The 116,722-nt window shown below is 46.1% G+C and overlaps 1 protein-coding gene across 1 annotated transcript; it reads left to right on the plus strand.

Moving 5' to 3' along the window:
- The first annotated feature begins 55,042 nt into the window (after positions 1-55,042).
- EFHD1 (EF-hand domain family member D1) lies at positions 55,043-103,563 on the plus strand. Its single transcript, XM_036766017.1, has 4 exons — positions 55,043-55,555; positions 81,518-81,665; positions 95,912-96,046; positions 100,711-103,563. The coding sequence occupies exons 1-4, from the start codon at positions 55,197-55,199 to the stop codon at positions 100,843-100,845; spliced, it is 777 nt and encodes a 258-aa protein (XP_036621912.1). The 5' UTR covers positions 55,043-55,196; the 3' UTR covers positions 100,846-103,563.
- The last annotated feature ends 13,159 nt before the right edge of the window (positions 103,564-116,722 follow it).

Genomic DNA, 116,722 nt, shown 5'->3' on the forward strand with positions numbered 1-116,722 from the left:
ACCATGTCCAATGCATAGTAAGTGCTTAATAAGTGATTGTGGATTGGCTGGCTTTGCCTTTCTTGGGTCTCAGTTTCCCCAACTGTAAAAATGAGGGAATTGAACTGAATCACTTCTGAGGTACCTTACAGCTACAAAACTATGATTGTAGTTGTGACCATTAAGGCTCCTTTCAGCTCTCAATCTATGCTTCTATGGAGATCTGGCCAATGCAGAAAACCCACCCACCCTTCTGTCTCGGCCCCCTAGTCCTCCAGGGGACCCCCCAACAGCTTCTTTCCTCCCCCTCAAAGGCCAAGGTTATCCCGACATTTTGTCCAGGCCAGTACCAGTGGACCACTCTCCTTTACCTTCAATAGAGCTTAAGGCTAAAATCCAGCTCACACAGACCAGCTCCAGGATGCTCCAGGGCCCTGTCATCTTAGACTCAGGGGATCAGGAGGGCCTCATGTCATCACCTCAGCAGCCTTTTCACTTTTGATGCCCAGGCCAACCAAATACCCAGGCACTGAAGACCAAACAGATCTGGATGCTTCCTCCCATGAAACATTTCTCTCCTCAAAGCTGACCTAGGCATGGAGAGAGAGCCCAAAGGAGTCAAAAGAGAAGGAAATTAATTCAGAAGGGGTAGAAAACTGATCCCACTGGAGAAAGGGAAGGATTGAGAACAGGAAATTAAAGCAAAAGTAAAACCAGGACAACTTTTCGGTTGGTCAAAGTCCATCCTGAAGCATATAAGTCATGCTTTATAGGCAGCCAGTCTTGAGTTTATCAGAAAAGGCCAAACCCACAGCCTGCTGGTGTGTCCTAGCACCCTGGAGGCCCCTAGGAGCTGGGAGGCCAGTGCTGCTCTGGCCCCTTGGCCAAGGGTCATTTTCGGGAGCTCCACCCGACACCAGGTAGCTCTCTAATGCAATGGACTTTATTGGATATGGGCTACACTCCTGCATTGTACAGGCACTGAGTTCTAGCCATTGTACTAATTAGCTGCCCTGGTTCTCCCTGGGCTCTCAAGGTCTGTTCCTCTCTGTATTTGTGTTTTTAAAGAGCGTGTGTCTATGTTTACTCCAAGGTGCCCCAAATTTTCTCAGACTTCTAGATTGGGTGTCACCTCCAGAGTGAGTACCTGCTAGACCCCATGGTCAACGGCCAAAGTGACAAGGGGTTAGGGTTGGAGCAGACAGGCTTAGGAGTCAGGCTCTTGTAGATGGCTCTGAGCTTGGACCAGGAAAACCCTCTGGGCCCCAGCAGCTTCGCTTTAGGGTGTGGCCAATTTCCAACATTCCCGTCTGATTGGATCAGAAAAACTTATTCATACTTTGGGTGTGTGATCCAGATTTTTACAATTAGTTTACCAATCATTAATGTATGGATACATCATTAACCTCTTTTACCTGCCATTTTTGGCTTTTTGGATTATATCAAATGAACCAAATTCTCCCCACCCCATACAGAAGCAAAGTCAATCCCAGCAGCAGCCACTCCCTCTATATTCCAGACCCATAGTTCCTACCTCTGGGTAGAAGAACAAACATAAGGCCCAGAGCCTCTGTGCCAGGTCCCCTCCTTCCCCTGGCCTCAAACCTTTTGCCTCATTTTCGTGTGCTGTCTTCCCACGTCAGGATGTAAGCTCCTCAAGAGCAGAAACTGTCTCATTTGTGTCCCCAGCCCTCAGCACAGTGCCTGTCACGTGCTTAATCAATGTTTATTGACAATAGACTGACCATTGGTAAATGGAGTCATTGGACTAGACTACCTTTAAGAACCTTCCAGCTCTAACTCTGGAATCCTATGACTCCAGAGGACAAGAGTGAACCTCCCTTTTCTTGGAAAGGAGGCAGGGGACCACAGGTGCAGAATGAGACATACATTGTCCCAAATAGCCAACATGCTTGTCTGCTTCAATATACTTTATTCCAAGGGAGATTTCTAGGAAGTAAAAAGAAAGAAGGAAGGCACCTAGCATGAGGAGTATACCTGGGTTCAAATCCTAAATCTGGCACTCACTGTGTGACCATGGAACATGGACCACTTAACCCTTCTGAGCTTCTGGAGACAAGACCAGTCAGTGAGTGGCACCAACATCACCAAATTCTTGTGAGGTTCATACAAAATGGTGCCTCTAATGCCCTTTGTAAACCTTGAAAGCTGATATTTCTTCATGCAGCATTTCCAAGGGTGGCATGGTTCATTGGATGGCGTGCCAGTCTCTCTAAGTCAGGAAGACCTGCCTCTGCCTTCCTCCCACCCCCAGGCAGCTCACTGAGACTCCAAGTTTGTAGAGGAGGCATTGATCTGCACTGGTGGAGGGAGTTTCCTTATTGGGATTTCCCCATCTTGATGGAATCACGGTTTGGTCCATAAAGACATGGATCAGATCCACTTTACCAAGAGAGAGCTAAATAAAAGCTGGGACTTGCAAGCCCTTTCAGGTCTCTGCAAAGTGGCGCTTTTTCCACTTGGTAAAACATTGACCACGTTGCAGTTGATTTTTCTGAAAGATAAGGAAATCGTGCTCATTGCTGCCTGAGAATACATATGTTAGGTGAGCCAGGGCACTGCTTCTCACTGCCCCAAGTCAGCTTTAGCAGTCTGGGTGGGGCTGTGCTGCAGAAGCCAAGCCCGAGCCAGATGGGCAAATCCTTGAGGTCAAAGGCTCCAGTGATAAAGACAAGCATCTGGCACAGAGCAGCGAAAAGTTGGCTGCAGACGTGCTGCCTCAGTTAGCCGTCTATGGCCCTCCTGGCTCCTGGCAGCTTTATCAGGACCATTGGGGCAATAACTAATAACAGCTGACATCGAGACAAAGAATTGAAGTTCAAAAAGCACATTCCCTCATTTGGATGATGAGACGTATTCTTTAGTGTCCTCTCTGTTGAGAGAATGATGTCGGTTTGTGATGCTGAGCGCTCCGAAGCTAATGCTGTCTATGTCGTTTCCTGCTGAGCCGTAACCAGGGTAGGACAGCTGGGGACTTGTCCTAACTTCTGAGGGCACTGCCAGGAAGCATATTAAAATGAGAAGCTGCCACTTCTTCCCTGCCCTGGTTACCTCCCAGGTGAGCACCTCCATGGCATCACTCCCCACCCTGAGTGCTCTGGAGAGGAAGGCAACTTGAGGCCTCATTTCAAGTCACTTATTCCAGACATGGTTTGTGCTCTAGTTTGGAAAATTCCTAGTTATGACTGTCATCCCACCCATTTTAATAAATAGATGTAGTGGCTCCCTATGGCTGCCAGGAGCAAATACAAATTCCTCCATTTAACTTTAAAGCTTTCCCAGTTTGGGGGCAGCCTAGTCGGACACCCCTCCCCCTCCTGCCCTCAGCAGTCCAGCCCCTCACACAGGACACTGCCCTGCCCTGACCCCCTTGCCTGGACTGCACTCTCCCCCACCTTGACCTCGTGAAAAGTTTCTTCCTTTTGGGGCAGCTAGGCAGGAGGACTGGAGTTCAAATCTCACCTCAGACACTTACTAGCTATGTGACCCTGGCTCAGTTACTTAACCCGATTTCCTCCCAAAAAGAAAGTCTCTTCCTTCAAGACATAATTCACCTATCACCTTCTCTCTGATGTTTTCTTCATCCTCCTTCTCTAACTGCCCTATACTTATCTGTAATTATTCTTTTCATATTTATTCTGCATATACTTATATACGTCCTTGTTGACTCCCCCTGAGAGAGGGCCTGTCTCCTTCTTTGTGTCTGAATCCCCAGCACCTAAGAGGGGGACAACCTTTGGGGAAAGTCTCAGCTGTAAGTCTGCTGGAAAGGCCCGATCCATGATCCTTAGGATGCAGCAGCAAAGTCAATGGGATGTCTTCTCTGATAAATACATCCATTTCTGATGTTGAACCAGTGCCAAGACTTTCTCTTCTGGGCTTTTTGTGGTCATCTTTTCTGAATATATGTGGCAGTCATTTCCGAGGATTGTGGCAGCTGAAGAAAGGAGGAGGAGTCAAGTTTAATGCCTGCAGAAGTAGTTAACCAGGTGACAAGCGCACCAGGGCTGATTCCCCAAATGTTGGCTGCAAGGACTGGGCTGGATGCAGGACCACAGCTCTGCGTATCACCAATATCCTGGGTTCTGGGCTCAGTGTCCTGGGCTGTCTCCATCTGATACTGAGCAGGAGCTGGTAGTTGAGATAGTATTGTGGTTTGTCTTAACTGGCACATGCCTCCTCTTGTCTCTGCTTCAGGGTGCTTTACTGCCTTAGCCAGCATGCCTAGTGGGTGGCAGTTGGCCAGCAGTTAGTGGTGTTGGCAGGCCCCATCTTCCTTGGGATTATTCCCTGGGATAATGGTTGTACAAGTTAGGCTGAGGCAACGATAGTGATCTAGGAGACAATGCAGCTCCTGAGGCTCTCGGGCTTAGCCCTCAGTGATGGAAAACACACTTTCTCCTTAGGCAGCTCAGTCCACTTTGGGACAGTTCTAAGTATTAGGAAATCTCCTTTCATTGAGTTAAAACCTCAACCGTGCAACTTCTACCTAATATACAAAGTCCACAATATAACGGTAATGCACAGCTAGGCAATGAGTGTGCCTATCCAAGCAGGACTTTATTTCCTAGGAAGCTGGAGCATAAACATAAGGAATGTCTTAAGTACAGGGAGATGTGGACACATCAGAGCACGTCAGTGTGGCCCAGCGTCCTCCAGGGCCTTGTAGACAGCCAGAGCTAGCTGTCGGGCAGGAATCTGTATGGTGGAGGGGGTTTAGGATGGGAGCAGAGGTGCAGGGGTGGGTGAGGGCTCCTCTCCAGGCCAGGATGGGGAAGCAGAGAATGGAAATGCACCCACTGGGCCAATGTTTCTAGGTTTTTTTAGAATTCTTGATTAAAAACAATTCTAGATATTTAGAATGAAACTTTGAGTGAATTTAGAATGTTCAGAACGTTTCTAATTTTTCTGCCTTTTCTGTTCCAGTTAAATGCTTTTGTGGTTTCTATGCTGTTTTTTGCCTAGGTGCCTATTAACAACCGTTGCACTGAATAGGATGCTGCAAAATAAAATCCTCAGATATAGAGGGTAATAAACAGAGCTGCAAGGAAACTCAGAGGCATCTACATAGACACACGAAATTGCTGTGGCACCGAGGTACAAGGTACTTGGACTTCAGGCCAATTGGCACTAACCCCTCACAGTAATGCCTAAGTAATAAGAACCAGATTTCCAGGGCTCCCCAGCATCGGGCTAGAGTGGGACTTGGGCTAATGGGGTAGTTTACTAGAAAAGCCCCCCCACAAACATGAAGCCAAGGCTCTGAACAGCTAAAACTACTGGCCTGTGAGTACCATTGTGCAGTGGAATGATGCTTGGCAAAGGGTCTCCAGGCACCAATGAGGGGAAGAGATTTTTGTAGGAATGGGAGCACCCCATTAGAGCTTTTGCCTCTTGTATTCCCAGTGCTTAGCACAGTGTCTGGCACACAGTAGGTACTTAATAAATGTTTATTGGTTGAGTAGGAAGAAGGCTCAGGAGCCCATTCAAATTCCAGAGCACATTTAGGGTGTGACCTGTTCCGTGGGCCAAAGTTTTCTCCTGTGGGAAATGAAGGGGTTGGTTTGCAGGTTCCCTCCCAGCTTGGTCCCAGAGAGCTCCTGCTCTCTTTAGGTACCATGATTCTTTTGCCTTTTGCTCTCTCTCTCTCTCTCTCTGTTTCTCTCTCTCTCTGTGTCTCTCTCTCTCTCTGTCTCTCTGTCTCTCTCTTTCTCTCTCTCTCTGCCTTTTACTAGAGAGAATGAGTAAACAAACTCCTGGTCTAGGCTTCCAGTACAGCAGCAAGGCCATTTACAGGAAAAGACTTCAGAGCAGGTGAAAGGCATTCCCACAGAGCTGGCCGGGAGCCAGATCTCCAACAACCAGAGCTGGGAAACGAAATGAAAGCCAGAGTCCAACTCAAGAGACTGACAGAAGCATAAATGAAGGCAGAGGCCAAGACAGCCAAAGATGGACTCCAGGAAATAGCAGGAGGTAAGTACAGAGCAGAAAAGAGACAGGGAAAGGGAGAGAAAGAGACACCAAAGATGAGACTCTTTGTCTCCATCTCCAGTCAGGGCTACTGATGTCTTCCCTCCCTCTCTCTTACCTCTCTCTACAGTCTGACTTCTGACCTCATCACTCCCCCCAAAGTCCTCCACGGTCTCTTAGCCACCAAAGCTAACGATCTTTTCTCAATCTTTATCATTTTTATTTCTCTGCATTCTTTGACACTGTTGATCACAACCTTTTATCCTTAGACACTCTCTTCTCTAGGCTTTCAGGACACGACTCTCTCCTGGATCTCCTCCTACCTGCCTGACCATTCCATCTTGGTCCTCTTGACTGGATCTTCATCCTGGCTGTGTCAGCTCACCTTGGGCATCCCCCAAGACCCTCTGCTCTTTTTCCTCCCCGCTATATCACTGGATGATCTCATCAACTCCCATGGTTTCATTATCATCTTAGCACAGATGACTCTCAGATCTACTTGTCCAGCCCTAATCTCCCTCAACCACCAGTCTCAAATCTCCACCTGCCCTTTAGACCTCTTGAGCCTGATGTCCTATGTAGCTGTCTCAAACTCAACATGTCCAGAAGAGAATTAGTTATCTTTCTCCCAAAGCCCTACCCTCTTCCCAATTTCCCTATAAACTGTCAAGGGCACCATCATCCTCCTAGTCCCCCAGACTCACAAACAGGGTGTCATTCTTGACTCCTCACCCTCTTTCACACCCCATGGCCAATCAGTGGTTAAGCTCCAACATTTTCACCTTTACAACATCTCCCACATACACCCCCTTCTCTCTGCTACCTTGTTCGAGCTGTCTTCACCTCCCATCTGGGCTAGATGTTGGTAGGTCTGCCTGCCCCAAGTCTATCCCTACTCCAGTGCATCCTTCATTCAACCACCAAGTGGTCTTTCTAAAGCATAAGTCTGATCACATCTCACACATGCACACACAAACACACACACCCCATTCAGTCAACTCCAGTGAGTCCCTACTACTTCTAGACTCAAATATAAAATCTCTTTGGCTTTCAAAGTCCTTTATGCACTGACCCCTTTCTCCCTTTCCAGATTCCTTATGCCTTGTACCCCTCCACAGTATTCTGTGATGCAATGACATTAGCCTTTGTTGTTCCTCCAACAAGATTTACCATCTCCAGACTCTGAGGGTTCTCAATGTCTATGGCCTGTGCCTGGAACATTCCCCCTCCTCATCTTGGCCTCCTGGCTTCCCTGGCATCAGCAAACATCCCACCTTCTGTAAGAGAACTTTCCCGGTCCTTCTCAATCTTAGCACCCTCTCTGTGTCCATCTTGTTCATACACAGTTGTTGGAGAGTTGTCCCATTAGACTGGGAGCTCCCTGAACGCAGGGACCATTTGTATCTGGCACTCATTGCTCTTGGAATATGTGTTCCTAGAGGCCCAGGACTGTTTTTGCCCTTGTTTGGACCCCCAACACACGGCGATGTGACTTGAACATGTGTTCAGTTGTTTTTCCGTCTTGTCTGACTCTTTGGGACTCCATTTGGGGTTTTCTTGGCAGGGAGACTGGAGTGGTTTGCCATTTCCTTCTCCAACTCATTTTACAGATGAGGAAACTGAGGCAAGCAGGGTGAAGTGACTTGCCCAGGGTCACACAGCTAGTAAGTGTCTGAGGCTGGATTTGAACTCAGGAAGATGAGTAGTCCTGACTCTAGTCCCAGCACTCTATCCACCTAGCTTCCCTCATGCTTAATAAATGCTTGTTGATTGATTAGGTCTTCCTTCTGGGTTCAAGCAGACTGAGTCTAACGCCTCTCCCACATGACCTGAGGACAAGTCTTCTTCAGGGTAAACACCTTCCTGACTGTTATTGCTGTTGTGTGTCCTTAGTTCTCGAAGAGGACCATGATACCACGGAGGTAATGCCACGACAGCTGTGACTGCCATGCATAATGGGGGACTGCCCAGTCTGGGAGCGCACACAAAGGACCCTCAGAGATGTTTGGGGAGCTTGTTTCTGGAAGGTGATGGAGATGAGAAAATCTTGACCCTCTGTTTCATGGCATGTGCAGATACAAGTTCCCAATGAATGTGAGTGAGCCCCATAAAATGGCTGCATGTATCTGAATTGACACTATTCAAAGTTATAATTATATAAAGAGTGGTCATTGGTTCCAGCCCAATGGAAATACGGAACACACAAATTCAAGTAATGTACCCTTTTCATGAGATTTGTTACTCACTCTGTAGCTAACTGGAGTCGGCTTACTTAGTGGTGAAGAAAAGCCTTTTAATTAGTTATTGAATGTACAAAACAAAGGCACTAACCAGCCACATTGCCTCCTCTTTCTCCTCTAGTTTGAGTGGAGAGGAAAAAGTGCTGCAAGTGTCCAGGTGGGAAGCCTTCTCCCCGCCCCCCCTCTGTGTGGCTTCCAAGCTACACCATGCCTCTGTTTCTTCCATCGCTGCTGGATCTATTCTTTCTTGCTAGAAGGTGAAGGAGCAGTAGAAACAATGACTTTATAAGCTTTGGGCATCGGAAGAGCCTCCAGAAGTCAAGTGCCCAGTGTCCATGGCAGAGACTCCTGTAGTAGCTGCCCCGGATGAGCTAGGTGAGGCAGCGGCACAACCCTGACCCTGAGGAGTGTACCTGTGGCAACCAGACAAGCAGTCAGTCAGTCTGGCAGCCCCTCAAGGTGCCACATCATGGAAGCAAGGGAGGAATGGCTGTCCATCAACAATGCCATATTTGGAAGTGAACTTGGTGGGGCAAACAAATGCTTTGTCACAGCAGATTTCAGGTCGAGCCCACTCTCCCCAGGGACCGAGGTGCCCTGGTTTGGAGAAATGTTTTTATACTTTGGTCCTTGCTATACCTTTTCTGTCCCTTTTTAAACGCTAACTGATGTTAGTTGGTTAGATGATATTACAATGTTAATCATTGGTGATTGATTGCTGAGAGAAATCACAGAAGCATCCTGGGGTTCAAGCTGATACCATTTGAAAGAAACCCTCCTCCCCTTCAGGAACACCCCTAGAGCTATGAGGCAGAGAAGTAGGCAGCCATGTTGGAGGGAAGAGTTGGGAGAGTGAACCCAGAGCCTGCCTACGTACGATGCGAACTCAAACAGCCCAGGACCAAGGCCGGATATCTGGGGCACTGAAGACTTGCTGCTAAGCTGGCCTCAAACCATTGCTGATTACTCTTGGAGTCCTGCTGTTTAAACAGGGCTGAATCTATTTATTGTATTAGTCAACAATTCTCCTTCTCTGCCACAATAATTGAAGGAGATACTTTTCCCAGTGTTATTCTAAAATCTTAACCATGCCATTCCTCTGATCTCCAATTAGAATAACTGGCAGAAAAAGAAAATGAGGTTAGTCTCCTATGACTCAGACAGCGTGGCCTAGCAGCTAGGACCCTGGCTCTGAACTCAGAAGACCTGGGTTCAAATTCTGGCACGCTAATACCTGTGTGCCTCGGTTTCCTCACTTGTAAACTATTAGATAGACTCCGAGGTCCCTTTCAACTCCAAATCTACACTATTAAAACCATAAGATCATGGCTTAATATGAAGCCATGTCAGGGTTTTGTGATCATCCCATTCCTTTTGAAGATGTGGTACCAGAGAATGTAGTTCATCTAGGACATGTTCAAACCCAGGTCTTCAGACTCTGCCTCCAGCTCTCCTGTAGTTTTACTTGACTGATTTCCCTAGGAGGATTTTCAGGCCATGTCCTTCAACAATGCCCAGGATGACGAAGATAATATTAACAGCAATTATAAGCACGCATATGGAGTTTAAGGTTTGCAAAGCATTAAAGTCTGTATGGTGTGCTGTCATTTACAGATGTAGAAAGTGAAGCTGGCTCAGTGATTGGACCAGGGGCTCACAAGTAAGAAATGGGGTTTGAATTCTGGTTTTCCTGCCATTTATTACAATACTATTCACTGCAGCAAACTCCCTTGCAAGCTTCTGCTTAACCTATGCTCCTCCTCCGATTATATAGACACCTCCTCTGTTGGCCAAGCTGTATTAAGCTGTAAGAGCCAGAGACGTGGGACGTTTCCCATCACACGATGCCAGACAAGAGATTTAGACTAGTTGGCAGCGCCATCTGGTGGCCCTATTACAAATTGCATGCCCCCTGCAGCGTATCACTGCCCCTCAGTGTCCTTTAGAGAATGGGTTCCTTGAGTTTAGAACTTAAATTAACCTCTTCAGCCCCTTGGTTTTACCAATGAGGAAACTGACTAAGGGAGGATAAGTCACTTGCCCAAGGTCACACAAATAGAAAGGGCAGGGACTCTGTCCTCTGCCTCCAGAGCCTGGGGTCAGTCCACGGAACCTCATCTGTAAAATGAGTTGGATTAGATGAACCAGGAGCTTCCTCCCACAGGTAGGTGGCCCTGTGGATAGAACTCTGGGGCTGGAGCCAAGAAGACCTGAGTTCAGATTCAGCCTTAGGCACTTGCTAGCTGTATGACCCTGAGCAAGTTACTGGACCTGTATCTGCTTGGGTTCCTATGGACAATAATAACACCTCCTCACAGGGTTGTTGTGAAAATGAAAGGAGATAATATCTGTAAAGTGCTTAGCACAGTGCCTGGCATGTAGTAGGTACTTAATAAATGCTTGTTCCCTTCCCCTGTCTCAGACTCCCCTAAGTAAATCCAGGTTCCCACTGCCATGTGCTTGTAGCCCCCGTTACTTCTGGGGAGAAAGGAAAATGAGAGAAATCCATACCCTCACGCTGCCCCCCAACCCAAGTCCAAGGAAGAGCCAGCAGAGGACCAAGTGGTGGGCTCAGAAGAGCTTCCTACAACCCTTACAGCCTACTGAGGGAAAGGTCTTCTGGCTCAAATTCCATTCCCCTTCAGTAGAACCAGGGAACCAAGCTCCAGGGCCCATCTCAACAGAAGGGGCCAGCAAGCGTGCCCGACCCAGAGGAGGAGCTTCAGCCCATCCCTGCTCAAGCAGCTGATTATCAACATATCATGGAAAAGTTCTCTACTGGACCGCCACTGGAGTTCTCTCTTTGTCCCTGTCTTAATCCATATCACCAGTGACCAGAGAGGATCGTTATTCATCCTTTATGTTTGAAGAGGACCAATGACATCACAATGTGATGGGTGATGTCTTGACTGGTTCATGAATTAGATTTAAATGAGGCAGAGTTGCACAAACTTATCAATCAGCCTCACTCTCTCCTCCCGAGTCATCGGAGTCTTGTGGCAGGAGAAAGTCACAGGCCAGGTATGCAGTGGATGACCTTCACATTCTCAGTGACTGACCAAGCTCTAGGTGCTCCGTAGAGGTGCTTCAGCCACCTCTATGGCCATTGGAACACATCTGCCCATTCCACCAGGGGAAGTCTTCACATGCTTGGAGTGGACATCCCCCTACTTCATTGGTGGATTTGAGGCCTGTTCTGCTGGTGGAAGTCTTTGCGTGCTATTTGAGGAAGAGTTGGAGCCTTCTGGAAGCCTCGAATAATGCCCTGTATTTCTTATTTAAAGTAGGTCTGGGAGGAGCAGTAAGGGATTGGGTCTGAAGTCAGAGAACCTAGGTTCAAATGCTAGTTCTGTTGGACAAGCCAGCTCCTCTCTTGTGGGTCTCACTTTTCATACCTATAAAATGAAGACCATGGATGAGAGCATCTCAAAGGTCCTTTCTAGCCTCTGATCAATGATCTGATATTCCCTGGTTCTTTTATATCAGATACTGTACAATGGAGAGAATACTGAGTTTGCTCTCACTAGACCTGGGTTCAAATCCTGCCTCTGACACTTACTTCCTGTGTGACCCTGAGCAATCAATGAACAAGGATTTATTAAGCACTCATTTGGAGCTAGGCCCTGGGGAGACAAGTTCAATGAGCAAAACCATCCCTATGGACCAGGATCTCAGAGAGCCCCTGAACCTTCCAAGGCTTCACTTTCCTCCTCTGTAAAAGGAGTCAGACTAGAAGACTTCAGAGGTTCCTTTCTATTCTGAATCTTGAATCCCCAATCCTATGACCCTGTCAGAAAAAAGGAAATTGAGCTGAAGAAGAACTCCAGGCAGGGGGTTATGTGGGATATAACATGGGAAGCTACCTCACAAGGCTTTTTATTCAGACAATGAGTAGATGCATTCTTGAGGTCTGATTGGCACCCATGGACTCCTCTGAACCCTTAAATTAAAGCTTTCTTGGCATTAATTATCTGCATACCCAGACCTCAGCAGCAGCCAGCAAACAGCAAACCACTTTCGGATAGAAAAACTCAGCCACCTGCCTCAAGGATGTCAGCCAGGATGGGGGATTTGTAGCAGGCAAGAGGAAAGGGGCCCCCAGAAGGCTTGGCATCACCCCCACCCTCCAGCAAAAAGAATAAATCTTGAAAATAGCTCCCAAGCCTAAGCAGGCAGCCTAGGAGCAGAGGTAGACAGGTGTTTCCACAATCCAGCTAGCAGCTTCTGTAGCGGTGTAAGATCCACCCACGGCCAGCACCCAGAAAGCTGCCAGCACACTGCAAAAGCACATGTTCTTTTGATCTGCTTAGCTAAGGAAAGCTACATTAAGGGGTTGACAAGCTTACTTTAATTCAGCGTACAAATATCATTCACTTAGTTCAGGGGAAAAAGGCAGCACCCTGAACTTCAGATCAAAATACAAATAAATCACAAACACCAACAGACAGGCCTTGCCTGGTTCAAATCCCAATACATAGTCACCAGAGTTCAACAAAGTCTCAGCATCCAGGTTACAAGCTGGAGGGCCCTTGGCTACAGCTGCCCGGAGTCTCCACCTCAGCACCACCACCAGTGAGAGCCCTGCGCAAATGGCTCTGTCCTCTCTTCTTATAGGACTTCAGATGTCATCAAATGTCACCTGAATGACCAGAACTTAGGCTGCTATGATTGGCTCTTGAGTCAGCCCCTCCCCTTAGGACCCTGGGAGGTTCATATCCACATGGGTTAGGTTAACACCTAATAGGGGTTAGAGCCTGGGGCTTAGCACTTAGTAAGACTCAAGATGGCATGGCTCTGGAGTTAGCACCTCCCCTTAGCCAGCCCCACCTTGGGCCCCACCCCAGTCACCAATCCACACCCACATAGGTTCCACACCTAATAGGGGTTTGGGCCTGGGGCTTAGCACCTAGTAAGGCTCAGTGAAATACACTGAATTACTCAAAGCAAACAAAAGCCAAACTCTTCAAGGGCACTTGTTGAACTAAGTGCTAAGAGCCCATTTTGATTACCTACACAACTGGTGGCTGGGGAGACGCCTCTGTGATCATTCCAGAAGGGCCCTCTTACTCCTAGACTTAGGTATGTGTCAGCAACTCCTACTTATCCATTAAGAATTGTGTTGGGTTTTTTTTAAAACTAGGAACTTTTGAATCCTGCCTTATTGAATAGAATCCTCACGAAAGAAATCAGAAATAACCTGGCAAATACCAAGCCAATGATCAGGCAATAGGACAGTGAAGCGAGTGTTGGATTTGGAGCCAGAAAACCTGGGTTTAAACCCCACCTCTGCCTATAACTTGTGGCATGACATTGGGCAAATCACCTCTGCTTCAGGGGTCTCAGTGCTCCCATCTGTCAGATAAGGGTTTGGACCAGAAGAGAGCAGAAGGAGGGCTGAACTTGGAGTCTGAGATCCTGGATCCCTTACTCATAGGGTCTTGGAGAAGCAATCTTCTCTTTGCGGGTTTCGGCTTCTTTGTCTGTCCAATGAGGAACAAGACTAGGGGAACTCTAAGGTTCCTTCTGGGTCTGCGATGCTCTTCTAGCCCCTGACTCTGGGGCTCTCTCCCAGCCCCTCCTCCCACCCATCAGCTGGGGCCCAAAGGTGACTACTTCTTGTCCCTTCATTAGGTTCCTAGGGCTTCCCAGGGGTGGGGGTGGTTTCTAAATATTATCAGTTCCTGAGTCCCCAACACTGTGCTTCCCCAATGATTATCAGCTGATATCAATTAGTCAGCCAGGCTCAATTTGTGAGAAGTGAGCATTTACTAGGGGGATACCAAACATGCCCCCAAGCCTGGGGTACGCTCCACTATAAGCATATACAGAATCCAGAGGAATGTGGGCTCGTGCTTGGAGATGACACATCCAAAGAGATAACTCACAAGTCCTTGAAGTGCTTTTCTCCCCTTCCTTGGGCTCTCCTGAAGCTCCCCTGGACCATGGCACAGCTTTCTACCAGGTTCCTCGTAAAGTCCTTCGGCTGTTTTTCCTCAGTCACATTTGTCCTTGGGTCCCAAAGCAGATACTTCAGCTAGTCACTGCTATTGTTTGTCCTTCATTCTTGAAGAGGACCGTGACATTGGGGAGATGCCATGACATGCAAGTGGATTGGATTTAAGGGGGGTGGGGTGCTGTGCAAAGTCACCGGCCTCACTTTCTCCTCCAGAGCCATCTGGATCTAGTGGCCAGATATAGATCAGGATTACTGGAGATGGTCCCCTGGAAGCTGCTAGGATGCTGCTGAGAAGTCCAAATCCTTTCACCCTCCAAAGTTTATAAGGCTGTCTTCCTGTCAAAAAGGAGGGAGGGACAGGGAAACACTTCCCCCTCCCCTCCAAAAAAATCCCCCCTCAGGGGCTTGGATGGAGCTGCCCTCTCCTGGGAGCTGTCAGACATTCAAATACTAGATTCCAACGTGACTTGTTATTTTCTTTAAAGCCAACAGAGCCTTTGATTGGTTGATCCAATAGAAATATTCTGACCTGATTAAGATGCTAGGCCTAGAGTATGTTGTTAGTTACTTTTGACCTTCACTCTTGAACCATGATCCCATGACCTTCAAGGCCCATTCCAGATGCATAGTCTGAGATAGGATCTCCAATCTGGACACAATTGTCACTATTCTGTACCAGGCAGTCTCTGACAAGCTCTCAGCATCTCTCCAAAGCTGATGTTTGAGGCAATTACCCATTAGATTCAAATGCTCAAGGTAGGTGCAACCAAAGCCAAATAAAGAAGCCAAACCTTCTTCCCCGTGTTCCTTCCTCCATCCAAGGCAAAGCTGAAAGGCAGGCATGACCATCAAGTTTGGGGTCAAGTGCAGTGGTTTGGTAGAGGAAAGACATTCAAAATATGTTCAAGGATCTCCTGTGAGGCTTCCGTATAAAATGTTCCAGTCTTGGTAATGAAAGGCCAAGGACTAAGGAAGCAATGAAGAGACTTCCTCCTGTCTAGAATCTCCATTTTCATCCCCTCCCAGCTTTAACTCATCCTCCCCGCACCCCCACCCCCAACAGCTGCCAAAATAACCTCCTTATGACATAGGTCTGGCCATGTCACTTCCCAGCTTCAAAATGTTCAGTGGCTCCTGAGAAAGGAATTTGTAATTTCCATATTAATCGATATGATACGTGTAATAAATATATTATTAATTTTGTTTCCTCAAGAGCTGCCTCTCTGGCTTGGGAGTCAGAGCTCACAATTCAGCTTGGACTGATTAATCAAAACTGACCAGGCTCACAATCATTGGACGTTAAGTGAAGTGAATCAAAGATCGTAGAACCCGTTCTGACCACAAAACTCTGGGTCCGCACTGGGGGGGAGACGGCCACAACCCCCAAAAACTTGACTCCAGAGTTGTTGTATTGTGGGATTTATGGGTTTCTGGTGACTTAAGTCCATAACCTGCGCTTTTACTTCAGCTAGGAGAACATTCCTCACCCTGAAAATGACTAATTAAATTACTTGATTATTGGCACTCCTGCTCTAGGCCTGCTTTGTGTGGCACTGAGCATTCTCAGGTTAGAGACTGGCTCAGTAAAAATCCTGCTAACACTCCCTATTATGTCTGGGGTAAAATACCAACTCTGTTGGCATCTCAGATCCTTCACAATGTGGTTTCAGTCTGCCTTTTCAGACTTTTCAAATTACTCCCACTTACACACTCTATGCTCTAACCCAACTTGGCCTATTGATGTTCAACAGACTCAGCATTCCATCTCTCACCTCCATGCATTTGCCCAGTCTAGTTCCCAGGACTGGCATGCCCACTACCTCACTTCTGTCTCTAAGGATCTCTGGCTTCCTTCAAGGCTGAGCTCGAGTGCCACATCCTACAGGAAGCCTCCTCAATCCTCTTCGTCATTGTTGTGCCTTCTCCCACATTTGTCCTGGTATGACTGATAGCAGCCTCGACAGGATTCTCTAACTCAGGGGATTCTGAATTCACTTTAGGTTAGTAATTTTCATGCTCTCCTGTAAATCAAGTTGGTTAATGAACACAATCCCCAAGAGACCAACAAGGTTTGAAATCTCCTGGGCAAGAAATCATGGCTTGACGATCTTATTGCATACCTCTCATCAGATCCTAGAGGTTTCTGCTGCTTTTCCCAGGCTGACTACTTTCCCCACCTTTATCTGCACCACATCAATTATATTCCCAGGGTTGGTGTAATTTATTTTAGAAAGAGGGAATAGTCGGTGCAATGGTAGGGTAGGAAGTGGGAGGGCAAGGTGGGGCAGTTGGCTGGATACATAACAGTGGCCAGCACCAGGAGCTTGTTTCAACAATCTGGCTAGCAGCTGTTTTGGGGGTGAAACACCAACACAAGCCCAACAACAAGCACGCTACCAGTATGCTTCAAATGCCCAGGTTTTTTGAACTGCTTTAGTAAGGAAAGCAACGTTAAGGGGTTTGACAAGCTTACTTTAATTCAGCATACAAATACCATTCACTTAGTTCAGGGGAAAAAACCAGAACCCTGAACTTTGGAGCAAATACAAACAAATTACAGACATCCACAGACGGACCAAATATAGATTCATAGTTACCAACATCTGGGTTCAACCCGGGAGCTCATAACAAGGGCCAGCCCAGAGTCATACACGCCACCACAACTGTGGGTAAGAGCTCCCAAAAAAGAGAAAGCCAACCCCTGGTTTTATATCTTTTTCAGGGTCAAGGGTGAGTCACACATGCAACTCACCCACATGACCTAGAATTGTCACAAAGAGGCAACTTGAACCCATGTGGTCTAAAAGCTTCTGATGTCCCAAACATGACACTCAAACTCATGTGTAAACTAGGCCCTCCCCTGAGGCAAGGAGGTCACCAAGGACACCCAAATCTAATCAAGGAAACAAAGGCCAAACTCTTCAAGGGCACTTGGTTGAACTGAGTGCTAAGAGCCCATTTTGTTTACCAACACAGCACTTCTAATCTAAAGAAAAGAAATCATTTTTCTGCTTAGATTCCTTCCCCTTTGTGGGAAAGATGGAGGGACCAAACTTGGAAGAGTTTGAGGGGAGGATCTTTCTCTGACTCAGAGAGGAAGGAGAAAGGCATCATCTCAGAAGGGCCCCCATCAGTGGAGCAAACTCCTTCACTGGCCATGGTGGCTGCAGTCCAGCACCTCATGATGATGTCTCCGAAGGCAAGAGGTGGGACTGTAAAAGGCCTGTGTGACTGCCATCTCCCTGCAGGGCACCCACCAACAAAGCCTGTAGCCAGCACTTAGATACTTTACCCAAATTATCCAGTCCCAAACTTCCTTTCCCTTACCCTTGGGACTTTATCTGCAGCCCAATGTTCCTCTGACCAGGATGCTGAGGTTTTCCATCCTAAGTGATTTTAGGGCCAGCTTAAAGGTTTTATTTTGTTATCCACCCGAGGGCAATTATCAGGTGAAAATGGTTATGAGTGACCAGCAGAACTGGCTGGAAAAGAGAGAGAAATCCTCTCCTTCAACTCCAGGATTTATGCCAGATGTGGACACTCAGGCTTCAGGCCTGGGAGATTTTGCCTGGCCTAGAGAACAGGGAACACAGAAAAGGGTTCAGTGGGGCCAGGGAGTGTGGGGAGGCAGTGAGAAGTACTTGCAACAAGGGGGTAATTTCAGGTCATTGGCATACAGGAGAGGGTAGCAGTAGGGGGGTCAGCCTGTGGTACCTTAGTCTGAGGCTCCATCCGCTTTCTTTTCTCCCTTTTCCTCCATCCTCTTCTCTTCTCCCTTCCCTCCCTCCATTTCCCCTCCTTCCTTATTTCCTTTCTCTTCTTTTCCTTCCTCTATTTCTTTCCTTTTCTTCATCTTGATCTTTGTGGAGATGAGCTCAACTGCAAACGGTTAGAGCTGAAACGAACATCCATAATCATATGGTCCAGGGGTGGGGAACCTGCAGCCTGAAGACCACATGTGCCAGTATGAATATGAGTTGAAGTGGCTTCAGTGACAATGCTTCCCTGGGCTCTCTCTGCTCTGTCCCTCAAGTCCAGGTGTTCCCAGCCTCCCCCAGCCCCGGGAGAAGGGCTGAATGGGAGGGTGGGTGTCATGAGCTCATCCCTCGATGATCTCACTTACTAGGGGTGGACAACCCAGCTGGACCCAACCCAAGCCCGAAGCTTCTTTGGCTTTCTCTGCCCCAAGGCTGGTGGCTGGATCTATGAATAGAGAAGGAATGATGCTCCTGCTCCAGGCCAGGAAACAAAATGGCCTGAACCTGTGGAAAAGTATCTGGGCCTGGCTCCACGCCTGCCCCAGAACAAAAAGCAGTCTGTGGCTTGAATCTCATGCTGCTGAACTCAAACCCCATGGGGTTAACGGTTCCAGGGATTTCCACGGCCCAGGAAGAATGTGTGAATGCCAGCTCTAACAATGCAGGGAAGCTGACACGTAGAAACACATTGGGGGCATTGTTGTCGCGGCTGCTTTTTCCTACCCAGTTTTCTTACCCCACAAACCTTTCCTGACATCGCCTCCTCCCTGAGGTTTGAGGTTATGAATTTACAGGCACCTCAGAAATCTAGCAACTGAGGCCCAAGGAGGCTAACGGGGCAGAGGTATTAAATGCCACAAATGGGATTTGAATTCAGATCCTCAAACTCCCAAATCAGTGCTGGAAGGGACCTTAGCCCAACCTCCTCATTTAATGAGTGACTCATAAGACTCAGAACCCTGAAGAGATGGCTGCAAGGCCAGGGTTCAGAGCCCAAGACCTCTGAGGCCAGCTTCCACTTTCACATTCTCTTGTGACCACACTCTGGCATCTGATACAGGCCTACAATGACTGCATATCCCAGATGTCCCATTAAATCTGCACATATTCTATTCATGTGCTTGCCACCTTCCCATTAGAATGTCTGCTCCCTTCATGCAAGGCAGAGATTGTTTAATTCTCTATCTTTGAATCCCTAGTACTTAGCAGAGTGCCTGGCACACAGGAGGTACTTAATAAATGCTTGTTGATTGAGTAATGGGTGACAGGTGGATTCAGGGGGGGTGCTAGTAAATGCTGGATAAGTAAGCTCTCCAGAATAAAATGTACAAAAACACACTTTTAGGTTTAATAATATTTATTTTTAATAATAATTTTTAGATTTAATTTTTATTTACATTTATATTATTTCCTTATATTGTGTTTAACATATAATTTATAATAATTTTTAAATAATAATTATTGACATTTTTCTTATCACTTTCTTAAGTCTAGACAATCAACACAACTATAAACCAAGCCCTGATTTGTAGTATTTGCCTATATCCAAGAAGTAAATGCTCACAATGAAAATTTAACAACTTGTTCTAGGAAGGTTAGAGCTGGCTCCAGCATGCCCAAAGCCTCCATGAGGCCTGGTGCTTGATAAATGCTCTTTAGTCAAAAGATGGAAACACAATGGACAATCCAGAAACATACTCAGGCTCTTGACCTCAGAGTCACACTTCACTCTTCCCCTCCCTCCCCCCCCACCCCCATCCAATCAGTCACTAAGATCTGTCGATTCCACCTCCATGTCTTTCCAATACCTTCTCTTCTCTCCACTCACCTGCTACTACAACAGCCTCCTCACTGGCCTCCCTGCCCCTAGTCTGACTCTCCAATTCATCTTCTACACAACTGCCACATTATTCTCCTTCTCAGGCAATGTTAGTCCTTCCTCCTGCGGCTAGGCCAAGATAAGAATTCAGATTTCTCTATTTGGAATTGAAAGCCCTTCACAATTTTTCTCCAGCCTTCCTCTTGAAGATGACAAACAAAACTGGCCTACCTGCTGCTCTCTGTACATGACATTCTACCTCCTCCCTCCATCCCCTTTGTAGGGGTAGCCCCCCCCCCCATCTTGACTTCTCCACCTCTGCCTCTTAGAGTATTCATTTTCCTTCACAGTTCAATTCAAATACCACCACCACCACCCCCTACAAGAAGTTTTTTTTTTCCTATCTTCCCCTCCCCCAGTTGTTAGTGCCCAGTTTGGTTGCTGAAGGGGTTTGGGGGAACAGCAAAAACATTTGTGCAAGGAAAACTGACAAAAATCCACTGGTGAAGAAACAGTCTCTCTAGTAAAATACTGAGGGGTCCAGATTGTTCCAAATAACAGATAGAGAGCAGCCCCTCAGATGAATGTATAAAGAGGGATTTTTCCGAAGTCAGAGCCATGACTGAGGCAGCGATGGCTGCAGGCTATTGTGGCCCATCAGTTTAGTTGCTTACAACCATTTGTTGAAGAGCTTTGAAGTTTATAACTGAGAAACTGTAAATCAAATAACTGCTCAAGGAATGTGGGGAAATTACATAAGGATTCTCAGGTTCACATCTGACAGAAAGATGTTCCCTTCAGGAACAATCCACATCACCTGAAAGCCACCTCTCTACTGGCTGATCCCTTTCCAATATTTACTACTTTCCTGCTGCACAAAACCATTCCTCTAACAACAACTGATGCTGCTGCTGCTGCTACCATTTGCATAGCACTTATTATGTACCAGGAATGTTGCTAAGTGCTTGACAATTATCGTTCTACCCTTGAGCCAAACAGTAATGAGCTCTTTTAACTCACAGTCACCCTTAACAGAGCGATGAGAAATGTTACACTCTTTTAGCAGAAACATATCAGCATTGCAATTGATCAGTTCAGGATCATTCTGAGCAATGCAGTCAAGCCCAGAAAGCTTTTTGTTCAATCAAGTTTTAGCAAAGCCGAGCCTCTTGTTCAATAAAGTCAGTTCAACGTCTCTTTTTGTGGTGGCATTTAGGGTTAGGGTTGGGGTTAGGGGAATGGCTGAACAAGTTGTGGTATATGAATGTAACGGAACTCTATTATTCCATAAAAAATGGTGAGCAGAGATACTTCAGAAAAACCTGGAAAGACTTACATGAACTGATGCTGAGGGAAGTGAGCAGAACCAGGAGAATGTTGTACACAGTAAGAGCAACATTTTGTGATGACCAACTTTGGTAGTCTTAGCTCTTCTCAGCAATACAAGGATCTAAGATAGTTCCAAGGGAGTCATGATGGAAAATGCCATCCACATCCGGAGAAGGAACTATGGAGTCTAGATACAGATTTAAGCATACTATTTTCTCTTTTTGTTTTTTTCTTTCTCGTGGTTTTTCTCTTTTATTCTGATTCTTCTTCCACAACATGACTAACAAAGAAATAAGTTTAATATGATCATACATGTAGAGCTTATATCAGATTGCATGCCATCTTGGGGAGGGGAAAGAGGAGGGAGGGAGAAAAAAATTGGAGACTCAAAAATCTTATAAAAAGAAAATGTTGGAAACTATCTTTGCTTGTAATTAAAAAAATAAAATAATATTAAGTGGGAGGAAATAAAGTCAGCCCAAAACAATACAGATGCAAAGCCTTCCCTGGCTCACAGCACAGAAAGTTGGTGAAGTTACCTTTAAAATCTTCCTTTCTCTCAGGATAAAGAAAGCACTAGGGAGCAATAATCTTAGCTTTTTACATGGCAGCGGGATTCATCTCTGCTCTAAAAAGTATAGCATCTGAAGAGCTCTCCCAGCTCCTTAGAAACCTGACCTTTCTCTGGCCAAACAGCAAAGCAATGATTCCCTTCCCAAAAACAGGCCCCCAGCAAAGTAGCTAAAGAGGCCAGTGTTTTAGCTGGAACAATTTCTCTCATAGACTTCTCTCCTATCTTCTGTCCCCAACTTCTTCCAGCTACTCCCGCTCCCTCTCCTACTTCTCCTTCTGTCCCCCTCTTCTTAGAGCTTCTCAGTGACTCGTTCCTTTATTTTCCAGTGTCTCCAGTTATAATCTCCTAGTGGTCAGTGCTTCATCTTTACTTCATGAGAGTGATGGGTAGAATTACTGTGTATGTGATCGTAATTTGTCATACACCCCATTGTAGACTGCTGCATTTATACGGTAGAATCCTGATAATATCCTTGATCATGTACAACGTTTGGTATCTGTGAGAAAAGAGGAATATTATGTATAAGATAAATGAATGGGAAAGGTTTGCAATAAATACCACTATTAGGTTTGTATCCTGAAGAGATGAAAAAGGGAGGGAGAGAGGGAGGAAGGGAACCTGTTTGTACACAAATATTTATAGCAGCTCTTTTTGTGGTGGCAAGAACGGGAAATCGAGGGGATGCTCTTCATTGGGGGATAACTGAACAAGCTGTGGTATATGAATGTAACAGAATGTTATTGTGCTGTAAGGAATGATGAACAGAATGCTCTCAGAAAAGCCCAGAAAGACCTACGTGAACTGATGCAAAGCAAACTGAGCAGAGACAGGAGAACACTACAGTGACAGTGCAACAACAGTAACTATGACTTAACTAGTCTCAGCAATACAATGATCCAAGACAATTCCATGGGGTTCATGATGAAAAATGATCTCCACCTCTGGAGAAAGAACTGACAGACTCCGAATGCAGATCGAAACACACTACTTTTCACTTTTTTGTGGTTTGTTTTGCAGTTTTTTTGGTCTGTGTTTTCTTTCACAATATGAGTAATATGGAAATATGTTTTGCATGGTTGCATGTTTATAACCTATGTCAGACTGTTTACCACCTCAGGAAAGAGAAAGGAAAGGAGGGAAAGAATTTGGAATTCAACATTTTTAAAAACAAATATTAAAAAATTGATTTTACCTGTAATTGGGTGAAAATAAAAAATTATTTTTTAAAAGTTTGCAATATACTCAACATTCATCCCCTACATTACATAGGTTATAGCTGTGCTTGTAGTATTAAAATAAACATCCTATGGGAACATCAATAAAACTAAGCTTTTAATTCAATTGACAAATGCTAGCAGCAAGGTAATGACTTCAGACGTCATCTAGTTCAACCCCCTCTCTTACAGATGTGGACACTAAGTCCCAGAGGATAAAAGGGACTTACTCATATTTACATAGATAATCAGGTGGCAAAAAGAATTAATCAACAAATTAACAAGAGTGAAAGGCATTTCGTAAACAGAAGGTGGTTGTGTTTTTATTTCAGGGCATTAATTTTGTTTCAAAATGGTGACCGATTGAGGGTGATTGATGAGTCATGCTCTACTTTCCATGACTGTGCTAACATGTTAGAAATAATCCACAAAATTAATTTTACTATTGACATTACTCCCAATTCAAGGTGGAAGTAATTACCATGGTAGTGCTGATTTGGAGTCAGGAGAGCTGGGTTTGAATACTAGATGAGCCACTTCTTAATTGTTTAAATTACTTTCCCTTCTGTGCCTCAAGAAAATAAAGAGTTTGGACCAGTGGCCTCTAAGGGTCCTTCCAGCTCTGGATCTCTGATCTCTAATAAAGAACAGCCAGCGTATGAATCTCATCTGGCCAGTCCCCAGGCTCTTGGTGATGAGATCCCATTGGAATGGTCGTGGATGATTAAGCAGCTGCTTACAGGGACCCACCCTCCACCCTGGCTTTGGGAACAAGTTACGGCCCACTGAAGTCATCGGGCCAGGGAGCTATCATGTCTCCAGGGATGCTTTCACTGAACATACTCAGCCCTTAGCTAAGAAATCTATAGACTTGGTCCAACTGGTTTGTGGTTGTTTTTATTTTGCTTTTAATTCCTCTAAAAAGAGATGGAGTGAGAGAATTACTAGACCTTGAAAGGTTCAAATCTTGTTTTCCTCATTTATCAGCAAGTTAATTGACCTTCAATGAGCCAATTAACTTCTCTAGGCCAGAGGTGTTTTATCTGCAAAATGAAGGGGTTGGGCTCCATAGCCTTCTAGCTCCAAATCTAGGATCCTATGACCTTTCTGAGCCTCAGCTTCCCTCTCTGTAAAATGATACTGTGATGCCCTCTGAAGTGGACCCCGGCCCCCAACTCTAAGACTTTAATCCTACGATCACACTCTACAAGCAGAGAAGATGGATCAAACTCCCAGATGGAACCAGCCAAGAAGATAGAACTCGGAACCAAACCAGCTTCACTTGGTTATTATAACCCACATAGGAAGTGCTTTGTGACACTTTAAAATGCCAGATGTCAGTTATTATTACTAAAAATAATTTTATCATAAACTTGATAACAAATAATTAAGGGAACAAATGAAATGAGAAATAAAATCAATGTAAAATCATAAACATAAAACATTTACATTTCAGAAAGTGGGGATGGAGTGGAGGAGCCTTATTTGGCCCCATGGTATCACTGGGATAGAGTCTTGGGGTCTGGGTTCAAATCCAAACTCAGCTAGGTACCTGGTGGTATGCAATAGACAGAAATATGGACCTGTAAGTTGCTGGTGTTGGTGTTGTTCAGTCATTTCAGTTGAGCTCAATTCTCCAGGACCCCATTTTGGGGTTTTCCTGGCAAATATACTAGAGTGGTTTGCCCTTTCCTTCTCCAGCTTATTTTACAGATGAGTAAACTGAGGCAAACAGGGTTAATGGCTTGCCCAGGGCCACACAGCTAGGAAGTGTCTGAGGCCAGATTTAAACTCAGGATGATGAGTCTTCCTGACTTCAGTCCTAACATTCTGTGCACTGTGCCACCTAGCTGCCCCTTACAGTAAGGAAGATCTGAGTTCAAATCCAGCCTCAGAAACTTAATGCTCTATTACCCTGGGCAAGTCCTTTCACCTCAGTTTCACAATCTGTAAAATGGGCATAAGAACAGCACCCACCTCCCAGGTGGTTGTGAGGGTCAAGCGAGTCGATATTTGTAAATCACCTTGTAAACCTTGAATTGCTACAGAAATGTCAGCTATTGTTAATGTGGATCATGAGCGCCTCAGTGCCCCACATCACCTTGTCTCTCTGCTCCTCCTCAAGGGGGGCTGAGCTAGATCGTCTCAAACCACAGGATTCCTCTGGCACTAAAGTCTTTGGGAGGGAAGCCAAGGGGGGAGGGGAAGAAGGGAGAGAAGACAAGAGCCAAGAAGGGAACAAGCAGAGGCCGGCATTGAGAGGGCAAGTGGGGGAGGGTTTCATGGAGAGATAAGAAAAGGATCCTGAATATGCTATGGGGATGGGGGGGGGGGGGTGAAAGACCCTCAGTCAGGAAACCACAGACCCGGCAAAGGAATCCTGGCCCTGTGCACCAGATCCAGTGACGACAAGTATGCTTTACAGGTGAAGAAACTGAACTTCTGTCTTTTATGCCCTTCTGCTGCTTACACAGCTCTGTCTGGACATTTCCATGTTTTGAGTACTTCCAAGGTGGTGTGTTCTGGTCACTGCCCTCTTGGTCTGCGCTCTGGTCCTTACCAAGAAAATACCCCTGATCCCTCTCAACTATACATCACTACTCCTTCTCTTCACCCTGAAATGATAACGCAGAACTGGGTAAAAGCTGCCAGGTGGCACCCGATCCTGCCCACTGCTGGTGCAGGGGTCCTCTTTCTGACTGTGTGTTCATTTCCCTTACCATAGCTCTGTGTTGGGCTGCTCCCCAAGCTGCTGCCTCTGTAGCCCAGAGCTCTTGCCACTCCTGTGTACCTCACTCCAGGTCAGCCATCAACAGTATCTTCAGACCTGTCTGTCTTCCTAAGCTGCCCTGAGCTGGAAAAATGATTCACTGTGACTTGTAACGGACTTTCCAGCCGAAAATTTGGTTTGACCCATTTAGGGGATTGTTTGAGGGGGAAGGACGGTGTTGGGAGAGCTGGAGAAGATACTGGGGAAAATCTTGATTCCACTCTGTATTCTCTTCACTCTGCATCAGTTCGTTCAAGTCTTCCTTTCATCTCTTCTTACATCTCAATACTATTCTATTATATTCATAGATCATAATTTGTTCAGCCATTCCCCCTTAGTTTGGGCATACTGTTAGTTTCCAGTTCTTTGACACCCCAAATAGAGCAGCTATAAATGTGGTTGTACCTATGGGTTTTTCCTTATTCCTTTGCCCTTTTGGGGGTACAAGCTTAGCAGGGGTATGGGTGAGTCAAAGGGTATGCACAGTTTAGTGACTTTTTTCCTGAAGTTCCAATGTACTTCCAAGAAATGTCACACTGATCAGGCAAAGGGTTTTTCAGACTTGAGAGGGCTCAGGATGGGGGAGATCTGGGCAGCAAGGCAGCAAGGAAGGAGCAAGTGGATTGGAAGAGATAGAAGAGGAGATTAGAAAGAGGGCTTGTACATTGTGTGTATTGAGGATCTAAAGTAAAGGGAAAAGTCATGAAAAAGATTCTCTCATGAGGGCTCATAGACCAGTGAATTTCACAGCACAACAATGTATTTGTGGGAGTTCCCAAATATCCTGGCAGGAGTTGGGGTGGAAGGGAAGGCCATGAGAGGCAGGAAATGAACCCCTAGAGAGACAAGAGGAGAATGACCTGGAGTCCTGTAAGATAAATGCCACCAAGATCCGAGTAGGGTCTTCCTGACTCCAACTCCCTGCTCTATCCACTACACCACGCCACCTCTCAGACCATTGTGCCCTTCCCAGGAGCCAGCATAGCCTTTTCCTAGGCTCCTGATAAGATGTCAAGTTCATTTTCAGCAAAGAATGAGGAGAGAGGAGTCCTATAGACTTGATACCCTAGACGTGTGCAGGTTCCAGCAGTCAGAAGGCCTGATGACTGCCAGAGGCTCTCCCTGGCTGTGGAGTAGGCCTCCCTGCCCCAAGCTCTAGCTCAGATCTTGATTGGATCCAAGGGATGAGTCTCTGAGTTTCTACTCCTGGGATGGTCAGAGAAACCAGATGCCCTGTTAATGAAAGGTAAATCTTAGGGGCTGAATGGTGGCTAGGACCTTCCTGATAAGAAGGCAACTGGCTAACTCACTTAGCAAGGAAGTGACTTGCCCGGAGTCACCCAACTAGTAAACATCAGAAGCAAGATTCAGACCCAGATCTTCCCATCCATGAGTCCAACAATCTCAGCTATGCCACCCTGACCCTCAAATATCAGGTGAGGATGCCCACGGTCAACAATAACTTTCTTAATATCTTTATACTCCTTATAATCTCCCCTTTCTCATGTCCAGTTTTGGTCATTGGAGTGGTGCAGAGGATAAAGCAAGGTACTTAGAGACAGAAAGATGTGGGTTTGAATCCCACCTCATCCATTTGGGGCAGCCGGGTGGTGGCACGGTGGATAGAGTGCTGGGCCTGAAGTCAGGAAGACTTGTCATCCTGAGTTCAAATCTGGCCTCAGACGCTTAGTAGCTGTGTGACCCTGAGTGAGTCACTTAACCCTGCTTGCCTCAGTTTCCTCATTTGTAAAATGAGCCGGAGAAAGAAACAGCAAACCACTCCAGTACCTTTGCCAACAAAACCCCAAATGGGGTCATGGAGAGTCAGACAAGACCAAACAAGAAGCATCCACTTACTAGCTGTGTGACCCAGGGCAAGTGGATCTCTCCGAGTACCAGCTTCTTCCTACATGGAACTCAGAGTTTGGCCTGAGACCCTTGAAGATCCCTGCAAGATCCATGAGCCTAGGGTCTTCTCTCTCCTCTTTTAAAAATTAAATTTGCCAATTGTTCATCAAAGTCATTGGACTTTTACAAAATAGCCCTTGGTTTTACTTCTCAGTTAATCGTTCCTTTAGAGATTTCTGCTCTGCTCTGGAGCCCTTCTCCTGCTTTCCTTTGGCCTGTTACTTTATTTCCTAATTTCTCTATAGATTCCCCTCACAGAGCTCCCTCTTTTTCTCTCTTGCATACGTAGGCCTTCAACTATAAATTTGGCCGTCTTGTTTACATTGTCATTATCTTTGGCACCATGTGGAAAGTCATTCCAAACCTTGGCCAGAGAGAGTCCTCGAGGATCATGTGGAGATGCCTAGCAGACAAACCAGATATGGGGAAATCTTAGACAGGATTGCCTACAGAGCTGGGTCAATTATCCACAAGCCGCAGAGATAACCCAGATTCCAGATCCATAAAACGAGGCCAGAAGTCAAGACACAGATGTTTGTCAGGGGCTCCAGGCCTGGAGTTTAGGGGGAAAGTGGGGATGGGATTCCAAAGGACCTGGTCACCTTTGCCCCAGTCTCACTCTGGTTTTGAACTACCCAGATTTCTGGGAAATCTTGGCTGTGGTTCCCAGGGGTGGAAAGTGGGAACCCTGAAAAATAGCCCCATATTGTTGCTTTTATTGGGAAAGAGTCAGGTTTGTTTCATTTGCATTTGAATCCCCAGCACCTATCGAAGTGACACACACAGCAGGCACCTAATAAATGAGTATCTACTGACTGATTCATTTCTCTTCTAACCACTTATTCAACAAACTGGTTTTGGATTTCCAAGAAAAGCTGTATCAGTTTATGGGAATCTTTGCAAGTTTCTTTGCATTCTTTGTATTCTCTGTAAAGATGGGTAAATCAATCAAGTCAATGGGCCCCTATTTAAAGTACAAATGATGTAAAGACACTCAGAGATTTTAGATTAAGTAAAAAGAAGTCCTTGATTACCTGGGGTAACAAAGTTCTTTGTATGTTGTCTCCCCCTTAGACTGTGAGCTCCTAGAGACCAGGAACTCTGGTTTTTTGCCCTTCTTACAGGGCTTAGCATAGTGCCTTGAATGTAGTCGATGCTTAATAAATGCTGGTTGACTGACTGACACAGCAAAGGATTGATTGAGAAAGTTTGGTCACATCCTAGGGGTTGTCTTAAAATATCAAGAGAAGGGAAGTATGAGCCAGGAAAGCATTTCAGAGGTAGGGAAGTGGGGAGGAGAAAGCCTAGCTTTCACCCCTGGCCTACGTCTCCTTCCCTGCCTGCCCCTTGGCCAGAGGAGGACTTTTTCAGGGTCTGTGAGACTTTGGACTTCCCCGATTCTCATCTTATTCCCCAGAACAAGCAGCAGCTCGCAGTGTGTCTGCTTCAGCTGAGAACAGTTTGGATGCCATGTGGGCAGGCAGATTCATGGCTCCACAAGATACCTGGCAAAGAAGCTGTCCCAGGCCTAACGGGGACTTCTTTAGTACCCCATAAAGGGGAGAAACTTCAAGCAACCCAGAGCTATGTTACCCTTTTGCTGTGCGCTCTTCTGTTCTCTGCATACACGGGTGGGAGAGAGGGTCACAGACCTGTGGGGAGATATTTTATACCATTCATCATTACAATACTACCTCTTTACTATTACTATCATACCTCTTTCTAAAAAATTTTCTGGCTGACTAACTGCTATCAACCAATACTCACAACTGGAAGCACACTGGTGGGGGCTTATCCACCCAAAGCCTCTTAGGGTTACCTCTAGAACCCTAAAGGGAAATAAAGCATATAGTAATATAGAGAGAATATATATGTAATATGTATATAGAAATATAGTATCCACATTCTGGGGACCCAACTCATTATTGTGAGAGTTGGTTTATTGTTGCACCAGAAGCGAGCGAGACACACCACAGAGTATAAGTTTTAAGTGGAGAATTTATTAGCCGGCGGCCATTGGGGTACGGCACCACAAATCAATGGCAATGTGTTGAAGCGAAAGGGTAGTTTATATAGAGAATTTACATGCCAAGTCACAGGGTGGTCTGGGGGTACAGGAACAAAGGTCCTGGCTGATCAAAAGATTCAGTCAGGTTATCTTACTAGTGGGATAATCTCATTTACATTCCTTGGTGGAGTCATGGAGCCCCAGGGATATCTGCTAGAAAGGGTCTGCCAGGTTATCCTTCAGTGGGATGGTCCTATCTATTGACATTCCTTGGTGGAGTCATGGAGTCCCAGGGGGTTTGCTAAATGCCAAAGATATCTGAATCCATTCTTTCTGGGGGTGCTTGTCAGTAGCTAGGGGTTTCTCGGGGGTTCCTAATTTTCCTTGTATTACATTCCTCACTTTCTTCCATGGGAATTTCAAATCCTTGAAAAAAAGGAACGACCTGATGGGGCATAGCAATAAAATTAGGAGGCCAACCAAAACGCTAAGCAGGGGTGACAGTAAAAAGGAATGCTAGGTTGTTGGCCCCAGGGGAAGGCCAGACCTAGTTGGAAGACTCAAGGAGAGTCCAAGGAGCCTCCCTGGGTACTGCACTCCAGAAATTTAAAAAAATGGTATAAAACATCCCACATTTCCCCCTTTTTTGGTCAAAGGCAAACTGAAAGTTTCGCCTAAAGACCAATTAAAGGTATGGAAAAAACTCTATTTTCCACAGGGTGAAGTTTTAAAATCCCTATCTTGGTGGAGTCAGGTTTTCCCTTTTCTGTATTTGGACATCCCCAGGGATGGGCAGAAATTGTAAACTAATTGTAAGTAAGCAGAGGGAACATAATAAAAATTCAGGAAAAACAGTCTTGGGAACACAAGGACGCAGAAGGGAAAAAAGCAGGTCTTTGCTCAGGTTCTGGTTCCGGATCCCGTGAGAAAGCCGTCCGCGTCCGGTGCTGTCCCTCTCAGGCTCTTGGAGCCGCAGGGCAAGGTCTCCTATAGGCCCAGATGTCCACTCCTCACACGGGGTTCCCAGAACACATGTAATTTGATGATTAAGAAAGAAACACAACATAGGTCCCAGCCACACAGGGCTAAGTTCTGCCTCTCTGGTTCTAGAAATTCTCAGACAATTTTAACTTACTATAACTTACAGATACTTTACAAAGGGGATATATTTTCACTTGTACCATTATCTTATACAATTTTCTTGTATTAGCATCCAAATTTAAGATCTTATTACCAAAACACACTTATCAGCTCGAATTTCCAGAATTAATAAATTTTTAGAGCCAATCATACACATCTGTACATAATTCTTAGGGGAATCAATCTGATCCTATTGCCTTTTTCAAAATTCACTATCCCTTCCTTTTATTAGACATTGGTCACATTACATCTTTGCCTTATTTGCTTTGCCTAATCATTTTCCCCTTTTGGAGGATGTTATCCCTATATTATTTCAATGTTTTATTTGGTCATGAACATAAGTTAAAATTGTAAGCTATTCATACCTGTATCCTATTACAATAACTCAGGGATATTTCAATATTCATCTATCTATTACCTAACAGATTTAGCATAGTGCTTACAAAACTTCTTGATAATTTAAATTTGCTATGAAAGAAACGAGGGACTATGTCATATATCTTAACAGAAGGAAAGAACTTCCTTAGCTCTATTTGATTCCAGGCATGAGTCATATCCGATAGCCAATCTTATAGTCACCAGGTGCTGAAAGCAGGACTTAGGTGTAACCAGGTGGGGACTTTCCTTTTCAGAAAGGAAATAGCAGAGTTGGGAAATAAAGTCAGGAAAATCCTACCTAGGCTGTGTCCAAGGTCATCTTCAAGACTTTTCCCAGGCACAGACCTTTCAAGTTCTCAGCTTGCAATGCCTGCCGTGCCATTACTGGCTTCATGTGACCTAGTCCTGTAATCAGAGCTTAAGACAATATTAAATTGTAGTCCCATAAAATCTTAAATAGCAAATAAATATCCTTCAGATAAGACTGCCCAAATTTTATTGAGCTAATAATTATCAAATCAAGCTACATAACTTTTCCATCTTCTAAATACTTCCTCACACTCATCTCCAACTTACTTTGACCATCTGAAACTATCATTCTCAGGACAGGAGAGGCTTAGCTAGCTCCCATTTGTCCCCAAACTTTCTTATCTGCCTTTCCTATTTTCCCTTAACTTTAATTTACCTTTCCAAATCTTTCAAACCTAGTACTCAGTCTTCCTTTACATTTCAACCATAAGACAAAACAATTCATAAGTTAGTACTTTCATTGTGTCATAACTGTGTATGCTGGAATCCCATTCCAGCTTCTTAAACACACAAAGACACAAAAAAGGGGATTTGTTTTTCATGATAACTCATTCTAAAAGAAAGGGAACACTTACTAAAAAGATCTGCCATCTCATCTCCCCCTGAGGGTGGGTTCTTCTCCATCAGATGGAAGACTTCACTAATTAAACTACCAGGCCAAATCCATCTCAAGTTTTAGTCTAATCTTATCAGTGTTTTTAAGAAGCCAGGTTGGAGGCTTCTTGGCCCCTACAGTCCTCTTATTGCTGCCCTTCCCCTTTCCTTCCCTTCTGACAGGTGGGCTAAGGTGAAATTCTTTTCTTCTTATCTAAACTAAGGTCAGGGAGGAGTAAGGAATTCAGACTGTCCTTTGGAACCTCCTTACTCAAAAAAAAAAAAAAACTTGAATAAGACATCAAATGGGCCTTCAACCTCCCTCTCAAGGCTTCTATAGATAAGCATTAATTCTAATAATTCTAATAAGTTTCTCACCCAGAAACTCCGAGAACTCACAATAGGTTTGAACTGCAACCAATTGGCTTACGGGTGGAAATTCAGCAGGCCTTCTAAAATGATACAAAAAGATTTTTACAGAACATTTTTCAAAAGTATTTTCCCTTCTTAAAGCAAAATACCCTTTAAACATTTGGATTCATTCACAAATTAGTCCATAAACCTCCAGATTAACATACATAAATACATCTTTAGATGATACAGGCTTGAAAATCATACCCCTATTTTTTCAAGGTATTATAGCAACTCAATTCTTTGTTATTACAGAAGTTCTAGAATTATTTCCCTTTCTTAAAAACAGTTTAAAATTTTTTATCCTGATGTTAAAAGGCATGCTCGCTAAACTTTCCTGAGGACAATTATTTAGAAGGTTTTAAAATGATAGACATCTCCTTCTTTTTCCTTAAAGCAAATTAACCCTTAAATGCTGGAATTCATTAACTAAGTTGGTGCCAAATGTCCTCACTCTCAAATATTGCACAGAATTCCTAGACATTACAAAGTTCCTTAATCAAAAAGTGTTATAATGGGAGGACACTTAATTTCTATAAATTACATACTCAATTAATTAGCCAGGACTTAAAAAAGCTTTTTTTCCATAAGAATTCCTCTACACAGAAAACCACACAAGATTGATAAGAATTCATGACTAGATGGTTTCAAAAGTTCTTGTTTCAGTTAATAACCTCAATTTCTTAATTAAGTACAATTCTTAATCTAACAACATCCAGATTATAAGAGAAATTATTCTCTAACACCACAGGTAATGCGATGTTAACCAATTTGTATATAATAACAAATTTAGAAATAAGTACACCACAAGCACTTATGTACTTAAAACTTGAAACAGATTCCAATTAATTACCAATCTAGTGATCATAACTGAGTTGGATAAGCAAATCAAATCTGATTCCTAACCACTAGTGGTAACATTTTAATTTCTAAGGCCCAATACTCTCTGCATTGAAAAAGAAAAGGTTACTGTTTATAAAACCACATTTTAACAAAATAGTTGATTTATAACAAGAACAATTTCAACTGAACTTCCAGACAAAACTTGGAGGTAATAAATTTTAGGTTACAGCAATTGTCCAACTCTAACAAAATATTTTTATATTATAGAAGTGTAACAATGCCCTAAACATTATTATGTATGTAAAATTTGAACCACTCATTTCAGGCTAGGTAGATACATTTCTAAACCAAATATGATAGTTTAAAATTACCAACTTTTCATCACATCCTTTAAAAGCATCCAATTCACATATATCAAACTCAAATTAAAATACAGTATAATTTTAGAAATACAGAAACAATAAATTTGAGATGACACCAATTGCATTTCCAGATACAATATAGGAATTGTTGGTCTTATTACTTCTGATATTATATATTAATGCATTAATGTATAAATACATGTATCACATATATTAATACATTAACATCCCAAATACACTTTATTTAGCTGTATATTCTTCAGCACCACTACCTCTGGCCCAGGTATAGGAACTTTTGCCTGGCCATGAATGAACTTATGAAAGAAAGAGAAACTTAATTTGCACCCACTTTTTCCAAGCTTCATCTTATACAAAAATGCCTAAAAGGATTTTTTTCAGACTCCCAAGGAAGATAAGAGCAGGAAAAAAATCCCTTTTAGTTTTCTAAACGCTCCTCCCTAGGTGGGGCCTGGCAGCCCCTTGAGGGCAAGGAACCTACCCTTCCAAGTGATGACGGTTTGGGGTGAGAGGTGCTCGACACCCCAAAGTACAGAAACACCGGGTCCTGCCGAAAGAATTCGACTCAAGCCTTCTCAGCCAAGGGAAAAGAAAGTTTATTAAGAGTTAGCCACATAGGCCTGCCCCCAGAGATCCCATCTCTTGCGACGCCTGTAAGGAAAGCGGGCCAGACCAATCTGAGCTAGATTGGATCTGACCATCTTCATGGAGGCAAGATGGAGATTATATACACAAAGGTTGTGGGAGGGATTGAGGGGTGGTCTGGGGTGGCCAGAGGAGGGGTCTAGGGAAGGACTTAAGGAGGAGTCTAAGGAGGAGCCTGAAAGGACTGGGATCAGGTCAGACTCCCGGGTGGGGGAAATAGCTGAAGGCTATATGGAAATGACAACCCATAAAGGGCTGGGGTAGCAGAGCTAGGGTATAGATATTTTGATCAGGTTTAAGGATGGGAAATAGGATTAAGGGCGGGAGGTCATTGGGAAGACAAGATTAAGGGTGGGAAACAGCTGGACAATAGAGGACTGGGCAAGGTAGGCATTTGGGCTTAATGGTTATAGCCTCAGGCCAAGGCCAGGTAGAGTGGGAAGATTCAAGGAGAGTTCAAGGGTTCAAGGGGTTCCCAGAGACTGTGCCCTCATCACAAGCACTAACTAACCAGCCCTATTTCTTACAAGTTTCCTTTAGCTTCAGCTCTGATAACCTTTCAATGTGGAAGGTGAGGGAAGGGTGAGGCCAGGAGCACATGGCAGCCAAGAGGAGCACATGGACTCCTGACTAGACAGGTAGTCTCAAGCTGCTATTCTACAACCCCCCTAAATTCCTTATACAGGTTTTCTATCTCTCTCTTTCACAAATTTACCTTTTAAACTTTACCACAAGGATGGGCTACAAAGGTACTTAGGGGCACAGGACTGACTGTCAGTCTGTGAATTTCTGTCCCTCTCCTCCTTCTGCCTGGTGGGGAGGGCAATTTAAGGTTTTTTTCCTACAGTTCTCCTGCATTCTCTTCTAATCTGATCTGGGAGGAGAGGAGTTTGATTTAAGTGCTCAAACTTTTACTGCAGCCCTAGTGAAAAGATCTCAATGATTGTAATTCAAATAAACTTCACTCCCTTGCTCACTCCCAAAAACCTCTTTTGTACTTGAATCTAAGGAATCAGGGACTAAGACAAATGCCACTGAAGACTTTAACAGAGGTTTTAGCCAGAAGGCATTCATTGGGAGGAGGTGTTTTTAGCAAGAGTGAGCTCCTGGAATGGATTTACAATTTCAGGAGTTCTTTCTTCCCAAATTCAACTAACCAATTTCCAAACTTTTTGACAATTTAAAACCCAGAATCTGCCAAATTTTAACCCATTCCCCGTAGTTCCACATTGGCCAAACGGGAGCCACAAGGAAGGGAGTCTGTTTCCCTAGTGGCAGCCTGATATCTCTAGCTGCCTATGTTTTAGATTTTTTTTTTTTTAAAAAACAACGTTTGACAATTTTGACATAGACACACGAACAGAGATGTGAGAAACGTGGTTTTGGCGATCACTGGACTTCCTAGGCAGGGCCAAAGTCCTGAAGAAGAACCCTGTAATAATCCCTAGGGAAGGCTGTACAGACCACAGGACCCCCAGAGGAAGACCAAGTGGTAGCCATCCCTTAATCTGTGGGGATCACAGGGCCTCCTAGGGGTCAGACCCTAAGGAAGACCCAAGTGATGGCCCCTTAGGATGGCAGTAAGATCACAAGGCTCCCGAGACAGGGCCGGAAGTCCCATGTGATGTCCCCTTAAGAAGGCCGTGCAGACCACAGGGTTCCCCAAGGGAATCCAGAGTGGTAGCCCTCTTAACACCGCAGCGGGGATCACAGGACACCCCAAGACAAGATCCAGGAGTAAGCCTGGCGAGCTTCCGCTGCCTGTTGCTTCCCTTCACTTGACCTTAGGAAAATCCATGTGATTTGCCCACTCACACCCAAAGAATTCAGGACCAGAGTGGGCAGAGGAAGGCATTTTATTACGCTCCCTGGGAGAGCGGGTGTAGTGCTCGCGGGAACACTCACACTGATACAGCTGCAGGAGCAGGGGTAACCATTCCCTCCACTCCTGCTAGAGTCATGGTTAGTTTACAATCTTTGTTTTTTACATCGTTTTCCTAGGTTATACAGTTTATATAAATAGGATAATAAGGATACAGAAGCAAAAGTGAAGTTAATTAGATTTTCCTTGTCTTAGTTTAGGATTAAACTATATTCTTTTACTTCCCCTACTTTCCCTCTTTAACATATGCAAATGATGCAAATCAGTAGGCCTGGATTCTTGACCAAGACCAGACCCTAGATAAGCTTGAACAGGTTCAAGTGGGTTTGGCCTCTCTAATTCCCCAGACTGCCTTCTCAAAAAGTATGCACATGCGTACAAGCCTCTGACCTCTCACCTGACGACCTTGAGGCCTGGTCTCTACTAAAGCTGGGATGGGGGAGGGCGGGGAAGCACACCTTTAGTTCTGTGGAAACAAAACTACTCCCATTTCTTACAAGAGACAAACTCAAAACGTAACAAAATTCACGGTGTGGATCGAATTGAAGGCTAAGCAGGTCCCCTCAGAGGAAAGATTTCTTCCTTAAAGATACGACCCCCAATCTCTCTCACACTCCAACGCAAAACAGAGACCAACAGCATGGGTTGACAGAAGGCTAAACAAATTCCCTCTGAGGAGAGATAACAACCTCCAATCTCCCCACACCCCAAAACACAAAACAGAAAACCAAATGGCATGAGCTGATTGAAGGCTAAACAAGTCCCCTCAGAGGAAAGATTTCCTCTTCAAAGATACGACCCCCAATCTTCCCACACCCCAATAGGGAGGGTGGCGTCCCAGCTCCCCTAGCTCTGTACCACAGCCTCAGGGTTTAGCATGATAACAGAGACCCAAATGGCTAGCCCCAAACCAGAAACCAAACCAGAAAAACCTTACCTCTAGAGGTCTGAAAACCAGAATTCTCCATAGGCCGAAAAGGGACAGGTCAGCAAAGAGCCCATTCTCCGAGACCATCACTCCACATCAGAGTCCTAGGAAAAGAAATCCCCAGGAGCTGGCCCTCTGAAGTGAGAGAAGGTGGATCGGGGCAGAGACTCCCTGTTGAGGTCCAGAATTCTGTGTGTGTCTCCAGGGCGGTAACACGAAATACTGCCTCATCTTGCTGGGGCCTCCAAAATGTTGTACCAGGAGTGAGCGAGACACACCACAGAGTATAAGTTTTAAGTGGAGAATTTATTAGCCGGCGGCCATTGGGGTATGGCACCACAAATCAATAGCAATGTGTTGAAGCGAAAGGGTAGTTTATATAGAGAATTTACATGCCAAGACACAGGGTGGTCTGGGGGTACAGGAACAAAGGTCCTGGCTGATCAAAAGATTCAGTCAGGTTATCTTACTAGTGGGATAATCTCATTTACATTCCTTGGTGGAGTCATGGAGCCCCAGGGATATCTGCTAGAAAGAGTCTGCCAGGTTATCCTTCAGTGGGATGGTCCTCTCTATTGACATTCCTTGGTGGAGTCATGGAGTCCCAGGGGGTTTGCTAAATGCCAAAGATATCTGAGTCCATTCTTTCTGGGGGTGCTTGTCAGTAGCTAGGGGTTTCTCGGGGGTTCCTAATTTTCCTTGTATTACATTATGAGTGTCAAATCATTGCTACATGCATCTCCATCAATTCTTGAAGCTTCATAATAACCTGTTTCATACCCTGCAACCCATGACTTCTGAGCAACATGATACATTTTAATGAATGTCCTACAGGTATTTGAAAACAATGCTTATTCTCTGATTCTTTTTTTCTTTTTCTACCAAGATCTCATAAATCCCAACAGTCTGATTAAGCCTGAAACTTTATTTATATTTGTGTTTCATCTTATCCTGCTATTATTAATTTTCTTCTTTCATGTAAGCCTGAGAGATTTTCTTTTATAAATGTAGTGTCAATATGTTCCCAGGTGATTGATGGCTTGAAACTAGACAGCGTAGAAAGCTCATCTGTCAGTATAAAGATTTTAGGCAGACACCACAAATGGACAATGAGTTTGGCCCACAATTAAACAGAAGGAAAAGAGTAGGTTGAAAGGACAGCCTTTGGGAAATGTAAAATTTCTCCTTCATGATGCCTGAAACAAAGATTCATCTTTTTTAAACTAATAGTCTACTGGTATTGTTGTTTAAAAATGAGGTCATAGATTTGGAGTTGGAAGGGACCTAGGAAGTCATTGAGTCCAGCCCCCTTATTTTAGAGACAAGGAAACTGATGCACAAAGAGGTAAACTGAGGCACACGGATACTGAGTATCTGAGATAAGATTTAAACTAAGGCATTCCTGACTCCAAGTCCAGACATAGCCTTAGGCACGGCTGCTGAGTCATAGAAATGACAGCTTCCAACAAATTAAAAATGAATGTCCTATAGAGGGCAATGGAGAGGTGAGCAGGAGGCATGATAAATGTGAAAGGTAGGTCATTCCTTTGCCCTCTTTTTTTTTTTAAATGAAATGAGTTTGTGTATTTAGGTCATAGTGATGAGGGCACAGTCTCTGGGAACCCCTTGAACTCTCCTTGAATCGTCCCACTTGATCTGGCCTTGGCCTGAGGCTATAACCATTAGGCCCAAATGCCTACCTTGATCCTCCCACTTGACCTGGCCTTGGCCTGAGGCTATAACCATTAAGCCCAAATGCCTACCTTGCCCAGTCCTCTATTGTCCAGCTGTTTCCCGCCCTTAATCCTGTTTCCCATCCTTAATCCTGATCAAAATATCTATACCCTAGCTCTGTTACCCTAGACCCCTCCTCTGGTCACCCCAGACCACCCCTCAATCCCTCCCACAACCTTTGTGTATATAATCTCCATCTTGCCTCCATGAAGGTGGTCAGATCCAATCCAGCTTAGATTGGTCTGGCCCGCTTTCCTTACAGGCGTCACAAGGGGTGGGATCTCTTGGGGCAGGCCTATTTGGCTAACTCTTAATAAACTTTATCTTTTCCCTTGGCTGAGAAAGCTTGAGTCGAATTCTTTCAGCAGGACCCGGTGTGTTGGTACTTTGGGGTGTTGAGCACCCCTCAACCCAAACCCTCTTCAATAGTTCCACGTAGAGTTTATTGTGGTTTATGGTATAAGATGTTGATTTAAACCTAATTTCTGTTGGACCGCTTTCCAGATTCCCAGTATTTTTTTGTCAAAAAGGGAACCCTCACCCAAGTGGTTGGTTTTCTTGAATTATTTTGAACATAATGCTACTATGTTCTCTCATTCCTTGGTTTTGCTTAGCTAATCTGTTCCATTGATCAATTTTTCTATTTCTTAACCAGTAAGAAGTAGGGTTTTTTTTAAATTTTTTTTTTTAATTTTGGAGGGGGAAAGACAGGGCAATTGGGGTTAAGTGACTTGCCCGAGGTCACACAGCTAGTAAGTATGTCAAGTGTCTGAGGTCAGATTTGAACTCAGATCCTCCTGACTCCAGGGCCTGTGCTCTACTCCCTGCACCAGCTAGCTGCCCCCAAGAAGTAGTTTTTGATGATTAATATTTTGTAGGACACTTTGAGATCTGGTACCACTGGTCCCCTTCATTTTTACTTTTTATCATTATCCTGAAGTCAGGAAGACTTCCTGGCCATTTACTCCTCCAGATGAATTTTATTGTTATCTTGTCTCATTTTTTAAGTAATTTTTAAATATTTTTATCATGGCATCAATTCTGTACATTAATATAGTTTATGTTGTCAATTATATTTTATTTGCATGAAGAATTAATATTTTTCCAATTATTTGTCTTTACTTCTGTAAAGAGCATTTTATAATTATAATTGTATAATCCCTATATGTAGTTTTTTCCTTAACCAAACTGTTCCACTCAGTAATAAACCACTTCAGGTATTTGATGATTATATTCACATAACAACTGGTTAATCACAGTTGAAAAGTATGTGTTTCTCTAAGTGTTCAACTCTTCAGGGTGTTTTTACAGATCCAAATACTTTTTCTTTTTTCTTTTCAAGCTTGTCCTTTCTCTAAGAGTCCCTTGGGATTTCTTCATTTCTCCTACTGTTTCTCTAAGTCCATTCCATAGACTCTTGTTGGTCTGTTTTCCTCCATAAGTTCTTTAACATTTCCTTGTTTTCAAAACATGTTTCTCATTTTCAGAAAAGAATATCTAAATATGCTGAGAAACCGATTCTAAGATCAAGGCTCATGCATTTTAATTGTGTAAATGGCATCTCCAGTCGTTTCCGTTGCTTCTGGTTTCTGGTTGCCCTTTTTCTTTTAGGTTTTATGAGAAACTGATTTTTATACAGTTCTCTCTCTGTTCATTTTGAGGGTTTAGAGGTTTTGGTTTCTCCTTTGTGTGGTCGCACTCCCGGAATTTGACAATGCTGTGACTAAGTGAGTTCCCTTTTGAATTTCTCCTCGTCAGGGTTCTGTGAATTGATGTTGTCAGCAATGTGTGTCTTGCTTTAGATACTTCTAGGAAGTTCTCTAACATCTTCTTGGAATCTGGGTTCTGATCCTTTTCTTGAGTGTTTTTGGGGACCGTCATCACTAACATAATAATTCACCGTGTGCTAGGCGCTGTGCTAAGAGTTTGACAAAATTATCACACTTTATCCTCACAACCACCCTGGGAGGTAGACGCCATTTTTATCCCCGTTATATTGATGAGGAAACAGAGACAAATAGAGGAAGAATGACTTGCCCAGGGTCACACAGCTAGGAAGTGTCTGATGCTGGATTTGAATCCACGTCTTTCTGATTCCATGCCCAGAGCCCTATCCACTGCACAGCCTCATTGTCCCCTAAAGCCAATAATACTGAGTTCTTTTCTTCACCTGTTCTCCAGACTTATTGTTTTTATTTGCATTACTTTAATTCAACAAATTTGTGTTATATGCCTATATTCCCAACACTGGTGATGTGAACACAAAGACAAAAATAGTCCCTGTCCTCACGAAGCTTCCGTTCTTCTGGGAAGAAACATAGAAATAAATATAACACATATGTAAAGTAAACACAAAGTAATTTGGGGGGTAGGGAGGCCCTAACTAGAGGCGGAGGGCATCAGGAAAGGCCTCCCATAAAAGGGAACACATGAACTGAGAGCCTGGGAGGAAGCTAGTCTTTCCCAGAGGAGGAGGAGAGATAATACATAGCCTATGGGAAGGCACAGTGAATGTCATGTTGTGACCAGCAAGTCTATAGGCTTGCCTGGAGCATGGAGTTTGTGAAGTGCAGTAATGGAAAGGAAGGACTTTAATTGTCCAATTGAGGAGTTGGAATTTTAATCTTAAAAATAATTTACTGTTGTTCAGTCATGTCTGATTCTCTGTGACCCTATTTGGGGTTTTCCTGGCAAAGATACTGGGGTAGTTTACCATTTCCTTCTCCAGGTCATCTTACAGATGAAGAAACTGAGGCCAACAGGGTAAAGTGACTTGCCCACGGTCACACAGCTAGGAAATGCCTGAGACCAGATTTGAACTCAGGAAGATGGGTCTTCCTGACTCCAGGCCCAGCGCTCTGTGCACTATGGCACCACCTAGCTGCCCTCTCAGAGATAATAGGGAGCCATTGGAGAGTCTCCAGCCAAGGAGTAAATATCAATTTAGCAGCTGCAGTGTGTAGGATCACAGATTGGCAGAATTTAGGAGCTGGGACTTCAGCTGCCATGTAGCCTAACTCATAAACAAAAGGGTGGAAATGGAAAAGAGAGAGACCCTTAGATGTCCAAGTCTGAGCACAAGCACAGTTAGATGTACCACCACTACAGAGATCAGTAGTGATCAGATTCTCTAGCCTTAAATGTGGCCAATAAGACATGGAAGAATTTTAAGATCAAGATTACATTTTCTGACCCCAAAGCAAATAGGTTTTTCTGAAACTGAAACTCCAAATGGTTAGATGACTTCTACCATCCCGCCAATTCTAAAATTCAATGAAAATTATACTTTAATCTTTGGCCAGGGGTGGGGGCTGTATTCTGGAGTCTCTTGATTTTTTGGTTTTTGGTTTTTAAATTTATGTGGGTCAGTTCCCCCCATAATATATTAACTTGGGTGACAGACCTGGTCAGACAGCATGGACTTAATCTTGTTAACACAAGATCATTAAGAGGACAGCAGAGGGCCCAGCTTCTCCATTGCCCTGGGGAATGTCTACTGCTGGTTTTGAGAGATTCATAAGCAAAGCAGATGCCTTTGGGAATTCCCACTCTGCCATCTTTCTTCCCAGAAGGGCTCTTGTCCAAATCGACAAAAAGACTTCTGACTGACCATTCTCTTTGCTAAGAAAATGGGAAAAAAAAAAAAAAAAGAAGAAGAAGCAAAAATCTCCATCATTTGGCACAACATTTGGCCAACATTTACCACCTACTCTCTCTGTCTCTGTCTGTCTCACACACACACACACACACACACACACACACACACACACACTGCCTCACTAGAGGAAAAATAGGCTTTTCCAGGCTTATTCCTAGAGAAAGTGTTTGCAGATGAGTCCCAGTCTTAGCCAGCCAACTTGTGGCCTAGAGCACAGAGCAGATCAAAGTTGTACTTGAGTGGGGAAAGGAAAGATTCCCCTCCCTCCCCAACCCCACCCCGCCCATTAAAGAAGAGTCTGGAATGGTGTGAGGAGAAATGGTCTGCACCTGGGGGAGTTACGCCCAAAGTTCTGTAAAAGTCCCTTGGGGCTCTAAATCCTTTGATCCGCAGAATCAATCAATTGTAAATAACAACCAGAATTTACTAAACACCTACTTAGAGCCGGGCCGCATTGTAAGTCCTGGGGGTACAAATATAGCAAATGCAGAAATAGCCCTTAGCCCAGGGAGAGGGCCAAGACAGAGAAGGCTTGCTTGCCTAGACCGCAGTTCAGGTCTTTTGGGGACTTTTAGTAAACCCAGAGCGCAATGGAAAGAAAGCAGCAAGATGATATAATCACCCCAAAAGTTCTCTGGCTTCATTAACAAAGATACAGACAAGGAGGTGAGAATATCACTCCCTTCTGCCCTGGCCAGACCACATCTGGAATATTGTGTCCAATCCCAGATAACTCCATTTGAGGAGAGATTTGACAAGTTCAGGGTGACCAGAACATGTAGGATGGTGCCAGGCCTCAGGTTCATGTCCCATGAGGATCTGTGGAAGGAACCAAGAGTGGTAACCCTGAAAAAGAGAAGACTCAGAGGAGGCACAATAGACTGATTAGAAGGGGAATAGGTGAGGGATTTGAACTGGAGTCTTCCTGACTCCAGGTCCAGTCCCGCTCCTTGCACTGCTAGCCATCCACCTCCATACCTTTTCTTCTCCATAACCAACTGCCAAATCTTGCTGTTTCGATGCTGCTGAAGGACTTAAGAAGAGCCCACTCTATAAATTTTGGCACCCTATGATAAAGCCCACAGTTATTTAGCCTAGTTGCGTCTTTGGTCACTTAAACCTCTGGACGAGCAACAAGAATTTACGAAGCATTTGCTCTTTTCCAGGCATTGATCTAGGCACTATGGATACAACTATGAAGTCCAGACCCTCGCCTCAAGGAGCTTACATTTTACTGATATACAACAGGGTCAAAGTTAAGTTCAAATAATAAATACATAGTGACTGGGAGTGGGGGGAATCAGGAAAGCCTTCTGGTAGGAGAAGAAACTTGAGCAAGCCAGGAATTCTGAGAGGTGGAGGTGAGGAAGGACATTGATCCAGGCAAAGGGGACAGCCCATGACTTTGCATGGAGTCCAAAGATGGAGCATCCATTTGTGGCAGTGGTGTCAAACTCAAACAGAAAGGATCCCTGCATTTCCCAATTACATTTTAATCTGGTTCTGGCACTCTAGAGTTTTGCAGGCATTTAGGGTTTGATACGTCTGTCACATGAAACAGTAAGAAAGCCAGTCTGATTGTAACTTCAAGTTTGTGAAGAGGAGTTGTGTGCATCAGGCTGGAAAGATAGGTTGGAGCCACAATGTAAAGGACTTGCTACACTGGGAGAGTCTGGCAGAGGTAAGAGGAAGCCACTGAGATCTTTGGAGAGGAGAGTTGCACAGTAAACGCCTTTAGAGCGGGAATGTTTGGGGTTTTTCTTGATACCCCCAGCACTCAGGATAGTGCTTGACACATATTTGGTGTTAAATGACTGTTTGCCGATTGAGTCATTGGTCAGCTTTGTGCTTTATAATCAGGAGGATGGATTAGAATGAGGAAGGACTGGAAGTAGGGAGACCCATTAGGACGTGATGGAATATTCTAGGCCAAGAGGGAATGGGAGCCTGAACCAGGGTGAGGGCTATGGAGGGGACAAGAAGGGGAGTGGGAGAGGTCCTGAAGGGGTAAGAGTTACCAGGACTCGGCACCTGATTGGATCCCCCTAAGGGTGACCAGGGAAGCTCTGAGAAGTAGTGAGTGGGAGAGAGAAGATGACAAGATCTGCTTGGGATTCGGAACTTTGAGATGTCTTCGGGCCATGCCCAACCATCTCCTGCTGGCATCCCATCAGGGAGCCCCGCCCTGCCCCACCCCACCCCCACCTGCCCCACCCCACCCTACCCCCACCTGCCCTCCCCACCCACCCCCGCCTCACCTCCCACCTGCCCTTCCCCCTTCCACACCCCCCCCCCCGCCCCCATCCTAATAGAGCCTCAATTTCCCAATCAGTCAGCATCTGCTTCTCCCTCTAATGAGGAAAACATCAAAGGCCCCAGCCAGAAACTGGCAGCGGTTAGACAATGCACAAAGCAAGGCCGGTGCTGGAAGCCTGCCTTCTTTCTCTCTCTCTCGAGTCCCTTTGTCATTAGTCATAGGACATTAGAGATGAAAGGGACCATGTGGGAATTCTCGTTCCTTTATAATCACGTCTCGCTGCTCCCAGGTCCTCGGCTTCACGGTTTCTACCTCGGGCCAACGAAGAAAGGAGTGCTGCAGAACAGAAGCTCCCGAAGGCATTTCGGTCTCCATACACCCAGGATATTTAGAGCACACTGGCAGAAATACTTGTTGGTCGAATTATGTCCCCTGACAGAATTTAAGTTCCTGGGGGTAGGGTCCAGTTCACTTTTGTCCATTTCCCCAGCTCCCTGTGAGCTCTGAGGGTTCCAGTACATGGTAGGAGTTTAATAAATGTTTGTTGATTCATTACATACATGTTGCTCACCCAACCACCCAACAGAATGAATGGTCGCCCCTCAACTGTATTTGTATTCCTGGCACCTAACACAGTGCTTGACATATTTGTTGTTTTTTCAGTCATTTTTCAGTCATGACCCCACTTGGGGTTTTCTTGGCAAAGATACTGCAGTGGTTTGCCATGTCCTTCTCCAGTTCATTTGACAGATGAGGAAACTGAGGCAAATAGGGTTAAGTGACTTACCCAGGAACATACAGCTAGTACGAGTCTGTGGCTGGATTTAAACTAAGGTCTTCTGGACTCCAGGCCCAGCACTCTATCCACTGCTCCACCTAGCTACCTGACTGGCATATAGTAAATACTTAAAATAAATGCTGGTAGAAATGAAATTAATTTTTCAATAATTCTCCTTTAGGATTATAGGATAGTCGATTTGGAGTTAGGAGGAACCTTAGAAGTCCGAGCTCTTATTTTACACGTGAGGGAACTGAGAGAGGAAAAGGGATTTGTCCAAGGTCCCCCAAAGACCAGGACCCAAAGCCCAGCTCTGTGCCTCCGGATGCAGTACCTCCCCTCCCCTTCTCCACACTGCCAGAGACAGGAGCTCTTCAGCCTTCAGTGGCAGGGATGCTAAGGTCCCAGCCTTCTTTCCTGGGCTAACTAACCTGCTCGGCCTGGACCACCCTTCCTCTGGCAAGAGCCATAGAGACCTGTCTGATATGAAAAGCTCCTCTTCTCTGAGGTCTTTGCTTGGCCATCCTCTCTCTCTTCGCTTCACTCTGTGTGGATCAGAATGCCCAAAAGAAGGCATCTGTGATAGTGGAAGGAGTGGACACCATGATCTACAAAGAGTGGTTGGAGGAAATGGGAGTGTCCAAGCCTGGAGAAGATAAATCCTGACCTTGGGTTTCCCAAAACCAAGGCACAAGTACAAGATGGGGGAGGTATGGCCAGACAGCACTTTATCTGAAAAATATCCAGAGGTTCTAGTGGCCCACAAGCTCAGTATGAGCCAGTGGGGTTTGTGGAATGGCACTAGAGAAAGTTAATTTGATCTAGGTCTCTAATAAGGAAGACACAGCTTCCAGGAATAAGAAGGCATCCGTGTCATGTGCTCTGCCCCATCACACCATACCTAGAGTACTGGGTTCAGTTCTGGGAACCATGATTGAGGAGAGAAAACAACAAGCTGGACAGAACCAACAGAAGGGAGTTAGAACGTCCAGAGCCCCCAAGTCCATGCCATACAAAGATCAGCCGAAGGAACTGGACATGTTTAGCCTGGAGAAGAGAGGAATTGAGTGGACAGGAGTGCTATCTACATGTACTTTGGGGGGCTGTCTCTTGGAAGGGTGCTAAGATGAGTTCTGCTTGGGCCCAAAGGGCAGAACTACAGTGGGAACAATGGGTAGATGCTAGCAAGAGGCTAGCATCAAAAGTCATTCCCCGTTAGTGTGGCCCAAAAGTAGATGGGCAGTTACTGTGGCGCGTGAGGGAGCCTGTCCTCAAAGATCATCTCCAAGCAAAACCACCCCAATAATCTATGCAGCCTGTGGTCTTTGCCTCCTGCAAACTTTCCAAACTGACCATACAGATTCCTTGAAGTATGCGTTAGACCAAAGGACACCAAGAATGTCTCCAAGTCAACCAACCAATCCATCAACATCCATTTTGCCAAGATAAAAGAAGTCCTACTCATTGGTTTAATGGGCTAATACAATATTAGAGAATCAGCTGAGAGAAAGAGACAGTAGTTAAGCTCTGAAGGACAGACAAGGACCAGAGCTGAGAGGAAGCAATAACAGAAAGCAGTGAAGCAGTCCCAGATTCAGCTTCCTAGAGAGTACATGGTCCCAGAGCAATAGGAGCAGAAAGGAACCAAACCATGACGTGCAGGGGCAGACTTCACCCTGCCCTGAAGTATTACTGTGATTCCTGCGGACTATGCAGGTCCATTTGGAAGGCGGAGGACTTTAGCAAACTCATTGTAGGAAACCTCAACCACAGGACGGCACTATAGGTGCAAAGGACTCCACAAGCTCCTAGGGAGGGGAGAATCACCAGACAGGGAAGGAGACTTGACTGTTTATGGATCCCCCAAACAAAATTAATTCTTCCTTATGTTCCAAATATATTGTTTGTCTGGGTGCTTACGTGAACGCTGAAGGCTGCCGCTCTTTTCTGCAGAGATCTGGATATGATCTCAAAGAGTCTGACATACTGAAAGGAAAGCCTTGAGTAGGACGATAAATCTGGGAGTGATTTGTGGCCAGTCTCCCCAAGATGGAACCTAGTCAATGTAAATTCAAACCTAGGGTCCATGGGTTATACTTGCTTCAATGTTTTTTCAAGATTCAACTCGAGGACCACATCCTCTGGGAAGCCTTCCCTGATCAAGAACCACCCCCCTTGCCAGTGTGCTCCCCTCCTCCTCAGATTACCTTAAATCTTATACTTATCTCTGTCCATGCTATATCTCCCCAAGAAAATGTGGAACCCCCAGACAGCAATTACTGCATCCCTAGCCCTTAGCCCAGTGCCCTGCACATAGTAGGTGTTTGATAAATGCTGAATTAAATCAAAGCAGTCTGATTTCATCCACTGGCATGTATATATAACAGGATGCAAAACAATTGGATAAAGAAAAGGGAAGGTTTTGTTTTCATTCCATTTACTTCAACAAACCAAATGTATGCAAAGAACTGCGTTTCTGCCCTATCAAAAACATATTTTCGAAAGAGTTCAGGAAAATCAGTCATTTTTTCCAAATAACAAAATGGTTTGGATTGTTCGAATCCCTGATTAAAATAATCATCAGAAATGCAGCTCAGTTTACTAGCAGGAAAATATGAAGAAATCAATTATACAGAAACTCATGACTCCCCCTCCCCACTCCCACTGCTCTTCCCCAATGGAGCTTCCAACTCTTGATGGAAGAGGCCAAAGGTTGGGGGGGATATGAGATGGATGAAGGTGAATTACTATAAGGCTTAGGTATTAAAGGTAAAGGAAATCAGACCCATGGTTGTCCGTCAGAATGGGCAGGGATTGTTTTAATTCTGTCTTTGTATCTCCCTTAGTTTGTCCTCAGCAGGTGTTTAAATGGATTGCAAGTTAGAGATACTACTCTTAGGCCTATACCCAAAGAGATCAAAAAAAAGGAAAAGGTCCTATACATAAATATGTGTGCGTACACACACGCATGTGTGTATATACATATATATATATAACTACGTATACATTTTATTTTTATAGAGGTTCTTTTTGTGGTAACAGAGACCTCGACACTAAGGGGGTGTCCACCAATTGGGGATTGGATGAACAATATACGAGTGTAATGAAATGCCATTGTGCCATCCAGAAATCACGAAAGGGATGATTCAGAGACAAGTCGAAATGAAGTGAGCGCTTGATACAATAACACCCTAAAAACAAGACTTAACAACTCCAATGTCGTGATCAGCTGTGGTTGGTCAGAAAGAGAGAGGGAACGAGCATTTATTAACCACCTTCCACATGCCAGGCGCTGCGCCCTAGCCCTGACCCTAAATGCGCCCTTGTTTACAGCGACCTTATTTTTACATTATCTCCTGTAATATTTTTATCTCCCTTGAGCCTTACAACAATCCTGGGAGGTAGGCGCTATTATTGTCCCCATGTTACAGTTGAGGAAACTAAGGCAGACGCAGGTGAAGTGACTTGCCCAGGGTCACACAACTGGGAAGCGTCTGGGGCTGGATTTGAACTCGTGACTCCATAGCCTTCACTCCCATAGACTCATGAAGAAAAATGCTGCCCACCTCATAACCCAGAGGTGACGATGAGAGAAGGGGGGGGCGGGGTGTTTTGTTTGGCTTTCCATAAGTGTTATGAGAGTTTTGCTTTTCTTTTCTTTTCCATTGGAGGGGGATAAGGTACCAGAGATGCCACCCCTGGCAGCTGTAGCTACTAAAGGACATTGTTCCCCCCTAAGTCCTTGGCAGGGTCAAGCGGCTCAACATCAAACACTGACCGTCATTTTATCAGTGGAAAAGACATAAAAGAAGGAACGTTAATATCCGATTTGCTACTACACCCCAAGGACTATGGGACCTTTACATCTGCCAGCAGCCAAAACCATCTATGTGTTGTCTCTTCTCCTTGACGGGGCGGGGGGGGGGGGGCCCAGGGTACTGTAGAGCTTTGGGCCTGGAGTCAGGAAGACCTGAGTTCAAATTCAGTTTCGGATACTTACTAGACATTTAACACTGTTGGCCTCAGTTTCCTCCCCTGTAAAATGAGGAAAATAATAGTACCTACCTCCTAGGGTTGTTGTGAGGATCAACTGAGATATTTGTTAAGTGCTTAGCCCAGTTCCTGGCACATCATATATGTGATATATAAAAACTTGTTCCCTTCACCTACTTTGCGCATTTCTATATCCAGTGCTTCGCACAAAGTAAGTTCTTTTAGAGGAAATGTTTTTATTTTACTTTTTTCTCAGTTACATATAAAAACCGTTTTTAACATTCTTTCTTTTAATCGTTTTTTGAGTTTCAAACACCCTCCCACCTTGAGAAGGCAAGCCCTTTGATACAGATTATAGTGAGCGCTCAAAAAATGCTATTTCACCCTTTCATTTATCTTCACTGCACCTCTGCCAGCCACTTATCTCATCAGTTGCTACTTTGGCCAATTCCCCATTGGCCATGTCCCTTACAGCCACCTCTTCTCTCTGTACTGTCCCCAGGTAAGTTCAGATCATAGGAACAGAGCTAGAAGAGACTGCAGAGATCACCTAGTCCAACGATCTCATTTTACAAAGGAGAAACCGAGGCCCAGCAGGAAAAAGTGAGTGTCCAAGGTCCTCTCCCCTCCCCAAGGGAATGCAAGCTCCTTGTGGGCAGGAACTGATTCACTTTTGTCTTCGTTTTCCCAAACATCTAGCACAGAGCTCGAACAGTTGTTCTTCTTCAGTCGTTCGTGACCCCATTTGGGGTTTTCTTGGCAAAGACACTGGAGGGGTTTGCCATTTCCTTCTCCAGTTCATTTTACAGATGAGGAAACTGAGGCAGACAGGGTAAAGTGATTTGCCCAGGGTCACATAACTAGTGTCTGAGGCCGTACAGCTACTAAAATGATAGTCTTAGACCCAGGTTTGACCCCATCATTCCCCTGCTCAAGAACCTTCCGTGATTCCCTATCTCCTCCAGGATCAAATGCAGACTCCTCTGCCTGACATTTAAAGCCTTCCACAATCTAGCTCCAGCTCATCTGTCCAGGCTGGTTTCACATTACTTGTCAGCACGTTCGATATGTTTCAGCCAAGTGGCCTATTTACCGCTCCTTCTCCTCCTTGGCTTCCAAGCTGTCCCTTGTATCCAGAAATGCTCTCCCTCCCTACCCACCACCTCTTGGGTTCCCCAACTCCCTTCAGAACTTTGCCCAAGTGCCACCTCCTACAGGAACATTGGTGTCTCCCCTCTTCTTTCTCTAAGTGATTTTCTGTGCGATATACATACATATATATAGATATAGATATGTAGATATAGTATTTATTTATCTGTTTACATGTTGTTTCCTCTCAGTGGACCATAAGCTCCTGGAGGGCAGGAGTGGATTTGGTTTTGTCTTTGTATCCCCAGTGCCTGTCACAGAGTAGATCTTAATGCTTGTTAAAGTGACTTGCATTCTCCCCATATTCGAGGCAAGCTATATTTGGACTCATAATTCCTAAAACATGCTTTGATCCCAACCCAAGACTAAAGGGAGTCAAGGGAGGCAGTTGCCTATATAACCCTCTAATAATAAGCACCCTATATAGACACTGACTCTGATTCAACATGGAGGGAGGTGCAAGCAGCAACACCTTTCAATAAATCCACATATTTTAAACGTCAGAAAAATGACAATTCCCATGGTGCATAGCTTGTAAATTTAACCGAAAGTCACTTCACTTTGGGCCGCTAGGTGGCGCCATAGTGCACAGAGCACTGGGCTTGGAATCCAGAAGACTCATCCTAATGAGTTCAAATGTGACCCCAGCTTCGTGACTCTGGGCAGGTCACTTAACCCGTGTGCCTCAGTTTCCTCAACTGTAAAATGAGGGGTTTGGACTCGGTGGTCTCTTCTACCTCGAAACCGGTGCTCTTTTTCTAACTCCTAAAGAGGTCTCTGTTCAGACAACTCTCACTGCACTGACCACAACTTTTTACATTCACTTGAGCTACTGCCTTATTTTCTTCCCAAATGCTGAGCTTCCTGGGGCAGAGGCCTTGTCTTACACGTTGAATATGCTTCCCGGTGCTTAGCATAGAATCACAACCAACATTTATACTGCCCTTTAAGGCTTGCACAATGCCTGGCACACAGTAGGCACTTAAATGTTTACTGAATTGGATTACATCCACTCAAAACAACCCTGGAAAGTTAGGTTGCTGCCATCCTTATCACCATTCTACAGATGAGCAAAACAAGGTTCTGAGAGGTGAACACGATTGGCCCAGAGTCAAGCAACTAGTAAGTAACTGAGGTGGGAATCAAACCCAGGTCTCCCTGGCTCCCAGTCCAGCACGACAGCCCCTATACTGCATTGCCTCAAGCAAGATACTCAGCAGGTATTGCTTCAGTGGAAACCACATCTTCAAGATCCTTGGGTCCTGTGCTCCTTCAGCCTGGGGTTGATAGGAGAGAACCTTGTTCTGCTGCTGCTCAGCTTTGTGATCTGCAGCTGAGACACTTAGCTTCCTTTTTCCCCAGAGTAGGAGATGGTGAGAAAAACCTGTCTCCCTTAGTCTGCAAGGAATGTTGTTGGAATAAATGATATCATAGCATAGTGGCATGGAAAATACTTTCAACTCTTGAAGAGATTTAAAAAACACCTCTATTGTACAGTGTAACTATCATGGTGAGATTCCATTTATGACCAGCAGCTTACACTCCTAATTGTTAATTTAACTGATGGCTTCATCTTCTTTAATAAAGGGCTGTTCTAATCCAGAGAATGTGCAGCTTCATCAATGTTAGCATTCCCTCCAGTTTGCAGATAGCGCCCCATTCCTGCTTGCCCATCCTCTACTAGACTGGTCCAGGCTTTCCCATCAGTCCCCAGTGGGGAATCGGCTCAAGGTCCCGGACTAATTCATTTGGTCCCAGCAATTAGCACAGTGCCTGGCACACAGTACGTGCTTAATTTATTGGATGGGATTGGATTTGGTTTGGACTATCAACTTCATCAGTGTGAGGAGTCCCAGGTGAGGAAACTAGCAGGAGACAAGATAGTCTAAGAGAGTTCCCTGGTGATGCTGAGATGTCCCAACCAATGTCAGAAAAGAGACTTGAACCTGGGTTTTCCTGATTCCAAATCCAGCCCTGTATCACTAGGACTATTAGTATATAAAAACTCACTGCTGATTTGGAGGTGGGGGGGATGCTGAATTGTAACTGTGTTTATCTTCAAGACGTCAAAGTTAATCTCTTTATAAATATGTTGATGTGTTCTGGGCAGCAGCCACCTGCCAAACACAAACTATTAAAATGTCAAATGTCAGCATTGGCGAAACCTACTAACTTGTACCTCTCTAGTATATTCATTACATTGCATTCATTAGCCCATAACATTTCTATTTAGAATATGTAGCCTTAATAGATTACTGTGCTGTAAAAAGGGGATCATTTGTACGTAAATTTATGCAGAGTGAAGTATTACCAGGAAAACAGCCAAGACAATAACTGCAACCTAAATGGAAGAAAGGACCATAAAAAAGAAAAAGAATGTGAAGTTACAAGCTTGCCCCCAAAGAAGAGAAATGAGAAGACCCCTCCCCTTCTTCCCATCCTTTGGAGAGATGGGGTTCCACTGACCTGGAACACTGCAGATTGCAGCAGATTTTTTCTATGTCTTAATCCAGTTAGCTGATTTTTCTTCCTTTAAAAAGTTATTTGTTATAACGCATGGCTTGCGGAAGCAGGAGGAGACATAGAGGGAAAATTAGGTGATATAAAAAATAAAATATCAATGACTAAAAAAACTAAGACAGGATAATCCTAAGCCAAAAAAAAAAAAACCAACAAAATGACAAAACAAAAAAATGAATACAGAGCTTTCCTCTGCCTAAAAAGCAAAACAAATAAAACAAAGAAAAACATAACCAGCCCTGCCCACCCTACCCAGCCTTCAGGAAGCCAGGCTACTTACACAGCAGCCTCTCTGGGGGAAGGAGGCAGGCATTATAAAATAAGAAAAAGAAGAAGAAATAAATAATCAGGGATAGTGACTTGTTCCAGGATCATTTTTATCTAAACCCCATGAGGAAAGATGAGAATGAGATGGAAAGAATAACAAAGGTAACATTTACTTAGCATTTCTAAGGATGGCGAAGTACTTTACATATATTATCTCCTTTGACCCTCACAAGAGGGCTTACTTGCTAGCCCCATTTTACTGAGGTTCGGAGATATGGAACTGACTTGCCCAGAGTCACCTAGATGGTAAGTATCTGGTCTTTGTACTCTTCAGTCTGACTCTCCCTCCAGGCCTTCACAATGTCGTTTTCCAATTCTACTGGCGTCTTTGAAAGGAAACCAGAGTGACTTGCAATTCGATTCCAGAACCATCTAAGTGCCAATCATATGCCAGGCACTGTGCCCTTCCATGGAGTCAGGAAGAGAATCAAAACCATCCCTCGTCCTCTGGGAGGCAACATTTTACTTGGGGAGTAAGGGGAGACACTCTCTCACACAAGTGCTAACTAATCAATTAATCAACAATCGCCTCTTCATAGCCTACTATGTGCTGGGGATCTAAAGAAAGGCGAAAACAAGATTCCAGCCCTCCAGGAGCGCCCAGGCCAACGGGGGAGACAACCGGAAAGAACCACGTGCAGCAAGATCGACACAGGATCAAGGGAAGATAAGGTCCGAGGGAAGGCGCGATCTTTACGGGCTGGGGGAGGAAGGGACGAGAATCGCTTCTGGCAGAAACTGGGACTTCAGCCGAGACTCGGAGGAAACCGGCCGGCCTGGAGACAGAATGTCTTAGAGAGTAGCAAGAACGTCTGTTTGACTGGAATGCAGAATGTGAGGGGGAGTCATGTGAAGCCACTCGAGAAAGAGGTCCCCCGGGCCCGTGGCGAAAGGCTGCGGATGCTCTTAGGCTGCGGCTCAAGATCTTCGCACGCGCAAGAAGGAAGAGGATCCCCGAGACTGCCCTTGGCACATCAGTGAACCTCTCTGGGCCTCTGTTTCCTCGTCTGTGAAAGGAGGATTGGCCTCGATGGGCTGCCTCGAAGGCCCTTAGAGCTCTAGGCTATTGCAAGGGAATCCCCACTGGACTGTCTCGGCATCCTGGGAGAGGGAGGAGGGATGGATGGCACCACCCGCTTTCCTCTCTGCGAGCTTTGGCCTTGCGGCCTGGGAGGGAGGAGGAGGCTGAGAACTTTGCCGTTGAGTCGTTTCTGTAGTGTTCCACTCGCCGTGACCCCATTTGGGGTTTTCTTGGCGAGATACTGGAGTGGTTTGCCATTTCCTTCTCCAGCTCATTTTACAGATGAGGAACTGAGGCAAACGGGGTTAGGACTTAAGATGTCACTTAATCCAAACCCCTCGATTTACCGAGAAGGCCCTAAAGAGGCCCAGAAAAAGAAGGGGCTCGTGCATGGGCGCACAGGTAGCCAGGTAGCCGAAGTGGGATTCGAACTTACAGTCTGTGATATCTACTGGGGGCAACTTCCCAGATTCTATCAGACCTCGCTTTGGGACCACGGGGCTCCGCCCCCCCGCCCCGCCCCCACCCGCTCTCTCTCCCTTTTAGCCTGGCTGGGTAGACCGGGATCTGAGAACAGTTCGGAGCCGAGGTCGGGAAGAGAGTTAGGGAGTGAGTGAGCAAGTGAGCTAGGGATCTGTCTGTGAGTCCGTCGGGGCGGCTGCACGCGCGCTTCTCCGAGCCCGGCCTGCGACGCTACAAGGTCATGGCCACCCAGGAGCTTGCCCTGAAGCTGCAGCGGCGGCTGAGGCTGGAGCAGGAGTCCGAGGTAGGCCAGCGGCCGCAACAGAACGGCCTCGACGGGGAGGACCGCGGGCTGCGGTCGGAGCCCGCGCGGGGCCGGAGCCGAAGCCGGAGCCGGGGCCCCCCGACCTCCGGGGAGGAGCCGCCGGCTAAGGAACTCACGGCCAATGCCGACTCGGAGCTGAAGGCTCAGCTGAGCCGGCGCCAAAGCATCCACGAGGGCACGGCGCGGCCCCGGCCCACCAAGGTCTTCAAACCGTACACTGAGTTCCCGGAGTTCAGCCGCCGGCAGATCAAGGACATGGAGAGCCTCTTCCGACGGTAGGTGCCCTCCCCGTGGTCCCCACGCCGACATCCCCTGCGACCGTAAGCCGTAGACCTGTAGCATTCCCTCTCCAATCCACTGCGCCCGAGACACGCAGCCCTCCTCGTCCCCGCCCCAAACTCCGTAGGGCTGGACTGCAGCTCTATCCACCGGCTCCGAGCCCCTGCGCGACCCCTGGGGCCTCTGCCCCTCCTGCCCCCTTCCCCACCCCCACCACTGGCATGGGAAGCCGCCCCGATTCCTTCCCGCGCTGTAACCTTAGGGACATTGTCCGGGTGCCCCCCCTCCCCCCAGCTTTAGGCGTGGGCCGCTCTCTCCTGGCCTGCTGCTCCTCCGCTCGTCCTCCCGCCTTCCCATCCCGCTGTCTGGCTGTCCCCTTGAATCCAGCCTCCTGGCCAGTCATCGCTAATTCCCCCAGTACCACCTGCCATCCTCTCGGCTCTTTCCCCTTATCTCTCCCCAATCCCCCGACCCTGACCTTCTCCTCTTGGCTGTCCGCCTTCTGCCGTGGGATATGGGAGGGCAGCCTTCCTACTCCGCTCCAGGGGATGGGAGGAGAGGAGAGCAGGGGAGTGTTCCAGACTGAGCGGCCTCTGTGTGTGTCCCAGTGGGGCCTTTCCCTTGCGCCAGGGAGGGAAGGGTATCTGGAGTGGAGATGGGAGTGATAGCTGTGGGGTGGAGGGGCGGAAGCTATTTGGATTCCTGAGCCCGGCACTGCCCTTGGCTTAACCAGCCGCGTAGCCTTGGCGGCGCAGGAGCCAGTGTAAGTGTGAAGGTCTCTGCTGGGCTCCCTGGCCCTGGCCCCAGATGTGCGATAGCCTTGGCTACTATCGCTGGGTTTACAGGGAGCCGGAAGCACAAGATTCTCTGCTGGAAACAAGTGGATTGGCACTTGCCATCCATCAGCCAACCTTTGGGCTGAGCTCGGAAGGGGCTTTCTGGATTTTCTCCTAACTAGCTGAGAATAACTTTCCCAGGTCTCCTCCTCTCCCTCCCCTCTTTGTCTTCTTGCTTCCACCTGGAGAGGGGACGGAAGAAAGCAGCTCCTCCCCCGCTAGAGCTAGTCCTTATTTGCAAGGGGAAAGCTGGCTGTTGGTCAATCCGAGGGGCCAAAGGTAGTTAGGGAATGGATGGAAAGCTAGGTGTGTGGGAAAGCCTTCCAGAGACACAGATGCTGGATGCCAGACATTCCTGGAAACTCCTGCCTTGTTCTCCATGGGTCATTTTGTATGTTTATGTTTGTGTGTCTTGGGCAAGGGCTCCCAGGCCTTTCCTCTCTGGGCTGCTGTCATTTCTCTCTGGCTCATTTAACCCAGCCCAGCACTGCCTTACAGTGGGGGAGGTGCTGATGAAATGCGAGACTGAAGAATGCTGAGTCCAATACCTCGGTAGTGGCCGGTCCTTCTTCAGTCCATTACCAGGCTTCTGCACTTTGGATTGCGTTCTCTTTTTGGCTTTGTATAACTCGTGCCTGGTACACAGTAGGCACTTAATCTCTCTGGGCCTTGGTTTCCTCATCTGTAGAGTGAAGGAGAGCAGTATGGACTAGATAACCTCTAATCTCGTAGATTTCTAGCCCGAAGGCCCTCAGAGGTCTCGAAGTGTGCAGACTCCTCCTTTTACCTAGGAGGAAATTGAAGGCTGTGACTCGCCCAAGGTCCACACTCCCACTTTCCACCTTCGGTAAGAAGCCCTTCCGGTACTCCTTATTTTAGCGCCTTCCTTCTGAAACCACTCCCTGTCCATTCCATCTCTGTCTTGTTTGTACTTAGGTGTTGTCTGCCCCATCAGACTGGGAGCTCCCTGAGGGCAGGGGCTGGTTTGGCCATTCTTTGTATTCCCAGCATTTAGCACAATGCCTGGCATAGGGTAGGTGGTTAATAAATGCCTGTTGACTTGTGGACTTTCAAGCTCTAATTGATTATCTGTGATTTCATCTCGGTGGGTGTCAAGACTCAGTCAATTAAAGCATCAGTACATGTGTGCTGTTCCGCAGAAACAAACCCCTCCCCCCAAAAAAACAAACAAAAAAACCAACACCCCCCAAATGAGCCCAAAGTGAAGAGAGAATACATTCCAGGTGTGGGAAACGGCCTGAACAGATGCACAAGATTGGAGGTGAAATGTCTTTGCACAAGGAATCAGCCAGTTTGGCTAGAACAGAGTGCATGTAAAGGGCAGCAGGTAATGGGTGCTAAACCTGGAAAGTTAATGGATTGTGACCCCCAGTACTCATCTGGTGGCCAGGCTTTTGTCAGTGAGCCTCTCCCACCTTAGCTAGGCTGGTGGGCCCAGAGCCTGTTAGGCTCATTATATCCAGTTTGGGTTTCATTGGTGCTGCCCTGGAGACCCTAGGACCCTCAGTGCCTGACTCTGAGGCATTTAGGGAGGATTGTAGCTGCATCAGACTCAGGCCTTTAATCAGACGGCTTGGCTGGCTCATGCCTGGGACAGGCATATTTGTCAAAGTTTGAGAAATGTTTGTCCTCCAAACTTGTAAAGAAACTCTGAGCTTTGCATGAGCCCCACTCAGTTTCCTGGATCAGTGATGTAGTCTCTTGGGCATTTTTGGGTGACTGGCAGGCAGGCCCAGGAGCAGGGCAGTGGGCTTTCTGGGAAGGGAAAAGAGTGAGCACTGAGTTGGCTTCTGTCCTCAAGCCCGCCCACCCACCCCCCACTAATGAAGATTAATGAAGCCCCCCAGATCAGTTTTATCCCTTTAGCTCCCGCCTGGAATCTTTTGGCCAATTACACTAATTCCCCAGGATGAAACTGATTAGGCAACAAGTGCAGGTGGAAGATGATGGGCAGCTGGTGCCCTTTAACAGGTGAGGCAGAAGACGAGAAAAGAGCTTTGTAAACCATAAAGCACAGCATCACTTCTATTACAAACCTGACCATGTCAGTCCCCTGCTCAGTAAATTCCAGTGACTCCCTGTTACCTCCAAGATCAAAGGTAAACTGTTTGCCTTTTAAAGCTTTTTTATAACCTGACTCCAGTTTTATTACATATCATCTTCAGTGCAGCCAAACTGAACTGCTTGATCATCTCCATCTCCCACCTCCAGGCTTTTGCATTGGCTGTCCCTCATGCCTAGAATGCCTTCAATACTCACCTCTGCCTTTTAAAATGCCTAGTTTCCTTCAAACACCCCTCTTTCAGGAAGACTTTCCTGGTTTTTCCCCCACCTGCTAAGACTCTCTTCCACAAAACTAACTTGTACTTGTGTGTAGTTTGTTTCCTCTTGATAAAAGACTGGTAGGTTCTTGAGGCCTGGGCTGTTTCATTGATGTTTTTGGATTCCCAATTACCTAGTAAAGAGCTTGGCATGCAGTAGGCACTTAATAAATGGCTACTGGTTGATTCACTCAATGAACATTTCTAAGAACAGATTCTGGGGAAGAAACAAAGTTTAGATATGATCTAGCCCATCTCTCCCTTCATGGAGCTTACAGTCTAAAGCTCACACCCTGACAGGCATCATATAAAATGTGTGTGATGTATACATTAAAGAGTTAACTGGAGAAGGTACTTTGTGAGATCTAGAAGGGAAGGAGAAGGAGGAGGAGAGGAATGGGGGCCAGGGAAGGTTCCCTGTAGTGGCTGACATTTGACTTGGACTTTAAAGATGGGTAGAAATGAAAACAAAGCCAGGGCATTCCAGGTCTAGGGACAACTGAAGCCAAGGTCAAGTGTGAGGAGTTTATAGGAGAAGGGAAAGATGAGCCTAGGAAGGCAAAGTGGAGACATTGTGTAGAGCCTCGAATGCCAGGCCTAGGGGTTTGAATTTTACTCAGGAGGCCATAAGCAGCCATAGCAGATTTTTGAACAGTGAATCCATACGTAAGGATGGTGAGTCTGGTCACAGTGTGAAGGTTGGATGAGAAGGGGCAATGGAGAGGTGGACAAGATCGTTTAGGAGGATACGGCAGGTGGCAGTCTTAGAAACAAAGAGGGGAGGGTGCCTGAAATAAGAAGGTGAAGCTGACAGGTCTGGATAGCTGATTATGTGTGAGAGAAGGAAGAAGCAGCCACTGTGACAAGCCCACAAAGGATGTGTGAGTCTGGCCAAATGGTGCTGCCTTGAACAGAAACATTTGAGGGAGAGGGAGAGGTTCTAAACTCAGTTTGGATGTGTGGACTTTGAGGTGGCAGTGGTCAGCTAGGTGGGAATGCATGTCATACAAACTGTTGGAGGTGGATCCTGGATCCAAGGTCCAGAGCTGCAAGGGACCTACAAAACCGTTGAGTCCGATAGTTTTGTTTTACAAATGGAGAAACTGAGGCCCATGGAGGTTAGGTGTCTTTGAACACTTCTATCCAATGATTTTCCTACTGCAATGCTCAAACTCAGAAAAGAGGTCAAGGCTAGCCATGGAGATCTGGGAGGCATCTGAACAGTATCTGGCTTCCTCAGTACTTGAAGGCCAAGCAGTGGGTGGAGGTTGCTGAGGAAGAAGAGGACCCTTTGGGACCTCCCACAGGAAGGGCATGGGTGAAGGACCCTAGGGAACCCCAACATGATTTGAGGCCGATGGGAAGGGACTATTGTGGAGGGGCATGGTCGCTGCTGTTGGTCCTTCCTTCTTGAAGAGGACCATGACATCAGGAAGCTGATGCCATGAATTGCAAGTGAATTGAATTTAAGTGAAGCAGGGCTGTGCAAAGTCACCAGCCTCACTTTCTCCTCCAGAGCCATCTGGGTCCATGGCCAGATACAGATCAGGACAACTGGAAATGGGCCCTGGAGGGGGGTGGAGGAGGCATATGAGAGATGGGTGACAGCTGGGTCTGCCTTGGAGAAGGGAGGAGGAAATAGAATTCACAAACAAACAAGCTTTCACCTGGCAAGCAGTACAGCCTAATGCAAAGAGAATGAGCTTTGGAGGCAGAGGACTGGGTTCTAATCCTACCTGTAACGGTTACTACTGCTGGGACCCTGGGCAAGTCATTTACCTCCTAGGTCCTAAACTTTCTCATCTGTAAATTGGACGGTGTTGGGACGGCCTCTGAGGTTCTTCTAACTTGAGATCTATAATCTGGTAAATTAGTCTTTGCCCTTGGGGAGCTCACAATCTAATTAGAGAGGGGCAGTGACAGAGGTCACACAGCTAGTCAGTAGGAGACTAACTAGTCTTTCTAGACCATTTCATCAATGGAATTAGAGTCTGTGACCTTGAAAAGGTCCCTTTGAGCTTCAGAATTTGGTGGTTTATCTAGAGATTAAATAATGGTTTGTCTAAGAGATCTTGGTCAATGTGGGTGGCAAAGCATTTCCCAAGGGGAAGGTTACGGGTCTGCAGTTCTCACAGAGCCCCCAATGAAGACTGCCCAGGCTATTGTCCTGCCAATCCATTCGACTGGGTTGCACAAGTGAATCGGGGATGGTCTGCCCCACTGGGTCTCCATGGACACCTGTTGTTTTAGCTTTAACACAGTGTTAAGAGAATTAAGCTGTGAGTCTACTGAGTCTCTGCCAAGGCTCCAATAACCCTCTCTGCCCAGAGCCAGTCTCTTTTAGCAGATGAGGAGACAAGAAGCATCTACTGTGTCCAACATCAGACTGAGCTAAAAGGGCAGGAGGCTGGCACATTGTCCCAAGGAGCTAGCTTCCATCTAGGACCCCAGTCCCTTGGCTAGTGGGACCCAACAAACCTTTCTTCAGCCGGGTTGGTAACATGGCTCCACAATTAACTCCTGAAAGAATGCTGGATCTGGGATCAGAGCATCTGGGTTCAGATCCCAGCTCTGCTCTTCCTACCTGTGTGACCTTGGGCCAGTCTCTTCCTCTCTCTGGGTCTCAATTTCCTCATCTGTCAAATGAAGGGTCATGCTAAGTGGCTTCTGAGGTTCCTCCCAGGCTTCTATGATGCTGGAGAGCGAGGAAGGTAGAAACAGAACTATGAGGCTTCACGGTTGGATTCCACCCAGTTAAGCCCAAGTTCTAGAACATAATAGGAATTTAGAAATATGTGTTTGATAGACTTTGCTATGAAGTATAGTAGAAAGAGCACTGGAAACAGAGATCTGGTTATGGCCGACAAACTGGAAGGTCTCCAGATGATGACGATGGTGAAGATACTAGAGACCAAACCCACTGAGGATCACTTGAAGGAAGCCATTCCACCTGGAGAAAAGAAGGCTCAAGTATATGAGATCTGGCATCAAGTAGTGAAGGACTCTTGGGTAGGAGAGGAGCTGGACGGGCTCTGCTTGACCCCGGAGGCCAGAACCGGCACCGGGAGTGGAAGCTGCCAAGAGGGCGTAATTGGGAACCTCTTCGTAAGAACTGCAGCCATACATATATCAGTGCAATGGGCTGTCCCAGAAGGAGTCAGCTTCCCATCACTAAGAGCCTTCAAGCAGAATGTGGACAATCACTTACTGGGGATGTTGTTGAGGGGGAACTATTGGTTAGAGAGATGGGTTGGACCAAATGGTGTCTTCCTTTCTGTGCCGCAGTTTTCTGGTCTGTAAAACTAAAGAGTTAGCCTAACTTTTTGTTGCTATGAGCCTTGAAGGATGCTAGGGAACTTCAGCTGTTACGTAATAAGTGAGTGACAGGGGCAAATTATTAAAATAATCTATTGTAAATATCAGAGCTGGCATCTGAACCCATGTTCTTTGACTCCAAATCCAGCATTTTTTCCCCATGTCCAAGCCAGGGATGATGGGCAGGATCACTTTTCTTCTCTACTCCCTGGCCTCCGACCAGGGCCTCCCCATGGCAGGAGAGTGTTCTTTTGCTGCCTGATTTCCCTGTGCCTTTAGCTGGAGAACTGGGTTGGCACAGAAGCAGACATCTCATTTTACAGATGAGAGAACTGAACCCTAGAGGTGTTAAGTGACTAACCTAGGGTCCTGCAGGTAGTAAGTAGCAGAGCTGGGATTTGAACCCAGACCATAACACCAGACCTTTCATTTACCAGATTAGCAAAGTCAGGTCTGGAGCTTAAGGGCTTTGATTTATTTAAGGTCTTACCAGTAAGAAGGGGCTAATCCATGCCTCAAACCCAGGTCCTCCAGGGTACTCTTTGCTCTGTTTTTTGCTGTTTCTTAGGCATCTTGGGGACTGTTCTGGAGAAGTCTCCAGTCCCCAAGTTAATGAAAGAAAAAGCTAGTTCCCATCATGAGGATGCCAGTGTCTATAGACGTCTATGGATGACAACATGCCCTTCCACTGCCCTAGTTTGGCTTCTGGCTCATGCCTGCTCAGATTTCTTTTCCTCCCTACTTGGATCTTCATCTCCACTCTAAGTAAATCTTTGGTCCTCGCAAAGATTCGTCCCCATTACCATCATGCGTGAGCTCAGCTCGCCAGATATTCAATGTTGATGTACAATTTCCAACGAAGCTCAAGGGACAAGTGTCCTGAGAAGAGTCACATCCCCCCGGCATGACCTTTTGGGCAGCCTTTGTCTAGGTTCAGGCACATTTACTTCATTCAATAAAGGCCCATTGAGGGCCAGGACTGGACTAGGTCCCACCTACGATAAAGGCTGGGCAGGGGAGAAGAGCTAATTCTCCAACCACAACAGTGAGGCCTGAGTGAGTGAGTGCCTGACTCAGGTCAGTTCAGGCAAGACCTGAATTTGAATCTTGCCTAAAACATCCACCAGCCCCATAACCCTAGGCAAATTGGCCAACCACCCTCAGTTCCCTCATCTGTATGTCCATCTTGAGCTGGACCCAGTGACCTCTAAGGTCCTTCTAATGCTAAATATTCCACCCATGTGATGTGGGGTAAAACTCTTAGCTTCTCTGTATCTGTTTCCTCATCTGTAAAGGAGGGTGCTGTATTAGGTGACCCATAAGGGGTAGCCATTGGACATGGATCAACCCAAGGCTATGAGAATTTTGGAGGAGAAAGCAATGGAAAGGTGTGAAATGAAACTGAGGCAGATCAGGGGGTCTTAGCTCAGGGTCCCTGGAGAGATTTCAAGGGGCCTGTGAATGGGAAAAAATTACTTATTTTCACCAATTCCTCAATTATGACTTTAAAAAAAAAAGCATTCTGAGAAGGGCTCCCTCCCTATACAGGCTTCACCACCCTGCCAGGGGCAGGGGCTGTGACACAAGGTTAGCACCCCCCACCCCCCAACTAGATGCTGCTATCGAGAACTTAAAGAGGAGAAAATTGGATGAATGCAGAGTGTATGTAGCTGCTTTTTTAATTTAGGGCCTTAGACAGTGGTCTGGGGCACTGAGAATAGGAATGAATCAGGCAGGGCTTCTCGGCTCTGAGTCAGACAGGATCTGAACCCAGGGCTTCTGGGCTCTGAGGATTGCCTCTTCTGGGTCACTAACAGCTCTGGACACATTTATATAGCCTACTGACAATAGCCAATATTTACACAGAATTTTAAGGTTTGTAAAGAGCTTCTAAACATTAACTCACTTTATCCCCACAACCCCAGGAGGTCGATGTTATCATTGTCCCCATTACAGATGAGCCTGAGGCAGTCAGAGCAAGGAAGAGTCTGAGCTGGATTTGCATGCAGGCCTTCCTGATTGGGTCATGCCACATACATGTGTACACATGTATACAGTACTTTCACATACGTGTGCATAGGGATGTGTTTAGACTTTGCATGCATGTATAGGGTGTGTGAGCACATGCACACACCTGGGCTGTGTTTAAGCTTTAAATACTCTTGGGGCACTGTGTCTAATCGAAGGCTGCAGAACATGTTTCACACGTGATCTCGTTGGATCCTCACAACCACCCTGGGAGCCAGGGACTAGTTTTGACTTCATCTTAAGGATGGGGACAGTGAGGCAGGCAGAGGTTCAGTGACTTGGTCATGATCCTATAGCAAGGAGAAAGTGTCAGAGGCAGAATTTGAACCCAGGGCAGCATTCTCTATCTGCTAGGCCATGTTGGCTTTCTTAGACCTGAGTCCATCCCTCCCTCCTTCCTCCAGTCTGTTTTTATCATGACAGTGATGGGCAGAACAAGCACCAGGCTTCTCACTTGGCTTCACTGCAGCCACTGGTCCCCATCCATAACTTAGCACCTTCTGAAAGGCTCAGGATTCCTTGGAAGAGAAGATGAGCTGGTCCTATGGAAAGAGGGGAGGGGAGGGCAGTCTGGGCACTAAAGTGGTGCCAGGATGGTGCTGAGACAAAGTGAGGAGGGCCTCGGGCATTGTGGGTGAGCCTGGTAGCAAGCTCCTGGGGAGGACGAGGATGAGTCACCCAGGATGGTCAGCAGGCAAGGAGAGGTTGTGATCTGTGTTGTGGGAGGGCACTTCCTTACTGAGGAGGTCAGAGCTCCACTGGGGTATCTGACGGTGAAAGGTTGGTTTGTGAGCCTTTTGGAGAAGAAATCTAGAACAGATCAAGAATAGTCCATAACGACAAACTCTCCTTCTACAGATTTTCAAGGCTGTTGAATGGGGTGGGGGTAGGGAGAGCCAAAGAGGTTGTGGTAGGGTCTGTGGCCAAACCTTTGGCGGCATCCTGGTGGACAGCAGGAGGAGATGGAGATTGATCATTGACAGGTAGGGTCAGCTGGTTGAATGGACAGAAGCATGGTGGCAGATGAACTCCCCTGCAGCCAGGGTGGGGTCTCCAGGGAGGTGGGGTCCTGTGCCCATCAACCCTTTTAATGCTATTTTGGAGGAAGATCCAGGAAAGGTTCTTGGGATCCAAGGGGCCTCCAGGCCAGAAAGAAGGCAGAGGATCATGGTGAGGGGCTGGAGCCGGGTTGGACTACAAAGGCCCTGAAAAGGCCCCGGGGGCTCTAGGGGAAGGATGAGTCAGTATAGGGATGGAGGAGCCGCCAAAAAACAAAAGTCTTGATACAATCTTAGGCCAGCGCCCAGGAAGGAGGAGCTAGTCCCAGGCTGGGCTCTGGGCCAGCCACATCTGGGCTGTTGTGCTCCCTTCTCTGGAGGAATTTAAAGAGCTCTTGGGCATCAAAGAGGGCTGGGAGGAGACTTGAAAGTGTGTCATAGAGAGGGGAGAATCACTGGACCATAAATTACAAACTTTGAGGACCTTGCAGCCAACCCCATTGTTTTACAGATGAGGGAACAAAGAAAGGCCCAGAGAGGTGGAGGCTGCCCTATGAAACAATTCAGTCTGGAGCAGGGAAGTCTCAGGGGAAGGACAGGAGAAGGACAGGGAAGGGAGGGGAAGGACAGGACTACTCAGGCTCCTCCAGTATGCTAAGCACTGAGCGTACAAATAGGAACAGAGATGGTCAGTGGAGCCAGAAGCCATGATTGATGGAGAAAGGGCTGGGGCAAGGTGGGGTTCATACTGTTAGAGGCCAGAAAATGAAGAGGAAGAGGAGTGGAATGTTGGAGTAGATAAGAATCTTGGGCTTCACAAAGTTGTTCGGTCCTATCCGACTCTCTGTGGTTCCATTTGCGGTTTTCTGGGCAAAGACACTGGAAGGGTTTGCCATTTCCTTATCCAGCTCATTTTACAGATAAGGAAACTGAGGTTAAGTGACTTGTCCAGGGTCATGTAGCTAGTGTCTGAAGTCAGATTTGAACTCAGGTCTTCCTGACTCCAACCTGGAACTCTATCCACTGCACCACTTAGCTGCCCTTAGGCTTCACAAAGACCTGAGTTCAAATCCTGCCCAAGCCTTACTTGTTTCTTTGGTGACCCTGGGCCATTAACCTCTTGTGTCAAATGAGTGGGTTGGACCCAATGGCCTCCAATGTCTCTTCTAATGGCCCTTCCAGCTCCCCATCTGTGATCCTCTGGGGCACGGTGCAGGCATGGTGTGGGTGTGGGGCGGGAGGGAGGGGGGCCGTGGAGTGGCACGGCACTAGTTGGGACTATGGAGCCATGGTAGGGAGGTGTTCAGGTGCTCTCTGGTCACCAAGGTGGTGGCTTGCCCAAGGTCACTCAGGAAGTGTCAGGTGGCATTTGAATTCAGGTCATCTGCCTCCAAAGTCAGTGATGAGGAGAAGCAATGGAACCAGTTCGGCTCAAATCTAGAATTCCGGAAGGGGAATGACTAGTTACAAGCCTGGTAAGGCCAGTTGGAGTCAGGCTGGGATGAGTTTTAAGAGCCAAGTAGAGAACTGATCTTTGATCAGAGGCCCTCGTCCCCCTGGCTGGTCCAATCCACTACAGGGCGGATTCCGGCACAACAAGACCACACGGCTTTGGGGGTCCCTTCCGACTCTGATGTTCAGTCAGGAGCCACTGCAGTTTATTGAGTGGGGGAGCGATCAGGTCAGGCCTTGACTGCCATGAGGAGGCTGAATTGGCCTGGGGAGAGATTAAAAGTGGGGAGGCCATTGGTGAGGGGGACCTGAATTTGAGGGGTGACTGTGATAGTGTTGAGGTTTGGGGTGCTGAGACCTTGAAATAACAATACGCAGGTTCTGCCCGAATGAATTCAACCCAAGCCTTCTTTCAGCCAAAAACAAGGTTTATTAAAACACCTATAGAGGGTGGGCATGATTCTAAAAATCTGCCATATTGGCCAGACTCTTAAGGAGTCTAAGCACATTAATGGAGGCAAGATGGATCTTATAAACCGAAAAGACTGGGAAGGATCTCGAAGTAGCCAGCACCACGGGGCCAAGGGAGAATGTGGTCTCGATAAGATTAAGGGTGGGAAGTAAGGAAGGGGCTATCCAGAGGGTAACAGACCAGGAAGGGCTGAGAATTGGGAGACTGGGCACAGGCCACGATGAAAGGCCAGTCGAGAGGATGACTGGGATGGGTACAGGCCTCAGGTGAATGCCAGACTGTGAAAATTTAAGGAGAGTTCTGGGGAAAGTTCGGGGGGAGTGGGGGGAGAAGGGTTTCCAGGGTTTCCTGGTCAATAGGAGGGGAGTAGTAGCTAGAGTTCAAATCCCGTGTGACCTGGGGCAAATCATCTCCCTCTGTCTGCCTTGTTTTTGTCATCTGTAAAGTGGTAATAACCATAGCATCTGCCTCTCAGGGTTGTGAGGCTCAAACGAGGGAACATTTGTGATGTACTTTGCAGAACTTGCCAACGTTAGCTGTTATTTTTATTGAGGTAAAATCCATCGGGCTTGGAGTCTGAAGGTGGGGGGAAGGGGAAGCCTCAGTGGTCGCTGCTGGGATGAGCCGCCTGCGGGACAAATTCGACTTCAAAGGACCTCTCCACCCCCACCCCCACCCCACCCCTCTTCCTGGCCAGAGCCAGGACAAAACCCCCAACCTCCAGGGATGGCTTCCACCTCCCGCCTTTGCCCCTCTGTAAAATGAGGCTGGTAACCCTTGAACCCCTGGGTGGTTGTGAGACAGGCCCAGGGACCCCGAACTGGGAGCAGCCCAGAAGGGAAATTGGAGCACTTTCTATTTTAAGGCCCGCTCGGTAAGATTCACTCCTGAAGGAGCAGGTCTGGCCTTTGTTGTATCAAGATTTGACCTTTAGGGAGGACAATGGGGTATTATGCCTGGATCCCACCTAGAAAAACTGCTTTTGAATGAAATGACTTTTCACACCCTGAGTTTAGTGGATTGAGCTCTAGGCTTAGGAGTCCAAAGGAAGACCAGGGTTCTAATCCTGCCTCTGGCACTTAGGACCTGGGATGGTCCCTAGGCCCTTAGCCAGCCAGTCTGCCCCTTCCACTCTGCCCATCCCTCCCAGGGTATTCTCTGCCAAGAGACCACAGTGGATGGTGGACTTTTAGGGGTCAAGAAGACTTGAGTTCAAATCTTGCTTCAGACATTTACTAATTGTGCCACCGTGGGCAAGTCACCTTACCTCTCCCAGCCTCAGTTTCTTCATCTGTAAAATGGAGATAAGAATTGCATCTGCTTTCCAGGGTAATAATTTTAAAGTACTTCACAGTCTTAGAAGCCATATATAAATGTTATATATCCTATGTGTATAAATGTTATTCTATTGGGGAAGCACTAAGTTCACAGGTCCGTATTGATGTGTGCCAGGCACATTTCCTGGCCTCCGGGAGCTTCCATGCTGGACTCGGCCCTTACTGAACATAAGAGAATTCACACTGGACAGGAGCCTTGGGAATGCACAGACCAGGGGAAACCTCCCTCCTGCCCTCCCTCATGCTGTGCCCCTTAGTCTGGGTCATGTTTCTCAGTATCTTTCTCCTTCCCTCCTAAGGAGAAGACTGTGTGGCCTTCAAATTAGAAACCCCTCCCCTGGCACAGACTGGCTGTGGGACTCCACGCTGGCCCCTCGCTTCATCTTCCCATCACTGAGGAGCCTCCTCAAGATCTATGGACCTTTTACAGGAGCAGGCTGAAGGGATGCAGTTCAGTTACACTGTCTCTGCTTTCCCAGCTCCTCTAGCCAAGGGCCAAGCTTTGTGCTGTTCACCCCTCTGATTCTGTCTCCGAGGTAACCGGCCTCCCAAATACCTCCTCAGTATGGCTGTGATCTAGCATAAAAGGGTCCTGGCACCAAGCTGAAAGGGGTCTGGGTGAGACCATAGCCTCACTTTTTCATTTTACAGGTGGGTTCATCATAGTTGAGAAGGACATTAGGTTAGATCATCTGGTCCAACCCCTTCAGTTTATAGAAATATTCATCAGAAAGTTGAGGTCCAGGGAAGTTTCAGGATTTGTCCATGTTCCCATAGATAGGAAGTCACAGAAATGAGATTTGAATCCAGGTCCACTGACCCCACCGTACCAGTTTTCCCGCTTCAGTGACAGAACCCCAGAATTAGAACTCACCACTCCACTCCAAATTCTTTGCTTCCTCCACACCTTTCAGGCATCCCAGCATGTCCTCAGGATGATGGGGACCACAAAAGAACAGTCCCTGAATTTAAAATGAGAATCTAAAGGCTCTGGAACACTGCCTCCCAGTTCCAGGCCTGGAGAGTGGGAAGTGGGGGGGGGGGGTGTGGCGCAGGGAATCAGGGTAGGTTGGCTAGCTGCTCACCACTCAAGTAGAGGAGGGTGGAGGAGACAGTCACCCCAGACCCTGGAACCTAGTGAGTCTTGAACTCCAAGAGAGTTCAAGACATTGAAAGCTGGCTTCTGAATTCCCCAGAGAGAGGGTGGGAGGAAGTAGCAGCCTCATGCTCTGCAGTAGTGTCTTTTTATTAAGAGTCTGGAACGATGAGGTCATGGACATGTTGCCAATTCGGGAGTCTTCTGCCAGAATGACAGAACTCTAACCCAAAGAAACGCATGTTTCGTGACCTCCTTCCCTTCCCCTCTCCAGTCCAAACGCAGCTTCCTTCCTATTTAGCCTCTAGGGAGAGGCCATCGCAAAGGTTCTGTTTAAAACACCTACTGTGTGCTGGGCACGCATAGGGGTGATTTGAGGGGATCTCCGATCTCATCGATGCGCCCATTCCCTCCATGTCTGCCTGGCTTGTCCATGTTCTCCCCAAAGTTTGATAAGAATTCCTCATTGTCTCCCCATCACAATGCGTGCTCTTTAAGAGAAGGGATGCCTAGAACACGATGTCTGGTAAATATTTCTCACTGGTTTTTCTTGATTCCTCTTTGGTACAAAAGCAGTCCCTGCTTTCAAAGAATGTTTATTCCACTTTGGGGGAATTCAGCCCAAACAGAAGTAAATAGAGGGTAATGGGCAGGTGAGTTAATATCTGGGGGGTGGGAGGAGCAGGAAAGGCTTCCCAGAGGAGGTAACATTTGAACTGAGCCCCAGAGGAAGAGGGAAGAACCCAAGAGGCAGAAATGAGGAAGGGAGTGGGTTCCTAGCATGGGGCAGAGCTTGACTGAGCAGATGGATGGAGCTAGGAGATGGAAGATCCAATTAAAGGAAGGATGGTGGACACACTCCAGTCCATTTCAGTGCTCTGGTTATCAGTCTCCCTTAGGAGAAGAGGCAGCTGAAAATAATTTGAGTTAGACAGAATTAACCCCAAGTCTGGTGCTACCTTTGTGATTGGGTTTCCATATCAAGCAGTAGGCTAGGGATTCAAGCAATCAACCAGCATTTATTAAGCACCAGCTATATGCCTGCCAGGTACTCTGCTACATCACAAAATTATAAGGGTCCTCCCCCTTAAGGAGCTTGTAAGAGGGAGATAGGAGGTCCAGCTGGGAGAAAAGCTAGTGAGCACAGAGTGCATGGCAGAGGGTGATGTGCACCGAGCTAGAGTCCAAGGATGGCAAAACTGGCATATTCCTCCTGGTATCCAGTAAGTGCCAATAATCATGGAGGAAGGATTCCAGCAGGTTGGGAGGCTTCTCTGCAGGGTCGTTGAAGAAGGAATGGCTAGGTTACAAGTAGTCTACACTGTCTGAAAGTTAGCCACAGTTCTTACCAGCTACAAGGCATCACATCTCCCACCTCCATGACTTTGCACAGCTTGGCATTCACCTCCAACCCTTGGCGCCACTCATTTCCTTCAGGGCTCAGCTCAAATGCTCCCTCCCTCCGGAAGCCTGTTCCTGATTGCCCCAGTTGCAAAGGCATTGGCCCTCTCCAGTCATTTTATATCCACTTGTTGTATTCATAACCAGGCAATGGTCCTTGAGACCAAGCTCTGTTTCCAGTGACTTTTGCATTCAAAATGCTCTGCTCTGGCATGTGCTAAGTGCTTGGTGGGGGATTCTGGCCGTATCCTGTATTAACTTACTGGGAGCCTGCTCCTTGGGGGCGGGGACTGCCTAGCCCCCACCCCCAGCCCCCTCATTCTGACATTTCTTCCTCCAGTGATCATAATAATAACTAGCACAGGTGAGCTCTTTTCATTCTCCAGACGACCTTGTGGGGCAGGTGGTGCCCTATTCCCATTTTAAAGATAAGGAGGCTGATCCTAGTCCAGGGCTCTGTCTGCGGCAGATTTGAACTCAGGTGTTCCTTATTCCCGAGAATCGTTTTCACCCCCCTGCCTACTACGATCGGCCTCACCAGGCCCTTTTGATCAGAATCCTCAAAAAAAAAAAAAGGCCACAGTAGATGTGGGCAGACCCAGAAAGCCCAATTTTAAGCCTTTGGGTTTGTGGTTTGTAGACTGGAGCAGATGCTGCCTGCACCTTTCTGGTATCTGGAAGGGGGAGAATGAAGCTTTAGAGCTGGCAGGGACCTGAGAAGTCTCCTAGGGCAACTCCCTTATTTTGTAGGGAAGGAAACAGAACCCAAAGAGTTGGACCCTTCTTTGCCCAAGGTCACGCAAGCAGTGAAGGGTTACTGACCCAGAATCCTACACCCCAGTGGGTCACACTGTCCCAAAGCTCTTTCTGTCTCCTATTATGCAAAAATTAACTTAATTTTCTGACTTCATTTGGACAAGAGAGAGTTGGGGAGGGGGAGGCTTGCTGCTCATCTTCCATTTCCCTCTATCCCCTTGCCTCTAAGGTTCCAGAATTCTAGAGGGAAGCTTCCTAAATGAACGTGGTTCAGATACGTTGACAGAACCCATAAAGTCTAGCCTGGTGGATTTAGACTTTGTCCCAGATTAGGTGACCCATAGTGACCACGTGACTTTGGGCCCCCATGATTTAGTGCCCAAAGGCCACTTTCCAAGTTGCAGAGCAGGTGCTGACATGCTTTGGTAGAGGGAGTTTCTTTGCTGGGAGTTCCCTGAATGTCTGAAATCCAGGTCTGGACCAAAAAAGTAGAGAAAAGGATATGAGTATCGATAAAACATTTTCAAAAGAATTTTCACCTCCCCAACATAGAGTGTAGACCAAACTCAGGGGGCAGCACCCCGAAAGAGGCAGTGGTGGAGTTGTTGCTGGTAGAGATGGTTTAAATCACATATATGAACTCACAGGTCAACACTTTTATTCAGAGGGAGTGAGTCTGGAGACCTGGGGCCCATTCTGCCCTTGAATTTTACCAGCTCAGCTGAGTGACTATAGGCGGGTCCCTTGGCTTGTGATCTCTCTGCCTAGGTGGCAGGCAGCCCCCTAGCCCAGAAGCCCAGATTCTGAAGCCTCTCATCCTGGGGCCACATGTGCCTAGGCTCCTTTCAGGGGTCCTGGTATAAAGGCAAAGTCAAGGTCAGCCCTGCCCTCCTGGGGAGTAGGCAGGAAGGACTTGTGTTCTGCTGGAGGGTCATTATATACCTTCTGCATAAAATAAGTCCTCATTTGAGAACTGGTTGTCTCTTATTAATCAGAGAGCCAATAAGCTAAGTTCTCTGGTTTCTTTACTTCTGGCAGATTCAAAGCACCAGACAGGCAGGCCCTTCAGTTGAGCAGAGCAAAATGATGGCATATGACAATGGAGAGGATAGGGAAAGCATGAAAAACAAACGGAAGACCTACTGGGTTGGAGTTGCAATCTGGAGTTCAAATCCTGCCACTGATGCTTGAACAAATCTTTTCAATCAGTCACTTATCTAGTCAAAGGTGGGGAACTCGTGGCCTTCTCAGTTGTAAAGTTTGGGTTCAATCAAAAGGCCGCACTTGAGGACCTAGAGGGGTAGCCTCAAAGCTAAAGTTTCCCTACCGCAGTTCTAGGCCTACTATGTGTCAGGTCCTATGCTGAGCACCGGGGATACAAATACTGAAAGGGAAAAAAGAGTCCTCCGCCGTCTAGGAGCTTACAATCTAACGGGGGAAATCTATATATCAAAGGAATTCGAAGAGGGAGGGGGCAGGTGGTTCTCAACTCTGGGCCTGGTACAGAAGTAGAGAGGTGAGATTTCCAAGCTGAGCTCCCCCCACTTAAATGGAGCTTTGGAACTCATAGCTCTGCCCACCGGTTAGAGCGCAGGGTAGTGATGAGGTGGAGTCGCAACGCCGATGGGATGCCGCCCACTCAGTTTCCCTGGGCCCTGGTTTCTTTCTTTATGAAATGAGGGAGCTGGATGAGCCTGGCCTCTGACCCTTGCCTGTCGTATGATCCTGGGGCTTCAGTAGGCCCTGAGGGCATCCCTGTGCTGGCACAGTAGCAATCCTTGGTGTGCACAACACTGACACCGAGGTATCTGATGACGGGACCCTCTTCAGTTCTCCACTTTGCCACTTACCACCCGTGTGACGCTGGGCCAATCTCGGTCCTGAGCCTCATGAGGGGGAGGGTTGAGCTAGGCTGGCCCCTAAGGTCCGCTCCAGCTCCTGATCTGTGATCCTGAAGAAGTGAGTTCATGTTTGGCAGGACCTCTTCGGCTCATCCGAGACACTTAGGAAATGTTGTTAATTATTTATCATGACCCAGAGGACTGGGACAGTCTGTTTAGATCTAGGTCTCCAGTTGCCAGAAGTGGGTAAACTTAGACTGCTGTTTGGGACTGGGAGGAGGGGAAGCAGACCCCAGGGTGGGGCCTGGGGCTTTCTCTTCAACAATATTCTACATTCTGCCCCCAGGACACTTTGGCATCCTTCTGGAGGGGTGGGGTGTGGGAGAGTTAAAAGAAGATAGATTCCTAAAAATGTCTCAGAAAGATAGAAGGAGGAGAGAGACCCTTGGGAAGGAGAGCTTGGAGCAGGAGTGACCCCGGGACATGATAAACCTACAAATATTTGAGAGATATAAACAGCAAGAGAAGAAGGGAGGCTTTGGCTGGCCTGGAGCTGTGGGGGGCAGAGGGTGTCAGGTGTGAGTGATAGGCCCTCCAGGAAGCTGGGGGTGCTTGCAAGGATCCCCACCCCCTCCATGGAGGATGGCTTGGGTTGGGACCTGCTTGCCCACTCCATGCCCAGGCTTCCGTTTTCATTCCTTCTCTGCCCTGGCCCATCCTTTGTTTCCATCTCAGTCCCCTCCTCCATTTTCCATTTCCTTTCCTGGCTGCCCCCAGTTTGGCGTGGCCTTGGTCCTACGGGATGCTTAGGGGTGCTACTGTTCCTGAGCTCTGCCCTACTGTCAGTTTTCTAGGGAGAGGCAGAGGCTTGGGGAAGGGGAAGTGGGTCCCACCCTGTGACTCCCCCTGGTGCCTCTATGGGGCCCCCTCCTCAAATGACAAAGGCAAGATTTGAACTCGCTCCAGATCCAGCACTGAACCACACTGACCTTGGGCAAGGTGCTTCCCCCCTCCAGGCCTTAGTTTCTCCTTCTGTAATATTAGGGCCATCTTTCTGGTCTGTGCAGCTGCTGAATTCTTGGGGTTCCAGATCACTTCCCCCAGTGGGCAGGAGCAGCTGCCACACTCATGATTTATTCCCAATTAGCCCACCTGGGAACTGACTATCCTGTCAAACCTGCCCTTTGAGCCAGATTCATTCTTTTAATATTGTAATTGTTTTGGGGGGGTTGGGGTTTGGGGGTTTTTTTGTTTTTTGCTTTCTCTCTGTCCAGTTAGCTGATAACAGGCCCCTTCTCTTCTCTGCTTCTCCCCAAGAGGTGTGGAGTGGTCCAGCTTCTCCAGGGCCAAACCCTGGCCTTGCTGTCCAAGGGCAACACCACTTGGGCTCTCTTGTTTTGAAGATCTGAAGAGCCCCAGGTAGTTGGGGGAGGACAGAAAACCAAGGTGTATAGGAAAACCTCGGGGCACAGATGCCGAACATTCCTGGAAACCATTGCCTGGTTCCCTGTGTTTGTGTTTGTCTGTGTTGTGAGCAAAGACTTCCAGGCTCAAACCTGCTCTTTCATCTCTGGGCCTGGGTCACAACTACCCTGTTGCTCTCAGCCAACCTGGGACTGCCCGACATGGGGGCCAAGTGGGGCGGCTTCAGAAGGTGGAACCTAATGGCTCAACTGGGACTGGCCCTCCCACACATCCACTACCAGGCTTTCCCACCATGCATCATCCTTTTTTTGTCTCTGTAGCCTCGATGCTTGCCCTACTGTGTCTGGGCCTCAGTTTCCTCATCTGTAGAGCAAGGGTGGAGAGTAGACCCCAGCTGAAGGGGACCTTGGAGGTCATCCAGTCCAGTCTTAACAAGGACGGGCTGTGACCTGCCCAAGGTCACACAGCCAGAAGTAGCAAGGCTGAGCTTGACTGGGCAGCCGCTTCTTCTCATTCAGAAGACTTTTGTTCATCCTTTGTTTTCCCAGACTCCAGCACAGAGTTGGCCCTTCCTGTGTGTTCTCTTTCTGGGCTTTAGTTTCCTCACCTGTGGAGTGAGGGGGCTGGACCCAATGTCTCCTAAGGCCCCTTGCAGCCATAAATCTACAACCCTCCGGCCTTCTCTTCTAAGGTGATCACAGTCCATGACATCCTACCATCCTTTGTTCAGCTGTGCTCCCACAGGTGCCCACATACCTTCCAATTCTTCCCCACTACAGAGATGGGATAGGCTCCCCCAGCTAGGCAGCAGTGGAGGAAGTGGGCGGTCCTGGGTTCAAGCCTCAACTTCCTCATCTGTAAACTGGAGGTAATGTCAAAGGTAAGGTACCCGCTTCCCAGGGTTGTTGTGAGGCTTCCATGAGATAATGTTCATAAGTGCTATCAAAACATCCAGTAATGTTATTCACCAGAAGGGAGGAAAACCCAGGGGTGGGTGAATATCACGACTCTAAGGTGGGATGGCTTATATGATTAAGAAAGAGATAAACCCTTGGCTTCTAACAGTTATTTCTCTTCCCTTCCTGGACCAGAATTGGGTTGGCCAAGGAGGGACAAACCAGAGTTTGAAAAAAGAAGGCTCTGAGCCTTGCTTCCCTGAGACAGGACTGAGACAAAGGTACCCTGTAAGCAGCCAAACTGAAATTTGGGTTAGAAATCTGTTCTATTTTCATCTATGCTTGTTTGTTATTTTTGCTTTCTTGTTCTTGGTTCCTTAGTTTGGAAAAGAATTTCAGGCTGGCTATTTCTCAGCTATATAACCATGAGTCATTTGCACTCAGGACCTCAGTTTCCTTGGTAAAAAGGGGATAATAATAGTGCCTGTCTGCCAATGTGATTGTGAGGATCCAATGAGATAATATTTGTAAAATGCTTAGCGTAGTGCCTGGCACATAGTAGGCACTATATAAAGGCTAGCCATAATAAACTTTCTGTAAACTAAATTTCCTTTTTCTTTTTGTTTTCTTTTTCTTTTTCTTTTTTTTTTTGCAGGGGGGAAGGCAGGGCAGTTGGGGTTAAGTGACTTGCCCGAGGTCACACAGCCAGTAAGTGTGTCAAGTGTCTGAAGCCGGATTTGAACTCAGGTCCTCCTGTCTCCAGGGCCGGTGCTCTTCTTTTTGTTTTAAAAGAGAATACTACTCATAGATGATCTTCTGCTGTCCTTTAGAAGTTGCACAAATAAGTCTCTGTTCTAAATTAGCATTACTCCTGGACACCGTGTCTCTCCCCTTGGCAAGACAGTCCAGTATTTGCCCACAAGTTGGTTTCTAGGGTCTTTTAGTCTCCTTATTTTGGCAATGTGTTTACACTGGTCAGACTTCCTTAGGAAATGGTTTTGGTCTACATCTGTTCTTTTATCCATTTTCCATTTTGGAGGAAATGACCAACCCAAGGCTCTTCATTTACTAGGCCATGCTTTTTATCATCCAAAATTAAAACAAAAGAATCAGATTGGAGGGGGAAACCTTTGAAATAAATATAATCTCATAGATAAGTATCAGGAAATTTCCTGAGGGAGATGGAATTATTCGATTAGGGTCACACAACTAGAGGTGGAATTGGGAGGATCTGAATCAAGGTCTTCCCAACTCCAAGCCCCCAACACTTTTTCTACAACAGATCTACAGAGATGGCTGACACAAATCCTTTTCCCCAAATCTGTAAGGAGCTTGCAGGAATTGATAAGACTAAAGTCTGTTTCCCAGAGGCAAGAAGGTCAAAGCATTTAAAAGACACTGGAAGAAACACACATTGTCAATAGCCACCAAAACACTCTAATAATCAGAAAAATGTAAATTAAAACAGTCCCAAAGTTCTACCTTACAGGTTGTTGTGTTTGTCCTTCATTCTCCAAGAGCACTGTGACAACCATCAAAATAATCAAATTTAATTCACTGGTGATAGGACTGTGGGCACAAGGCATGTCATCCTCCCACTGGCCCTGTGATTTGGTACAATCTTCCTAAGTAAGGAATATGGCATTACACACAATGGGTTATCAAGCTGCTTGCACCCTTTGACCCTGGGATACTGTTACAAAATCTCTGAATCTATTCATAGCTTTTTTATCTGGAGGAGCTTAAAAAATTGGAGACTGACCATATTTCCAATGAACATAGTGGAATGTCATTGTGCTGGGAGAGATAAGAAATACAAAGAAGGCAAAGAAACATGGGAAAGCTTGGCAGAATAGATGTGCAGAATAGCCCTGGATGTGGAATTCTAATCTCCACCCCAGGCTTGCTGCTAATCCCCCAACCACTCAGACTCAATTTCATCATCTGTAAAAGTGATTGGGATGGGACTAGAGAAAAAATCTCTTCCAACTCTAAATCCTAATTCTAGTTAATGAAGAGCATGAAGAATTAATTGAGAGCAACAATTTGATTTGGTCAAATTCCCACCGACCACAAGGTTCCGAGCTGGCACGGGTAACCAACAAATAAACAGCCCTGTCCTCAAGATTGCTTACCAGATGAATATTGGACATACATTTATGCATAAATTTATACCTAGGTACAGTGGCCTGGAGTCAGGAAGTCCAGATCCAACCTCAGATGCTTCCTGGCTGTGTGATCCTGGCGAGTCACTTTTAACTCTGTTTGCCTCAGTTTCCTCATCTGTAAAATGAACTGGAGAAGGAAATAGCAAACCACACTAGTATCTTTGCCAAGAAAATCCCAAATGGGGTCATGGAGAGTCAGGCTGAAAAAAAAAAAAGATAACCCACAGAAGCATAACTGCTTATCACCTTCCCTTCCCCCATAGAATCATAGACTTAAGCTGGAAGATACCTCAGGCCATCTGTTCCACCCCCTAAGCCTTTGACTTGGGTGGGAAAGAGTGGTGTGGTCTCAGCCCTCAGTACCATTTCTATTCTGGTTTGGGTTCCCTCCCATTCACCCTGGTTTTTTTTTTTTTTTCCCACCTCTCCTTTCCCTCAGGCATCAAGTTCCCTTTCTATTTCCATTCCAACTTTTTTTTGGAGAAGTGGAGGTGGAAGCTTCTTGATGTGGGGACTGTTTGCTTTCTGTGTTTGTCTATCCCTGAACAAAACAAAGGGTTTTGTAAATTCTAAGAACTGTCTCTTGACTGAGGCCATGGCAGGATTAGGAGGCTTTTGAGTTGGTCTTTTGAAGAATGGGTAGAAAGTTCATAGGGGGAGACATCCCTCTGCAATTCCTAGGATCATTCAGTTAGAGCTGGAAGGACCCTGGAAGGATGGGGAGGCCTACTCTAACCCAAACCTAAATACCCAGAAAATGAAGCTTCTGGTCACGGTGGCACTAGACAGTCTTTAAATTCTAACTCAGAGTTCTGTAATTCTTTGTCCTTAATGTTTTTACAGAACCACAGGATAGCCAAGTCAGAAGGGCTCTCAGATATCCCCTAATCCAACCCCCTCATTTTACACATGGGACTTGTTCAAGGTCACACAGATAATAAATAGAGGCACCAGGATTTGAACTCAGGTCCTTAGTTGTAGACATGTTGAGTTTGAGGTGCTAGTGGGGCATTCAGTTACTGATGATCAGGGCTGTGGGTCTGGTGCTTTGAGAGAGAGTGAGCTCAGGGCTGGAAATAAAAGTCCAGAGGCAGATGGGAAGTGAATGTAGTTCAGTGGAAGGAACAATGGACTTGGAGGCCGAGGAGCTGGGTTCCAGCCATGCCCCTGATGCTTACAATATGGCCGACCTGGGCTTTGGTGACCTTATGATCTTTCTGGCCCCAGTTTCCTCATCTGTAAAATAAGGCGGTTGGACCAGTTGGTCTCAGACATCTTAGCTTTAGAGAGATGATCCCTCTGTGCAGAGGAGACAGTTGAGACCCTGGAGAGGGACCCCAACTTTACAGACTGGAACAGAAACTGAGGCAGAGAGGTAGCAGGAAAACCTTAGGAGATGAGCTGAAGGAAGAACTCCAGAGGCCCCTTTGCCCATAGCCCCTGGAGGCTAACCCTGTTCCCTTTGACCTCTAGAAGTCTGGTCTTTTCCATGTGGTTACCCAAGAGGCAGGGGTGACCTGGCATCCAAACCTCTCTGGGATCCTCTTTGGGAACTGTCTGGAGCCTGAAGCACATTCTCTTAAATGCCTCTGAAGGTGGCAAGTCTTTGACCTTTGAGGTTGGATCTGCTGCTGGGCAGAGAGTGAGGCAGCATCTGGCACTGACAGAGGACCAGGGGCTGCTGGCAAAAAGAAAGTGGCATCAGTTTTCTTTCCTGATTCTATTCCCTCCCACCTGTCTCTGCTACATAGTCTGTGTGACTTTGGCCAAGTCACCTAACCCCTGAAGGCTCTAGGTGACCTCCAGGACCTCCCTGAGAATTCTGTATGCCAAAGGCCAGACTGTTATTGATAAGAAAACTACCCCTTAACATTATCTATGTTCTACTGTATTTTCATTTATTTTGTTAAATATTTCCCAGTTACATTTTGATCTGGTTCTGGCCCCGGCAGAGCTTTGAGACTTGATACCTCTGGCCTCCAAGATGAAGTTCCAGGCCCTATTCCCCTTAGATTGTGAGAACTTTGATGGCAGCCATTGTCTTTTGCCTATTTTTGTATCCTCAAAAGGAGGATTGGACAGTTTTACTTCTAAGTTTCCAAAAATGCTTTAAATACTTGTCTCCACTGCTTGTATTCTGCGATGGAAGCAGCAGCTCTTGGCTCCCATGTTCTGAATGCTTTGAGATCCCTTGAATAGATCGGGGTAAAGATGGAAGCATCATGTACTGGACTGAGGGCTGAGTTCAAATTCCATCTCAGACACTAACTAGCTGTGTGATGTTGGGCAAGTAGCTTAACCCTCTAGGCCTTACTATAAAATGGAGATCATGATCATGGGTGTGTGTGAAGACCCAGTGAGAATGTCAATACCAATGTGTGTAAAGCATTTTGCAAACCCCAAAGTGCTGGAAAACTACCCACTATTTTGTTTAGTGACTCAGTGGAAAGTGGGCTGGACCTGGAGTCAGTGCTGGGTTCCAATCTCGCAGCTGATTCTGACCACCTGGGTTCCCTCTGTTTCCTCGTTTCTGAAATGGGGATGGGAGGCTTGGAGTAGATGATCTCTGTGGCCCTTCTGCCCCTCAGTCTCAGAGACCGAGCCATATTTTAGGTGTCTATGTTTTTTATTAGGTAGCACTTAACTCTTATAGATTAGTCTTGTCTCCCCCAAGTCAGTCAAGAAACAGTTCATAAGGATCCCCTTTGTGCAGGGCACAGACCTGGAACTGCTGGGACCTCAGACAGTTTAGCCCAATCGCCTTGTGGGAGAGATGAGGAGCCTGGGATTAGTAAGTGTGCTGACCATCCTCTGACCATAAGGTCATAGTCATAGATCTGGGACTCAGAGGTCATCAGAAAAGCCTTCCTGGCTTAGCCCAGGGGCCCCTTCCTCCAGGCAGCCTTCCCCCTCATTATGCAGGTAAGGAAACTGAGTACAAGAGCAATTAATCTTGTCCAAGTATGAACAAGTCATAAGTGTCTGAGGTAGGATTTGAACTCAAGTCCTCTGACTCCAAAGCCAATGAGCTTTTTCTACTGAAACAATTAAATTGGAGAAAGTCTGTACAAGCTCTTCCCTTCCCTGCCCCCTCTCCTTTCCCCTCCCATTTTCCCTCTCCTTACCACTCCCTCCCCGCAACCTTAAAGCTGAAGTCACAGTGTCATTTTTACAGATGAGAAAACTGAGGCCCAGAATCACACAGGAGGTCAGCGTTAAAGGCAGGCATTGATCCCAAAATTCTCCCCACATTTCTGCCTACATATGGCTCAGCCTCAGTAGCTATGTATGTCTTCTCCCTCTACATTCCATGAGAGCAGCAACATTTTAAACATGACCTTCCCACTTCCACCCCTCCATGATGAATACCTGATCGGACTTTGGGGGAAGGTGTGTATGAGCTCTTCCAAGTCAGTGAGTGAAGGCCATCTGTGTCAGTGGTCCTGATGCCCAGGGACAAGAGAAACAGGGCACCTGTAATGTGGAGGAAATGCCCCCGGGGCATGTGCCAATGCCCGAGGCTCAATGAATGTTTGTGGAATGGACTTGGCCTTCCCCTCCCTCTAACTCCAGCCCCTTCCTTGGAACCCTGCAGGTATGATTCTGGTAAGGATGGCTACATCGACCTGATGGAACTGAAGCTGATGATGGAGAAGCTGGGAGCCCCCCAGACCCACCTGGGGCTTAAGAACATGATCAAGGAGGTGGATGAGGACCTAGACAGCAAGCTGAGCTTTCGAGAGGTATTTGTTCACCCCAGCCCTACCCCAGCCTCCCACGGTAAAGCAAAGTGAAGTGACAGTCAATCAGTCCACATCTAGTAAGTGCCTGCTATGGGTCAGACAAAACAGGCAGGGACAGTCCTTAGGAGTAAGGGAGGATGGAGAAAAAGATTTCAGCTGAGGTGGAGTGGAGGAGGTGGCCCCCAAGCTGAGCCAGGAAGCTTCTCAAAGGTAGAGGTCTAAGTGCATGTCAGACATGGAGGATGGCCTGTGGACATACACAGAGGTAGGAAGTGGGTGGCATGGTGAGCTCAGGCAGAAAGCTAGTGAGCCAGGTTGGCTGGAGCCTGGCTGAAAGGGAGCAGTTTGGCTGGGAAGGGAGATTGGAGCCTGACCCAGCCTTTCTGGGTGATGAGATCTTTCCTGTGTTTGGGAGTCTGATAGGCTTTGTGCTTTCTCATGTTAATAAGTGGCCTCCCTTGAGATAGGAGGTCTCTAAGAGGCTTTTCTTTTCCCCTGAAAACTGCTGCTGTTGAATTAGCCCCACCTGCCTCATTGGGCCCCAGCTCCCAGATTCCTCCCAGGACCTCCCCTTCCCCAACCCTGTCCCTGTTCTGCTCCGCTTGTTCGATTTAGGGGGTGGGGAGCAGGACGGTGTTCTTTTACTCTGGAAGCGTTTGCCCAAAGACCTCAAACTCTCACTCCCAGAACTCGGAGGGACCACATCCTTCCTCCCCTCCCAAGATTCCTCGCTTATTGTGAGCTCTTACTGTGTTCTTTGTGATGTGTCCACGATGCCTCCCTGGGTTACAGAAACTAGAAATGTCAGAACTTCTCAGGTGACCTTGGGCAAGTCACTTCCCTGAGAGCCTTAGTTTCCTTCTCTTTAAAAATGAATGGGTTGGACTAGCCATCCATGGCAGTATCTAGGTCTATGATCCTGTGACCTTTCCAGGTCACAGGACCTGTGTTCAAATATTGATTGGCTCTACTACTTTTACTCCCTGTATCACACTTAACCTCTTGAGTTAGGAATATATAAAGAGGCAGCCTAGGTTTCTTCCTTTATAATATAAAGGAGTTGGATTAATCTGGATCTAGGTTCCAAGGATCTGGGTTCCAGTCCCACCTCTGACACTGAGTACCTGTGTGTCCTGGAACAAGCCACATACATTTTCTAGGTTTTACTTTTGTCTTTGGTAAAGTGAGGGGGCCTCTGAGGTCCCTTGTAGCCCCAAGTCTTTGACCTTGTGAATCTGATCAAACTGAGAAGGGAGAGTTGTCAAAGGAGCCTTTGTAGGAATGGAGAAGGTGGAGCTGTGACTTCAGAGAGCTGAAATAGAGAGGGTGGGGTGTGAGCAAGCTTGCCTCTGCCTAGTGCTGGCCAGTGACCCCAGGCCAGCCTTCTCCCACCACCTGCCCAGAATTCCCTCAGTCTTACTCAGTTGCTATATTCAGGCACCGAGGGTGGGAGGGTGAATGGGCTTCTCTCCTTCCTGAGTCCATGCTCTGTTGATGGTGGGATGCCCAGTTTAGAGCCTTTTCAGTAAACATCAGAGAAGTACAAATCTTGGGGTAGGTGGTGGAGCAAGAAAAATGAGAAAAACACGGGGAGAGGTGGACATTTAAGTATCACCACACACCTTTCTCATGAGAGCTCAGATCAGTTGTAGTGTTAGCGTTATCTCCATTTTTCGGATTGGAAAACTGAGGTTCTAAGAGGGAAGGTGACTTGTCCAGGGTCATAAAGGACCTTAGAGGTGTCCCAGGCTGATCTGCTCATTTTACAGGTGAGGAAACTGCAGAGGTTATGTGATTTGCCCAGGGGTCACACAGCTTATAAGTGGCGAGGTGGGATTTTCTTCCTTCCTCTATCTCTTTTTTCTTTCTTTCTTGTTTTCAACATTCCCTTTTATAAGATTTTGAGTCCCAAATTTTCCCCCTCCCTCCCCTCACCAAGATGGCATGCAATCTGATATAGGCTACACATGTACAATCATATTAAACACATTTCCACATTAGTTATATTGTAAAAGAAGAATCAGAACAAAAGGGAAAAACCACAAGAAAGAAAAAAACCCAAAAGAGAAAATAGTTTGCCTCACTCTGTGTTCAGACTCCATAGCTCTTTCTCTGGCTGTGGACAGCATTTTCCATCATGAGTCTTTTGGAGTTGTCTTAGATCCTTGCATAGCTGAGAACGGCTAAATCAATCAAAGTTGGTCATTGCACAGTGTTGCTGTTGCTGTATACAATGTTCTTCTGGTTCTGCTCACTTCACTTAGCATCAGTTGATGTTAATCTTTCCAGGTTTTTCTAAAATCCATCTACATTCATATACCACAACTTGTTCAGCCATTCCCCAATTGGTGGGCATTCCCTTAATTTCCAATTCTTTGCCACCACAAAAAGCTACTATAAATATTTTTGTAAATGTAGGTCCTTTTCCCTTTTTTACGAAGTCTTTGGGATACAGACCTAGAGTGTTATTGATGGATTAAAGAGTATGCAGTTTTATAACCCTTTGGGCATCATTCCAAATTGTTCTCCAGAATGATTGGATCAGTTCACAACTCCATCAACAATGCATTAGTGTCCCAGTTTTCCCCACATCTTCTCCAACATTTATCATTTCCTTTTTTTGTCATATTAGCCAATCTGAGAGGTGTGAGATGGTACCTCAGAGTTGTTCTAATTTGCATTTCTCTAATTAATAGTAATTTAGAGCATTTTTTCATATGACTATAGATAGCTTTAATTTCTTCATTTGAAAATTGGCTGTTCACATCCTTTGACCATTTATCAATTGGAGAATCACTTGTATTCCTATAAGTTTGATTCAGTTCTCTACATATTTTAGAAATGAGGCCTTTATCAGAGACACTGTTTGTAAAAAATTGTTTCCCAGCTTTCTGCTTCCCTTCTAATCTTGGTTGCATTGGCTTCGGTTGTGCAAAAACTTTTTAATTTAATGTAATCAAAATTATCCACTTTGCATTTCATAATGTTCTCTGTCTCTGGTTTGGTCACAAATTCTTCCCTTCTCCATAGATCTGATAGGTAAACTATTCCTTGCTCTCCTAATTTGCTTGAGGTATCACCCTTTGTGTCTAAATCACCCATTGTGACCTTATCTTGGTCTACAGTACCAGGTGGGACTTGAACCCAGGTCTTCCAACTCTAAATCTAGTGCTCTATTCACTACACTCTTTGCTGTCTCTAAGGGTATCCAAGCTGGAGAACTCTCTGAAAATGAGTACTCATTAGCATCACAGATGGCTTAATAAAAGGCTTCCTAATGACTATGACTTTCCCTTTGCCTCTTTATAGCCCCAGACACAGTTCTTCTCCTTATCTGACTTCCAATCCCTCTCTCCCAGGAGATTCTTTCTGCACCACCCCTGCCCTGGCTGTACTCTCCTCCCTTCCCCTACCTTGACTCTTTACTTCAACTCTTAACTCTACCACACCCACAAACTGTGGGTATCCTCCAGGGCTCTGTCCTGAGCCTTTCTTTCCTCCGTCTGTATTGTCTCACTTGGTGAAACTTATTGGTTTCCATGGGTTCAGTTATCATCAATATGCAACTGATTTCCAAATCAGTCCTAATCTCTACCTAATGGTACCTAGCTATAGTACCATTTCACCAACTGCTCATTGGACTTCTTTCTCCAGGTGGATGCCTCATGGAATTCTCAAGTTCAACGTGTGCAAAGCTGACCTTATCTTATCCCTACCCCTACCTAGACCATCCCACCCCTCCCCCAATATGAACTTTCTGATTATCATCTAGGGCACCACCAGGTCAGTCACTTAGGCCTCCAACATCAGGATTGGTGGGGGGGGGGGGGGAGATTTGAGGCAGGCTATTGCAACAGTCCAGGCGTGAGGGACTGAGAAGCCTGTTCTAGGGTGGTGGCAATGTCGAAGGAGAGAAGAGGGTTTATTTGACAGACGTTGGCAGAGGTGAAATAGTCTGGAGTTGGGAAAGAGGTGAAATTGACCAGAGATGTTGCAGAAGTGAGCAGGGATGTTGGCAGAGTTGAAATCAATAGGTCTTGGCAAGATACCTCCTCCTCACCTCCACTTTTCACCTACTCTGAATTTGTTCTCAGTTTTTAGCTCAGTGCCTGGCTCTGAAATGCTCATAGTAAACATTTAATAAACATTTTTTGACTGACTGAACTTTCAAATTAAGCTCTATTTTAAACCTTCTCCAAAATGGTGAGGATCGCTTCAGGTTCAGAAGCCTTGAATCCCAGCCTCCTCGTTCATTCACAGCTCCCTGCCAGATATGAGACTCTGAGTAGGTCACTTTGGCCTCAGTTTCCTCATCTGGCAAATGAAAGGCTTTAACATTATGGTGCTGTGTCTTCATACTACTATTTCTATGTCTGTGTCTACTTACTGCTTATTTCTTAGAGTTAAATTTGTGAATTTGTAAATATATCAATATGTGGAAGAGGGTTTCCTCATTGGAATCAATCTTATTAAGCACTTTCTATGTGCCAGGCACTGCACTAAGCACTGGGGATGTAAAAAGAAGCAAAGGATAGTCCCTCCCCTCAAAGAACTTATAATCTAATTGGGGGGGGGGAGACAACATGCAAACAAATTTGCAAAGTAATCTGTATACATTAATGTATATGAAAATCTCCCCCTTCCCCACCCCAGTAGATTTTGGGGTATAAGATTATATGTCAGATTTAGAGTTTAGAAGTCATCTAGAATAACTCCCCTACCCCCAACTATTGCACAGATGAGAAAACCAAAGACCAAAGAGGAGGAGGATATGGTTACAGGAGGGATTCAGACCAAAGTTTCATAGTACAAATCTCATGCTCTTCACTGTAGCTCAGTGCTGGATTATTGCAGTCTATTTCTGGTACTTAAATGGACTTTGCAAAAGAATTAGATGAGCAGAAAGCAATTCTGCTGTCTGTCCTTCATTTGGTCCATTTTACCCCACACAGGCAGAGTGGTGCCATTAATAGCTAGGGAGCTGGAAGTTTCCAGGCAGAGAAGATATCATATTGTAGCGGACAGAGCAGTCCATAAAATCCTGAAGTGCAGGAGAGAGGGCTATACTGGGCACAAGGAGGGGGTCTGGCTAGGGCAGAGACAGCCTGTCCTAAAAAAACTACTTTTCCCTTCTTTCAAAATCTGTTTTTTCAAAACTACAAAACAAATTCAATATACTTGCCACATAGTCAGCACTTAAATGCTTATTGAATAGATCCAGAGAATGGAAGCTTCTGGGAGTCAAAAGGCTATTTCTCTTCTGTCTCAGTAATCCTGAAGCCTATCACAATGCCAGGCACAGCGTAAGTACCAGGCACTGTGCTGATGACTGGAGTAAATGTTTTCCCATTCTGTGGTCAGTGGGCACATCCCCAGCTGTGCCTGGCCATCTTTCACTGAGCATTCCTGGATTTCAGCACCTGATTTGTGTTTGGATTCTTAAGAACCTTAGCCTCCTTCACACAGAGGAGAGACTTGTTACTTTGGGGGTGAGCACTGAGAAATGTGAGTCCCAAACCCACAGGAGACAGCTGCTGAAGTGAGAGCAGGTGCCTTCTGGTGGGCATGGCCTCAGAGGAGCAACTGAGTGCCCAGCTGGTATCTGGTGCCAACTGAAATGAGCAGCAGTTGTTGAGACGACTCAACTTCTTCTGGGGCAAGCCTGTACTCCTCACCAGCATCCCAGTAGTCTGGAGGCTGTGGCCTGATTGGTTTGAGATTTGTTTTGAAGCTGGCATTTGGTTCATTGTGTAACTGAATCCTATTGGATTGAACCCACTGGACATTCAAGCTAGATGAGTCCATACATTGTCAGAGCTTTGGGATCCTAGAGCCAGTCAGCCAGTGAACACTTTAAGCCCTCAGCAATGGGGCCTGACATGTGTTCTAAGGATGGAAAGGCAGAAAGAATCCCTGTGCTCAGGGAGCTCTGTTCCAACATGTCCATGTAGATATCATGCATGCAGTCGGCATGAACAGAATTTGTGCAGAGCAGATCGAGAGGCTCTGAAACAGAAAGGCATTATGGGGCGAGAGGAAATTGCCTCTCTGCAGAAAGTGGGGTCTGAGCATTCTTAAAGGAAGTCAGGGAAATGGACATGGAGGGGAGGAGGGAGAGCATTCCGGACATAGAAGAGAGCCAGTGCAAAGACATGGTGGTGGAAAGAGAACACTGACTGGCATGTAAGCCAATGGAGCTGGATGATAGAGTTCATGATGGGGCATGAAGCATAAAGATTTGGAAAGGTGTGGAAAGGCTTTAAATGTCCATCAAAGAACCTGATATTTGATCCTGGAGGTAATAAGAATATCATATTACATGGTGAGATTTGGCCTTTAGGAAAATCACATTGGTAGCTGAGGTTGGATTGGATTAGAGACGCTGAGGCTGGGAAGCCAGTTAGATGGGGGGGGGGGCCAACAACTGATGAGATCCATGCGAGTCAGGGGAAAGGGATGTATAGGCTAGAAGGGATAAAGGGAGAGAGGATAGAATTTGTCACCAGATTGGCAAACATGACTGACTGGGAGGATGGTCGTACCCTCAGCCAAAACAATTCAGAAGAAGGCTGGGTTTTAGAGGAACGATAATGAGTTTAGCCTTGGACATTCTGAGTCTGAGATGCCTGCGGGACATTAGGTTTGAGTTGTCCAACGGGAAGGAAAGGTGATTCAGGACCAAAGCTCAGAGGAGAGACTAGGGCTCTGTACAAATACGTATGGATCAAGGACATCAGCCCAAAGGTGACTAACTGAACCTGTGGGAGCCAATGAGATCCCAAGGAAGAGAGAAGAGAATGTGGCCCAGGACAGACCCTTGGGGACCACACAAAGTTAGCGGGTGTGATATGAACAAAGATCCAGCAAAGGAGCAGTCAGGTAAGAAGAAACCAGGAGAGAGCTGTGTCACAAAAGCCTAGAGAGGAGAGAGGATCCAGGAGCAAATGAGGGTGATCAGTGATGTCCGAGGCTACAGAGAGGGCAAGAAGGATGAGTGCTGAGAACAAGCTCTTCGATTTGGCAGCAGAGAGGCTACTGGTAACTTTGGAGAGGGCAGTTCCTCCAGAATGGTGAGATTAGAAAAGCCACAGTTTGGAAGAAACTGAGGGGCACTAAGTGCGGATTAGCCCAAGAAAGGAGGGAGCAATAGAGAGCTTTGGGGCCTGGTCTCATCAAGGTCAATTTATTGGGGTTTCGCTTTTAGGATGGGAAGACTTGGGCATTTGTATAGAGGGTTTCAAAAAGATTGCAAGGAGAGGATGTGGAGGCCCTGGCCCCTGACAGCTTTTTAAAGAGTAGAGCTCTCAGCTAAAGTGTAGAGAGATGCAGGGCAATAACTAGATGACGTGGCAGGGAAGGGAGAGACTTCAGAACAGCAAATAAATATCCGTGCTGCATGGGACCTTAGAACAGAGAATGACAGAGCTGGGAAGAATCTCAGAACACAGAAAAAGAAGCCCATTCTCATAAGATCATAGATGTAGACCTGGCATGCCATCCATCTGGTGCCACCTGCTCATTTTACAGATGAGGAAACTGAGGCCCAGTGAATTGCCCAAGGCCATTCCCAGGCAGCATGTGTCAGATGGCATTTGAGCCCAAAGTACTCTGACTCCATAACCAGGACTCTTTTTTTTAAACTTCCACTTCATTTTTTTTTACAAGTATTTATTTTCTCTTCCTTCCCCTCCTCCTCCACTTAAATATATTTTTAGATATATAAATAAAACCTTCATAACAAATATGAAGGGTCAAACTAAACAAGTTCCCACATGGCCCTATCCAAAATGTGTGTCTCATTTTGCTTCCCAAGGCCACCACCTCTCTGGCAGGAATTTGTCTTACATCTTCTGGAATCAAGGTTCTATCATGACTTTGATCAGGGTTTCAAAGCTGTCCTCCTGGCTCTTCTCCCTTCACTCATTGTAGAAGTCTTCCTCTGAAACTCTCTGTCCCATCTCTTAGGGCACAATAGCGTCCATTATGGTCACATACCATAATTTACTCAGCCTTTCCCCAATTGTTGGGCACCCCCTTTGTTTCTAGTTCTTTGTTACTACAAAAAGAGCTGTCATAAATATTTTTGTCCCTGTGGGTCCTTTTTCTCTGTCTTTAGTCTCTTGGGGTAGAGGGGGCTGCAGTGGAATAGGCCTAGGATGGGGGTCTGTGGGTCAGAGAGGATACACAGTTTCATGACTTTCTGGGCGTAGTTCCAGATTGCTTTGGCATGTGGCTGGACCAACTCACAGCCCCACCAGCCCTGAATCAATGAGCCTATTTTCCCTAAGCCCCTCCCACATTTGTCATTTTCCTCTTTTGTAATCTTGGTCAGGCAGTTGGGTGTGAGGGGAAATCTCATGGTGGGCTGGCTTTCCTTTCTTGAATTATAAGGAATTTGGAGCATTTTTCACCTGGCTCTTGAGAACTTGGAGGTCTTCCTCTCCATGACACCAGGATACCTCCTGACTTGGTCCTGGTCAAGACTAGAATAACAGTGTTTTCGTTTTGGTTTTGTTTCTGGTACCAGAAAAGTATTTAAAAAGAAACAACCAGCTTGTCACTTTTGCCAGGTTTCTCTCCTGTCTCCTGGATGCAGAGAGTCCTATCCTACTCCCCAGTTGGATGGGAAGAGGTGTGGGGGCTGGGATATGGGTGACCCGCCAGGCCCATACAATGATGGTTTTGTCCTATTATTCACGAGGCTGACTTAATGAGGAAAAGGGAGGGGGCAGGGAGGAGGGTCAGGGAGCATTTCCATTAAAGGAGTTCACAAAAACATTTTACAGCTTGTTTAAAGAAACTTGGGAAGCTTTGCTGTCCTCTCCCCAGCTTCTGTCCCCTTTTCCTCCCTCCACCTCTTGACAGTCCTAGCTGGGACCTTGGCCAATTCTTCCCCCTGCATACCAGACTTTGAGGGCTATAAATAGGAAGACAAATGAGGAGAGAAGGTTGGCAAGCCTGGAAATGGGTGTTCTGATGAATATTTAAAAGAGAGGACCCTCCCCTCCCCCCAAACACACAGACATATACTCACCCCCACACATATTAAACAGCAGCTTTGAAGAGGTTTTATGGAAACACAAAGATCTTTAAACTGAGCCTGTGGCTTCAATTGGCCTGGAGGGTGGGGCAGTGTTGTGCCTGGTCCCATAGATGGCCAAGACTCATCATAGCCATCCAAACACTGGGCTGGACAGCGCTAAAGAGCCAGGTGCCTTCAGACCTGCTCTTCGAGAGACTCGGGAAGCTGATTTTATAAGAAGAAAAGAGCTGTTGGGCAACTTCAGCCCAGGAGATCAGTGGGGCCAAGGGAGTGGGGGAGGGGTGGATTGGAGTGGGGGGGGGCCTCCTTTGGGTTGACTTTAATTGGCTTTAGTTACCCAAAAAAGAAGACTGGCTTTCCTTCCAAAAGCCTAAATTAGGAATTCCTTCTCCTTGTGTTTCTAATTTAAACTTTGAAGAATGGGTGGGAATCTTTCTTAAAGTCTTGTCATTCCCCATGATAGGAGAAAATGTGAGTAATTTAGGATCATTCTCCTCTCTTCCATGAGGGAAGAAACCTTAAATTTGTGCTGGTTCTTCACACTTTTCATTTCTCTTCTACCTCCTTCTTTAAGTTCGCCTTGGGTTTACTCTGTCCACATCTTAAGTTGCCCAGGTGACAGCTTGGACAGAGCTTTGGACTTAAAGTCAGGAAGACCACCTGTGAAATGGGGACAACAGCACCTGCCTCACAGAGTTGTGAAATAACGGGCCGAATGTTTTTCAAACATTCAGATGCCATAGAAACACTTGTTAGCCTCATCGTCATCACTGTACTTCATACTTGTGTCTATAGGGTCACAGGTGGAGAGCAGGAAAAGGAGCCTCAGCGTTCATTCACCAAGTCCAAACCTTTTTCCAGATGAGGAAACTGAGACAAGAGAAATTAAGTGCCGTGGCCAGGATCACAAAGCTAACAAGTGTCTGGGTTCATGTTGGAACTGGGTCTTCTTGATTCCAGGTCTAACACTCCTAGAGGTCAGAGGTCATTCTTGCTTTGATTTTTGTATCTCCAGCCCTTAGCACAGTGCCTGACCCATAATGAGGGCTTCATCAATGTTTGTTGATTGATTAGTTCTCAAGCTCTAGATTATCTTCTGTAAAGGGGAGAGTTGGGCAAAATTCAGAGACTTAATTTCTAGCCTCTTGAAATGAATTTTTAAATATACATGTATATGTGTGTATTTGCGTGCATCTGTGTATGTACATCCACACACATACCCAGTGGCTCCCTGTTGCCTCTAAGAGCAAATACAGGCTCCTCTTGATTATTTAGAACCTTTCACAATCCAGTCCCAACCTACCCTTCCCACCCCATTACATGTTATTCCCACTCTCTTACTCTGTTGTCCAGTCAAGCAGGCCTTTAAAGTGGAATGAGCCCTAACTGCTTAGGCAGTAGGGCAGAGTGGATGGATCAATGGGCCTGGATACAGGAAGACCTGAGTTCAAATCCTGCCTGAAACACGTAGCTGTGGGTCCCCAGGCCAGTCACTTTACCCTTCTTGGCCCCATTCCTGGTAGCTGAAGCATCATCTTCATGGCTTGTGCTTTTCTCTGGGGACTTCAAACTCTGCCCTAAGCACTTGCCAGAAGCTCAGGCTTATAAACCACTTCTTAATCTCAGTTTTAGACAAATAGTGGGGGAGGGACAGGAGCAACCCAGTTGTAGGAACTGGGCCTCCTTGTTAGGAAGAATGTGGACACCTTGGAATATGTCCAAAAGAGGGGGAGACCAGGTGGGTTAGGGACCTGGAACCAGGGCTGGCTAAGGATCTCTGGGAAAAGCTGAGTGAGGTGCTTAGTCCAAAGAGAAGAAGACTCAGAAGACCCAATGGATGTATTTGTGTCTGGTTTTTTTAAATAATTTCTCAACCCCCAGGTGAAGAAGTCTGCTCTAGAACCAGAACTAGAACTTCTCTAGGGCAGAAGCTGCATTGAGCCAGGCTTCATCTTGGGTTTTTTGTACTTATTTTTGTTACTGTCCAGATTCATGACTTCATGAGCGTAGGGAAATTCTGGTTTGGAAATTCCCTCCCCCAAGGCAGAGCAGCCATCCCTCATAATTTTTAGTCTTAGGACCTGGGAGGTGAACTGATTTGTCTAGAGTCACACAGCCTTTTACTAGGGCTGGACAGGAACCCAGGACTTTCTGATGCCATGAGAAAAATGTCTTGGCCACTATTACAGTTGTCTCAAAGTGGACTGGGCCACCTCAGTAGGGAGTGCATTCCCAGTTGCTGAAGGAGGTTTCTGTTGTAGGTTCAGCTTTAACACCCAGCATCAGTAGTTGAGATTTGATGATGGGATGAAATGAGGTCTGAGTGAGGTGCTGAACAAAGGAAGTTGGCTTTGCTCAAACCCAGCAAGGATCCAAAGCCAAAATACAGTGACACTTTACTTCTCTGGATGGGGTCCCCCTCATGTCCACGGAAATGAGTCTGCTCAGGGTATCATAGGTGACCACTAAGTAGGAGAGGCACTGACTGCATTTGCTGGGACCTTTCGTGGCCCCACACCAGGAAGCTTTCATGGAAGGAGGAAGTGCAGGCAATGCTGGTCCTACCATCACCACCAAAAAGAGGCGAAACAGTCACTCGTGGAATAGTGTCAGGAGGGTTCCTACTTAGCCACAAGTTGGGCTAGGGGCTGTCTTTGTTCCCTCCCAGCTCTCAAAATGAGTGATTAGGGGGCTAGCAGGGACCCTCATTACTCCGTACCTGAATTCTCTTTCGCTTTTTGTCATCAGGAAATTTTGTTAAGACTCTGGGACACTCCCCTAGAGACCTCCTTCTAAGGATAAGATCTGAAGACTGATTATACTTTAAGGCTGGCCATTCAGTCAGTTCCACAGCCACCTGATTGCATGATCATGTGACATACCTCACCAGCTTATCCTCAAGAAGAACACTCAGTTCTGCTTACTGCATTTATTAAGCACCTACTATATGCAAGGCTCTGTGAGCTAGGCTCTGGGCATATACAAAGACAAGATTGAATTGTCTCTGCCCTCAAGGAGCAAGAGGAGTATGACATGCTCTAAGTAAGCAAATATAACTTATAGAGTAATAATGCAGAGTGATTTCAATAAGGAGAGAGTGCTAATGACTGGGAAACTGAGGAAAGGTCTCAGAAGGTGGAAAGTAGGGTCAACCCTGTGCACAAAAGTAGAAAATGGAATCTTGTTTACCAGGCACATCTGCCAGGCCAGGATAACTAGAAGGCAGGTACATAGGAGGGAAGTACATGAGAAGGTAGAGGCTTGTCAGATCTCAAAAGAGGAAGTGAGAGTTGTTGGACATGTTAACGACAAAGCCATGCTGACTCTTGTCGCCACTGCTTTCTAGACAGAGGTATAGAAGCTATGGAAGGAGGACACCCCAAGCCCATTTTGGCCAGAACAGAGACTGTATTAGGGAATAATGTGCTAGAGGTCTGAAAAACGTAGAGAAATGTCAAGTACTTTGCCAACATCTTTGCAAATTGTATCTAGAAAAATATCTATTATGTCTAGTAAATTGTATCTATTCCTTGATCCCTTGTCATCAATGACTGCTTCCTTCCCTTAAAGGATACATTCTAGAACTTGGCCAAGAATCAAAGTCAAGCTCATTGGTCTGTAGGTCACTGACTTTTCTTCTTTTGGGGGAAAATCGGGACATCACTTGGCCTTCTCTAGACTGCGGATAATTCTCCTTTTCTCCATGATCTTTTAATGATCATGGACTGGAGCACTTAATGTTGATTAATTGATTATCCACAGGAGGGTGATGGATACATGTTAGATGGGAATTGGTTGAAAGAACTGGGGGGTGTTTAATTTGGAGAAGAAAGAATTAGACAACTGAACTAGGAGCAGTGGGTGGAGGTTGCCCAGAGTTAGATAAAGGCTTGGTGTCAGGAAACAATTCCTGACCATTGGAAAAGTGAACCAAAGAGGAAGGGACTTGGGCTGCTGTGACAGGGCAGGGCAGGGCAGGGTAAGTCTTCAATGAGGGATGGATAATCTCAAGTCTAGCACACTGGGGTCCAGGGATTCTTGCAGCCCACCATTGCTCCTTATTGTGCCCTCTGGGGCCAAGCAGCATAGAGCTAGATCTGGCACATCTTTGAAGCCCGCTCCCGTGGCCCTTCTCTAGGCCAAACATCCCCAGGTCCTTTGACCTACGCTCATATGATGTGGGCTCTTCACCCTCCCAGTCATCCTCCTTTGTCCTGACTAGCCATCTGACTGTTGCACTGAGTGTGACTTAGCTTTTTATTTATTGAGAAGCTGCCTCAGGATTTTGGATTGCCTCAGGAGTCATCATTTATGTGATTGGATTTAGGTTAGATGGGGCCTTTAAGAACATCTAGTCTGGCTCTCATTTTACAGTTGTAACAACAATGTTGCTAGCAGCTGATGTGGGGCAAAAGACCGATGACAGCTGCACGCAGGAGGGCTGCTAGCACAGGTCCTTTGATCTGCTTTTCTAAGGAAAGTAACTTTAAGGGGTTAACAATCTTTCTTTAATCAAACATACATATATCATTCACTTAGTTCAGGGGGAAAAGCCAGCACCCTGGACTTCAGAGACTGTACAAACAGAAATTATAAGCATACATTATATAAACAGCAAATAACACAAACCAATGTATCCATAGCAATATATACAGTTACCAGAGAGAGAAGCAACAACATCTGAATTTTTCAAAGGGGGTGGGGCATGGCTCCAATGGCTACCCAGAGTCTCATCTGGCCAAATCACCAACAATCTTCCAATGAATGTGCCCACAAAACAAAACACCAACCTCAGATCTTATATACCCTCAGGGCCCTGGGGCACTTGATTACCTCAGTGCTGAGAAGCACTCAAACAAAAAAAAAACAGCAAAAAGTCCCATTTTACTTGCCATTATATTTGAAAGGCTAGACTCATGGGTACTTGATTACTTTAGCATTCCAAAAGAGAAAACAGTAAAAAAAAAAAAAAGAGTCCCACCCTAATTACCATAACAACAGATGAAAATGAGGACCAGAGAAGGGAACTGACTGCAAGGAATGAAACAAGAACAAGCACTGAGAATACAAATGAAAGCCAAAGAAAGACAACCTCTGCCCTCAAAGAGCTTACAATCTAAAGGGAGAACCACAAGTATCTAAAAGGGAGCTGCTGGGATGGAAACAAAGATTTTTCAGGCCTGTTTCCTTGTTGTCCTGGCAGTTTCTGCTGATTTTCCGAAAGGCGGCTGCGGGGGAACTGGAGGAGGACAGCGGCTTGATGTCTCTAGCAAAGCTCTCGGAGATCAACGTGGCCATGGAAGGAGTGAAAGGGGCCAAGAACTTCTTCGAAGCCAAGGTAAGAGGGTACCCATTGTTGACCTTCCCTCTCAGTCCTCCCCCAAAGGGACTTCCGAAACTGTCACTAAACCCTTTTGCCAGTCCAGTAAAAAAGAAACCAGCTGCTCTTGAACTTGTGTCTTACAGTAACCAGGTGTGTTGGTAAGCAAAGTGGGCTCTTAGCGCTCAGTTCAACCAAGTGCCCTTGAAGAGTTTGGTTTTTGTTTCCTTTGATTAATTCAGTGTATTTCATTGAGTCTTACTAGGTGCTAAGCCCCAGGCCCAAAGCCCTATTAGGTGCTTAAACCTATGTGGGTGTGAAGCTCCCAGGGTATTAAGGGGAGGTGCTAACTCAAGAGCCAATCATTGGAGCCTAAGTTCTGGTCATTCAGATGACGTTTGATGACATCTGAAACAGTATAAGAAGAGAAGACAGAGCTATTTTCTGAGGGGCTCTCACTCTTGGTGGCTTGTGACAGACACTCCGAGCAGCTGTAGCTAAGGGCCCTCCAGCTCTTAAATCCAGATGTTGGGACTTTGTTAAACCCTGGTAACTATGTATTGGGATTTGAATCAGACAAGGTCTGTCTGTCGATGTTTGTACTTTGTTTGTATTTTGCTCTGAAGTTCAGGGTGCTGGCTTTTTCCCCTGAGCTAAGTGAGTGATATTTGTATGCTGGATTAAAATAAGCTTGTTAACCCCTTAACTTAGCTTTCCTTAGTAAAGCAGATCAAAAGAACCTGGGCTTTTGCAGCGTCTTTCACCCCCACAACAGCTGCTAGCTGGATTGTTGAAACACCAGGAAATGGGAGCAGTCCAGCTATGGACTTGTAATGGACTTGTAATCCATTCCTTAATCTTATTTTTATTGGTATTTTTTATTTGTTCATCACCTTCATTTCCAAAAATATCCCTCAATCCTTCCCTACCCAGAGAGCTATCTGTTATGGGATTAAAAGATAAAGAGGGGGAAAAGTAGTCCCTCAAAACTGACCAACACATCAAACTTGTCTGATAAGGTTCCACACCCCTGCTCTTCCACCTCTGGAAAGAGGGATGGAAAGAGGTGTTTTCATGATCCTATCTGGGGCTAATCAGTCAAAAGCATTTATTAACTTCCAAGCTCTGCAGGAAGCACCAGAGAGCCAAAAAGGAGGGAGTTCCTGTCCTCAGGTGGCTGACCTTCTATTGATAGATAATATCACATTCTAGAGTTATCATCTAAAGGTTTGTCAACAGCTAGAAAAGGAAGCAGTCATCACAAGAGATTAAGGAATAGATACAATTTACTAAATGAAACAGATATTTTCTAAATAAGATACTATAGATGTAATTTGTAAAGATGTTGGCAAAGCACCAGACGACATTTCTTCTCTACCTTTTCAGACTTCTAGCACATTATTGTTCCCCATATGTAGTCTCTGTTTTGGCCAAAATGGGCTGGGGATGTCTTTCTTCCATAAGATTCCATCTCCCACTTCCACACCTTTGCCCAGGAAACAGTGATAACAAGAGTCAACATGACTTTGTCAGTAACATGTTTAGTTACTCTCATTCCTTTTTTTGACAGGGTTACTGGACTGAGAGGGATAATAATGGTACCTGTCCTTCAGGGTTGTCATGAGTCTCAAATGAGGTCATATTTGTAAAAGCACTTAGCAGAGTGCCTAGCACACAGTAGGTACTATATAAATGCTTAGTCCTTTCCCCCTTCTGGGCCTTGCTCATCTCATCTTGAAAATAAAAGGGTCAGATCAGATGGCCTCTAAGTGCCCTTCTTCTTAAATGCTGGGGTCAAGGTTCATGGCACATTCAGTGATAAGTTGTGGGCTGGCTCCCAGATGTATAGATACTATGATCCAAGATGAGCCTCTGTTGTGACATATTCCTTAAGAGAAAGAGGAGGCTTCTGTGAGTGAGTCCCTTTCATGGGGAAGATGAGAGAGCCTGACTGCCTGAGAGGCCTCCCTGCTCAGCTGGGTTTTCTCCCTTTCCTAGGCAGGTGGATGGTGCAGTGGTTGGATCACTGGACTTGGAGTTAGGACTTGAATTCGAATTTTGCCTCAGATAGGTATCTGCTGTGTGATCTTGGGCAAGTCTCAACCTCTCTCAGCCTCATTTCTTCACCTGCAAAATGAGATGAGGTTGGACTCCATGTCCCCTAAGGTTCCTTGCTCCCAGGCCCCTAAATCATCTGAGATGTGGTCCCCAGAGCTCGAGAACTCCCAGGGCCAAGAGCCCAACAAGGGGAGAGCTTTGTCAGTCCAAAGCACCAGCCCTTCAGCTCTGGGGCACATGGCGCCAGAAGTGGCCAGGGGAGCTCAGCTCAGCTCCAGATGTGCTCCAATCCAGCTGCTGCTACTTGGGAAATGATGGGATTGGCTGAGAGTCCTAGACTCTCCTTCCCTGAGGTCATTTCCTGCTGGGTGTGGCTCGACTCTATACCTTCCAGTAAGCAACCTTTCTGAAACCTCAGTTTCCTGATTTGTAAAATGTGGTTAATCGTAGTCCTCCCTCCCACCTGGCCTGGTAAATCCTGGTAAAGGCTGAGGAAAGCCTTTGGCAAATCCTAAATCAGGCTCTGTTCGCATTTTAATCCTTTGAAGGCCAAAGCCTACAGGGAAGGCAGAAGCCTGCTGCTCTGCTCTCCTCATTCCCTCCTGAGGAGGTAGTTGTTTCTGGGGATTTGCCCACGAAGGCCAATAAAGAAAGCAGCAGCCCTCAGGTCAATTCCCAGCCCTGTCTGACTTTGGGCAAACCTCCTCCCCCTCTGAGCCTCAATTTCTTCATCTCTAAAAGTTGTTCATTTATTCAACAAACACTTGTGATGCCTACTGTATGCAGCACACTGTGCTAGATACATGTGGAGGTAACAAGTTAGAAAGGGCCATGCCTGAGTAGAGTCCAAGAGAAGGGTACAATACATACACACTGAATGATATCAAATATTGCATGATTTGGGTATTCGAAGGCCTGAACTAGGAATTCTGGGATCTGAAGCTAAATCCGTTGTGGGGGATGGAGAGACAGGAGGCCAGTCCACTCAGAAGCTTCCCAGTCAGGACAACCCCCTCTCCTCCAACTCCCAGAATTAGGGACAGAAGCAGGGTTAAGACTGATCCGTTCTCACTCCCAGCAGGAAGACGTGGGTGCTGAGGAAGGCCTGCCCCTGGACTTCTTATCCTAGTCCTGGGGGTGAGGGTGGCAAAGGAGATAAGGGCACCGATTCAAAAGTTGGCCCAAGTCAACTGGTCCAGTCCAGCCCTCTCTAAACACCTTCAACAAGTGGTCATCCAAGCTGCAAGACCGCCAGGGAGGGGCTGCCCACTTCCTCCCAATGAAGCCCTCCCCGCTTCAGGACAGCTAAGTATTAGGAAAAACTTTCCTGGCATCCAGGCCCAATCTGCCTTTTTGCAACACCTCTAGGCCACTAGGTGGCGCAATAGATAGAATGTTAGATTTGGAGTCTTAGTGATCCGAGTTCAAATGTTACCTCAGATAATAGGTTTGTGATCCTGGACAAGTCGCTTAAACTCTCTTAGCCTCATTTTCCTCCTCTGTAATATGAAGATAAGAGCACCTGCCTCCCAGGGTTGTTGTGAGGACAAAATGAGGTAATATTAGTAAAGTGCGCGCTTTGAAAACCTTAAAAGTGCCATCTACATGCTAAATATTATTCATAGAATTACAGGGCTAGGGCTGGGAGAGGAGGGCTCTTTCTGCCTTTTGAGCAGTCCCCTCACTTCCAGGCAGCAAACGACAGGAATATAGCAAAAGCATGAAGGGAGGACCCTCCTGGTACCCATGGGTGCAGGTTCTACCGAGAATGCTGAGGTGCTGGGCCAGCAGCTTTGCCCTCTGGATATTGATGCCCAAGCCCCAGCCTACTTACCCTAGTTCCAGCTCTGTGTATTATTCTAAAATAGACTGCTAGGGGTGAGGGGAAGCTTTGGAAGCAGGTGGCATTTGGGCAGATGAGATGAGAAAGGCATCCCAAGCAGGGAGAATTTCAGGAGGGAGATCGCCCAAAATCTTGGCAAAAGCATGAGCCAAGGCACTGGGACCTCCAGAAGGTGGAGTTAGGCCTGGCCATCAAGGATCAGCCTACCTAGCTAGTAGAAGCTGGGGTGCAGAATGAGTCAGAGGTCCTAGATTTGAGTTCTGGCTCTGACTTAACTACCATTGTGACCTTGGACAAGTCACTTGGAGTCAGGAAGATTTTGGCTCATATCCTGCCTCCCACCCTACCTATATGACCCTGCCTGTTCCTCAGTTTCTTCATATGTGAAATGGGGGGGATGTATTTGATGGCCTCTAAGATCTGCTCCAGCTTTAAATGTGATCCCATGATTCTGTGAACCAGTTCTGCTCACAGTTTCCCCAATGAATGGCAGGGCCTGTTTCATTTTGAATCCCCAGGGCTATGATCCCATGAGTCAAATTGGGCCTCCTAATGACTTGATGGGGCTGAACCATGTTTCTTTAATCATCCCTGTCTTCTCTGTCTCCTGTGGGCCCAGATAGCAAAGTACTAGTTATAGAGCATTCCAGGCAGGCAGGTCCCTTGCCTGCCCCGGTAGGGATCCTCAATGGTGGTAGTAGGTAGGTGGGGCATGCTGAGCTACATTGAGGGGCTGCTCCTTCCTGCCTTCTCACTGGCTCTGTTGATCTTGTCTTTTTAGGTCCATGCCTTGTCTGTGACCAGCAGATTTGAAGCTGAGATCAAAGCAGAGCAGATGGCCCGAAAACAGGAAGAGGAGGAGAGGAAACACCGGAGGGCTCTTTTCAGAGAGCGCCAAGCAGCCTTCTCCCAGTAACCCCTGCCAGGCCGACTGTGCCTGAGTGTGGTCAGAGACTTGCCTTGATGTCCACCGGCTGTGCCTTACAAGTTGGCCTTGGAGGAATGCCCAGCACCTTGTCCCCCAAGGAGGACCCATCTCTTTGAATATCCAGCATCCTTGTCATCCCCAGCTACGATGACCTTTCTTCTTGAGTTTCCTATGCTTCGTGCCCCCGGGATAACTGGTCCCCGTAAGACCCTGGGAGACAGAGTAAGGAAGGTCAAAGTTGGGGATGGGAGGAGCTGAGTTTTGCAAAAAGAGGGAAAATAGTTCCTTTCTTACCTAACCCCTTTTCCTCCACCCTTCAAAAGCTTCCAGGACTTTGCCATTTTCGTGGTGGCTTTTACTTTCCCTCTGTCCCCTTCCTTTTAGCCAAGCCTTTCAAGGAGGAAATAATGTGCGGTCATTTGGCCAAAGAAAGGTACAACTCTTCCATTCTCCTGTGTTCTGTTCCCATGTTCAGACTGATTGCCTTCTCAGAGTGCCCTCACCAGAGGTATACACTGTTGGCTTTGTTGTAGATTCTTCCCTCCTTCCATCAACTCCCAAAGGCAAGGCTGTTCAACCATCCTTCCCCCTCACCCAGTGTTCGAGGTGGGGGAGGACTCCAAGAGCCCTCCAAAAACCCACGGTGTTGGAGGGAGGCAGTTCTAAAAGCCCCTCTTATATTCTGCCACTCCAGTCCCACAGGCTGTTATTTAAATGGATGGAAAGAAGCTGCATGCCCTGGGACCCTTTTCCCAACACCCTTTACCTCCACATAGTAATATTTTGTCAGATTGCCGATTTGGATTAGAGGCTTCATGCAGCACACCTGAACCTAACCAGAACGCCTGCTCATGGTTCTGGAACGTTTAATGTACAGACAGGTGGGTCTGGGACCATATTCCATGGCAGGCGGCCATTCCAAGACCTCTGTGCCCCAAACCTTTGGGGAGTACGTGAGACTCCATGATTGTGTCTTCTTGTCTTCTTTCTATCATCCATGGTGGGGCAACCCTTCTTCGCCCTCAAGAGTTTTCCCCTTTTGACCTTTTTATTGAAAAAAATCATCATGCTGTCAAAATTGGGCGTTTCAAAGAAAGGAATTTTAATGGATTTCAGAATGACAAGTAGTTGGAGTTCTTTTTATTGATAAAAATAGGATGTTTGTAAGGTCACTCTTACCAGCTCGATATCTATTAAGATCCGAGGCTGTCCTTTGGCCAAGAAATCAGTGTTTTTAAGCCTTCTTGGTTTTCCTTGCCAAATGAAGTATGCAAATAAAATATATTCTCTCACTGGCTGGCTTTTCTGCTTGTTGAATGGCTGGGAGAGAGGAGGATCACAGGAATGAATGGGTTAGAGGGTGGGTTGGGTTTAGTCCCTTTGTTACCTACTGTAAAGTGCCCTGATGGCACCACTAGTTCCCTGACGTGCAGGAGCTAGGGTTAGGCCAATAGAGTTAGAGCCAGAAGGGCCAACTCCCCAACAGAGGCCTTCAGAGGGGAAGGGACTTGTCCAATGCCATGCAGACAGTAAGTGGCAGAGCTGGGAAGGTCACAATAGTTAACAGTAATAACAGCTAGCATTCACATAGCACTTTAAGGTTTGCAAGGTGTTTTACCAATACTATCTCATTTATCCTCACAACAACCATGGGAAGTAGGAGTAGTTATGCCCAGTTTACAGTTGATGAAACTGAGGCAGACAGAGGTTAAGTGACTTATTAGTATCTGAGGCTGGATTTGAGCTCGCATCTTCCTGACTCCAAGACCAGTCTTTTATCCATTTGTACCCCCAACATTAGTGTGGGGAACTCACAATGCTGGTCCCAAATTCATCCATTAAGCATTCATCAAGCACCTACTTTAGCCAGGTCTTAGGAATTCAAAGATAAAAAGAAAATTGCTGCTTCCCTCAAGGAGTTTGCATTTGATTGAGGGGAATCTGCTTGTACGCAGATTTGACCCCAGGTCTTCCTGAGTCCAGGCCCAGCACTTTCTGCTAGTGCTGGGGGGCCATTAGTAACCATCTGGTCAAATCATTTTATAACTGAGAAAACAGAGGCTCAAGGAATGATTAAATGTCTTGCCCGCAGTCACCCAGGTGGTATGTCCAAGTGGGATTTGAACCCAGAGCCAGTGTTCTCGATCTCGTCTGATCTGAGGTCATTCAGAGGCTTCCCATTGCTGAGCAGGGCAGTCCTGGCTGGGTGAACACTGGGCTTAGGAAGGACCCACCCAGAATAGCCAAAGCTCTTCTACAATCTACAGTACTGGGAGCAGGGTTTCTGTTCTTCTGAATACAAGACAAAGTGCGCAATTTCAGTCTCCAGAGAAGAAATGGGAAAGTTGCCCAACCTCTGTTCCTAGCTTCTACATCCCTCTCACTTCTAACATATATGCCTTATTTGTGCGCAGCTCTTGGCATGCTGCCTCCCCAGTTAGACTGTAAGCTCTTTGAGAGCAGAGCCAGTGTTTTTGTAACCCAGGCTCTTAGCGCTGTGCCTGGTACATAAGTGTTTAGTAAATGCTTGTTTCTTGACTTGTAGAGGTGGGAGCCTATGTGTGCAGAATATTATATACGCTATCAAAGGTGCTTACTGTGTCAGTTGGGAAAGACTCACTGAATGAAGAGTTGGAAGTGTATTTGGAAAAGTCTGATGTAAAAAATACAAGGCATCAATAAAACAATGTTCCAAATAAAAATGTATCAGAAGGCCTGTTCATGTTCTTCTCTGGGGTGTGGGTCTGGTTACTTCTCTTCTGTAGAATGACGTTAGACTGGCAGCTCTAAAATCCCTGAAAGGTGCAAAGGGGAAGCTTCCCTTGCAGACCCACATTTGGCTGGGTGTGCACTGAGCAGGAGCTGAAGAGTCACCAGGGAGGAGCCTCTTCCACTTGTCAGGAAACCCACCAGGGACTCAGGGAAAAACTTGCTGCCTCTAGGATCTGAAATTTTGTTATTGGCATTCAAAGCCCTTCCGGGTCTGGCTCTAGTCTTCTGTCCAGCATTTTCACATTTTGCTGCCCTTCACATGCTCTAACCAAACCGGTCTATTGTTCCAAGTGCACAGAATTCCATGGCCCAGGCCGGAGCTGCTCCTTGCTCATGGAATCCCTGGCTTCCTGCGAGCAGGGCTTGGCACCTATTTCTACTTATTTGAATACATGCATTGTCTATCCTGAAAATAGCACAATCTCCCAAATTTTAGCCCTTGTATTGCCAGGGCCTGACCAGTAGGGGGCACCACAGTGCACAGTGCTGGGCCTGGAGTCAGGAAGACCTGAGTTCAAAGTCTGATATCTGGCACTTAACTAGCTGCGTGACCCTGGACAAGTCACTTAACTCCTGTCTTCCTCATTCTCTAAATTTTTTTCAAAAATAATAATAGTTATCTCAGGGTTCTTGTGAAAATCAAATGAGATAACATTTGTGCAGCACTTAGCAGACTGCCTGGTACATAATAGGTGCTAAAGAAATGCTTGTTTCCTTCCTTCCTTCCTTCCTTCCTTCCTTCCTTCATTCCTTCCTTCCTTCCTTCCTTCCTTCTCCCCTCCCTCCCTTCCTTCCTCCCTCCCTTCCTTCCTTCCTCCCTGTCTTCCTTCCTACCTCCCTCCTTCCTACCTCCCTCTCTTCCTACCTCCCTCTCTTCCTTCCTTCCTTCCTCCCTCCCTGCCTTCCTTCCTACCTCCCTTCCTTCCTACCTCCCTCTCTTCCTTCCTCCTTCCTTCCTTCTTACCTCCCTCCCTTCCTTCCTCCCTTCCTTCCTCCTTCCTTCCTACCTCCCTCTCTCCCTTCCTCCCTCCCTTCCTGTCTCCCTCCTTCCTCCCTTCCACCCTTCTTTCCTCTCTCCCTTCCTTCCTCCCTCTCTTCTTTCCTTCCTCCCTTTCTCCTTGAGAGTACAGACTGTTTCAGGCATTCCTATTTCCAGTGTATTCTAAGGACACCAGGATTGGCATATAGTAAGTGCTCTTTTAATCTAGTACAGGGGGAAAAGCACTGGCTTTGAAGTCAGAGAGCCTGAGTTCAAATTCTGACCTTGGGCACCTCTCTGAGCCTCAGTTTCCTCTGTAGGATGAAGGGGATTGAACTCCGTAGCCCCTGGGATCCCTTCCAGCACTAGAGCTATAACCCAAAGATGGGCGAGACCTTAAAGATAGGCTCAGAAGTGCCAGATCACAGTCAGCTCCAGTGGAAAATGGCTCACTTTAAAGGGTACACCTGCAGGTGAGCGGAACGAATGGGTGGGAGGAACATTCCTGGGGGAGGTGAGGTCAGAGGAATGACCCAAGATAAGGTCATTAACTTAGTCAAGTGTCGAGTAGGGAAGGAGGAGGCAGAGGGGACCCAGGGACCCGTCCCCCAGCACTTTGTTCATTGCCCCTCTCTCCCCTCCCCCACCCACACTACTTGATACATGGTCTATTTTGGCATTTTAAATCATGTGTTAAAAATATGCCTTTACTGTTTTTATACAGCCAAGGCTTCTCTGTGCAGCAGACTGCTTTTTTTTTCCAAAATTTTGAAAGGCTATAGTCGGCTACTTTACTTTGCAAATTGTTATGAAATCCCATGCCAAGAAGGTAATCTCCATGTTTCCAAACTCCCAGTTTTGAGTTATTGGCCGCAAGTAGCTTTTGGACTTCTCAGCATCCCTTCCCATCCTGGATTCTAGAAGACAAAAATAGGACTTTTAACTGATAAAAATAACCCCCTATTTTTAGCTTGGAAAGCACTGGAACTCCTCCGAACCATCTTTTTTGTTTAAAGATGGCTCATATTTTGTTAATGTCTTTGGAAATCTCAGATGGGACAAGGATAAAGAAAGTTATTTTATATTCATTGATTAGGAGGGTGGGTGGCCCAGTGGGGGGAACCCTGCACTTGGAGTGAGAAGATCTCTATGGTTTTGTATCCCAGCCCTGCTCTCTCCTCCTTGTGTGACCTTGGGCCAATCCCACAGTCTCTCCAGGCCTCTTTTCTCATCTCGAAAATGAGGGATGGAGGCTAGCGGGCCTTGGAGGCTGATTCCAGCTTGAAATCTCTAACCCTGCAGACTTAGAGATCCATGAGATCTGAAGCCATTAGCTCTCGGGTGGGTCTCAGTTACAGGTTGTTGGTTTATAGGAGGAGTTTGTAAACAGCAAGCATTTCTACAGAGTTTTAAGGTTGACAAAGCACTTTTCAAATATTAGCCCATTTGATCCTCGAAACCCTGGAGCGTAGACACTATCATTATCCTCCTTTCACAGACGAGGAAACTAAAGCAGACAGAGGGTAAGTGACTTGGTCACACAACCCTCAGGTAAGGTCACGTTTGAACTCAAGTCCTCTTGCCCTCCAGGTTTGGTGCTCTGTGCACTGTAGCGCCACCTAGTGGTCTCCCAAGGTTCTTCACCTTTTTCGTGTCATGGACTTTTTAGGAGTCTGTCTGATGAAGCCACCGGTGTGGACTCCTTAGATTATTCTGATTACTCTGTTTTTAAACGCATAAAACAAAATACAGAGGACTGCAAAGGAATTTTTACCGAATTATACTGTTTTATATTTATGCTCAATTATACAATTATATGCAGTTACCAAAATGTTAAAAAATCAAGTACATGGACCCTGGGTGTAAAGTGTCCACTATTTCCGCACGTTCCTACTTGAGACTTTCTCCACAGAGGAGAAAATCACACAGATGCCAAGATTTATGGTTGGGAGGGGTCTTAAAAGTCATCTTGTCCAACTCAACCAATGAGTGAATCCTCCACATGCACAATATTTCAAACAAATGACCCTCCGGTGTCTATTCGAATACTCCCAGTGACCAGGAACTCACCATCTAACAAAATGGCCTGTTCCAATTTTGGACAATACTAACCATCAAAAACCTCTTCTTTTTAAGCGATGAAATCTTCCCCCCGAGATGCATGAAGCAAGTTGAATTCTTCCTCCATGCATTGAGGCCTTCAGAATCATGGATGTTGGGGCAGTCAGGTGGCATAGAAGACAGAGCAATGGACTGTGGAGTCAGGAGAACCTGAGTTCAAATCCAGTCTCAGATATTTACCAGCTTTGTGACCCTAGGCAAGTCACTTAACCCCAACAGCCTTCAAAAAAGAAACATAGATATTGACCTGGAAGGGACATTTGAGGGAGACTTGTAGAACCTACAAATGCAGTAAGGAAGGACCAAAGAGGAAGAGAGATTTACCCAATTACATAATAGCCATGAAGGTTAGGGGATGTTTCATTTTTGTCTTTATTTAGTTTTGTCCAACTCCTGACAATGCCTGGCACATGAGAAGCACTGAATAGATGTTTTTTAAGAGATTGGTTTTTTGGCTAATGCCCCACAGGTGGCCTGAATTCTCCAACTCCAATTCTCTGACTCTGACTAGCCCTTTCCACTTTAGCATAAGTGAGGCTTAAATTTAGAATCTCTGTTCCTTCTCTTAGTGTGTATGAAGTGAGGGGTGGGGAACTTGTTAAAAAGCCTCTTTGGTCCAGTGGAAAGACTCAGCAGCAGTGATGGTGCCATTTGCCAACAACATCCCTCCCCCACCATAGCCATGGCATGCAGTCTTCTGGGGGCGAACAGCTCCGTGCCTCTATACCACAAATTCTTACCTGGGGTCCCCTGGACTTGGTGGGTTGGTTGGTTCTCTAAATATTCTGATCACTACATGTCAACATAATTGGTTTCCTTTCTGTTCCTACATCTTTTATTTTATGTATTTAACAACATGAATCTGAGAAAGGGTAGATCTGCTTCACCAGACTGATGCCAAAGAGGTTCTGGGCCCCAAATAAGGTGAAGTCCAAGCCCCTGTGCCAGACCTAGGGTAAGGAGCAAGAAATAGATAAGGAAGAAGAGATCGCGATAAAGGCCTGTTGCCAAGCAATCTCTTCCCTATCCCCATCGATGGCCAGCAGCCAAGGAATCCTCCCTTTAACCCTTCCTGTGCCCTGGCAAAGACAAAGGCCATTCTGTTTAAAGCATTCCTGTCATTGAGCCCTGCCTGCACAGAGTAAAGACCCAATAAGGCCCAATAGGTTGACCTATGCCTGGTTTTTAAAAAATTAAAGCACGATTTTGTTTCACAGCAGAAAAAAAAAGCTAAAAGTTAAAGCAGATGACTTGGTAGGTATGGTGTTGGAAAGAGCAGAAGACCAGGCCTCAAATCCTGCTTCTGCTACTTACTACCTGTGTACCCTTGGGGGAGTGACTGTCCCTCCCTGAGACTGCACTTACTCATTTATAAAATGAGGCCTTGAGTTAAATGACCCCTGAGGTCCTGTCCAGCTTTAAATATACAATCCTGCTGTAGCAGCACATGCCTTGAAGTCATTTACCCAACCCCCACGGGCAGATGGCTCCCCAGGGGGCAGCTGTTACATTTTTCTTCAGGACAATACAAGAAGCCTTAAAGGGCAGGAGGCAATTTCCAGCGCTATGGTTCATGAGCCCCCACTAGTGTGCTTTCTCTAGTGTTACTCCATTGATATCGATTAGTCATGCAGACTTAATTAGCTTTTAGAAAGGGATCTTTATGAAGGTATATTAATAGGTACCTACTATGTGCCAGCCACTCTGCTAAGGATGGGTAGAAACCACCTGGGTATAAAGAGACCGAAGATGTTTTGTAGTAATTTATATTCATGGGGAAATCAGTCACGTGTACAAAAAACCAAAATAACAATACAATAAAATCTACCTACACAAGCTTCATTTAAAACGGGATGGTCACTTCAGAGCAGGGCTCAATGAGAACCTGGCATTTTCCTTTCTTTTATGAATTTCTGGTGCTTTTGAGAGTGTCAGAAAGACAGACATCCAGGAGTACCACGGCCGCAGTGCTACAAGATGGCAGGAAAAGTCAAGTTGGCACAGCGAATGGGGAATCAGCCTCAGAGTAAGGAAGACCTGGCCTCAGTCTTACGTTTGACACAAATTCCTTCTCAGAGAGTTGGCAAAAGGTTCCCACCACTAGACTGCCAGACACTCAAATCTTCAATTCCAAACTAGCTTGCTGGTTTTATACAACCCTTCCCTCCCCAGGGCATGACCAAGTCTTTCAACCACTTTAAACAGCTTTTCTGTCCAATCAAGTTGAAATGCCTTTGAGTGATTGATTCCAGGAGCTGTCCCGGCCTTGTTCACGCTTCTGATTAATTCCCCCAATTAAGGTGGCTCTCACTTGATAAAAAGCATAAGCACTAAGTGGGACGGGGTATATGTGATTGATTGATTAGCTTAATTAATTTCCCACCCTTGCAATATGAGTTACTGAGTGCCTTCCATGTTCCAATGTGAACCACTCTGTGAATGTCCCACTTCTGTACAGAGCTTTTAAGTACTTTCTGTGTGTTATCTCATCTAATCCTCACAACAACCCTGTGATGTAAGTGTTGTTATTATCTTTATTTTCCAAATGAGGTTCATAGGAGCGTAGATTTAGAGCTGGAAGGAACCTTGGGAATCCATGAAGTCCAACACTCTCATTTACAGATTAGGAAACTGAGGCCCAGAGAAGTAAGTGACTTCCTTAGGATCACCCAGCTAGCAAGTTTCATAGCTCATACATGCAGAGTTTTCAAGTTCGACAAAGCACTTTACATATTTGATCTCATATAAGCCTCTCACACCAACCCTATGAGGTGGGAGCTATTTTTTTTCATTTTAGCCAGATTTATGATTTTATAGGTATAGGGAATTCTGAGTGAGAAAACTCCTTCTGTCAATGTAGATCAACAATTTATCTGTGACTTGAGACATTTAGTACCTTGGGGTATTGAGAAGTTAAGTGACTTGCCCAGGGTCACACAGCCCATAAGTGTCGGAGGCAAGGCTCGAACCCAGGTCTTCTTGCTCTATCCACCGTACCAAGCTTCCTCCTCCTGCCATTTTGTAGCACTGCCATCTTGGTGCTCATGGTGTCTGCCTGACTCTCTCAATAGCATCAGCAACTCAGAGAAGCAAAGAAAATGGCAGGTTCCCATTGGGCTCTGTTTGAAAATAATTATCCAGCTCTTAACAAGACTTCCTCACTGAGTGTGTGGATGTGTGCACTGTCTTGTACTGTCACCTCTCTTTTTGTGCCTGTGACCTCGAATGTAAACTACTTGAAAATAAAAACCATCTTGTCTCTTTATACCCAGACTGTTCCTATCTGTCTTTGTATTGCCCATCCCAGCGGGTACCTGGCACATAGTAGGTATTTATTACATGCCTCTTGAATGAGTGATGCTATATATAATCCTGCAGAGCTTCCTGCAGCATTGACAGGTGAGGGGATTTTCCAGGGTCACCACGGGTGATGGGATAGCCACCTTCACATACTGGAAGGGCTGCTAAGTGGGAAGTGCTCCAGGCTTCTTGAGTTTGGCTGCAGAGGACTGACTCCAGCCACAACAATGGGGAGGAGGTGCAGAGACACTGATGTAGGGTTGATGTCCATTATCAGAGAATAGTCCTGCCCATTGGAGCCATCCTGAAGGGGCCCCTGGGGGTAGGGCAGTAGCAAGTGATGGGTTCAGCCTCACTAAGGAGACCCCAGGGTCACTTCTCCAGCCTTGATGAGACAGCAGAGAAGGAACTGAAGGGTGTGTGTGTGTGTGTGTGTGTATAACAGAGACAGAGACAGAGAGACCAGGGGCAGGGGAGAGGGCGGAGAAGAGAGAGAGGGATGCTAGATCTAACTGATTTCATATTTATCTGTGTACTTTCTCATCTGCCTCCATACCCGCCCCATGACAGTGGTATGGAGGCCATTCAGCAGTGTAACAGGCACCTGTTACACTGGATTACAAGCTTTCCTGTTCTATTTATCACAAGGGCCTGGCTAAGCCTTGGACTTGAGGAAGGTTCATGGAATCAGCTGAATGAATGAGTTAATGAGGGGGCAGCTGGAGTTCTCAGGGCAGGGATGGTGATGAAATCAACAGTGTCTGTCCATAGAAGGGAGATTGAGACACAGCCACTGACCAAGACCCAGGTAGTGAATGGATAGAATCCTGGAATGATAATCAGAGGTCTTTGGGTTCAAATAACTTACCTTAGCTAAGGTCAGGCTAAGAACTCAAGAGAGAAGTGGTGTGATCCAAGAATGGGTCAGACTTGAGAAAGACCTAGGAATCAATCAGGCTAAGGCAGTGGGTCAGGTGTACAGACTGAGTGTGAGAAGGGAAGACCACAATCTACCACAGAGGTAGATTCCTCTGTCATATTAAGAAGACAGATGGGCTGGAGGGCAACCTGATTGCCTCAGGATCCCCACACCCCAGGCTGCAGTTAGCTAGCATATTTAAAAGAACAGACACAGGGAAAGCTGCTGGTATATTTTGGGAAAATCCACCAAGATTCTTTGCAGGTTATTTGAGGGCAAAGATGGACTGAGGGAGGAGCTTGGTGAGGTTATGAGTAAAGAGCTGTATTATAAGGGCAGAATTTATAATTTCAAAAAGAGTCATATATATATATATATATATATATATATATATATATATATGTATATATATATATATATGTCTGAAAGGTTCAGAACCACCAGACATAAGGAATTCTCAAAACAGGAGGCAGAGGAATCAAAGCGTATATTTAGGCTCCACAGTAACCAACCCACAAACCAGCATCCCCATTTTGATATTTTGATCAAAAGCTTCCAGGCCTAATAAGTCTGCCTCACAAGAGTAACCAGGAAGCCACAGAGAAGCATGATGGTATAAAGCAAAATCATATACATGCTTCCCCTTTATGGTAAAAAGATTACCCACTGGCCTCAAGTCCTTGTTCAGCACTCCTCGGTCCACACACAGGTCAGCTCTGCTACCAGCAGCTCCTGCTTCAGCTTCGGCTGTACCAGCCTCTGGCTCCAATGGAAGCTGTTTTTAACCATCCGGCTAGCAGTTTCTGCGGGGGTGTAGCCAGCACGCCAGGGAAGCACAGGTTCTTTCGATCTGCTTAAGCAAGGTGAAGGGGTTGACTGGGAAAGCACAGGTTCTTTTGATCTGCTTAATCAAGAGAAGCAAGGTGAAGGGGCCGACAAGCTTACTTTAATCCAGCATTCAGTCAGGTCAGGGGAAAAAACCAAACTATTCAAGGGCACTTGTTGACTAAGTGCTAAGGAGCCCATTTTTGGTTACCAACACAAGAGCCCAAGATTTGTCCAGGGTTGCTAAAAGTAATTTAAACCAAAGGCTCTGGGGGCAGGTCAGTTTGACCCCATAACCTGACCTATTTCTTTTGTCATTGCCCCATGTTAATTTGCACTTGAGCCAAGAGCACTAGAAGGACTGAGTCTAAACAGCTATTCTGCAGTTCTGTTGCTTAGAGTCCGAGTATTTTGAGGGGACTCAGACTAACAATTAGAGACTTGACTGAGGCTAAAAGGGATTTTCTAACCCCAAGTCATATAGTTGGCTGGTGCCAGGAGGACCACAGGGAAGGTCAGAAGGACAGACAATCCTAGACTAAGGGTTTCTGTTGGGTGTCTGGGCTGTCGTCATGCCCAGAGGCTACATGAACTAAGAACATCTGTTGTTCAGTTGTTCAGGCAGGTCCAACTCTTCATGACCCCACGAACAAGCACACTGATCCCTTCTGTCTTCCACTATCAGCCTGTCCAAGTTCACATTCATTGTTTCCATTACACCCTCCAGGCATCTCCTCCTCTGCCATCCCCCTTTCCTTTTGCTTTCAATCTTTCCCAACATCAAGGTCTTTTCCAATGAGTCCCTTCTTCTCATTATGTGGCCAAAGCATTTAAGCTTCAGTTTCAATATTTGACCTTCCAGTGAATAGCCTGAATTCATTTCTTTAAGTATTGACTGACTTGATCTCTTTACTATCCAAAGGAATCTCAAAAATCTTTTTCAGCCCAATTTAAAAGTGTCGATTTTATGGTGCACGGCTTTCCAGCTTTCCTTATAGTCCAACTCTCACAGCCATACGTTGCTACTGGAAAAACCATAGCTTTGACTGTCTGGAGGGACCTCTGTCAGCAAGCTGGTGTCTCTACTTTTTAGTATACCATTCAGGATTACTGGAGCTTTCCTCCCAAGCAGTGAGTTTCTTTTAATTTTATGGCAGCAGTCTCCATCTGCGATGGTCTTTGAGCGCAAGAACAGAAAATCTGACATTTCTTCTCTCTCTGTTTGCCAAGAAGTGATGAGACCAGCTGCCGAGGTCTTAGTTTTGGTTTTTGTGGGGTTTTTTTTTTTTTGATGTTAAGCTTCAAGCCAGCCTTCGCACTGTCCTCTTTCACCCTCATCAAGAGGCTTCTTACTTCCTTTGCACTTTCTGCCATTAGAGTGCTATCAATCTGCACATCTGAGATTGTTGATATTTCTCCCAGCAACCTTAACTCTGGCTTTTGATTCATTCAGCCTGGCATTGCACATGATGCACTGTGCCTTTAAGTTAAATAAGGTGATGACATATAGCCTTGTCATACTACTTTTCCAGTCTTAAACCAATCAATTTTTCTATGTTCAGTTCTATGTGTTGCTTCTTGGCCCATGTATAGGTTCCTCAGGAGACAAAAAAGATGATCTGGTCCTCTCATCTCTTTGAGAACTTGCCACATTTTATCGTGATCTACATAGTCAAAGGCTTTAGTTGAGTCAATGAAGCAGCAGACGTTTTTCTGGAACTTGCTTGCTTTCTCCATAATCCAGAGAATATTGGCAATCTGGTCTCTGGTTTTTCTGCCTCTTTGCAAACCAGTCTGCTCTTCTGATAACTCTTGGTTCACATATTGCTGAAGCCTAGCTTGCAGAATCTCAAACATAACCTTGCTGGCATGGGAAAAGACTGCAATTCCTAAATAAGTGGACGTTCCTTGACATTGTCCTTCTTTAGCCGGGATATGAATTGATCTTTTTCAATCCAGTGGCCACTGCTGTGTTTTCCAGATTTGCTGGTAATGAGGGTCAGGTTGTGATGCGATAAGACATCTCAAAGAATCTCAAAGACTCAGGGCCAGTCAGAAGATTGATTGTGGATTTGAGGCTTCATGCTCTGGCGAGCTGCAAAGTTCTTTAGCTGAACTGCAGTTTCAGTAACATAAGACAGACAATTTTATAGACTATATGATGCTGATTACACAATCAAATTAATTAGAATATAGGAATATGATTGATATTAAAAAAGGTAGCAGAGGTTTGTTAAGAGATTGGGTAATAGGGGAGGAGGTCACATCTGTGATTTGGTGGTCAGACATCCTAGTCATGCTGCTTTCTGATTGGCTAGCTACTGTGGTCCTGTCTGGATGGATAGTTAGGCATTGTGGTCTTGTCTTGGGCTAAATGGATGATGTGATTGTGGTTGGGTACAAGAACACACCTGTTCAAATATGCGAATTGGATCTGGGGGCAGTGGGCATGCTGTTCACTGTGACCTATAAGGAATTTAGAATATTGGGGCTAGGGGCAGCTTTATTAGGATTCCATCACTGGCATATTGAGTGCATCACTCTAAAAGCATCATCTTTTAGTGTTTTAAATAGCTCAGCTGGAATTCCAGCTTCTCCACTAGGCTTATTGCTAATGATGCTTCCTAAGAACCACCTGACTTCATTCTCCAGGATGTCTCACTAGATCAGCCACCAAACCATCTTGGTCATCAGTGATGTTAAGATCTTTCTTGCATAGTTCTTTTGTGTATTCTTGCCACCTCTTCTTTATCTCTTCTGCTTCTGTTCAATCTCTGCCATTTTTGTCTTTTATCATGCCCATTTTTGCATGAAACTTTCCCTTGATATCTCTAATTTTCTCAAAGGGATCTCGTCTTTCCTATTCTATTGTTTTCTTCTATTTCTTTGCACTGCTCATCTAAAACAAAACCCTTGCTATTCTCTGGAATTCTGCATTCAGTTGGGTGTACCTTTCCCTTTCTCCTTTGCCTTTCTCTTCCCTTCTTTCCTCAGCTATTTGTAAAGCCTCATCAGATGCCATTTCACTTTCTTGCTCTTCTTTTTCTTTTTGAAGTTTTTTGTTGCTGTCTCCTGTGCAATATTGCAAACCTCTGTCCGTAGTTCTTCAGGCACTCTGTCTGCCAAATCTAATCCCTTAAATGTATTTACCACTTCCACATATATTCATAAGGAATGTTATTTAGGTCATACCTATATGTTCTGATACTTGGCAGAGATACTGAAGTAGTTTGCCATTTCCTTCTCCAGCTCATGCTGCAGATAAGTAAAACTGAAGCAAAGAGGATTAAGTGATAGGCTCAGGGTCACACAGCTACTAAGTGTCAGAGGCTAGATTTGAACTCAGGTCTTCCTGACTCCAGGCTCTCTGTGCCACCTAGCTGCCCTAAGAGCAACCTAGCCTCCTGTGTAAGGAAAAGGCTCACTAGCAGTTGTACCCCAGGAGATGACAGCAGATGGCCCAGAGGCTGAATAGCTGAATACCAGCAGATGGTAGCAGAGGACAGATCAGTGATCATTGCCACTGTCCAGCAGGGAGCAGCACAGTGGCATCACCGGAGGACACTGGTGATGACTTGCTCTAGCCACAGATGCTCCCTTTATGTCTGTGTGTGCCCTCTTCATCTGTGTCTCTTAGACAAAGTATTTCCTATGTCTGTGCTCTTCCATGCATATGGCGTGGTGACCTATATCATAGCTGTACGCGCTATAGTATGGGGGGTGGGGGATAAGTGGAGGAGATCTTTTTTGGGGGGGGCAGGGCAGTTGGGGTTAAGTGACTTGCCCAAGGTCACACAGCTAGTACATGTGTCAGGTGTCTGAGGCCGAATTTGAACTCAGGTTCCCCTGACTCAAGGGCCAGTGCTCTACTCACTGTGCAACCTAGCTGCCCCAAGATCTTTTTTTAATTATTTAATTTGCTACACGTAAATGTCTTTTGCTATGAACTAATATATCCTTTCAGGCTAGCTTAGTGAAAGAATTAACACGTCTTTGATGGCTTACAAGTTACACTTTGGAGTTGGTACTCACCTCCCCTCCCCTCCCCACCCCACCTTGAACCTGGGATAACATTCTGCAGGTCCATGTGTGGAGAGGGTCCTGGGTACTATAAGAGGTGCTCTGGAACCAGCTCAGACTGACTCTTCAGAAATGATTGTTCAGGTTTTAATGTGAGTATTTAAATCTTGGAAATCAACAATCACTACAAATCAGGGCTTGATTTATTGTTTTATCAATTGTCCAAACTTAAGAAAATGAAAATGTTTATAATACACATTAAACCTGAAAGTGTGTCATTCATGCATTTTCCTCCAGAGAGCCAGCTGTTAAATATTTATTAGCACACCCCTGGTGCTGCACAGGAAAAGCAGAGGCTGGACATCTGGGCAAAGCAGTGGGGTCGGAGAGCAGGCAAGCAGAGAATGTACAAGCAGTAGGGGTTGAAGCATGGCAGAGAATTAAAGACTAGACTCAATGAGAAAGGCAGATGTGAGACACTGGGAACAAGGAGTCCCAAATAAGTGAGCTCCGCATTACCAGAAGTATCAGAGTAGAGGCCTGATGACCATCTTGTGGTATTGTACCTCTTGGGGACCAGGAAGATCATAGAAAGAATTCTTGCATGGGGCAAGACTTTTTTTTTTAATTCAATCTTATTTGATTTTCAGTTCAAAATTCTCTCATTCCCTCCTCCTCTCCACCACCAACTGAGAAGGCAAGAAAAACAAAGCCTATTACACAAATGTATATGTATGGTCATGCAAAAAAAAACGTCCACGTTAGCCATGTCCATAAAAAAAAAAGAAAAGAAACAGAATAAAAAAATATGCTTCCATTTGTACCCTGAAGCCATCAATTATCTATCTGGAGGTGGTACCGTGAGTCCTTTAGAACTGTGTTGGGCCATTGTGTTGATCAATTACTAAGCCGTTCACATTTGATTATCT

The sequence above is a fragment of the Trichosurus vulpecula genome, chromosome 7, assembly GCF_011100635.1.
Source record: "Trichosurus vulpecula isolate mTriVul1 chromosome 7, mTriVul1.pri, whole genome shotgun sequence".
In the NCBI taxonomy this organism is placed as follows: Eukaryota; Metazoa; Chordata; class Mammalia; order Diprotodontia; family Phalangeridae; genus Trichosurus; species Trichosurus vulpecula.

Coding starts and splice junctions, on each gene's coding strand:
- EFHD1 (XM_036766017.1), top strand. CDS start 55,197: ATGGCCACCCAGGAGCTTGCCCTGAAGCTGCAGCGGCGGCTGAGGCTG. Junction 81,666..95,911: donor GCAAGCTGAGCTTTCGAGAG/GTATTTGTTCAC, acceptor TTGTCCTGGCAG/TTTCTGCTGATTTTCCGAAA. Junction 96,047..100,710: donor AGAACTTCTTCGAAGCCAAG/GTAAGAGGGTAC, acceptor TTGTCTTTTTAG/GTCCATGCCTTGTCTGTGAC.